This window comes from Mesoplodon densirostris, chromosome 17 (genome assembly GCF_025265405.1).
Source record: "Mesoplodon densirostris isolate mMesDen1 chromosome 17, mMesDen1 primary haplotype, whole genome shotgun sequence".
Classification (NCBI taxonomy): domain Eukaryota; kingdom Metazoa; phylum Chordata; class Mammalia; order Artiodactyla; family Ziphiidae; genus Mesoplodon; species Mesoplodon densirostris.
In genome coordinates this window covers 77,705,222-77,845,847 of record NC_082677.1, presented here as the reverse complement: position 1 = coordinate 77,845,847, position 140,626 = coordinate 77,705,222, and the positions used below count along the sequence as shown (strand labels likewise).

Genomic DNA, 140,626 nt, shown 5'->3' with positions numbered 1-140,626 from the left:
CTATATGTCCCTTGGGAGCAAACACTGGTGGAGAAGGTAAGGAGAGGAGCTAAGTAGTCAGCCACCCCTGGTAGAGCTCTAATTTTGTTTCCTAATCTCCAAGCGCTACCTGAAGTGGGTCGTGACTGATGTCAAAGTGTGGGCAGGGCTGTGCTCCTTCTAGAGGCTCTAGGGGAGGATCCGGCCCCCTGCCCTCTCCAGCACCTGGAGACGCCTGCACTCCTTGGCTCCTTTAAAGCCAGCAGCGCAGCATCTTCAAACCTCCCCCTGATTCTGACCCTCTTGCTTCTCTCTCTCACTTATAAAGACCCTTGTGATTCTAGTGCTTCCGCCCCATTTACCCAGGAAAACTGCCTTATTTAAAACCCTTAACTTAGTCACCTCTAAAAAGTCCTTTTTGCCCCTTTAGGTACCATATTCACAAGTTCAGGAATTAGGCGTGGACATCTTGGGAGCTATTACTCTGCTCACCACGTTACATAACCGCGTCGACCACCCAAAGGAATGCCTTTATTACACCAGGGTAAGAAGCTATAAATGAATCAGACAAAAGCCATCCTTTCTACTGGAGGCCAACTCAAAGTGCATGGACCGCCGTTTCCAGGACCATATTTTCTTTCCAGCACCATAGGCAAGTGCTTTACCCACTGTTACTAGAGGATAGTCGTGGGGTGGGGAGGGCAGCCAGGGGCAGACATGGGGGTCCTATGAAAACCTCAGAGCCACACCGTGGGAGGCAGTGAGTGTGCTGTCTGGTGGGAAAGGGTCTCTGAAGTGAGGCTGCCTCGGTTCAGATCCGGCGCAGAGGTTCCTCGACCTCTTGGTGTGTCGTTTCCTCATCTGTCAAGTAGCCCTTATTTCATATGACTGAGGTGTGTGAGGCCCCAATGAGATCATCCATGTACAGTGCTTAGAACAATGCTGAACATTTTCTTGTGATTATATTAACATGAATATCAGGATATATTGCATTGCATTGCATGATATTATGTTATGAGTGGCATTTATTACTAGTGGCAATAGTTGTAGTAGAAGTCTTGCTAAGAAGCCTGGGCGGCACAAACCGGCAGCGTGAAACTCTATCTCGGCCATTTCTGGGTCCATCTCAAGGCTAGACAGTTCGCTCCACTCTGCTTGAGGTCTCTGCACCAAGGCAGCTCTCGTTTACCTCCTGCCCCACTCAGCTCCACGGAATGGCTAAAAAGCAGTGACCAGGCTGCCAAACAAAGTTTCTGGAATCTCAGGTAGGCCCAGAGTTTCTCTGTGGTGCTAAGGCTGGCCAGGTGACTTGTCATACCCAATTTCATGTTTAGCGGCTTCATTGAACATTTTTTTTATTAACTTGTATGTCTGTGTTAAAGTCATATATTTGAGATGAATAATTAGCAAAATCACAAATATCATCTAAAATTTTCTTTCCATCAAACTCATTTTTAAAAAGACAAAATAAAACAGTGAATTCAGTTTGGATTACAAGCCGTCAGGAACTGGATCATACTGACATTTTCCAGATGTGTTTGAGGGTCATACATCTTTTATTTCATTCCATGAGGCCAGGCTCTCCAAATGTCTTCAGGTATTAAAAGCTTTGCTGCAGAGCTTCCCTGGTGGTGCCATGGTTGAGAGTCCGCCTGCCGATGCAGGGGACGCGGGTTCGTGTCCCGGTCCGGGAAGATCCCACATGCCGCGGAGCGGCTGGGCCCGTGAGCCATGGCCGCTGAGCCTGCACGTCCGGAGCCTGTGCTCCGCAACGGGAGAGGCCACAACAGTGAGAGGCCCGCATACCGCAAAAAAAAAAAAAAAAAAAAAAAAAAAAAAAAAAAAAGCTTTAGCTGCAAAAGGATTTAATAAAGTAAACACACCCTTGAAAGCACAGCTCATCACTTTTTCCAGTTCGTCCTTTCCTGTGCTTGATGGCAGCTACAGAAACTTCTCCACTGCCTGCAAATCAAGATGCTCTCTGTGACACTTGACTATGTGAAGAATCTAAACCTTGGAAAAGTTTAATTTCAAAGCCCCAAGAATCTTTAAGCAGTAAGCAATACCCAGACGAGATTTCTCCACTTTCAAAGTAGCCTCCCATGGAGCACGTCACTCACTCACCACCGCGGGGGTCGTGGTAGTGTCATCTCCTTGCAGGACAGGGCTCTGAGTCCCAGGGATTTACTGAAGGGTCTTGTGCCCTTTCTGGCCACTGCTCTGAAGGGGCAAGCAGGACCCTTGGCTACAGGAGAATTTTTGCTAATGAGCCCACAGCATCTAGTTAAGACCATTTCTTTATCAAATGCTGCTGCTGGAAATATTTATAAACCATACTAGCCTACATTAGTGAGTTAGTAAGTGTGGTAGGGGAACCATAGTGATGCAAGGTTCAGCTCCAGGTGTGTCATTCTAAGATCAGTGACGACGATGTGGCTGCAGGTGGCAATGGGTGTAGGAGGGAAAAAAGTGCAAGAATAAAGCAGGAGGCTGCCGTAGACTGAATATTTGTGTCCTCCCAAAATTCATATGCTGAAACCTAACAAAGACTTAGGAGTTACTAACACCTGCCCCTCACCTCCCTCGGGACTGTGGCCTGTTGTTTGCCCAGCAGCTCCAGGCCAGTGTCGGCCTGGCCAAAGGGCAAACCCCTCGGCCATCCAGAACCATCCCCTCCTCCACCCCCCGCAACTCCATCCTCCTCCTTCCGTGGCCATGGTGGCAGTGGGAAGGTGGCATGGTCTCCCTCCCCTCGGACGGTCAGTTGCTTGGTATCCAGGTGGCCAGCCCTGTGTCCTCAGGGGTCTTGGGTGCCAAGGCCCAGCCAGCTACTGCAGGCCAGGCTGACTACCCTGGGCCTCTGCCTCAGAAGGAGCAGCACTTTTTCTTTCTGGAATAACTACTTGATCTGGACTGGGATCTGCCTTCCCTGCCCTTCGTGTTTCTGTGGACTTTGCATCTGCTGCCTTTGTCTTCAGGGCTCTAACCAAGGATGTGAAGTAAGACAGCAGCCCGTGTCCACAGGGCTCACTGGACTCACCGCGCACGGGGATGGTCACATCATTTTCGGCAGCAGCAATTTAAAAAGATGTACAACCAGGTGGGCCCCTGTGTGTGTGGTGGGAATGATGCTCCCTCCACTTGCCCCCTCACACCTACAGCTGTGACCTAAATGCACCAGTTAGAGGTCACAACTCAGGTGTCTGAGGGGTGGTAAAGGCCAAGGGCCAGCGAGGGATGTGGGACAGCGGGCAGGGTGCTTCCCTTACATCCCTCAAATTGCCTGTTTTTCAGCAGGAGTCATTTCCACTGTCTTCGAAGCGGGACAATGAAGAATCACACATGGAAAGAGAACAGGACCCTGATATCATCAATCGAGTCATGAATTACATTAGACAATAGTACAACTTCATCCAAGAGTTTCTAAACCCCTACCCCATGACCTTTCTTGCGTGTTAACTTGTCTGAAGTCAGCCAAATACTGGGGGAACAGCTGCACATTGATATTTTTATGAAGTACTAAGTTTTGTAAAATTGCATATGTGTACGTCTCTGTTTTGCTGTTTCTTTTTTTTTTTTTTTTTTTGCGGTACGCGGGCTTCTCACTGTTGTGGCCTCTCCCGTTGCGGCGCACAGGCTCCGGACGCGCAGGCTCAGCGGCCATGGCTCACGGGCGCAGCCGCTCCGCAGCATGTGGGATCTTCCCGGACCGGGGCACGAACCCGTGTCACCTGCATCGGCAGGCGGACTCTCAACCACTTGCGCCACCAGGGAAGCCCTGCTGTTTCTTTTAATGAGTCCTTCTTTAAACAGTCCATGAAATACAGTCAGGAAAACAGGACACAGATTTTCAGTCTGACCAGAATATTAAACATCTCAAGGGGTTTCTCAAGAATTTAAATTACTCAGAAAAGAATAGAGAACAATCTTGCTCACTGGAGTGGGGAGTGATGTGATCAGGCCACTGCAGGAGAGTAATTTAAGAATTGCTAGACTCCTATTGGCTAAAGTTGAAAGGACACAGATAATTCCTAAGAAGACAGTGATTTGCAAATATTCTGTTGTCGTTTTACAATGACAACTCTACAAATTTGGGATTAACCTCTGTCCAAACATCAGAAAAACATTGTTTTTTTTCATATTGAGCTGTTTGTATATTTTGGAGATTAATCTCTTGTCAGTTGCTTCGTTTGCAAATATTTTCTCCCATTCTGAGGGTCATCTTTTCGTCTTGTTTATGGTTTCCTTTGCTGTGCAAAAGCTTTTAAGTTTAATTAGAAGTACACTTTTTTAAAAATAGCAGCAGTACATCACTGAAAAAAGGTGTGAAAGTGTTTAAGCTAGAGATACACACACATCCTCGTACATACCTACATGTACGTGGTCTTATTAGCAGCCGAACCTTCCTCCACACCTGGTCCTCAGATCTAGATTTTGTTGGGCAAATACTTTTTAGCTACTCAGGGTGGGATAGAAGTTCCACTAGAGTCCTACTTAGGGAATAAAAGGATGGTTGCTGAACTGCTGATAAGGGCAGTGGGTCCAGCTTGATGAAGATGTCCTGGTTTTGTTGAGTGTGAGGTGCAAGCTGAGGGCTGGAGTGGAGTTGCCAGGGAAGAAGGGACATCTAAGCTACACAGGGAAAGAAGGAAGCAGAGAAGGGAGGGGAGGTAGTGGGGCTCAGAGTACAGAGTCAGGGGGACAGAGACATGTAACGAGAACCTGGACGGAGGCTTACTGTGTGGGGCTCCATCTACACCAGCATTTCTCTCGTTCCATGAAGCTGTTGGTGACTCTACGCTTATGTCAAGTGTGTGTGGGCAGGAAGTCTCGTCCAGCTCTGCCAGAGGCCTACAAGGAACAGAGTAGGATGCCCTGGGGGACACTGGGGCTGGGTGGGGCCCACGCTATTGGAAAAAGGGAAACCTAGATGCTTTAGGCAGTGGGGAAGGGGCTCAATAAACATCAAAAGCCATGGTGTTCCAGAGGAGAAGGAGAAGAAGCAATGATCTTTCACATCAGTGACAGAGGTCAGCCGCTATCCCCCCTGTGCACCTTGTGCCAGCAGAGGACACTGCCATGTGAAAAAGGAAAACGCCGGGAGGAAGAGACACAACAGTGTGTACACCACTGTCTGAGTTCTCTTCTGGCAGCAACGTGGCAAGCTGTGATTCACGTGGCAATGTTATTTTGAGTGGGTTTTCATAAGGATCAGAAGGGGATCAGAACGTGCCACAGCAAAATACACCACGTTGGCTTATTGATTATTTGGAGAAACAGCAGATGCAGCAGGGCTCCCTGCCCTCCCCCTTTCTGCCTAAAAGCAGGGCATAAATTTACCTTGAGAAGGATGCCCTCCTGCACCAAGAAGAGGACAAGGCTCTTAGCACCAGAGACCGGAGTCTGCGGAAATGGGTCTACAAGCAAACCTACGAAACAACCCTTATCTTCCACCAACCCGTGCATCCCCCAGTCATGGCTCCACAGGGCACTCTCCAGCCCAAGCCCCTCTTTCTTGCCACATCCTTACAACTTAGCGTTCTTGGTTTAAAAAGGTACGTAAGGTCTTGAGTCTATTGGTTTCTTCAGGTTTTCATTTTCCTTTTGAAGACTCCCATGTTCACTTAAAATATTAAATAAGCTTTCTGATTCCCTCCTGTATTGTATCTGTCAGTTCAGTTCTTCGGCCGCCCACAGGTCCTCGGAGGGTGAAAGGAAGCTTTTTCCTCCCCACAGATCTTATTCCCGCTGCTTCTAAACACAATTCTGTTAAAACTCCTGGGGACTCTAATATTTTCCCAAACTGGATTTCATGACTTGGAGACGCTTATTATAAAGCAGCAGCCACACAACCGTGCTGAAGAGCTGCTCATCTGAGCGCAGACCGCACGTGGTGATGGGGTACCTTCGTCCTTCTCTAGGCCGCAGTATTTTGCGTGACTTAGTACATTTTGGTTAAGAACAATTGATTATTTTGCTACAATTCACAAATTGATGAAGATATTGGAAAACACATGAGAAAAAGAGTGCTAATTAGGGGGATTGGAATTGTGGGCTCCTGGACAGTTCTCATCAAACTGTAGGAAGGGAGAGAACTGGGGGCTCTGCGGTTCCACCCCGTGCGGCAGCTCTCCGACCTGGGCTGCGGCCCCGGGGCTACCACCAGAGGGCGCGCCTCCACCAGCTTCTCCAAGACCCTCGGGCCCAGGGTGACGAGCGGGTCGGTTCCGTGGGCGCCTCGGGAGGCCGGCAGGAGGGCCGGGTCAACGGCCCTGAGGACCAGCGAGGCCCTGTCTGTTTCAGCCACTGTTTCCAGGGTCAGTTTGCTTTCTGGTTTCCCCAACCTATTCCTGGATTACGTGGAAGTGAACCTGTTTTCTAAGTAACTAACCAAGAAGTGTGGTTCAGCTTCTACAGCGTGTTTTTAGGAGTTTGTAGTTGATGTTGGGAAGAGGAGACAGACTCTGCACGGCGACCGTCCCAGCTGATAGGGACCAGGGCTGTGGCGGCTTCCTGAGCTGCCTGACTGGACGGACACCACGGCCTGAGGACACACTGCAGTTTGTTTCTTTCAAGTCATCTTCAAAGTCAGTTGCTCTTGTTTCCCAGCGGTTCAAGCCCGTGTCACAGTTTCCAGTTTTCATCGTTTCAATGTGCACCCTAGGTTCTGCCCACCTGGCCAGTGGACCCGAATTTCTCACAGGAGTTTGCTTTCTCTGCTGGGCACGTCTGACCACCAGGCCAGACCACTGTTTCTGGAAGTTAGAAGTTATAGACTTTCAGCACCAGACACTCTATCCAGCGCCCACATCTGCACTTCTAGAACATTCCCTCACATTCAGGACTCTGCTCGGCAACCAGAGGAGGGGCCTGCGTGCCCTCCGAGCTGGAGGAAAGGAGGCCGCCCTTCTCCGTCTGGGATCCAGGAGCCCCGAGGGCAGCCTTCTGGGGCCTTTCTGGGGCCTTTGGCTGATTTAGCAGCAAGCAAGAGGGCAAAGCAAGCAAGTAGTGTAAAACTAGACAAAATCGGCCCCCCAAATTGTCATTGAGAATGAGAACATGGCTGTGGTGATGTGGAGCTTTCTGGGGAGCTGGGGCCCTGGGTCTGAGATGGAGGGGTGCCCACACCCAGCCCCCCAAGTGCAGAGTCCGGCCCTGCAGGCCCCGGGGGCAGTGCCTCCTTGTCTTAGTCGGGGTCAGCCTGGGCCCCAGAGCCCTGTGCAGGAGGCTCCCGGGGCTCCCTCCCTCCCCACTCCTCTCCCCCCCCTCCTCTTCCTCCCCTCCCCTGTCGCTGTCCCCAGTCATTACATTTATGGAGATTTAAAAGCAGTCCACGGGCCTCCCTGGTGGCGCAGTGGTTGAGAGTCCGCCTGCCGATGCAGGGGATACAGGTTCGTGCCCCGGTCCGGGAAGATCCCACATGCCGCGGAGCGGCTGGGCCCATGAGCCATGGCCGCTGAGCCTGCGCGTCTGGAGCCTGTGCTCCGCAAGGGGAGAGGCCACAGCAGTGAGAGGCCCGTGTACTGCAAAATAAATAAATAAATAAATAAAAGCAGTCCAAAGTTCTACATATTTAAACTAATTTGATGCACAGGGTAATATGGGACAAACACCTGAAAACATACCCGGTTCTTTATTTCTCAAGTTATCTTCAAAATAAGAGCTCCTGGATGGCCAGTTTTCACCCTAAGGGGCCTGTATGGACTAACACCACTTGCCCAGCAGAGACTCTGTGGGCCGAGGCCAGAGAGGAAAAACCAAAGCCAGAGGAGGCTCCCGGCAAAGGAGAGCCACTCCTTGACCCCATGGAGCAATTCAGCAGCTTTATGAGCTGTGGACTCTCTGGGAAGTGGCAGGTGGAAAAAGAATTACGTTCTCATGATCAAATAGCACCATTTCCAGTTCCAGAATCTTTAGTGCTTCTTTTGTTGAACTTTTAATAGTCTCTTTGGTGAATACAGGTAGTTGAGTAATTGTTTCAAAAGCTCAACAGGTAACACGTTTCTTCTCTAGAAACAAGACATTTCTTGACAACCTTATCAGGTATAACAAACCTTTTTTCATTCCCCTGTGTTCTTCCAAGCTTCTTTTTGGATTTTGGAGTTGAGTGCCATGGAGACTCAAACGTCAAAAATATATTGTCTAAATTCATCGCATTTGGGTTTTTCAGGACTAAAGCTACAGAAACCCAGCTACTAAAACTTAGCTCTGGGAGTAATGTGGCCACTGGGTGAGGATCAAGGCAAGACGAACACTGGCTACCGTCAGGAAGTGCTGACGTTGACCCTAAATTGCCACGGTTATAAAGGAGGGACGGATACGAGCGCTTGTAAACCAAGCATTCAATTGCTACTCGGAGGGTTTTTCTATCAAATTTATCACTGAGCTCAAGACTCTTAACACAGCACTGTGCCCAGTTTGAGGCTTCCTGACAGGAAAGGGATGTGGACAGCCTGCAGGGGCTCTGCGATCGCCACCCCACAGCACACTGAAGGCCGAGCACACAGTCGAGAGCCAGGTTCTAGCACAAGCTCGCTCTACGACGGGGGTTCAGAGAGGCTGAGTCATCTTCTCACGCCACTCAGAGAATCCTCTGAAGGGTCAAAACTCACATCCAGGTCTGTCTGACTCCAGGCCCGTGATTTTAAACACTGTCGTTGGGGTTTCCCTGGTGGTGCCCTGGTTAAGAATCCGCCTGCCAAGGCAGGGGACACGGGTTCAATTCCTGGCCGGGAAGATCCCACAGGCTGTGGAGCAACTAAGCCCGTGTGCCACAACTACTGAGCCTGTGCTCTAGAGCCCGTGCACCAAAACTACTGAGCCCGTGAGCCACAACTACTGAAGCCCATGCACCTAGAACCTGTGCTCTGCATCAAGAGAAGCCACCTCAATGAGAAGCCCGCTCACCGCAACGAAGAGTAGTCCCCACTCACCCCCACTTCATTGTGCACAGCAACGAAGACCCAATGCAGCCAAAAATAAATTAAATAAATAAATAAATAATAAACACTCTTTCAAAGAAACAAAAACACCGTCATTGAAGGGCCTGCCTGCCAGGAGCAGGGAGGAACCTGGGTGATTCCACATAGACATGGAAACCTGAGAGGAGATGGGCCCTTGATCTTCAAGGGTGCTGTCAAGGGTTTGAGCGGGAAGGAGTGACATTAGTCCTGGTTCTCCTCTTTTGCTTTAGTAGAGAATTCAGCCTAAACCTGCAGCACGAGTTCAATATAGCCTAGAGTACTAGGTGCTGTGATGCTACCAAGGGTCCAGCTCCGTGAAGCGGGGACCGCATCAGTCTTTCTTGCCTTGAACCCCGGGCCTGCCCCAGGGCCTGGCACATACCCAGAGTTTGTTGATAAATGAATGAGTCTTTTCATCGTTTTGTTTTTTTTTGAGGCCTTAACTATAGGACAGATGTTCGTGGTTGTGGAAAGTATGCTCTTACCTGGGCGTGCGGAGGAAGGAAGCAGATTCTGAGAGCCTCGCAGCGGTGCTTAGTCACTCTAACCAAGACCTACTGATTCCTGTTACGTCTTATGTTGTGCATTTTGGGGTCAGGGTGTAATTTCATCACACTGAGGAGTTTTAATCTGATTTATTTAGATATTTGTTAAAGTAATAATCACAGATTTTTAAGGCAAATTACACAAATACACCTGAGAATTATAAGCAAATCCACAACAGCACAAAATATGGTAACAGAGTAAGAATTAATAACTAGGAAAAAAATCCAATTCAAAAGCCCTTAACTCCCAATATTACTCTGCATAATTTGTTTCCAGCTATCAGCCTAAGAAGCACAAAAAATAGTTTTGCTGCATCATCTGGTCAAATACATCCTGTGAACACACACAGTTTCGGAGTGCTGTCCTCGTGTGATAATTGAGGAGGGCCTGCCCTGGCCGAGGTCAGGGCCAGCACTCTGAGGACGAGGGTGGCCGTGATGGCCTTGCCGTTTTCCCATCACCGCTTCTCACGCGTCTTCTTTTCCAGCGTTGTGCTCCGAGCCCTCCCCTCCACTGCACTTCTCACGTTCAGGATTTGTCTTTGCTAAATTTCAGTTTCAGTTCCTGTGGGATCAAAAATACATGTTGGGGCTTCCCTGGTGGTGCAGTGGTTGAGAGTCCGCCTGACGATGCAGGGGACGCGGGTTCGTGCCCCAGTAAGGGAAGATCCCACATGCCGTGGAGTGGCTGGGCCCGTGAGCCATGGCCGCTGAGCCTGCGCGTCCGGAGCCTGTGCTCCGCAACGGGAGAGGCCACAACAGTGAGAGGCCCACTTAGCTAAAAAAAAAAAAAAAAATACATGTTGGAAACAAACTACTTTCCTTAGGTAAGGAGAATAAAATACCAATTTACTAGAATGTATGGGAAATGGAGTATTTAATTAAACTCATTGACAATTCTACTTTATTTAGAGTTAATCATATAATCCATTTAAAAAATAACAGCCTTGTGGAGACATAATTCTATAACATAAAATTCATCCTTTCAAAGTGTATACTTTGGTGGTTTTGGTATATTCAATTCTGTGCAGTCATCTCCGAATCCAGCTTTAGAAGAGGCCTTCATCACCCCTCCAAACCCCTGCACCAGCTGTGGCTGCCGGCTGTCCTCCCCAGCTCTTGGTAACCACTAATCTGCTTTGTGTCTCTGTGGAGAGGCCTGTTCTGGACATTTCATAAAAATGGGATCATATGCTCCGTGGCTGTTTGTATCTGGCCTATTTCACTGAGCATAATGTCTTCGATGGTCAGCTACAATGCGCATGTATCAGAACGCTATTCCTTTTTATGCTTGCATAATATTCTAGTGTATGGTTATATCACATTTTGTTTATTTGTTCATCAGTTGATGGAACATTCTTGTACAAGTTTTTGTGAGGACATGTGTTTTCAGTTCTCTTGGGTGTATACCAAGCAGTGGAATTGTTAGGTTCTATGGTAACTTTATGTTTCACTTTTTGAGGAACAGCCAGACCATTTTCCAAAGTGGCCACACTATTTCACATCCCCACTGGCAGAAGAAGAGTGTCCTGTTGCCACATCCTGGCATCACATCCCACATCCTCAACACTTATCTTCTGTCTTTTGATTCTACTCAACTGGTGGGTGTGAAGTGAGGTCTCATTGTGGGTTTGATTTGCATTCCCCTAATAACAATGAGCATCTTCTCATGGGCTTATTGGCCATTTGTACATCTTCTTTGGAGAAATATCTATTTAAGTAATCAGATCATCTTGTGCTATTTCAAGTTCATTGTTGAAAATCGTTCTAAAATGGGTCAAAGTACTTTTACACTAGATTGGTACTTCCACGATTGCACTTTGAACCTGTTGGCTTGTTGGTGTTGGATGTTTTGCTGGGCCTTTAGGACATCAGCCAAACCCCAGAGTTTTTATTTTTTCTTTTATTTCCCTGAAAGGCTGTGCTGGGAACTGCCTGTGGATAGAGTCTGGGGTAATGGGACTTAGCAGTCCAGGTCTCTCAGGGAAAGTGTATGGACTCATTAGGACCTGGAAGAGGGGAGAATGAAGGCTCCCTGCTGTGTCCTGCCCTGGAGAGTATCCGCTTACCCTGACCTTCCACAGCGTGTGTGTCAGGGGGACTACATAGCACAAATCAGTGTTTCACGTGAAATGCTAGGAGTTGAATTCTTACAGTTTTATTTATTTGAACAACATAGTTAAGATATAATCAGGCAAACAACCCATCAAGGGATGGCCTATGTGATCACAAAATATTCCCAAAACTTATATATAGCTCGAGGGGTAGGTTGAAAAGCCACCTCAATAAACATACTGATGGATTCCTATGGCTTAAAATAAGCCACATTAGTTTTTTCCATTATCTTAAATGGCTAAAACCTATAAATAGAACCTATTAGATTCTCTTTCAGTTTTAACTATAAGCCTAAAATAATAAATCCCTGTTGGATGCTGAATGCTTGGTAAGTAGTAGGCTCTCAAAAAACACATTAAACGATAATACAAGAGTATTTCGTAATTAAATTCAGTTACCTATGGAAAAATGTCACCCTGTTCCTCATGCACTATTCTCAAGGAAGAATCGAAGTAACCTTAACGGCATCCCTGGTCATTCATCGTCCATTGATTTCCAACACACACACACACACACACACACACACGACACACACACACACACACATACTGTACACACACATACACACACGGCACACATACAACATATACACACACACCACACACACACACATACACACCACACACACACATAAACACATACACACACCATACATACACATATACCATACACACATACACACACACCATACACACATACATACACACACATAAACACACACACACACACACACACACTGTCCACACACCATACACACACACATACCATACACACCAAGATTATAAAATCCTTGAGGTGGGCAAATATCTTAAGGTCCCATTTGCCCACCATGTGGTCTTTTTTTTTTTTTATTGCAGTACGCGGGCCTCTCACTGTTATGGCCTCTCCCATTGCGGAGCACAGGCTCCGGACGCGCAGGCTCAGCGGCCATGGCTCACGGGCCTAGCTGCTCCGCAGCATATGGGATCCTCCCGGACCGGGGCACGAACCCGTGTCCCCTGCATCGGCAGGCGGACTCTCAACCACTGTGCCACCAGGGAAGCCCCCACCATGTGTTCTTAATGAAGGATTTTAGATAAACAAAATTTAGGGTTTGCATAAATGTTAAAGGCTCTGTCTTTACTTTTTTTTAACTTTTTGACCTCCTTCACTCATTTCTCCCACCACCCACCCCCACCTCTGGCAACCATCAATCTGTTCTCTGTATCTATGAGCTTGTTATTATCATCATTATTGTTAGACTTGACATATAAGAGAGATCATACAGTATTTGTTTTTCTCTGTGTGATGTCTTTCACTCAGCATAATGCCCTAGAGATCCATCCATGTTGTCACAAATGGCAAGATTTAATTCTTTTTAATGGCTGAATAATATCTATATGTATAACTATATATCTCACAATTTCCTTATCCATTCGTCCATTGATGGGCACTTGGGTTGCTTCCATATCTTGGCTGTTGTAAATAGTGCTGCTGTGAACAGGGCGAGTGCATCTACCTTTCAAGTTAGTGAGATTTTTGGTTAGTGTTTTTATTTTGTGTGGCAGATGCATACAGTAAAGGAAGAAAGAAATAATATTTCATTATTTCATTGCTTGCCAAGTAAATGCCAGGCACTCTTGTAGTCATTTTTGCAAATGTTTAACCCTGACATGAGTTCTGGGAGAGGGTTCATATTCTCTCTTACAAATGAGCAATGGGGGCTCACGGGGGCCGGGCAAGCTTGGGGTCAGTCTCACATACCCTGTGTCTCCACCCAGCCCTCTGCACTGGTTACAAAAACACTGAACCATTGCTCTTCGAGGTCACTTGTGTTTGTTCTGTTTTTGTTTCCTTCTCACGTATGCGGGTTATTTGGGGTTGGGGTGCTAGACTAGAATAATACACAATTCCAGTAACTGAGGGCTCCAGCTGTTCCAGGACAGCTAATGGGATTTATCGGTTGATCTTATAGAACCCTTATCCTCCCTCGGTGAAAAGTTACCCATCAGTTCAGTAATTTCCAAGTTTAGAGTTAGGGGTAAATGAGGGTGATTTGAGAGGGTTTAGGAGGACGAAGAGCTGAATCTTTCCTTCAAAATATTTGAGATATTTTGCAAGTTAACATTTAAACTAGCAAAAAGAAAAGAAAGAAAGAAAGATTGAAGAGACATCCAGTCGAGCTGGCAGTTCAGCCCTTCAGCGACTTAAGAAATGTCCAGTGCTCCCTTGGGAGATGCTGCTCTGGAGGAGAAGGAATCGGGGCTCTAGCGGGGAAGGGCCGTTTTCTCTGCCAAATCAACGAAACCCATATTTTCTGGAATTTTAAACATAAACTGCAGCATATCCTGTCTGTGCCAGACCAGCAAAGGCCCCAGACCCAGCCGACTGGACATTGGGCAGGTGACATCTGGTCAAGGGTGGCTACTGGGATTTCTTTGGACCGTCTTCCAACTTTCTGGTCCTAGAAAACAGACTTCTTTCCTCCCTAAACCTTCAGTTTTCACATAGCTTGGTTTTGTCCTGCTCCCCCTGCTCCCACCTGAATGCTCACCAAATCCCTGTGTTTCCAAGGATGGAAGGCAGGGACTTGTCAAGGAAAAGTTCGGGTACACGGTTCAGAGCAAGTCCTGCTAGTTCAAGGCAGGGAAGGGGTCTTTCACTGAGGAATTCCATAGCTGGGTGTCTGTCCCTCTGCCCTGTGCCTGTCACCACCCTTGTCCTGCACACAGAAGCTGAGGCCCTGGAAACTTCAAACAGGGCATGAAGGCCACTCGTGAGAGAGCTGTCTTTGGATTTTGATTTTGACACTCAGATCACAATTTCGACTGGGGACCCAGAGGCCATGAGCTGGCAGTTGTTTCCTGATACTTTCCCTGTCTGTTTTTTCATGAAGGAGGAAAGCACAGAGCAGTGGTAACCCGGCTGGGAGGCCCCGCACTGGGAACCTGCCTGCCCCATTCCCTAGGGTCTGGTCTTCGTCAGAACTGTGAGTGCTTCTCCCCTAAGGCCCCTGTCCTAGTCCCCCGGCAGCTCCTGGCCCTACACTTAAACACTTAGCAGAGCTGGTAACACTTCAAATAAAGTGCAGGAAACCCTATTCCTAGGAAGTCCTGTTTTCCCTGTCTTTGTTTTACTTTATCTTAACATCTCCCTTTACTCTTGGGCTTTATCTGTTTCCTGTTTGGTAAAAGGGGGATTTCAAGAGAGTCAAAGTAAATAAATGAAGGATGGATTTGAAGCACAAATTCCAAGCATTTTCTTGACATTTGCTAAAGAAAACAATAAATGGGGAAAAAAAGTAAGGAAACAAAAATAAGCAAAAAACTAGAAATGAGAGCAAACATGATATGATACTTATGTCAGTAAATATAAATGGATAAAACTGGGGGGAAAAGCCTCTCAGACTAGATTATGAAACAAAATTACAGTGTTCTGCTTAGAAGACACAAACCTGAAATAAAAAGACACAGAAATATTAAAAATAAAATGATGTCAAAAAACAAATTAGATAGATATAAACCAAAGGAGGGCTTCAGAGGAATAAACACATGTGATCCCAATAGAAAAGGGCCCTAGGACCCAGAGAAGTCAGTGAGGAGACCCCATGTGATGGGCACATTCCTCCCTCCATCAGGGAGGACCTAGGAGAAGCTTTTTGTGCTACTGGGGGTGTGAGCCACTGAAAACCTCTGGAAAGCAGTTTGTATCAAGTGTAAAGAATAGGAAAAGCTTTTGATATTACAAACTGGTGTTTTTTAAGCAATAAATTTTGGGAAAATGAACTTATATCTCAGACTTACACAATGTACAAAAATTCCATATTTATTAAATTCTATATTAATTAAAGATTTAAAGTGAATCAAGAAAACTATGAAAGAATTAAGGGAAAATATAAGAGAATATTTTCCCAATCTTAGCTTGAGAGAGCCCTTTCTCTGTATGGCACAAGAACCAGATGCCATAAGGGAAAATAGTGACAGACTTGACGACCTAAAAATAAACTAGGTGAAATGATAAATAATAACGTGGGAAAAATATTTGTGACATTGATAATAGGAAACAGTAAATACTAACAATACATATTAAAAACTAAAATAGACACACCAGTAGGAAATTGATCAAAGGTATGAACAGACAGTTGATCCATAGAAGAAATCAGAAGGAAAAGAGTGTGAGGAAACGGATATTTCAGGTGAAGCCATTGCATGTAGATGGCAAATTGCTGGACCCTTTTCAAGGGCAGTTTGGCAGCACCGAAAAATTAAATGTGTATACCTTTGGATTGAACAGTTTCACTTCTAGGAATATGAGTTGCAGAAATAATATGTGTAAAGATCCATATGGGCTAGGATGATTATCATAGTTTCATGTGGAAGAGTGAAAAACTGGAAACAACCTAAATTTCTATAGTTAGGGGGCTGATTAAATAAATTAGGGCACATCTGAAAACAAATACTTTGTAACTGCTAAAAAGGAATGGAAAAGATCCTTATATACTGACATGAAACTATTTCCGTGGTATGTTACTGAATGAAATGAGCAACTTACAGAAAACTGTGTAGAATGTGATCCCATTTTTGTTTAAACAAGCGAATCTATGTAAGGAGAAAAGTCAGAGCTCACAAAAAAGTTGGTGACAGTGATCACTTCCAGGGGGTCCAGACCAAGAGAAGCCCGCCTCTTACACACTTTGTACTGTTTTATATTTTATTTTTTACAATAAACAAATATTAGTTTTATAATTAAAAATAAAGATTTGTAACGAATTGTTCAATTTGTCAATGTAATTTGCAAACTAGGTTTTCTGAATGCCTTAGCACCTCGTTTTATTGTACTCCACAGACATTGCGTTTTTTTACAAATTGAAGGTTTGGGGCAACCCTGCATCAAGCAAGTCCATTGGCTCCACTTTTCCAACAGCATTTGCTCACTTTGTGTCTCTGTGTCACATTTTGGTAATTCTCGCAATATTTCCAACTTTGTCATTATTATCATATCTGTTAGGTGATCTCTGATGTTACTACCATGACTCACTGAAGGCTTAGATGATGGTTAGAATTTTCTAGCAATAAAGTGTTTTTTATTAAGGAATGTACTTTTTAAAGACAGGATGCTACTGCACACTTAATAGACTACAGTATAGTGGAAACATAACTTTTAGATGTGCTGGGAAACCAAGACATTGGGTCCGTCTTGGGGTGAGTGCTGGGCACCGAGTGTTTATTCAAACTTTGATGTCTCTGCATTGTTCCCTGTGATGGACTAGATTTCAAGGGAAAGCAAGTCCCCAAAACATAACGGCTATGTATACAAATTGGGGGGGGGCGTGAGTAAAGATTTTACAGCTCTTCAGTTTGATTCATCGGGACATTCATAAACAGGATAATTAATGACAAAATTAAAGTATCTTTTTTTTTCATTTGGAATTATTGTTTTTCCAGCAACAAGGACAAGATGAAGAGAGAGAGTTTAGAGTTTAAATTATCTGCCACATATGTTCAGATTATTTTCTTTGCCTTTCTGGACACAGTGTGTGACTGCTATTTCAGGATTATCATATAATTTCCCACTGAGGTTTATGCAGACTATCCTACTCAGAAAGGTTTTCACCAAATCTTTCCTCTACGACCTATAATCAATCAGCTGAGCTCATTTTTATCTCCTTATTATCTTTTTCAGTGAGGAAATAGTAGATGAATTCATGAGTTGAGTCATTGTTCTGTGTCTTCTGTTATTAGGATATGACCACTTGGCATACGCTTGCTGACAATAGAATAAAATGCCCTAAAGTAGCAAAGAATCAGTAAGTCCATATGTTTGATGAATCCGATGAAGGGAATGGAAGTCTCAGACAGCTATGGGTTGGAAAGAAGAAGGAACGCGTGGTACCTCTCAGGCGGCGGGTCCGCCCCTTCCAGGGTGCCTGGTGACAGTGTCCTGGCTCTCAGCTCGATAGGCTGGCCCTGAGTTTGTGGTCCTTTCCAGAATGATCCTGTTTTCTCTCTGCACTCTACGAAGCTCTTGTTCTCCTTTCTCCCTGTTAAGACTCCAAAGAACAGCGCTGATGTTGAACCATGCAGAGGGTTAAAGCCTGTGACAGAGTCCTCAGTTCAAGAGAATGAGCCGAGTGCCGTCTGGGCAGGAAGGGCTCCCAGGGTGGGAGTGTCCCCCTCGTTCCTTTGTTTCACAAACATTTGGAAGCCCACCCCTCTCTAGGTGCCTGGTTGGGAGGTGCTGGGCTTTGGAGATGAACAAACGCAGCCCTGAACTCGGGGACCTTGTGGCCCCGCTGGGGAGGTGACGTGTAGAGGAGAATATGCAGACGGTGGTGTTGATGCACTGGGGGCCGAGGCGGGGGACACTCAGAGCCTCCTGAAGGCAGTGGGAGGAGGCGGTGACCAGGGCAAGTGATGCTGGGACAGAGCCTGAAGGCAGAGCAGTTGTCACAGGCCAGACGGAGAGGAAGGATGTTTCAGGTGGCCTGGCATGTCTGGAGAGGTGAGCAGGAGGTCAACAGAGCCAGGCCTTTGGGTACACGTAGTTCAAGGAGTTCTGACTTGTCCTGAAGGCAGTGGCGAGCCATCAATGGTTTTAAATCACACTCACACGTGCATTAGAAAGATGGCTGGAGAGAGGGCGGAGGAGGAACAAGAGTGACACTGGAGGGGGCACCGACTGGGAGCCCACTGCCGCAGTCCAGGTGACAATACGAGGGCCAGAGTCAGGCAGCTGCATCCGGATGGGGGGCTGCCCGAGAGGAGGAACCAGGAACAGCTGGCCCTGGCTGGCTGTGGGAAGGCAGAGGAGAGGGGGTGAGGGCTGCATAGGTCCTAGGACAGGGTGACTGGCTGAACACGGGGAGAGTTGCTGAAGTAGGGAGTGATAGTGGGGTGCTACCCGCACCACCGTCAGAACGTTTACTGAGTACCGTCCTAAGTACTTCAGACACACCGTTCCACTGACGACAGATGCCATCCACTGCTGTATGTACCACCAGAAGGAAAACTGCTGCCAGCAAAACCATGCCGTGCTCTGTAAGACGTATTCCATCTCCAGAGCTGTTACAGAGAGAGAGAGAGAGAGAGAGAGAGAGAGAGAGAGAGAGTGTGTGTGTGTAGGGGGCACGAGTGTGTCTTAGAATCTATGAAATGTGATGATCTCACTCAACCCTTAGAGGCAGGCAGTATCATTATCCCTGCTGAGGTGGAAGACGTGTCCAGAGTCACAGAGCGACTTGGTGGTGGAGCTGCAGCACGTGCCCCAGTGGGTCTGAGTCGTGTGGAACGTCGAGATGGAGTCACCTGTTCAGCTGAAGTTGTGGGTGTGAAAGGATGGGCAGCTTGGAGTGGCACTGACGTGGAGCCAGAAAGGGCACCGCTGCGTGGGGAGGTTAGGGAGACCGGAGGGCAAATCCGGGCAGACGAAGATGATGAGGCAGAAAGGAGCTGTAAGATGGGAGAAAGAGTTGGAGCTGGCAGGGAGAGGGTACTGGTGTCAAACTGACATATTTGTAGGTGAAAAACAATGAAAAATCAGCAATTTCATTCAACACACACAGAGTAGAGCTGGAAAGAGTCTGCATGAAAATTCGTGCGTAAAGAGGTCCGTTTCCGCATCACTTATGACAGTGGAAATTCTCAATTAATCTAGTGGCCTAATAAGAAGGAACTGATTGAGCAAATAAATGATGCCATTGTATTAGAACATGGGACAAACCCACTAACTAATGTTCAAGAAAACACTTTACAGGCTACAGGTTATAAAAGGATTGAGCACTTCTGAAAAGAGCCGCCTTCATTACAATAATCACGGTCACTACATTAAAGGACTCTGATGGAGCCAGTGAGCACCGTCTGGGGTGTGTAGGGTGCAGGGCACAGAGGTTATTTACCTTGGAAAGACGGGCTTTTAGGATTCGCGACCGTCTCTAAGCATTTGCAGGGCGATTTTAAAGACTGTGGCAGCCTGCCGGTCTCCACGTCCACAGAGAACTCTGCTTTGGGTAAAAACTCGGGGTTCTTAGAAGGCAGCAGCGGCGCCCTGGCTGGGAGTGTAACGAGCAGAAGCAGGATGCAGGACACGGGAGTACATGACCTTCCGCGCTCTTCCCAGATCCTGGGCCCAGGCGTCTGCCAGCAGAAAAATGAAACCCTATCCTGGAAAACCTCCTGGAAATGGAACTTTTGAGAACCACCTGGCACAGGCCCTGGGGCATGGCCACTCCGCCAGGAAGCTGTGCTCCCCGACTTTCTAGCTGCCGCCCCGCCGCGTTCTGTGGCCGCTGGGCCTCAGTTTCCTCATCTGTAAATCAGGAATGCAGTAGCCTCTCCGTCTCTGGGTCACTGTGAGGATTAAAGAGTGCCGGCTTTAACAGGCTCATAGGGGCCCGTGTGGACTGGCAGCCCCTGGCCACAAGAGCTATTGCTCGGGTCCCGGTTGTGCTGTAGGTGGGGAACCAGCCCAGGTCTGGGTGAAACCTCGATTCACAGGCGGTGTGCAGTTCTCTCTGGAGAGGGCAGAGGCGCCTGGCTCTGGCTCGTGGGCAGAACCTGCTCGCCCTGCGCCCAGGCTCCATGTCCACCCGGCTCTGGTGCCGCCTGTGGATGGGGGCCCCTGATCTCCTGTGCACGCAGGCGTCTCTGCCACAGGTCTGCAGCCCAGTCCTCATGCTGCAGGACCCCCTCCACCGCAGCAGACAGTTGTCCCTGTCGATGACGGGCAGCCGGCCCTCCTCCAGCTGTGCAGACCCACGGGAGCTGTGCCTGGGCCACCCTGTGCACAGGTCTATCTGGAGGATCCCTTCAGCCCCACCCTTCCTGGGGTTTAGGCCGCGTCCTCACGCGCCAGCCAGCGCTGCCGCAGGAGCTTCCTGTGTGACGCCATGGGCTCCTGTGTCTCTGAACTGGGACCCATTAGGATGGGGCCAAACTTCACATGCTCGGAGTGGAAGTAACAGTGAGTATGATGTGATTCTTCATGAAATTAGGTCATCCTCAAAAACTCTGAGCTGTGTCAGTGAAATATAAAGGAAATCACTTTATATATATATATATATATATATATATATATTTTTTTTTTTTTTTTTTTTGCGGTAGGCGGGCCTCTCACTGTTGTGGCCTCTCCCGTGGCGGAGCACAGGCTCCGGACGCGCAGGCTCAGCGGCCATGGCTCACGGGCCCAGCCGCTCCGCGGCATGTGGAATTTTCCCGGACCGGGGCACGAACCGGTATCCCCTGCATCGGCAGGCGGACTCTCAACCACTGCGCCACCAGGGAAGCCCTCACTTTATATTTTAAGAGATAGATTTTATACTGTCCAGAAGAAGAGATTTGAGGCCAGAGGAATCAAAAGTCCTCTTGCTCTAGAGTTTAAATTGATTGATCTGTTGGTTTGCTTCTCTTTTGTCCTGCCCAGTTAGGCTGGCACCTGGCAGGCACATAAAGAGCACACAGCATTTTGCTTCTGGAGGCATGACCATCAGTATTACCATGTGATTCTTACTCTCCTCAGACGGCTTAAACTTCAAGAAATAAATATTCTGAGGTGGGCACAAAATGGTCTGGTTTAAAGGAACGACGCTAATTAATTACTCTAGATCTGCACTGAATAAATTGCCACGCCTCCTGTTCCTGGGTTCCTGCCAGGTCAGCAGGGAGACTAGAGAAGATTTCTGGTGCAGTTACCACCCCTCCTTTCCAGATGAGACAGGCTTAATTGGTTGCTTAGAGGCATTTTATTTTTGATACGTGACTTGTTTCTTCCTTACGAGAAACCTGCCTTTTTCCTTTTCCTGGGTTTTAAGCTGACATCTTCGGTGTCATGTTAGTTAGCCGTTACAGTAACTGGAGTAGAACTGAAGGTTACCTTGAGCTTCCCGAGTTTCAGGCACAGGTGTCCACCAGCGGCCGGGCCTCCTGCACCTGTGCCGAGCAGGCGGTGTGGCCCAGGCACACTCTTACCAGGCAATTCACCTAGCTTTGATCGGGCAGCTCCTTGGCTGCGGGCACTGGGAACGTGTATAGATCGTCATTCATGGCACCAGAGATTTCAAGTTGGCCTCGGCAGAAAGTGCTGAATGAGGCTCAGGACTTGATTCAGAGCCCGAGCATCCCCTGGAGGCAACCAGTCAGCCCTCGGAAATGAGCCTACATGGTCATTTTCAAGTAGAGAATCAGGTGCATGTGGAGGGAGATCTCATAAAGCATAACTGCCAGCTGACTTTCTGCTCTGCACTCTGTTGCCAAAGGGCTTTGAGACAGTGAATTATGTCCCTGAATCCAGCTGACTCTAATTTCTGAGCCTCTGGCAGTATTTTCAGAATGAGCACCTTAGCCATTGATTAAGTGCAAAATGATCCACGCAGAGTTTCCTATCAGAAAATGTACAAACAAGGGAAGAATTTATATTGTAAAATGTGACGGACTAAATGCACAATGGCTGTACGTATTATCACTTCCAATAAGAAGGAACCCCCATATTCTAGACACTTGCTCACAAATCACCAGATGCTGATCTGGAAGCGGCAGCTCCCCCAGCCGCGTCTGTCCAATGTGACGGCTGAGCACCAGGCACCTGGGACCCAAACCCACAGAGCTGAGTGGTGAAGGAACAGGCACGTGCGCAGAGAGCCAGGAGCTGGCCGGAGGGTTTGGCTACCATGCTCAGGAACCAGCATTTGTGTCCTGAAGTAAGGGGGCCCCTGGAGAGCAGAGGCAAAGGAGAGGTCCTCTGCCGCTGCGTGCGGAGGGGGACAAGGCCTCACGCAGGCGCGGTCACCCGGGGCCGTGGGGACCATGGGAGGTGAGACAGGCTCGGGGCGCGAGCCTGCTGGGGTAGGGGGAGGGGGAGGGGAGGGGTGGAGACGGCCCCAGGCTTACGTTAAGGAAACATCAATAGCAATTTCTGTTTTATTATTTATTGTTTTATCTTTGGCATGAATGGGTGTTGAGGTTCCGAGGCTGAGGCCTTGCTGAGACGCAGGGCTGCGGGAGGGGTCTGAACCTGCAGGTGCTGTGGGCACAGCACTCCTACAAGCTGCACCAAAGTCCCTTCCATCCCCAGGGGTTCTTGGCCAAGCAGGGAGGAGGTCCTCTGAAGAGCCGACCCCACGCTGATATGGAAGCAGAACCGGGGAGACATCAGGGGGTGAACCCTTCCCCACCGACGGCTCTCTGCCGAGTGCGCACGACGTGCTCTGGGTGACAGGACCAGACCACCGTCCTCCCAGCCTGGGGGACACAAACAAGAGAACCAAGCAAACGCTTTCCATCCACTACGCAGTGATGCGAAGCAGGAGAACAAGACGCAGAGTGAGAGGCCGTGTGCCGGTCCTTGTTCTCAGGGAGCCAGAGGGGAAGGTTCCAGAACCGGAGGTCGCAGGGAGGGCGGTGAGCCCAGGATGTGGCCAAGAGGCTCCACGGGGCTCCCATGGGGACACGGGTGCAGGGCCGCGTGAGGGGGCCCTGGGCCAGCCTTGCACCCAGGCGCACAGCACCCCGGGAGGAGCAGGAATCTTGGGTTCACTCCTGGGGGGCCCCTCCAGATCATCCCAGGGCACCCCGGTTCCCAGAACGGCCGCTTCTTCAGAGCATTTCTCAGCCTTGACAGCCAGCCAGCACCCTGCACTTGGATGGCTCTGCGAGGTCTCGGGGGCAGAAGACCGCCGGGCTGCTCGGGACCACAGAGCCACCTTCTCGAACGAGCTCCAAGTTTGCATCAGGTAAGTGGAAAGAATAACATGTGTCCCAACAGAGACAAAAGTCAGCTCGTCGTCCCCACTGGGGTGTGCTGTTTGGACAAGGGAAAGGGTCCCTGGGATCTCTTTGCCTTTTGGGTCATTTAGGAAAAGTTAAGTACTTTATAAACGTGCCACGTTTGAGAACGGATGGTCCTAAAACATAGCATTTGAAAACCAACCGTAGTCTGTTTAATGGAATTTTTATTGTATGGCAACATATGTGACCAATCTTTTAAGGAAATGTCATTTCAACTATTCCATCTCTGAAAAGAAAATTCGCCTTCGGCTTCCAGGGGAGCCCTGGCATCCGGGGTCCTGCTCTGCGCACCTGCTCCCTACTTTTCTCCTGATATCCGGGTAGGCTTTCTCCCATGTGCCCTAAAGGCAGCCCCTGCCATGGGGAAGAGTCAGCTGGGGGGGCTCTGGGCATCTCCCACAGCAGAGAGGAGCCCCCGGCCGTGCAGCCCTGGAGGGACTGTGTTTGCTGGGTCACATGACCATCATCATGGCTTCCAAGCTCGGGGGAGGGCAAGAGAGCAGAGGGTGGCCTGTGCACTTGGCAGGAGCAGCTGAATGTCCTTCCCTCCAGTAGGCATTTTCTCAGAGATGCCATTTTGAGGAGCACCCCTCACCACCGCACACTCACGAATAAGGTAAAGAACTTCTCCCCCAGCTAACCTCTCCCCACCCCATCTTTTCCTCCTCTCCTCCCCCACATTATCCTCCCCTTCCTTAGCCCCTCCCTCTTCTGTCTTTGAATTTGATAATAATTTGGACAACTCCAAATATTTTTATTTGCAGCTTAGGTGGCAGATCTTCATTAAATTTTTTTGTTTGTTTGTTTTTATTTTTGGCTGCGTTGGGGCTTCGTTGCTGTGCACAGGCTTTTTCTAGTTGCGGTGAGCGGGGGCTACTCCTTGTTGCGGTGCGCGGGCTTCTCACTGCGGTGGCTTCTCTTGTTGCGGAGCACGGGCTCTAGACGCGCAGGTTTCAGTAGTTGTGGCTCGCGGGCTTAGCTGCTCTGCCGCATGTGGGATCTTCCCGCACCAGGGAGCGAACCCATGTCCCCTGCATTGGTAGGCGGATTCTTAACCACTGCGCCACTAGGGAAGCCCCTTCGTTAAACTTTTTGGCAATGGACTTGAAGATTAGCCATAGAAAGCTTTAGCCGTTTTAGGCCATTCCTCTCTCCCTGGCTTTTTTCTGGTCGGGATGGGTTTTCCGTGAGACAAATGAAGTAAAGTGATGATAGCATATCTGTTGAGTCATTCATCTTTGTCAAAATCATGTGCATCATTTTGGAGATGACATGATTAGAGGAATTGGTTAATGACAAAGTAGCAGTATCGTTTTCAGAATTCTGGTCTTCATTACATTACAGAATCCATTACAAAAACTTTGCAGTGTGGAATTCGTGAATGGGAGCTCACTGTTCAGCTATGTGTAAGTAACGTGTTGAAAAGGGGCATTTTATGAGGAATCGAGTTCTGCATATTAACACGACTCAGTGGCTGTCAGTCTGAGAGGGAATTAGCCAAGCTTAAGTTGAATCAGACTTGGGAAAAGCAAGATGAAAATAAAATCTGAATATGACTCTCCCGTGTCCTGCTCCAGGCACCTGAGCTACAACGTACTTAGCTGGTTCTAATGATCTTCGAAATTTTGGTAGAAGAATTTGCAGGTTGGTAAAAGTGTTGATATGCTGAAAGTTAAAAAGTTATCTGAGTAGAATAAATTATTAAAAGAACTAATTTATTTTAGTTCAGGATTGTTCACAAGTATTAACTTTAGGAAACTATGCACATACAGTAGAAGATAGATGTAAGAATTACTGCCTAAAAAATATAGTCGGCACTTTAAGACATAGGCTTCATTAAGATTTCTTAGCCTATAAAACCTGCACGTCACAGTCCGAGGAATTCTGTTAAAATAGTTAATTGTCTTTACCCAGTTATAGTCATTGATCAAGCCCAATATCTGCCATTAATGATGATGGAAAATGGGACTGATGTTAGTCACTGAGTCCCCAGTTGGGAATCTGAGACTTTTTGTTCAACCACGGGTCTGGGTCCACATAACTCTTGTCCTTCATTTCCTGAAGCCCGTTGGCCTCACAGGCTGAGAGATTTTTGACAACCTCAGCGTCCTGCCAGGTGCCTGGGGGTGGAGGCCACTCTGTCCAGTTTGCTCGAGGTCATGTGGACAGCCTGGGGATTGAGGACAAAGCAGAAACTGGACAGGGTAAAGGATGTTTGAGGGCTTTTGAATACGTGGTTTTGCTGCACACCACAGCAAATACTGGATGCGCCCGTCCAGCTGTGTGCTGACCGTCCACCTGGGCTTGCTCTCGACTGACCAGCAACTCGATTCACGTTTGCTGTTTGATTTGACTTGAAGGCGGGACCCAGGGCAGAGGACCTGGAAAAGGTAGATGTGCCCCCATGAACCAGAAAGGTCACCATCAAGCTACCTGGCCTGGCTCCCATGTGCCTGCCCACCCAGGCTCGAGCTAAGGTTTAGTTTTCAACAAGATCAGACAGAAAAGTCAGTTAGCCAGGAGCTCCTTGGGGTTTGTCCTGAGGAAAGACTCTGAAACACTGACAAGGATTTACACACATCAAAGAATTACTCACAAAAGTGGAAGAAGGCCTGGAGTTTAATTAGTAGCAAGAGACCATGTTAGCTTCCACTGATGTTCTTTTTCTGTCCAAGACCCAATCCGTGATATCACTTTGCATTTTGTGAACTTTTAAGCAGAGAATTGTTTTTATATGGTCCTAGGTTTGAACGTTTAATATTATACAGTTTCTACTTATGCTCTGCTGAAAATAAACACCAAAGCCTGATTTCAATTTGATTTTTCACATGACACCTGTGTGTTCGGCTCAGTCTTAATCAGTGTTTTGGCCCAATATTGACCTGAAAATTGAGTTTATTAATAATGCCTTGAAATGTTACCAAGTGATGCCATGACTGCGTGAAGCCCTTGCACGTGATTGGTTATGATGTGTACACGGGTCAAGCATTTGTGACATAATAAGTGCTCATTAAGTCCTTAACAGTCATAATTCTTTGCTTGGGTCCTGTGACTATAACTGGTTTTTCTGTTCCTTTACCTCCCACAGGGGCAGTGAGAGTGACACAGAGCAACGGGCTTCATTCTTATTTCACAGGACAGACTAGTTTAAGGACAATCTCAAATTGCCTCAGACTCATTCACTTTTGGAGGGAAACTGGCCCACAGATGTTTGTTCTCAGAAATAATGAGGTGCCCCCAGTGGCCACTGATGAGTGCGGGTCACTGGGAGGCCGTGGTGAAGACACCGGGCTCCTACATCCAGTAAGGGGTTGCCTGTCCTCCCAGCACCGAGAACACCTGAAAACATGGATAGCGTCTTAAATGCACCAAGGAGCTGACTTAGGGGTCAGGAGTTTCGAGGCTACAGTCAAAGAAACCAGAGTCCTGAGCCAGCCCACGGGGAGCTCTTTCTGGGGGCACTCACGGTCCCCAAAATTGGGGCCTCTGCAAGTGAGAGACATGAGGAGCCCAATAGGAGACCACGGCTGCACCCTTGGGAAAAGGTGAATCAGAAACAATCTCCAGGACTTCCCTAGTGGCACAGTGGTTAAGAATCCGCCTGCCAGTGCAGGGGACATGGGTTCAATCCCTGGTCCAGGAAGATCCCACATGCCACAGAGCGACTAAGCCCGTGCACCACAACTACTGAGCCTGCAAGCCACAACTACTGAAGCCCCGCGCCCTAGAGCCCATGCTTCGCAACAAGAGAAGCCACCACAATGAGAAGCCCGCGCACCGCAACAAAGAGTAGCCCCCGCTCGCCACAATTAGAGAAACCCCGTGCGCAACAACAAAGACCCAATGCAGCCAAAGGAAAAAAAAGAAAGAAAGAATCTCCAAAAGCAGCTGCCAGGTTCCTGCAGAGCAGGGCAGTGAGGGGGAGACCCTGCAGCCCAGCTCGAGTGCCTGGCAGCCAAACACCCTCACCTGGGGCACTGGCTGAAACAGCCCTGGACGGAGACGTCCCAAGATGCCGAGAAAAAGCCATGGCCTCCCTCCAAGGCCCCGAACTTTCCCAGTGTCTCCAGGGCACGACCGTCTTACAAAGTGAAGCGATGTGAGTAGAACCAGCAGAAACCTCAGAACCAACTCCCAGAGATGACAGCTACCGAAATCATGAGACGATTATAGGACAACGGCACTTACTGCGTTTTAAGGGGAAAAAAGCCAAAATTGGAAATATCTGCAGGATACAGGAAACCACAAAACTTTTCAATACAGGAGGACCATTTACAAAATTTGCAAAATTTGACCATATGCTGAGCTATAAAAATATCTCCACAAGTTTCAAGGGACCACGATCATACAGATAACATTAAAGTGAGATTGAGCTAAGAATTAACGACAGAGATAGCTAGGAATCGCGTGTATTTGGATGAGCTCTAAGGTCAGGAACAGGGATGTTCCTGTGACCTTCGTGTGCTTTTAGGATAAACTGGATGTATTTGTTGGGTGTTTTGAAACCAAGGAATTTTAGTTGCCAGTAATTAGTGATGTTGGGCTTATTTGTAGCCTCAGTTATGCAACCACTTCTCAAGAATGTTAGTTCCAGAAAGATTCACTTAGGTCTGTTAATCCTACTCTGAAGATGGTCTTAGGGAGTTAATCCAGAAAAAAAGAAAAGCTAATATATACACAGACGACGAACTTCAGTGTTTCTAATTTTACTGCTAGCGGAGTGATGCGCCTGCAGTGTCCTCTGTGGGGGAAGGTCACCTGTGCACATCACATGATGGGATAGAGTGCAGCCGAACTACTATGATTACAAAGATTGTAAACCCACTAAAGCAGATAGAAAATTCTTCCTCTTCCAGCACATAGGAGTCAGGAGTGCTCACAGAGCCTAGAGGACGTCCTGGAAAGGTTGATTGGTTATAGGTGGGAATGAAGCGAGTCTTGATATTTAAAATGGATCTATCATATTGGTGTGAGTATTTAAAAAATCGACTTGGGGTGCAGAGTGGGCCCCGATGACACCATCTGCAGCCCACCCCGCTCCCTAACCCCTGCTGTCGTCCACTGAGCCTGGAGAGTTCCAGCCGCGGGCCCCCACCCCATGACAGAGCCTCTGGCGAAGCACACAGAATCCCCGGGGCCTCCCATCTGAACAGGGCCTCCCTGGGGTCTCCTGTTTGCTGGTCATGCAGCCTCCCACTGCTTTCAGGGCGTTTGGCTGCCCCGGGCCCTGTAGCGGGGAGCCCACATATGGAGGAAGAACCAAACATGGAGAAGTTTTCAGGCCACAGAGCATTCCCGGGAAGAGTGTCTGGGAGGATTTGAGGGGCACCCTCCCTTCTGTACCTTCCTCCCTCTTCCAAGCCAGGCTGAGTGAGAGTGGATTTGAATTTTCAGGCAACTGGGAAACCAGGCAAAGAAGTGACGCTGTGAACGGCTCCCAGTGGGCTCCTCCAAGGCCAGGCCGGGTGCCCGGGTCTGCACCAGCACCCAGTCCTGCAGGGCCTCTACCCCGGTTCACTTTTCCATCTGGCTCGAGAAGACAGTGAGGCCTCCTGGGCTTTTGTGCAGCTAGATAATTTTGTCGCCAGTTATGGGTCCCACGGTGTGGCCTTTGGCAAAGCCCTGCCTCTGCAGGGCAGGGATGCGGATGCTGGCGGGACCTGCAGAGTCAGCAGAGCATCTGGTCCCCGGAGGACCCATAGGACCACCTGCCGGGAGGCCCCGGGAGAGCCCTTGACCCACCGGCGGCCGCAGACACTGTCTCAGTAGCCCTGAAGTTCGGGCTCTGCAGGGGCACAGGCTGAACAGGACGTGTGTGTTCTGGGCCCAAGGGCTGCGTCCAGGGGACCCTCCAGATGCTCGTGAGCTCTTCGGGAACCCAGGGAAGGAGCGGGCCCCAGGTCTCAATCCCGCTGTCCCTTGTTGCCATTTTAATGTAGATGCCACTGTACGATAAGAAACCATTTCCTCCCTCATGGAAACAAGGAGACAAGGAAGCAGTTCACCAGTGGTCTTGGCAGCACATGGAGGAAAAGGAGAAAATTCACCTGGAGAGAAAACTGCACCCCCTCCACTGAGAAGAAAAAGGAGATGTGAGAAGAGCGCCGCTCACCCACGCTGTAACGAAGGGCCTCGGCCTCCGTGGGGGAAAGCAGTTCTGGGGGCACTTGCTGCCCCGTCCGCATCTCTGTGCGGCCACCGCTGGGGGGGCGGCTGGCTTGGCACACTATCAGGGGACCGGGGGGAGGCCGCACCTCAGTGCAGCTGGCGAAGCCGGTTTGAGCAGTTATGTGTACGGTCTCCCTCCTTTCACACTCTCCCCTATGGTCATCATCTCATTAACAGTGAGTGGATGAGTTCTTAAAGCTTGTTTCTTCCAGGACAAAATTGAGTTTAAATGCCAGAAAAGTGTCTTGTTGTCCTCCTGTCCTTGGGCCAGAGGCACTCTTGAGCTACTTCATTTTTAAAAATGGAAATGATTTCTGTCAAAATGGCACCAGATCCACTTTGCAGTAATAACAAGTGTTCCAACCTTACACAGTAGGCCCGGCTCCAGTGGAGATAGAGCTGGGCCCAGGGGCTCTGACTCTTGGTCCAGTGATGTTTCCCTCTGCCTAGACCTCGGTGTCTGTCGTGTCTTGGTGAAATAAGCCAGATGTTTCACTGGTGATAACTTACCTTCTTCTACAGACATCACAGTAGCTATCTTGGTGTCAAGGACATACAAGTTAGAAGGTCTGACCAGGTCTTTCGTTGAAGATGAGCTGTTGCTTTCCTTGAGGCCATGATGTGCAGGCGAAGTGTTTTCACTCTGCAGTGTCACTGACAGTGGCCTGGAAAGGGGAGGGTAGGGGCTGGGCTGTGGTTTCCCCCGCTCCTTCCCCTGGTTCACCAGCTGCCACAAGCTGTTTCCTCTGCTGTGTGAGCTTCCATGGCCCTTTCAATCAGGTTCCTGACCTTGAGTCTCCATAGAGACCACACCAATTAAAATTTCCAAAATCTGACTTGCTCACTGCCAAACCCAAAGATTCCTGTCCCACTCCTGACCTCGCCTTGCTTCTCTCCCACGTGCTTCTGTACCACTGGTCCCTCTGCCGGAAAAATGCAAGTTTACCCTGAAGCTAAAGAAGCTGAAGTCCAGAGCCTACACTGCACCCCCAAGACCCCAACCCCAAGGCCTTGGGAAGAGGCTAGTCATTTTCTCTTTGTAACTTTAACCCCTTTTCTTTTTGGTAGACAAGCCCCCCCTCCCAATGTCAAATCATATCGGCTTCAGGATCTGCCCCAACCTTTTTCTTCTCTGCAAAATGCTTCCTGTTCCCGTGTTCTCTGCTGGGTAGACGTCTCCTGAGGTGGCCCCTGAGCCACCAGAGGGTGTGAGGCTGAGAGGGCAGGACCCCGAGAGCCTTCCAAACCCAAGCAGAGCAACTCTTCCTGAACGCACTTAAATATGTTGGTTCTGTGCTTTTGTTTGAAGAAAATGTCCTGAAACCCATAGGAACTATAAAAAACTAAGTAATCCACAGCTGGAATATTAAGTGTTAAAGCTAATAACTAGTACGTGTGACATGTGATATTTTGCCCATAAACAAGGAATAGTAATTTGCTGTGATGTCTAATTTTAAAAGATGTCAGTGAATTGGGCAATGAATCGGCACAATTCTTCCCAATTCAGTGGAGCTGCTGAGGTGAAACATGCAGGTAAGTAGAAGACACAGTCGGTAGATACTGTTTTCCCCTCTCTGTCCTCGAGTATAGGGATTTGGCCTATTAGTGAAGCCAGAAGATTTTTACCCAGGCCACCCTAACAGAGATGGCACAGGGAGGGTGGACGGGGCCTGCGACATCCTGCAGGGCGTCCCGGAGAGCGTGATGGATCTTCTGGGAGCTCCACACAGACCACTTCACAACGGCGTGGGCAGAGCCCTTGCACGTACCCACAGGTATGTTAGGCCCCCCTCTCTGAGCCTGGCCTTTACTAGAAAACCGATTCACCCAGAAGGTCGACAATGCAACAGTGACACAGCAGCGTCTGAAGACCACAAGTGTCCAAGCGCTTCAGCACAAGCGGAACCATAATGACCAGACAATAGGACAAAGGAAAGACAAAGGAAAGCGAGGGTCCTATTGTGTTGAAGACGAATCAGCAACAGAGGTGATTTTAAGACGATGATAACCTGCTGCCGAGTGCTGTTTCCAGGGAAAGACTAGAGACAGTAACTACCCCGTCTCAGCACTTCTCGAGCTCCTGGAAGGGTGACAGGTCAGTTTCGTTCCACATCGGGGGTCGTGAAGTAGCAGGACGCCCCCAGACACCTGGGCCTCCCCTCCCCCACCCCCAGGCCTCACCAGCGGGGAAGGAGACACACGCAGGGAGGAGCAGCAAGGAGGCAGCCGGCTGGGAGGGCCGGAGGGCTGCGAGGCGGGGAGGGGCCCTGGGCCCGAGGTGTGGGCGTCACCAGGCGTGGTTTTGTGCACAAGCTCCCCGAGCGCCTGCCCCCTGACCCCCAGCCTCTCCGCTCGCCCGTGGGGCAGACACCAGAGGGCCCTCCTTCAAAGACCTGGGTTGGGCTGCAGCTTCTAGCCATGTCTATGGCCCCCGGGTGAAGGCTTCCTTATTCCGGTTTGGGTTGGGATATGTTGGGGGTGGGGGTGGGGGGTGGGGGGTGGCCCGCCTACTGCCCAGCTGACTCCTTGCCCATCTAACCAAATAAAGCAGCAAAACCCATCTGTGGACACAACCCCAGCTAACGTCTCCACTCTGAGGACCCAGGGGAACCCACAGCTGCACTTCAGGAGCAGCCTGATTCTTAGCCTAGAGCCTTCCAGAAGAAAGTCAGCACAGAGGAGAGACATGAATCTCCACAGAGACGCTGACCTTGGAGCAGACAGCTAAGTAGAAAACAAAAGAGAATTAAAAGTCGAATTATTGTCCTCAGAAACGTTCCAGAAAATATTGCATGTCCATAACGTAAGAACAGGATGCTGTTTTCGAACAGGCAGAGAACAGGAAAGAAATTTAAAAATGACTGCTGAACTTAAATCCACGGAAGAGCTGGCGGCCAGGATGGAGCTCAAATGTGGAGAGATGGGGAAACACGCAAGGCGAGTAAGGGCCGTCGATGATCAGCCTGGGAGTGATATGTCAGACTACTAGGGTGTCAGAGAGAAAAAAGAAGGGTGAGTAGTCACTAGCACGTAACAGAGAAAACTTCCCAAGCAGGAAGAAGCCGTGGCTAAGGAGACTGACCCCACGGAGGCTGAGGATGTCAGGAGCAGGATGGGCTATCCAGACCCGGCCCGAGGGGATCTGGGGACACCGGACCCGTCAACGCCAGTTCACAGGACACGAGCAATCAAGCCGCACAGGGTGAAACGGCAGAGGGGAGATGATGTCCACCCCCTCTTCTGGGACCAAAAATACACACAGAAAAGGAGAAGAAGAAACACATTCCACCTCCAGCGAAACAAGGAGCCAGCCGAGAGCCTGAACTACGCAGACCGGAGAGATGCGAGGGGCAGGAGACTGCAGGCCACGAAGCTTCGGAGTCATCGCCAGGCCCCCAGCGAGGAACAGAGCGTGGGCATCAGGCTCGCGGCGCGAAAAAGAAGCGGTTAGAGCCGCCAGAGCAGGCCTCGCGCCTCGCGCCTGCCAGCGGGCTGGGGGATCACCTGGGCCCAGCCCTGGTCTGGGGGGAGTGGTGTCAGCTGGACGGGCCCCACCCCCGATGGAGCCCCCTGTAAATAGCTGATCCAGGGAGGACTTGCTACGCAAAGGTGAGTCATCATCAGAAAGGAACCAGCACAGGACCTGTGCAAAGACACGGTGAGAATAAAACACACAAAATAAAGGGAAAAGAGCAAGCAAAACACAGCAGAAGGAGCAGAAAAAATGGCCATGAAGCGGGTGAAAACTGAGCAGACACCCCTTCAGGAACAAAAAGATTGCCCTTCCAAATGAGAACACGCAGCAGATGAAAGGCACAGAGTGAATTTTCTTAAGGAGAATTAATTATAACCAGAAACTGTAACAAGAAACATGATGACAAAACTAAGACTAACCACGTCCTTGATATCAACAAATGTCCTTCATTGAGCTCAGCTCACCTTTTAGAAGAGGACCATCCGGTCGGATCACAAAGCAGGAAGCTTCCTAAAGCAGAGGGAGTCAGAGGGTTTGCAATGAGAGGACGGGCAGAGACGTGCCAGGCAAGTGATCCTGAGAAAAACATCAGAACGGGGCTGCATATTGTTTTAACTAGACAAGGTAAAGAATCGAAGATAGCCACAAAAAGTATCCAAGGAGAAAGAATCATGGTGGTGGGTAGTGGTAGTCCATAAATAGACCAATTAACAAATTAGAAAAACCAGAAATACACTCAAGTTTATACAAGAATCTACTGATAAAAATGGCATTTCAAATAATCAGGGAAAGGATTAGTCCTCATGTGGTCCTGAGACAACTAAATAGCCATCTGAAAAATTAACTTCAATCCACACCAAAATAAATTCTAGATAAATCAAAATTTAACTGGAGAAAATGAAAGCATGAAAGTAGAAAATGAAAATATGAATGACTTTTAAAATAATATGAGAGGGGAATTTCTTTCTAAAGTATGATAAAGATTAATAAAAATAATTTTTAAAATAAAATAAAAATATCAATAAATTTTATTACATAAAAATAAAATATATCTTCAACAAAACACAAGCCAAAGACAAAAATTGCAACCCATAAGCATAAACAAAAGGTTAACTGCTTTAACAAATGAGGATACCAACAAATCAATACAAAAGACCACAGACCCAATAGAAAAGTGAGCAATAACCATGAACAGACATTTCACAGCAAAAGAAATGCGTTGGCCTTAAACCTGTGAAAAGATTCATGACCCCAAGAAACACAAACAAACGTTACAAGGAGTGTGGGGTGGGGTCTGCTGTGGTCCTGTTTGGGCATGTGGCTGAGTGCATCTGTGCCCCCGTTCTTCAGAGCATTTTTACACCTCTGCAGAGCCAGCTGTGCCTTCTTTGGAGTATCCTTATATATGGCAACTCTTTGTCATTGAAGGTAAATGTGAATTTTCTTTTTCAACACAGACCACAGGCATTTGGAATCATGATTTTAAATGAAGCGAGTGATGAGGACAGGGCAGGAGCGCTTCCCGGAGCTGAAGGTGCCTCCCAGGTGTTACGGGAGATGCTGTGGCAGCTACGTACGGCTCTGGGCTGTGCCACTGGACGGGTCCAACCGCAGCCTGCGGCTTGCTCACAAGAGCACCTGGGACAATCCCTTGGTGCCCCCAGGCCCCGGTTTCCTCCCCTGCAAGATGGGGTAACAGTGGTTTGGAGTCACGGGGTGAGTACAGGGTGGCCGCTGTCACAGTTTGCCCAGGCTGAGGGGTGGCCTTGGACACTAGATGGGGGCTGTGCTGGGGGACTGTCTGATCGGCCCCAAGGAACGAGAACTGGACGTGCCTCTCGGCACGGATTTGGGGGGCACTCTGCTGGTGAGCCTCTCCTTTCTCACAAGTTGCTTTGAAAGACAATTCAGAAGCCATGAAGTTTTTGTTGAGAGATTGTGGCAAACTGCTTAAGGGTTTGTGTCTGAGCACAGGTGGTCCCTTTCCATGTTGCTTCTCGGCTTGGCCAGGTGACTTGGTTCGACGGATGGGACACAAGCAGGTGCTTGAAACGTGCACGGATCTTGGGGTTTGCCACTTGCGCTGTGGGGAACCCCTTGGTACCGAGTTAGCAAGCCCACTTTGCCGGCCTGAGCACGAGTGACCAAATGGTGGGGCCGGCCCTGCACTGGTGAGTGAGGCCCTCCTAGGCCACCAGCCTGACCACCAGGAGAACTGCCCACCAACCCCAGAACAAGAGAGCGATGCCACGTTAAGCCACAAGGTGTGTGGCGGTTGTTTTATAACCGGCAGAGAGATTTTGTTAAAAAGTTAGTGGTTGAAGCTAAAGCTGCTTAGTGCATAAAATGAAGATGTGGAAATGAGTCTACGCATGGACATTGGAAAGAACATAACACTTTATAAAGTGCAGAGCTGAGACCTAAAGAAGTGAAGTATATAAAATAGGTCTTTAGCTTAGATGCACAATGGTCTCTGAAAGGTTTTTTACCCCTGTTTGAATGGTTACCTCTTTCAAAGTTCCTCTTTGTAAGAGAAAATTTCTTGTAAACAAATCCAGATTAGGTGTTGGGGCTTGTTCTGCTATCTTCCTGGTGCATTTATATCTCAGGAGAATGTCTGCCATGAACACAACAGCGTTCTGGACCATTCACTGGTACTGGAGGTAGAACTCCATCACTGGGGTGGGTGCTTAGGTCAGGGTCCCAAGGTGCCATCCCAGCTTTGCCCCAGGATGCTCCAGTTTTAAAACTGAAGTCCCATGTCCTGAGAGCCCCCTTTGTCCCTGGCAGACTGGGACTGCTGGTCATACCTTTCCAGAAACAACAGTGAAGAATCCTTTGGGATCTGACAGAAATGCCTATTCTGGGCCTGCCTTGGACCTGCTGAGTCAGAACCTCAGGCCGTGCTGATGCAGCTAAGGGTTGTGCGCTGGCTCCAGGAGGGGCTGGGGTCCAGGCTCGTCTGGCAGGGGCCCAGGGAGGGCTGGAGTTTAACAGAAGCACCTCAGGAACCCAGTGGCTGGGCAAGCCGGCAGACCTGTGGTCTGACCACCAGCTCTCAGCCCTAACCTGCCAAGCCTCAGGAAGCTGGGTTTTCCCGGCTGGCTCCAGGCCACCTTCCAGGCTTCCTTTTCACGTGGGGGACATTGTCAATGTTTCCAGCAGGTGGCACGTGCTAATCACCCCGTCAGAAATCTGAGTAAACCCAGTGGTTGACTTGGTTGCTGAAACATCAGGTGTCTCTACTTGCAAAGCATGCGCAGTCAACCACGCCATCAGCAGTGATGAAGAGAAACGTATAATTGGCATAATTAGCACTGCAGCGCGGTCGTGTGTAATTACAAAGAACACTCTCTTCGGCTCTGGTCAGACTGAAACTGGTAAGCACAGATTTCTGAGGAAAGAGGATAAAGGATGATATTCTGAAATTCAGCCGGTTTACTCAACCACATTTTAGCTTTTACTCTTTTACTCTTGTAGGTGATGTGCCGATGTTGCCCGGTCCTGGTAAAAATCTATGGGGTGCCTTCACCAGGACACAGAAGAAAGTAAGATGGTTTAGTGATGAGTGTCGCCAAAATGCAATGTCTTTTATATTTCGTAAGGAGGAAATCTGAGACAAAGTAAAGAGAGTAGCTCTATAAATTTTTGTAGTATTCCCATTACTTCACAGTTGGCTTAAAATAAAAAACACATAGTGTAGGTTATTTCTGTTACCTGAGAAATCGCCCCACATCACAGCGACTTCCGGTGAGTGACTTCCACGAGTGTGACTGCCTACTGTCTTGGCGTTGGAATCTCCTGCAGTGGCAGCAGAGGACGTGATCGGGGGCTGCTCTGAGCAGGACGTGAGCTGCGAGCAGCGGAGCCGATGCGACGCGATACCTGAGCTCCCAGCCCTGCCACGGCTGGTGCGGGAAACTTGGCAGGTCCCAGTAGCCCGTCGGGGCCACAGCGGAGATGTAGCTGAGAACCGCAGGGACACGTGTGCACAGAACCTCGGCTGCCCTCATCACTGGCCAGATTTTGGGAGAAAAGTTAGCTTTGAGATCAGCAGTGACAAGGGCCTCTCTGAGTTTTGAATAGAGAGTCTTGTAACTTAACCAGGGATTAAGCATTTCAGCACAGTGTTGAGTAGGTAAATATGGCTGGTGATCCTTGACGCTCTGGGTTGAGCTGGGCTTTGCTAACTAGCTCTGAAAGTCTCAAACAGAAATCAAGCCGTTAAGGGCATTGTGAACGTGGTTGGGAGTTTTTAAAAAATCTGTTAGTACAGGGCTTCCCTGGTGGCGCAGTGCTTGAGAGTCCGCCTGCCGATGCAGGGGACGTGGGTTCGTGCCCCGGTCCGGGAGGATCCCACATGCCGTGGAGCGGCTGGGCCCGTGAGCCATGGCCGCTGAGCCTGAGCGTCCGGAGCCTGTGCTCCGCAACGGGAGAGGCCACAACAGTGAGAGGCCCGTGTACCACAAAAAAAAAAAAAAAAAAAAAAAAAAAAAAAAATCTGTTAGTACAAAAGCCTTTGAATATCTAAGTCCATCTTTTAGGAGAGTCTCATACTGGTAATTACACGATGATGCCTATCTATATATAGTTTAGATGTTGGCATTTAGTTTAGAGCACACACATAAAAAAAAGAAAACAAAGATGAAACAGAAGTACAAGATCCTCTCCAAAAAGAACCAAATACAGCCCTTTTGAATAAGAATTTCAAAATACCATGCAACCATCTTTTTTGTATTTCTGGTTATTTTATGGGAAGACTGAGACACAGATGAAGCTAACATACACCAGCAGCTGAGGATAGAGCCAGGAATGGCGTGTCAATGCCAGATTCTCATATTGAGCTGGAGCAGTTGTTTCTGCTTACTTTTCTCAGTTTTGGCTTAACCCCACTTAAGAGTTAAAGAAATTAAATCTGTATGTGTTTCCGGCTCTGGGACTTCTCAGTTGCTTTTTTAAACTCAGCATTGAGGGCTAGAAAGGAATTTGGGGAAATCCGCCAGCAAGGTGCTCTGGTTTGCTTAGCGGTCCAGAGATCGCGCTGGGGGTTTCCCATCTCGACACCTGATGGGACCCACCAAACCTTAACTCCTGGCTCCTTGGGGGTCAGACAGCTGCTAAATCAGAAAACATCCTCAATTACAGCAACAGAGATGGTGGTGATGCCACACATCTTAATTCTCATTTTGATCCACCGTTTAAATTCTCTTTGGGCCGAGTACCACACGTGTGGATGGAGGTCACACCGGGGCGCAGGCCATGCACACAGTGGGAGACCTGCTCTCAGGCTTCTGGGGCCACGGGAGGCTAGGGCAGCAATGCTTCTTGTCTCCCTGGCAGGAAGCCCTCCTCCAGGGAGCAGGAAGGAAGTGACTGGAGGGCCGTGAGTCACCGACTCTGGCTGAGAATCCTCCGGTGAGGGCATGCGAAACGTTCAGGCCCTGATTAGCTCTGTAGGCCGGACAGCCGCGAGCATCCCTGAGTTTCAGTCCCTCCCGTCTTCAGAGGTACACTCACCACGGTTCAGAGACTGAATGCCTGACATAAACATATGGGGGCAGATTAACTGACGCCTGGGGATGCGGCCTGGCCCTGTTACCCCTGGGACATCACCTTTAAAATAAATACGCGAGTCTCAGGAGGGGCCTCGGTGTCACTATGGTAGACTTTTTTTTTTTTTTTAGGTAAGAAGTAGATTTATTTAGAGAGAAACACACTCCACAGACAGAGTGTGGGCCATCTCAGAAGGTGAGAGCGGCCTGTGGTAGACTTTTAAAAGTAAATTTCTATTTCACTGGCTTAGAAATTTGGGATGAATTAGAGCATGGCCACTGCGACCCAGCTAGCACAGGGATAAACATCTTTTCCTTGCCTCGCAGCAAGAAAGCGACCCTCAGGAACCTGACAGCTGCTGCCGCTCTGTGCAGACCCCAGGCCGGCAGCCTCCGTCGAGTCTCAGGCCCTGTGTGATCAGGCCCTGTGTGATCATGCACTGCTCTGGCCACCGACCTCCGGCTCTTCCGTCCAGCAGACTCATACATTTACGTTCTGAGTCCCGTCCACTGTGTGAGCCGGAATTACAAAGACAATTCAACTGGGAGCCATGAGGCTTCCTGCTACCCTGGCCCCCAAACCTGGCACCTCAGCCCAAAGGCCCCGTCTATCCCGGGGCTCTTCCAGGGGCCTCTCCCTCTTTCTGCTTCAGGAAGCTGCTCTACATGATGGGGGTGGGCAGGGACAGTGAAGGCGGGACCTTTGGGGACCTTTGGGTGGTTGGGGTCCAGGGTCATGATCTCGTTAGGGGCACACAGCATTTGCCGCTTTCTTTGTCCAGAGGAAAAGAGGCCCCGCTAACTGCATCTGTTCTTAATTAAAGCTGAAAAAGGCTGGGGGAGAGTCGTGGTGGGAGAGTGAAATCGTGGCCTCACTCACCTCATCCCCTTCCAACGCGCAGAGCCCAGTTTCGCCGTCCATGCCAGGGAAACCCTCAGGCCGCAGTGCGCGCTCCACTGGCATGGTGCAGGGGTCCGGCTGTCCAGGACCTTGTGAAAATACAGGCGCTCAGGGACAGGACTGCTGGAGGTGGGAGGGGGGCACGCGTGGGCTCTCAGGTTTCCCGTAGCACTGCTCGTACAGCAACCGGCAGCGGACACGCAGAGAAGTGCTCTGGGCGCTGGAGTTGGACGGAGTGCGTAAGCAACACACAGCCACATGCAGCTCCTGCCGTGTGCCGTCCTGAGGGGCGGCTTGGAGGACGACCCTCCGGAAGGCGGGGCATCCTCACTCGGTCACTGGCCTCTCCCCACGCCTCCTCCGCCAGGTGTCTTGACAGGGACAGAGAAGACGCCCCCCGAGTCCGCAGGACGGCAGGAAGCCAGGGCCCACACCTCCCCGAAGCTGGAGCCCGGGCTCCACCGCAGGTTGTGGGCGTGACAGCACGGACCCCCCCGCTCAAACACCAGCTGGTCCTGGGCGCCGGGCCCGCCCACAGCCCTGTCGGTCCCTCCACACAAAACAGGGCTGGGCAGGCGGGGTAGCTGCCTGGAAGAGGGCGTTTCCAAGGGTGGGTCATGGCCAGCGACGGGCAGGTAAGAGCTCAACAGCTGCCGGGGAGCGGGGAGAGGGGTGCGTGCAGGGCCTGTCCGTTTCCATGGCATCAACCCTCCGCCGGAAGAGACAAAAAGGGCCCATCATATGCGGTGTCTCCGCCGTGTAACAGCCAGTGAGGACTTCAAGAGCAGGGCTTTGTACAGTTTTATGAACTTAGAAAGCTTATATAATGTAATTTAACATGATGGCTCTGTTTCACAACAGCCGGCAGAAGTCCCGAAGACGCAGCGCTTGATCTCGGGAGCCGCTGCCTCCAGGCCACCCGTGGCTCACGGACTCACTGAGGGTCCTGAAAGCAGTTTCAAGATGAGGTTAACTGAAGCTGGGACAGAATATGAACTTTTAGAGCAGATTATATCTAGTCAGGATGTCAAGCGCTTGCGTGTGTCAGGTCGTGACCTAAAGTGTATTTACTTTTGTGGGTCTTTTAACAAGAAGTGTGAGCAGTTCTGGAATCGGGACTCCAGCTGCCTTTCTGTCCAGCTTCAGAGTGACCGGCAGGAGGGTCGCGCCCATGACCTGCTGTCTGAGGGAGATGCCCCGAGAACTTGAGGAGACGGACTCTGCAAAAGGACACCCTGGAGGGGAAAGAAGGCAGCAGAGCCGGGTTTGTCCTCCGGCCCCTGAGCCGCTGGCGCCAGTCGCTGTCCTAGGTGTGGACGGGGACCCACACATCACCATCTCATGACACCAAGGGCAAGGTGAGCGGTCGTGCAGGGACCCCTCCCGGGGCGCCGGGTCTCAGACTCCCCGCCGGAGGGGACCTGGGTCCTGCGGGGCTGCAGCAGGAGCACAGGAGGGAACAGTGAGCGCTCGTCTACCACCATCTTGTCCTTTTCAAAAAAATTATTTGTTATTTTGAGGTCATTGTAGGTTCACGTGCAATTATAAGGCGTAGGACAGAGATCCCACATCGCCGTCCCCAAGGCCTCGTGTGGTGACGTCTCGCGTGACCGTGGTGACTGCACAGATCTCAGCGGGAGCTGGGAGAGATACAGCCCGCTGCCCGCTTGGGGTGCACCAGGGCACAAGCACACGCGCATGTGTGTGTGTAGATCTGTGTGATTCTGTCACACGGGCATACGCGTGTGGCCACCACCACTGTCAGGGCACAGAACGCGTCCACCCCACAGGGTCCCTCCTGCTGCCTTGTTAGGTCCGCAGCCGTCGCCTCCCCCTTCCCTGGGCCCTGACCCCCACTGTCCCTTCCCCGTCTCTGCAGTTTGTCATTCTAAGAAAGTTGTGTAGGGAGTTCCTGGTGGCCTAGTGGTTAGGATTCCAGACTCTCACTGCCAGGGCCCAGGTTCAATCCCCGGTCGGGGAACTGAGATCCCACAAGCCTCGCGGCCAAAGAAAAGAAGAAAGAAAAGAAGCTGTGTAAGTGGCATCACGCGTGAGCGCGGCAGGCTCTCCTCCACCTCGAGGTCGCCGGGGTTACTGCGTCAGTCATCTGTTCCTTTCTGTTGCAGAGCAGAGTCGGCTTCGGCTCCTACCTGTGGAAGGGTGGGTGGAGGTTGCCTCTGGTTTGCAGCGTCAGTGAACAGCGTGGTTTTGTGAGCGTCCTGTCTTTTGAAGGAGACTTTCTTCCTCCAGGCGGAGGGTCTGGGGAGAGCGTAAGGCCTCCCTCTGCACTGGTTACAGGCTCATCGGGGGCGGGCGGGGGGGGGGGTGCTGACTCCTGGGAGGAGGTGGAGGCCTGGAGGGACCTGCGGGGACCACATCCCAAGGTCCCAGGGCAGAGCCACCGTCTGCCCACCCCCCAGCGTCTCCCAGGCCCAGCGCCGGTGCTGCAGGACAGCCAGTGTCTCCTGGGCGCTGGTGGGGAGGGGCGAGGGGAAAGCATCCCGCCCTAACCCTGGGGCTGATGAAACTGCCAGGCAGGCCCGGGTGCTGCACCCCGCACAGCAGCACACGGGCCCCACGGCAGCCGGGTGGGTGGGCACTGCTGCTGGCCCATTTCACAGACCAAGAAACTTAGAGATAATCAGCGGGGAAGAGTTCTGTTCACCTCAAACCATCTGGAAGGAAGAGAGGTAATTTAACTGGGGTGTCGTGGGCTACGTCTGTAGTAAAAGCAGGGTCAGCCCGTCACTTTCACACTCAAAGTTGATTGCCACGTGTTCACACCCCCAGGTGCTGTGCTTGTGCAGTCTGGCCAGCTGCCACCGTCCACTCCTTCCTGTGCCACCCATGGCCCTGAAGCTGGGAGTGATGGCCACACAGCTCCTGTGAAGGGGTGAGGGGCAGTCCCGGCCGCACCGTCCCGAGGCAGCTCCCCCATCCCCAGAGTCGGCACAACCTCAGAAATGGGCTTTCCCACCATCACAAAGCAATTATACTCCCATAAAGACGTTAAAAAAAAAAAAAAAAAAGACAGACATGGGCTTTCCACTCTTACTCGGTGCTGCCACTGCATTCATATCTTCGAGACCACGTCAGCTTCTGGGGTTGTCTCCTCTGCTTATTTCCCCGCACCATTCCAGGTGGAACTAACTGCAGGCCGTGGGGTGGACAGTGACTTCCTGCTCTTCCCACGGGATCTCGCGGCTTCTGGACATGTGCCCCGTGCTCAGTAAATGAATCGCTAAAACAAGAGTACTTACTCATTCAAACACCTTGTACGGCCACTGTACAAGATTGTCTATAAATATTAATAAAACCTTGAAGGAAATACAATATAATGGTGGGCACACAGGTATCATTTTGCTCTTTTCCAGTTTCTTTACTATTACGTTGCATCTCCCAACCTAATGTTTCACAAAAGCAGCAGCTCCTACTGGCCATTGATAAAATCTCTGTTGCGTGGTTGTAACAACCTGCCAAGCAGTTTGCCACCGTGGCTGCCTTTGTCGCTGGGTCTCTGGAGCCTGCCTCCCTGGACAGCAAGTGTCTGTGGTCAGAGCTCCTGGGTTTTCTCCTTTGCAGCTTGTGTTGTGATCCTGCTGTGAGGACTGAGTGGCAGCAAAGCCCCGTCTCCCGTGGTGTGGTCAGTTACCTCCTCCGCTCCTGTTAGCTTCTGGGATCCTTCGATGGAGATTTTAGAAGAAAACACGCACACCATCCGTCCATAGCTAAGAAGGCAAGACTTGGAGCCTAGTTAATTGCTGATTTCAGGGGTGTCTTCAAGGAGCTGCTTGATATTTGGCTAATTATGGTCAAAAATAACAAGTTAAACTTTACTATGATAAAAACGTAGATATTTTGAGCAATTGTTCTTCATAATAAGCGATCAAGGCATTATAGAAGTGTCTTCAACAGGTAAGTCCATTAGGTACCTGGGGTTATATTTTACTATTAACTCAAACTGACGGGTATACTGATATTGATCAATGCCATCCCACATCAGCTGTTAGGGTTTCTGTTAGTGAGGCTGGGCCAGGCATGGGCTGGGCCAGTGATCCCTACATCTCGTTGGCTTTACACAACAGGAGCCATTTCTCACGTTTGTTCATCAAGACGGTTCCAGGGCAGCTGCCTCTCCACAGGGACTCAGGGGTCCACTTAGCTCTGAATTTGTTGTTGTTGTTGTTGTTGTTGTTGTTGTTGTTTGTGGTACACGGGCCTCTCACTGTCGTGGCCTCTCCCGCGGCGGAGCACAGGCTCCGGACGCGCAGGCTCAGCGGCCATGGCTCACGGGCCCAGCCGCTCCGTGGCATGTGGGATCTTCCCGGCCCGGGGCACGAACCCGCGTCCCCTGCATCGGCAGGCGGACTCTCAACCACTGCGCCACCAGGGAAGCCCTGGCTCTGAATTTTGAAGCGATGCCTCCCAGTTGCCATCGATGGAGAAGAGAGAGACGAAGCTACACGGTGGCTTTTCCCAGCTTCCAACCAGATGCGCTCACTTCCTAGGGCGCCCGGTCCCTCGGCGAGCTGCCAGGAGCGAGGCGGCACGGCCCCTCCTCCCCCCGCCCCCCAGCCCGTCCCAGGAGGAGCTGCTGGTGCTGGCAGTGGCCCTGGCGCTGCCTCCTTGTAGGCGGCCCCCTTTCCACCAGCAGCTCAGAACACCTGGGCTTCGAGCATCCAATGGGAACCTCAGCGCAGGCGTCTCCCCTCTATGGCTTTTCTCCCCATTGTGGCCCAAACGACAAATATTGGAGAAAGATGATTTGGGGGTGTTAGTACTCATTTCTCTGGATTCTCCAAATGCTTTCTCTCCTAGACTATCAGGTCACCAGAGCTACATCCCTTGACTCCTAAGGGCCTGAGTAAACTGTCAGAGAATTAGGATTGAACGTTACGTTCCCAACATTTCCATGTGACAGGAGGAGAAACCACTACATTCATTCCACGAATATTAGTTGGACTTTTACTATGTGCCAGGCAGTGCTGTGAGCAGAGCAGCAAAGTTCAGTCATCTGAGATGGAAAAATCCTTCCCGGACTTGTTGAATATCTGTATGAAAAAAGTTATCTAAAAACGTCCTCCTATTGCTTAGTTGGCCAAAATATTGTCTTTTCTGAAAAAATGGATACACTTCTTTTTATTAGGTAATATATAACATATATGGAAATATGGAAACATGTGTCCATATTTCCCTTTTCACCTTGACTATCAGGAAACTCAGAGCTGAGCTCTACATTCATTGCAGTAGCTCTTTTCACTGCAGATGTTTGATACAATAATTTCTTCCTTCAAAAAATTTTTAAATTCATTGTATACCGGTCATTTATTTTATGTCACTTCAAATCCTTTGAAAGTAGACTGAGCAGATATGAATAATAAATTATCTAATTATGCTGTTTTAGCCAATACATAAATATCCACTGGTTGATAGATTGATGCCTCTCAATAAATATTTTTTGGGGGGGTTGCAGAAGAGGATTCTATCAAAGAGAGAATAAGACGACAGCGAGTTATAAACAAGAGAGTATAGATGCTTTCTATGAGTCACCACCTTTTCCTTTAATCCCTCAGTATCTTCCTGTCTCTTAAAATCACAACTCTAAGGCAACAGATTCTAATTTAGAAAAGAAGGATCAATCCCTCTGGGCAGAACACAGGTTTAAGATGGCACGGTGCCCGCACAGGTCTACGGAGGTGAGTCTTCTTAGGGAAGGGATAGAGGAAGGGTGCTGTGTGGGTCTCCGTGTTGCGTGGAGGGAAAGCAAGGTGCTCACCGACATCTGGCCCCACTGATGTGCGGCCCCGCATCCTCATAAACTTATTTCCTACCTTCTGAGCACACGTGTCTTATCAAACCCTCTGATGAGCTGCCAACCTCTTGCTCATTTGGTCTGATTAAAATGATGTCATGGATACGGCAAACCAAACTGATGCTCTGCAGACTGTCCAGACTGTCCAGGTCTCTTTGGGCTGTATCATAACAGAGGGCAGGAAAGCGGAAGGATGAGGTGAGATTCCAAGTGTGGGCTAGAGTCTATGCCATGTGATGTAAACGGCTTCTGATTCTCCTCCTTATTCGGGATGGAGAAGAGGGCATTTCCCAGTTCCATGGCCACATACCACGGATCAGAAGCCATGCTGATGTGGCCTGGAAGTGGCACCACCTCTGGCATGGCAGCTGCAATGGGGGCTACTGTGTGGTTGAGTTTTTGGTGGTTCAGTGTCATCCTCCAGAACCTATCCGGCATCAGACATGGGACTGGTGAATTATATGATCCTTTAGGTCTTTAGGGGAGGTCTTGATCTCCATGTTTCCTCCAGGATGTGTCATTGCTTTTGAGGCTTCCCTGCTGGTATGCCTGTTAACCCACATACCAAGGAACCAAGGTGGGTGTTTTGACAACTGTCACATGCATCCCTACCGGTCCCTTACCTGTGGTGAGAGGAGAAATGATCACTTGGGGGCTCCCTGTGAGCCGCTCCTAGCAGAGTTCCATGTGTTTCTCGGACCCTCACGAGTTTCGCTTTAACAGGGGCATGACGACCCCTCGGCTCAGACCTCAGCCCAGCAGCCCTTCAGACATCTAGGTGTTTCCCTTTCCATGTGGAATTACATGAGTAAATGGCCACAGGCCCCTCTGGGGACATCCCAGGGGAATCCTCACTGTCCACATGTGCAGCCGGGTCCTCTCCTCCAGTCAGCAGGCTCCAGGGCTGAGAACTGGCTCATGCCTGGAAACTGGGTAAAGGGTTGTGACGTTTTATTGAAGCAACTTTCTTCAGCACCCCCGAGCCCTGTCTACGATTTCCTTTGGCAGCGTAAACTGAGCTACACTGCTGCTGGCCGGCTCTCCGTCCTGCCCCTGACACTGTGTTCGACTGACTATCACTACAGCCTCTTCAGGGCAGGGCGCCGGGGCTGCCACTGCAGTCTTGCTCACAATAACTGCCCCTGCCTGGCTTCTGATGTTAAATGTCACCTTCTGGCCTCTGTCATGTCACCACCCCATCATCCTCCCTGCTCTTAGGGGGCCCAATGCTCCCTGTGACAGCGTCTCCACCCCCAGCCCAGTCCTGCATGTCCAGCCGTGGTTGAGCTCTCTCTGGCACATTCCTCATCCTAGGCACTGACTAGGTTTCCTGGTCTCATGGAGCTTATTTACACTCTCCCCTGCCATCTCTCTGAGCACTGGGATGCCTTCCTTGGCTGTCTGCCATGACCACAGGGCATTTCCACTTCACTTAGTGTGGGATGCTGCTTTTTGCACGCTTTCAAAGGCCATACTAGGGGCCTGGGGTCCTGGCCCGCGTGCCAAGTCCTGCATCATGGTTGAATGATGCCGTACCAGTGAACTCTAACCTGGTCCCCCTTGCATGCTGCCTCTCCCGGGTCCAGCATTCTCTGGCTCTGCTTCTGCCGTTGCTCACCCAGCCCCCACTGGCATGTTTCCCGGGTCTCTTTGCAGACCCAGCGCTTCCCTGGCTGGGTGATGCTGCTGTGCTTCCCTGGCTGGGAGTGGAGCTGGACACAGAGCACTGGTACCGTCCCGCAATCATCTCCAAGCACAGGGGAAGGAGGACACCTCTTCAGGTCCAGAAGATTTACGGAAAGCTGGGATTCAAGGTTTTGAGTGCATTAATTCAGATGATGTTCCCCCAAGCCTCAGGGTTACAGCAACCTTCCTTGGTTGAGCCTGCAGGCAGCCCTGGAGCACCACTACCTTCATGATTAAGTTCTCGCTCTGATCTGCACCTTTTTTGGTTCTCTGGTGTAGAAGATGAGGCTGTCTTTATATGGTAGCAAGAAAACCTTTTTGTCGCACTTTTCTTTAAATGGGTGATCTTTTCACTGCCTTGCCCTCAGCAAGAACCACCTGATTCCAAAGTCGAGGTGATTCCTGCTTCCCAGCCTCCCCATGCCTGAGACGCTGCCCCCCACTGTGTGCCCCCCACTGTGTGCCCCCCACGCTCAGCACTGCTGCATCCACCAGCAGGTGTCCTGCTCTCAAACTCCGTCACAGAGGCTGCTCCTAGAACACTCCTGGCCCCAGCCATCTTATGCCGGGTTCCTCTGGAAACAGACTCCGAAGCAGAAGTCTGTGTGCAGGCCTTTATTGGCAGTGTTCTCAGAAGGGAAGTCCTGTGAGGGTGTGAGGGAAGGTGGGCTGGACAGAGAAGCAGCTTGACAACAAGGCTGCTGCTACCGGGGCTCCGGCCGATGCTCTGAGAAGCTCGGGAGCTGGGGGTGCTTTTCAGTTACACTGATGGAGGCAAAGCCTTGGTCATGCAGAGGGATGACAGCACTCGCTACAGAAGCCGCCTGACGTCCAGGCTTAGAGACGGCAGCTCTAACTGGCTGCTTCCCTAACCTCCCTGTTAAACCTGAGTAAACACTTCCTGTGAAGGTCTTGAGAAGATAAACTCAAGCAGATGACTGAGGACCTGGAAGGAGGCGCAGGTAGTCTGGGTAAAGAAAGGTCATTAATCTTTTTTAACATGTACCTAAGCTTTTTTTTTTTTTTTTTAGGAAGTGAGGTAAAGCAATAAAAAGAACAGGGCTTTCTCTTTATTAAGCTTGTAGTCTGGTCTACACATGGGGGGGTGTGTGTCTGTGTGTGTGTGTGTGTGTGTGAGAGAGAGAGAGAGAGAGAGAGAGAGAGAGTGGTGTTGGGCGCTATAAAGCCAGAGGAGTAGGAAGTGGACAGGAAACCAGGAGACACAGAAAATGAGCTGAGGTTGGTGGTCTGCGGGTCAGCAAGGGCAGACAAGAGTGCACTTGGCCTGTGTGAGAAGCTAGGAGCCAGGGTGGCCGGAGAGATGCCCGGGGACAGCAGAGGGGCAGGAGGGCAGCGGGAGGGACTGGGCAGCTCTGGAGCCTGATCAGGATCTCACCCGGACTGCGCACTCCCCCAGACCCCAGGTGGCCGGCAGCCCCTACTCTGAGGGGGCTGAGCTGGGCCAGGGAATTCTTTTCCTTTGATACCTGTAGGTCTGAGTTTCTTAAAACCCTGTGCATGTGCCCCCCCGCCAAAGCCTCCGGCCAGTTTCCACCGCTCCCGCCTGGTCCCCCCACCACCAACCCTAGCCCGGTCGCCCCCCAAGCAAATCTCGCCCGGTGGCCCCCGCCGCCCGACCAGGTACCCCCGCACTCCCGACCGGATCCTCCCTGCGGGGCGAGACGTCCCCTCCGGGTCCCTTCGATGCCTCCTCGGAGGCTGACCCCGCCCCTCTGCGGGCCTTGGGATGTGGGCGGAGCCGTCTTGCTCCCGCCTCCTAGCCCTCAGCCAATGGGCAGTTGGGGACGCGCTGTTGGCGGAACCGTAACGCTCCCGCCCCTCTGCGGGCCTTGGGCAAGCGGGAACTGGGCAGGGCCGTGGGCGGAGCCTCACCGCCCCCACCCGCGTCCTCGGCCAATGAGCGGGCGCGTGGGCGGAGCCGGAGGTGGAGGTGCCGCGGACGCGCGGGCACTGGGTAGGACGCAGAGCTTCGGGACTGCGCCGCCGCTCGGGCTCTGCTTCTCTGCGGGGCTCGGCGCGCGAATTCCGGGCAGACCCAGCATGGCGGTGGAAGAAGAGGGGCTCCGGGTCTTCCAGAGCGTGAAGATCAAGATCGGTGAGCTTCCGAGGGCTGGCGGGGGCGGCGGGGTTTTCGAGGGGGCTCGCGGCGGGCGCCCCCAGGCCCCCGACCCCTTCCCTGGGGGCCAAGGCCCTGACGCCTCCTGGCCATGTGCGCTCCCCGGTTGCGGCCCCTCCCCACCACCCCGGAGGCCGCGGGCCTCGGCCCCCTCCCCATCACAGGGAGATGATGGGCCGCGGCTCCCTCCCCATCTCCAGGAGATGCCCGGCCGCTGCCCTCTCCCCACCTCCTCCAAGGACGGACTGGGTCGAGCCGGGCCGGCGGCTCAGGGGGACGCAGCTCCTTGCGCTGCCTCCACGCCACTAGCGGCCCCAGGTCCCCGGAGGTGGGGTCGCCTGCACCAGAGGGAGGTGCGGTGCCGGACTTGGGTCGGGTCCCCGCTGGGAGTGTGTATCTGCGTGTGCATGAGCGCGCGCGCGGGTGCTCTCCGGATGAGTGCATTTCAGGTGCCAAAAACACCAACCCCGGGGTTCCGAGCCTCGCTGAGTGCGGCACCCAGACCCTTCCTTCGCTGGGGAAGTGGAAGCTCTTTCAGGTTCCCCCAGGGGCGAGGGGCCGAGCGGGCGGCTGAATGGAGCCTGGGTGTGCACGCGACTGTGTAGGTGGATGTGTGGGCATGTGTGTGTTCCTGCGTGTTTGTGTGTGTGTGTGTCTGCCTGTGACTCTGTGGAACGCTCTGGCCCAGGGCTCCCTCCGGGCAGGTCGCCACAGGAGCCACCCCTCCCCCTTCCATTGAGAACTGGCTGCGGGAGCTTCTGGCCACCAGGGCCTGCCATTCAGGTCGTGTCCCCGGAGCAGTCTGCCTTTCTCACTGGACCCAAGAGCTGGGGGAGGGAAGTGCAGATTCTGGAGTGGGCTGGAAGGCTATATCTGGACTTCCTGGGTTTATCTGGAGAGACTTGCTTTTTCCCAGTTCTGTTTTAACTTGGGAAGGTGATGTGCAAGTTTCTTCCCCCCAAAACAAGATCGGTTCCTGGAGTGACTGTTGCACATTAATGCTATAAATGTGCCAGCTGAGAGGACAGCTCCCACTGGAGAGGGCTTCTGAGACCCTGGTGTGTTGCCCGTCCTCGGGGCCCTTGTTGCCCACTGAATGCCTGGGTCCTCCACATTCCCATGTGAAAAAGGGGCTCCGGGAACCAAGCCAGGCGCCCAGTGACTGCTGGAGCGTCAGTTGCTGGTGACATTCGATGCTGCTTAGGAATTCCAGCTACCCCAGATGAGCGTGTTGTTTCCTGTCTGCTTTATTTTGGTTTATGGATCATCGCTGAGACGCTGTTGATATCTGGCTCAGAGGCACTGCAGATGGGATGTGGTCGCACCTCAGCCTTGAGGAGCCTGCCTGGAGAGGGTTTCTCTTGTTTACTTGGTTGAGATCTGCTGTCGCTTCCTGCTGAGAGGTTCAACATGGCACTCCACCTGAAGCATGGCAGGGAAAGTGCCTCTCAGTGCCAGGGTCCAGTGAGCATGAGGGGGATGCCAACCCAGAGGCCTTGAGGTGCTTCCTTAATTAGGGTACAGGAAGGGGTGGGGCAAGGCTGTGAGGGCTGTGCCAGGCTTCTGGGTGCAGCAGGCAGGAAGGGGTCTGGGGACTTTGGGGTTCAGGCCCCGCACGGCCATCCTGGACTCGACTCAGGAGGGTTCTGGAACCGTGGTCTGTTAAGCAGAGGGGATTGATTTCTTTCGAGAATGGCACCGAGGAGATCTGCTGGCCTGGCAGGGCGCCCTCACGGGAGGTTCTGGACCTCACACACAGGGGCCATGTGTGGAAGGAAGGAGTTTGAAGATGCTGCTCGGTTAGGCTTTCCCTCTTTTGTGCTTCAGTTGAAACAAGTGAGAGAAATGCCCAGCTCAGCTGAGGATTAGTGCAGCGACTGAACATCTGCCGGTCTAACTCCGTGTGGGCACGGGGTATTATTAGAACCTTTGGACCCCCGCCCCCATATCTGGGGGCTGTAGCAGAGACGATGAGCAGAAACGTCTGTGCACAGTGGTCCAACTCCCTGGACGCGGCTCCGGCTCTCAGAAGCCCCTGTCTTCTCCCCACTCCAAGGGTCTTCACCTGCAGCTCGGGGCTGCAGGAGGGAGACATCTGTGTCCCACCCTCGTTGCTGGGGCTTGCAGGGAACAAGGGCCTGTGCACAGCACAGGCATTGGAGCAAAGAGGTGTCCTGGGCTGTGCTGCCGACTTAGAGCCGGGGCCGGCCCCAGAGGTGAGCTGTGGGGACTGGCCTGGGGCTTAGTCTTGTCCCACTGTGAGTAGACAGGGCCTGGTGGGCGGTGCCCCGAGCTCTCCGTTTCTTTCCTTAGTCCTCTGCTGTGGCCAGTCTTGACTCTGACTTGCCTGAGTGCCCCAGCCGTGAAGGTACAATGACGAGGAAGGACACCAGAGATGACTGGGAGGAGGGGCGGCTGCGCAGGAATCACAGGCATGCTCGTCTCCTTGTTCCCGGAGACCCTGGCCGGCTGGCCATTCATGCTGAGCCCTGTCTCCGGGCCGGCTGGCTGCGTGCCCGTGTCTGCTGGTGGCCTGCTGGCCTGCCGGCTGGAAGACCCAGGGCAGGCGCCCCCCCGCCCCCCTTTCACGGCCTCATTTTTCCATTTGCGAAATGCCGGCAGGCATTGTCTGTGGCATCCGGTGGGAGCCCCTCATCCCAGAAAGAGACAGAGAGAAACTCTCCCTGCAGTTATAGCATCAGCAGTGTCACCGTTCCTGTGGCTGAGGGGAAAGGCGGAACATTCTGGGGGGCTGAAGAGTTTTTAGTGGGGGAGCCTTGGCCGTGTAGTCCTTAGAAAGTCTGGAACGTGTGCTGGTCGTACGTGGTCATTGAGAGGCTAACGCTGGGGAACATGAGAAGAATCTCTTCCTTTTTTCCCTCTTCCCCTTTCTTTTTCCTTCCACCTTTTGCAAATGAGATAATACATAAGAAAGTGCCAAATAAAAGTAGGGTATTTTTATTGTAACTATTTCAAGTCCTTGTCCTGAAGAACTTGTGTCTTTCCCCACTTAAATCTCGCAGTTATTTTGGACCGTTCTTCTGCACACTTGAAAATCTTACCCGCGGTCTATCTTTGGTAACAGCAGTATCTCATGTCACGTAAGACTGAACACACTTCCTGTGAGGCTGCTTGAGGAAGTGTGCTCCTCTGGCTTTCCATGAGTCAGGGCTTCAGCCCTGGAAGGGAAGCAACGTGAAGGTTTGTAGGCGGCGACGGGTGAAGGCTCCCGGCGAAAGCGCCTCTGCCCGGCAGGCTCCTTTGGACTCGGCACTCCTTTAGGCCTTGCAACATAGCTTTACTTTACGGTGATATTTCCCTTTTCCATGATAGTTACTCCTTGTTTTTAAAAGTGTCATCTTGATAAATGTGTCCAGTTAAGAGCAATGTCCAAAGGTATTCCTCTCAAGCTAAAAAAAGAGAAAATCCTGGCCTTGCCCTTGAGGGTGAGAAAAGTCCTCTTGGGCTGTGAGTGGGTCTCGTCGTTGTCAGGTTTGAGGGCAGCTTGGGGATGCGTGGCGAGTCCCACGTGAGGCCACAGGGCAGACCTTCCTTCTTGGACCCAGAGCAGCGGCCCCCCTGTTCTCCCCGGGCTGAGAGCACCCACTCCTGTTCCTTCTCATTCAGATTTGAACCCGTCACCAAGAAGGGCCAGGGCAAGCGACGTGCCCCCATTCAGCCAGATGTGGCCCCGCGGCAGCTGGCTGTAGGCCCGCCCGCCCCCCAAACGTCACCCCCCCAGAAGCAGGAGGCTCCTCAGGTCGGGGAAGCGGGGAGCAGGGAGGGCCCCTGGGTGGCCTGGAGAAGAAGCCCCAGACCACAGGGGTTGGGAGCTCAGGGTTCTAGGGCCGTGCTGCCGAGAGTGTGATTTTTTAACGCAATGTCCAAGGTGGGAAGCAGTGGCGCGCTGGTCCCGGGGTCTGTAAGGCTCAGGCGGGGCGGTCCAGCTTGTAAGTGGCAGCGGTTGTCAGCAGCCGGGCGTCACAGGCTCCGTCAGAGGACACGTTCTGTGCGCACGATGGCCGACGTCCGCGCGAGGCTGCGCGTGGGACGGGGAGCGGGGAGCTGCGCCGGCCACGCACGGTTCTTGGCATCAGGGGCTGCGTGTTCTCTGGAGCTCTCTGATGCTAAAATTAGCCTGGATACTCTGTTAACCTGGGAGCGCAGCTCGCGGGCTATTTTTGGCCCCTGAGGACCGGTGTGCAGACTGGCGCTGCCCGCGGGGCCGCAGGGTCGGCCGCCTGGCCGCAGCCCGCGGGTCTGGGCTCCTCCGGGCAGCGCAGCGGCGTGTGCTGACGTGTGAGGTGGGAAGGGTGCAGACTTCAGGGTCTGGCGTGCGCCTTCTCTCATTGCACCTAAGCTCTCACAAGCCCGCAGGGAGTCACCTGCCCAGGGTCTCGGCCTGCAGGGCGCGGGAGCTCACCTCGCATGCTGCCTCCTGCCCGGTAACGCGCCTGGACAGGAGGGGCCACCGGTGCCCCTGAGGGGAGGACCGGGGTGTGCGCACACGGCCCCTAGTGCAGGTGCTGGGAGGAAGCTGGAGGGGACAGAACGCGTGAAGGTGTGACTGAACAGGGCACGAGACCCGGAGCCGAGCCCTCGAGCGGGGCCACCTGCAGCCCACGTAGCCCCGGGCACGCAGGGAAAAGGGTCTGCAGGTGGTGGGGCCCTGTGGATGGGCCATGGGGCTGCAAAACACCATTTGGCAGAAAACATCTGGATTTGTTTCTCTGAAGCTAACGAGGCACTCGCGTGTGTCAACACTCACACCTTCCGGAGAGTATTTGGGAAATCAGGACATCGGAGCATCACGCTTTAGAAACAACCACAGTGGGAGCAGCTAAGCCCGAGAAGTGAGGTTTGCAAGTCACACTGGAAGGTGGAGGCTGTAGGTGCCCCAGCTGCTTCCGAGCGAGGAGGGTCCATGCTGGGCCCAGGCGGCCCAGGAGGGGAGGCTGGGACCTGAGACTGAGTCCCGGCCACCTTTCTCGCTAACTCTGCAACTTCAGGCACATCTGAGCCCACTCTGCCTTCAGTTTCTTCCTCTGTCACAGGGGAGAGTAAGGCCCTTTCTGTGCAGCTCAGCGAGCTTGTGTGAACACAGACACTCGCATCGCTCCGGTCCTGATGGCAAGGTGTTACTGCTGGTACAGTTTGAAGCTACTTGTTCTCTTAATCTTGTAACGGGTTAGAGATCCAGCTCAGCAAGTCAGGAGAAGGTGGTGAGGCAGGAGTGGGGAGGGCTCGCTGGTTGTCTGTCCCCTGCACCCAGGGTCAGCATGGGGGTCTGTGTTCCAGCTGTGCCCAGTCGGTGGGACGTTCAGATAGCAAAATGGGGAGACAGAGTATTGATAAATGCCAGTGGAAGGGGCAGTTACATGACGGAGCTTCCACAGCCTGGAATATTGTGCAGCTTTCAGAGAAATAAGTTGGAGCCCGGCCCGGCCATGTGACATGCAGGAAGCCCGTGGGGTGTGACTGGAAAGAAAGCAGCATGCAGAGCGTGTCTCCGAAGGTCCCAGAGAAGAGCAAGGCAACCGATACGGGTGTGCAGGTGTGGAAGCGAGACCCACACACGTCTGTCACTTGGCCCCCCAGGGCTTGGGAGTGTGCAAGTGGTTTTGTAGGAAGAGGGAGTAAAAGGTCTGTTTGAAAAAGCAAGAATATTACTGTTATGTCTACAGATAGGTAAATAAAGAGTTTAAAAGTCACAAGCACTTAAAAAATGGAATGAACAATGCTCTATAGAGGACACTGAGGCCCAGAAAGATAAACTAATTTCCTAGATGACACAAGGCTCACTCAGTGCAGGAAAAGCGTGGGGCTGCCAGCAGGTCCAAGAGCGAGTGAGTGACGGGCTGAGGGCTGGCCCGGGAGGGGACCTCGAACGGACCCAGACACGCGGGCGGCGCGGGCTGCAGCCCTGTGTTCAGGAAACCCTGACCCGGATGAGAGGGAAGTTAAAGTCCCACCATCCACACAAATGACCCTGTGCTTTTCTTTAAGTGTGAGGCAACTTCCAGAATTAACAGTGAACACATTCAAATTGCGGCGTAAATGCACGTTTCGTGATCCTCCTTAGAAATAAGCGGACGAGTGTCTCCCGACTGCGCGTCCCAGCTCACTCCGTGGGCCGGGACCCACGTGTCGCTTCCACACGACAGCTCATGGGTCAGACTCAGAGCTGCTCATTATCGGAAGCTTCTTTGCCGGAAGTGATGGGTCAACAAGTGGACCGTGGGACCACGGGTCGTGACCCTCGTCCTCCGAGTGCCTGCAAACACGGATTGTGTTTCTGCACGCGGGGCAGATCCCTGGCCAGCCTGGTCTGTCCTGAGATTTGGCCTTGCTCGTTTGCGTTTTCAAATAAGCCTGCAGCCCGTGGCAGGGCCAGTCAGCATCCGGGCGAGGGCCCTGTTGGTGCGGCCGCGTGTCCACGCCCGAGACCTGCCGTGGAGGCCTGGGGGAGGCTGGGCCGCCGCCGCTCAGGGTTTGTGCCGAGCGCTGTGCCCTGCACTCCTAAGTCAGACCAGTGCCTGATTCCCTCTTCGCACAGTTTCTCTTCCTGTTGTCTGAATAATTTCCAAAGTGTAAAGAAGTGTTCTGTCTCGGCCCCCATTGCCAATGGGATAAAATCCAAAGGCAGGCAAAGTCGCCGCATCTCTCTTGGACTCAGGGTGACTCAGAGCCTGGAGCCTCGGTTGGCAGCCGTGCTTCCTCAGCCAGGCTGCCCCGTTCGTGCTCCGGACACAGCCTCGCTCTCGGCTTGGCGGCCACGAGTGCCATTGCGGCCTGCGGCAGCGCCAGGACCGGGCCTGGTCGCCGGCCTCTCCCGGGACTGGCTCCCCCTTCGGCCACCCCCCAGGGCTGACGGGAGCCCAGGAGTGGGCCTGGGCTTCTGGGTTTTGGGGACATTTAACTGAGTGGGGGGCTGATAACTAGCCTGCCTTTCTCTGGAGCTTTGATTTGGACTGGACCATGGGTCCCGTCGGGTGTGATCCGTGTGTGGAGTCAGGGCCTGTCTCTCCTTCCTGTGACGCCCCTTGGCCCTCCCAGGAGCCCCCATGGCCAAGCCCCCTGTGGTTGAGGGCAGCTACGTGTGCCCCCGGATCTTCTCTGTAGCTTTGTCTGGTGTGGTTTTTCCTCTGAGGAAAAAGTTGTCGTTTTCCTTTTTTGCTCTGTGGGACTGGTCTGATTTTGTGCACTCTGTGCGTTTCCACGATGCCGGATCCGTTGTTGCCCGCGGAGCCCTGACACGCCGGGGGGCAGCAGGTGCCCCTGCAGGACGTGGTCCTGTCAGAGTCTGGCAACGACTCTGTGCCTTGTGCAGGCACGTGTCTTAACTGCCCCCCACCCCAGGCTCAGAGAAGCCAGGTCACTTTCCCAAAGTCACACAGCAGGAGAGGTTGTGACTGTTGTCCTGTAATGAACTTGAAATTACCAAGGCCCAGGCACTCCTCCTGTGGTCAGTGAGGAACAGCCTTCTTGGGTGTGTTATCAAGTCACTTCCTCAGTAGGCAGCTCACTTCCCAACAAGGCCTCTCCTTCCCTGAGAATCTTTGAACGAGCATTTATGGGAGATTCTCAGGAGAGTGACACCGGCGCCTGAACCTGTGGTCCTGAGAGGCCAGGACACCCGGGGCTCAGGGCCTGCTGACCACCTCCCAGCTGAGTGTCTTGAGCTGCTGGACACCTGAGCAATTTCCCCTGAGACCGTGCTTTACACAGGGGCCAGCCTCCGAGTGGGCAGACTGCAGGCTGCCCTGGGGGCGGGAGCAGCCCTGTGTCTTCCGCCGTCTGGCTTCTGACCATCTCTTCCTCCTGCTGGGGTGGGACCCAGGCCCAGAGTTTGCCTTATGCAGGAAAAGCCCCCCGGCCAGGCAGGCAACAGCGGGGAGGGGTGAAGTGGGCCAGTTAAACTCCAGCCGGAGGTGGTTCAGCCCCAGGCCCGGAGCCTCTGGGCCTCTGCTTGTTTGGACCCAGCTGACTGGGGACTTCCCAGAGCCGGGCTCAGATGGTGGGACAGAGCTGTTTGCAGAGATCCTGGAACCCGAGCTGGTTCCAGAAATCCCATCGGTGTGCAGACTCCAGGGGACCTGGCCAAGCTGCCTTGTTGTAGAGGTCTGCAATGGGCTGCTGTGCCGGGGCTGCTTTTCCCATGGCCTTCGGGGTGAGGGCGGGCTGGGGAATTCCAGATTGTTCTGGGCTGCGGCTTGGCGAGCTCACCCTTCTCAGGGGGCCCTGCTGGCCTGTCCTGGGGCTGACTGCCACAAGCAGTTTGTAGCTTAGGATCTGACGACTGGGTGTTTTATCTACTTTGTAGGGGTGAGTTTCAAGGGCAGAAGACACCGTGTATGCGATGTTCCCGTGGAGGGCACACCCCACCCGTGTGTGGTGTGTCCAGGACCTTCTGGAGGAGCGAGGTGTCCCCAGGCTCCCCTGAGACAGGCCTGCACCCCACAAGGCAGAGCGTTCAGTTGAGGGAGGGGTGGTTCACCTTGACCTTCTCACGGGGGCCCCTCACGTCCCAGTACGGGTGTGCGCGCACACGCACACACACGCCCCCGGCCTGTCCGGGGCAGAGGTGCGTGGTGTCGTGTCACCGCGCGGTGATGGCGGGGGAGGCCCGGGAGGCCCACAGCGGCTCCTGCTGGCTCTTTCCCGTTGGCGGGACCCGTGGTGCCAGGGCACCGGCCTTGTCTGCGCAGCAAGGCGTGAGGAGTCTAGAAGAGGTTCCTGTTTCTCAGGCGTTCTTGCTGTCCTTTCTCCTGCCCGACGTGGTGGAGGCTGCAGAGTCACGGGGCCCGTGTGGGCCCGGCCCCGGGGGTCTGGGGGTGTATGTTTGGCGGCACCTGCCGTCCGAGAGTCCTGAGGGCGTCATGGCCGGGTCCCCACCCCGCTCTGGGGCCTCGCTGCTGGGACGCCTGCCTTTCCGCTCTCTGTGACTCGAGCGTCTTTTCTGCACTTTTTGATTCTTTAATGTTTTGTATGTGCATCAGACACCTTTCACATTTTAGGCCCACAAGCCGGGTTTTTCCTGTAGCTTCTTTTCCTGTTCATTTCTGGCCCATTCTGTCTCCTGGCTGTGCTCAGGTGGGAGCCCCCAGGCTTTGAGAAACTCCGAGGACCCCGGGCCGGGCTGGGCTGCCTGGGAGAGTATGCTGGGATCAAGCGAGAGGACGTTAAGGTGAACAGGGAAGCACTGCAAATGGGGGTGCGTGAGCCATAGTGGGTGGGGGGCTGCCGAGGGGCCTCCTCGCCCCCCGAGGTGTGAGGTTCTTGTTTCCTGCCCGGCTGTACAGGCGAGAGAGCCCAGCTCCCTGGAAGTGGGCGCCCTGCCTGGTGGGACCCGAGCCAGGTGGGCTGCAGATGCCCCATGGCCCCCTGGCTCTCCTGGCCGTGCTCCCGGCCATGCTTGCAGCTCCTGGGTGATGCTTCTTGGGGCGCTGGGAGGGGAAGGGCAGAGGACCCTGTGCTTCCTGAGCCCCAGCTGGCCCCATCCATCTGGAGTCCGTGGCGTTCCTTTCTCTGTTCATCACTTCCTGCTCCACTCAGCTCCGCCTCCGTATTTGGAGAAAGGATTTCTCAGCGTTTGGACCCGAGGATGTGTTTGTGCACATCCTGACCGGAAGGAAGGGTCTCGGGGACAGAAAACCCCTGGTCGCTACGGTTTTGCTCCATCTCTTGACTTTCTGTTTGTTGGTTTTGCGGAGCGTGTTCTGGCCTTCTCTTCCAGGGCCTTTCCCTCTCTGCCTGTGTCCTTCCCGGACGGGCAGGCTGTCCAGTCAGGAGGGCAGAGCCTGGGTCCTGAATGAGACGCTTCCACCTCTTTTTCACCCGCACAGGATTCACTATAGTTAGTAGCAATTTAGTTCTGATTGTTACTAGACCTCCTCCTGCCTCTCCCCAGCCTAGCCTGCTTCCCTATCAGTATATGTGCGAGGACCCACCAGTTTGGTGAATAACATAAGAGTGCTGGGTTTTCTTAAGCGGGAATTTCTGTGGCCGGAAGGAGCTGGCTGGGGGGGCAGTGGGTGTTGGCCCCCAGCACACAGATCTCTTCAGCCCTTCACGTGCAAGAGGCCAGTCCAGGTTTACTGTCACCGGGGCCTGGAAGTGGTGGAGGCACCCTTTTCGGACAGAATATTTCAGAACAGTGTGGGAGGGTTCTGTGCATCTGACCTGGGACGTGTTGGGGGCGTGTACAGACGTGCTGATTTTGTGCATCAGGGCACGTGGAGGCCAGTGTAAGGGCCACCCTGAAGCAGCAGCAGGAACTCTGAGCCTGACCTAACGTGTGAATCACAAAGACTGGTTGGGAAAAGCTAGTTTCCAAAAGCTCTCCTCCTTGCAAAAAGTGCTCAGGGGTCGTCTAGGGGGGGATTCCGCATCGCATGGGCTGACCTTTAGGTGAAGTCGGCCCGGGGGCAGGGTGGGGGGTGACTTTTGCCTCCCTGGTTGTCCCACAGCAGTTGGACGCCACCTGCAGGTGCTGCACGTGGGCCCGTGGGGCCATAAATTGGGCATTTCACAGGATGCACGGGAAACGTTGGCCTTGCCTTACAAGCCTCTACAGATCAAAGGATAAATAAGACAAACCCATCAACATAGTCACGCTTTTATGGGAATAATAATAACTGGGATTTTCAGGTCTTGGGGAGGCGCTAAGGAAGACTGGAAGGGGTCTCCCTGCTCTCTTCCTGTTCTTCCAGGAACGGGGGCCTATGTGTGCACACGTGTGCACAAACATACATGCACACGCGTGCAGACGTGCGCACGCACACACTCTGCACACAATGTGTTTTCCAAACCTGGAGAATTCTTAGAAGTAATAGAAACTGTACGTGCAGCATTAATTTCTAAATGTATAAAGTGACCCCCACTGAAGAGGGCAGCACTTACTTTTATCATTAAAACTAAACTAAACATTAACTTGTCGTTTTCTACTCTAAGGCTTAGTCTGTCCGAAGGTGTACCTGCCCCCTGGTTAACAGCTCTGGGGAGGGGACGCCTCTACAGTGGCCCCTTGATGGTCACTGCTTCCCGCTCTTAGTAGCAGACGACAGTAGTCTGTCTTGTTATGAAGGCGTCTTGGGGTCCTTGAAACGTGCCGTCTTCCTTGGAAGGCAGAGGCCGGGAGGGCGGCGGACAGGACACTGTACGTCTGTTTTAGTGTGTCTGAATTTCTGGGTCGCAAACCACCTTAGGTAAAGTAGGGCCCTGAGCAGGGCAGGCCTGCTCGGGGGACCCGGCCGCCCCCTTGGGCCAGGCTTTTGGGCTATGCCCCAGCTCGCGGTTTGGTCCTCTGTCTTTTCCTTTCCAGGGATTTTGTAACCTGTGGGGTCCCTGTAGAGAGGGTGCGGAGCAGGGCACAGGAGAGAAGCACCACGGAGAACACGAGTTGCAGGTGAAGTGACGGAGCAGCAGGCCGCCTTCTGCAAGGTCCCCCGGGCTCCGGGGTCTCTGGGCCCCGGGGTCTCCTGGCCCCGGGGTCTCCTGGCTCCGGGGTCTCCTGGCTCCGGGGAGCCTACTGGGCTCTGCCCCCGAGGAGCAGAGTGGAAACCAGCAGGACGGCCCATGGGTTTTCTAAGATGCGCTTGTTCCTGGGTGACCAGTGAGCGTGGTTCCTGCCTTGAGAGCAGACGTCCTGCGGCGGGGGACAGTCTCCCCATCGGGCTCCGAGAGACCCGTCCTGAGCTCCCGGCCGCTGCGGAAAGTGTCTCCACTTTCCTCCAGTGCCCCGGTTCTAGCCAGGGAACCGCCCCCCGGGGACAGGTGGCCATGCTCGGGGACTTGTTGTTTGTCACGCTGGGGGTGGGGGAGTGTGGACCTAGTGGGCGGAAAACCCCCCCCCCCCGCAGCTCAGCACCTGAGTGTGCACCGGGCGTGCCCGGGGGAGGGGGCTGTGTGAAAACCGCACCTGTGTCCTGTGTGCTCTCTGCCTCTCCTCAGGAGCGTGCGGGCGGGGAGCAGCCAGATCCCATGCTCGCCTGGGGGAGAGACGCCTGCGGTGTGGACCCGCCACACTGCCCAAAGGTTTAGGGTGTGGATGGGGCCGGCAGGACCCTGGGGCAGCGGCACTGTGGTCAGTCCGCTGGCGACACTCCCGCTCTGCAGCTTGGGGCAAGTCACTTAACCTCTCTGTGCCTTAGTTTTCGTGTCTGTAAACTGAGGGTACTAATAGCTACTTCGCAGGGCTGTTAGAGGGTTGAGGGTGACTGTCACCCTCCTGCCCACTGCCTCACTTCACGCTGGAGGGGAGTGAGGCTCAGAAGGGTCTGGACCTGTTCGAGTCGCCGGGTTGCGTCCGTGAGTCAAAGCTGTTTTCATGAGCGGTGGAAGCAGGGCCGGGCCGCCGACTCCTGGGGAGGATGTGGCTGTGGGCGGAAGGGCTGGGCTGGGAGGGCGTGGGCTTGTGTGGCCGCCCCTGGGGTCTGGCGGCACCCTCCCCAGCCGTGTGGTCTGAGCTGCGTTACCCGACCCCCCGAGGGGACCCCGGGATGGCACCAGCTCCGCCGCGGGCTACTTCCGAGCCTGTGCGTTCTCTTCCGAGCGTCGATGCTTCTCTGGGCAGCCGCCGATGACTTAAAGGTGAAGTGTTAACCAAGAAGCGAAATCTCGCATTCGAGCGTGGTGTTGCGGGAGCAGGGACCTGCAGCAGCGTCATCAGGGGCTGTGCTCCCTGAGAGAGGCAGGCAAGGGGGAGCGGCAGGGACTTCTGGCTTCCGGGCTAGCACAGAGCACTTAGCCTGGCTAAAAAGCGCACACAGGGCTGCACGCGTCTGGGAAGAAATGGGAAGAGCAGTCCCCCTTTAGATACTGTGGACGTCAGGTGACAGTTGCTTATTTACCACGTTTTGAATTCTGTAACTTTTTTCTGGATCATTCTGTGGTTTTATCTCTATGGCACAATGCTTTTATGACAGGAAGTGGGTATTAATGAATCAGTTAACTATTTTGTAAATCTAGGGTGCTGTCTTGTGATGTCTTTGTAGCCCCCAAACACAGGCGCTATGGGCGGGACTTGCACAGTTGGGTAGGGACAGCTGTTCTGACCCCTCATGTGCTAACCTTGCCCGGGAAATGCTTGGGGAAACTGCTCAGCCTCTCACAGTGGGACAAGGGTGTAAATATTTACCCACCTCTGTGGGCTGGGGATGCTTCACTGTCGCCGTGCCCCCCTGCAGCAGTGACCTCTCTATGGGCCGGGGGTGCTCTCTGCATGCAGACATTAGCCAGGGTGGGTGGTGCGGGGAGAGTCTAGCTCCCGTGTCCCCTGCTCAGGTGACGTGGATCATTTCACCAGTGATTTAGAGTCTGCTTCTCCCCACACATGGAAATGAGGCCGCTGAGAAACCAACACCAAACAAGTTTGGAGGGTGTGTTTAACCCACTCTCAGGCTCGTCCAGAAAACTTGTCCCAATTTTATTAATGGATAAGAGTGAACAAAGGTTCGGGACTTCCCTGGTGGTCCAGTGGTAAAGAATCCGCCTTCCAATGCAGGGGACGCGGGTTCGATCTCTGGTCAGAGAACTAAGATCCCACATGTCGCAGGGCAACTAGGCCCGCGAGCCACAACTACTGAGCTCCCGCGCCTCGACTAGAGAGCCTTCGTGCCGCAGACTACAGAGCCCATGCGCTCCGGAACCCGCGCGCCACAGCTACAGGCCCACACGCTGCAGTGAAGAGCCCGTATGGCACAACGAAAGATCCCGCATGCCTCAACGAAGATCCTGCGTGCCGCAACTAAGACCCAACACAGCCAAAAAAAAAAAAAAAAAAAAAAAAAAGAGTAAACAAAGGTTAGTGAAGAAGGAAGAAAAACACGTTGCTTTTATAAGTAAAATCATATATATAAAAATGTTCCACTCATTTTGGCCCATGCAGTGTAAAGACCAGCCAAGAATAAGGCATTTTTTTAAAGGTAGGATGAGGTGCTGGCCCATTTTGCAGCATTGAGCAGTTTTGTGGCTGGTCCCTGAGGGCCCCAGAGCAGGGATGCGCCCACTTCCACGCCCCTCCGCAGGTTAACTGTCCTCCTCACCCCCTCACAAGTGCGAGGCCGAGATGACCCAGAGTCCTTTCTGAGATAGACCTGGACGCAAGTCTAATAAAGGAAACCCCAGGAAGTCCAGGATACACATTAGCACGTGACAAGGGGAAGTTCATTTTTCAGCTCTGCAGATAAACTGCGGTTTGGCCTCCTCACATCGCAGCAAAGGGCAGGGGCGCCGGGGCCCTCCGTGTAAACTGGGGTAAATTAAGGAACTGTGTGCAAGCGAACAAGTCTCAGTCCTGAAGTTCGGGTAACAAAGGCTACCAGTCTGGTTTTCTCACTCACACATTTCTCTCTTTCTTAGAAGTTTGCTGAAAGCAATGGTGGTTATTCCCCATGGGGTGACGGGGATCCGCAGAGCCTTTCAGTCGGAGGTTTCAGGAACGCCCCAAGCCACAGCTGCTGGTTGGGGTGTGGTGTGCAGGGGGTGGGGCCTGTCCCGGGAGAGACCCTCTCGGGACCAGAGGCCTGACGATGAATAAGCTCGATGAGGAGGCTGCCAGGCCCACCTGGACGTGGGAGAGGACGGGACCCTCCCCCTCCTGAGTTTCTCCCCCTCGACCTGCTGTGGACCCACGGAGGGCTCTCCCTGGGGGGTCCTCTGAGGCGGGGCCTGGGGGTCTTGCTTAAGGGTCCCACGCGGAGGGGGTCCGAGGGCCCAGGTCCAAGGTCTGCTCCCTTACAGCTGAGCTGGGCACCCGCGTGCGTCCTGCGTTGTGATCCTGCACTGTCATCGGCAAGGCTGCGCTTGGCCCTGGGCCCGGCTTTCCCGGGGGAAATCCTCCCTGCCCTGCGGCCAGGTTCTGGCTCCCACGGGGGCCAGTGGCTTTGGCAGCTCCGGAAGGACGCCCACCGCGCGTCTGCAGGAGAGGGTGGGACCCCACGATCTGATCTGCTTTTGGCTTCTGCTGTTTCCACTAAAATCCACCCCCTCCCCCGTGCTGTGGACTTAGACGGAGGGCGGCAGCGGGACAGGTTTAGGGTGGCTGCGTTCTGTGCTGAGTCACCGCTGCTGTGCCTGGCGACCCCGGCCACAGCTCGGGGGTTGACAGCCCCCAGAAGTGCCGGTTTTGCTCAGATAGCATCAGGCAGGCCCCGGTCGCCGGCCGTGCACGGAGACTCCACACACTCTGCTCTTACTTCTGAGCTGCTTTGAACAGCTCGTGTGGCTAGAGACTCTTCTGGAAGGAGATTGTCACGAATGTACTTGGAACACCGAGGCTTTTCATGGTGCTGTTGAGAGGCTGGCCCTGCCTGCGAGCGTGGGGTGTGGGACCCGGGGCTTCTTTCCTGGAGCCGCCAGCCCCCTGGAATTTTCACTCAGCTCGTTTGTGGCGTCAACAGTGTTCTGTTCTGTAGTTTTACCTGGTTCACCTGGAGCAGCCCTGAGTGGTGGCGGGGCTGGTCCCACGTCCTCTGGGCTGCCACGCCGGCAGCTTTCATGCCCCAGTCGGGGTCTCAGCGCCGTCCCGCATGCTGACCAGTCTCCACGGGCCCCAGACAGGCATGAACCAGGGCTCAGCTTCTTAGTTTCCAGAGCAGTGTGTCCCTGTGCAGCGAGGTGCATGCGGGCTGATGACCAAGTGGGTGGATGCATCCCCGGACCCATAGGAGATGCCCATGGGGCCGGGACCTACCTCTTTGTCCCCCTGACGCCCACGGGCAGTCAGTCAGCTGTCCCCAGGCTGCCCTAGAGAGCTCTAGGACAACAGCAGTGCTGGGTCCCCCCCAGGACCTGCTTCTGTTGGCTGGGCCAGGCGCCGGACACTTTCAGAGCCCGGGGCTGGAGACGGAGGAGGAGGAGGAGGGCAGCGACGGCTGAGGGGCTGGGGGGCTCCTGCTGCGCCACCCTCCCCTCCCCCCTCGCGTTTCCCTCTCGGGGTCTCGGCTGCCCGCTCCCCACGCTCGTCCCCTGAGGACTGAAGCAAGCACCCTCTGGATGCCGTCTGTGTGTGTGTGTGTGTGTGTGTGTGTGTGTGTGTGTGTTCAGAAGTAAACATCTTCCCTGAAGAAGGTGTGGGGAACATAGAAAAGCAAAGTGAGAACGTGAACAGCTGTAATTGCACGGTGGGTGCCTCGGGCCTGGGTCACTCCAGCCCGTCAGCCGGCAGCCGCGAAGCGGGGCACGTTTGCGCTCCGCGTGCGCACATCCGTGTGGGTTCCGACCTGTCGGCCCGTTTCAAAGCTGAGAGACCCCCGAATCACAGGGCGCCCCCGCTCCCCGGGCCGGCTGCAGCCTCTGCTCTGGGAGCTGGAGCGGAGAGGGGCCTGCGGGTGCCGGTTAGAGGCTGAGGGCCTTTGTTTCACCCGCGTGGGTGCATGACCCTGGTGCCCGGTGAGTGGCGCAGGTTTAGAGGCGGCCTCAGCTTGGGAGAACGTGACTCGGCCTCTCAGCCTGTGTTGCGCAGTGGCCGGCCCTGCGTCTGGAGCTGTTGGTGGTTGGGAGTCATGACGAGACGCGGGTGTACTTGGGCCGAGCTCTGGAGGGACGTGGAGAGAGAGGCGGCCGGGAACGGGCCCCGAGGGCCTGGCTGGGCTTCTGGGTTGGTGGGAAGAGCCCTGTGACAAAGCAGAACTGTGAAGGAGACCAAGAGCAAGGTGCCCAGCGCTGCAGAGTGCCTGCTGGCTACCTGAAGCTTTTCTCTAGGCAAGATCGCTGCACCAGAGGTTTGGACTGAAACAAGCAGCTGAACGTCGTGCGGCCGTGGGGAGCCTCTCGGAGCTCAGGAGCCTGGCCGGCCTGCGTGGCCTGTGGTCAGACCCGAGGGCCTGACAGCTCCTCAGAAGAGTCTCCCTGGGAAACGCCTGGGATTCTGACCCCATTGAAGGTTGTAGGCACCGCGTCCCCGCGTCTGGATCTGGATCTGCCCTGACCGTCCACACAGCCCGAGCCTCCTTCCTGCAGCTCTGAAGGGAGTGGTCACCCGTCTGCTCGCGGCTGCTTCTGTTATTCTGGGCGCCTCTCTGTGATGAACTGGACCTTCACGGTGATAACTGTGGGACCGGAGTTCTGTGGAAGGACTGTGACCTACACGGGACGCTTGGCTCGGCTCAGAAACACGCAAGCTGAAGCGCTGGCGGTGTGATTGGGGGCCGTGACACCCCCCAGTGGACCCGGCCTCCAGTGTGAGGCTGTGGACCCGGCGGGTCCAGACACGCAACAGGGGCCTCTCCTTGCTGGTATGGCACCAAGAGAGCCAAGCAAGGCGATGACGGTGGCAGCCCCTGTGTTGTGGCAGGAGCGGGAAGACGAGGGCTCGGATGGTCCCGGGGGAGCGCCTGCCCTGGGAGAGTGCCAGGAACCGGGCGTCTCGCAGGCGGTATGTCCCCTTTTTACCGACAGGGACACAGGCCGCTGCTGACCTCCGGTGCCAGCAGGGAGGCCGCTGGTTCGGAGCGTTGTGCAGGCTCTGTCCCGGAGAGCACAGCCGCGCCATGAGCCCTGAGCCCGGAGGCTTGGAGCTTCCTGGGAGGATGGGGGGACGCCCGCGTTGGGAGCGGGGCGTGAGGGGCAGGACCGCAGACCTTCGAGGGGTGGGTAACGGGGGTGGGAAGTGGCACCCGCTGGGCCGCGCTTGAGGGAGGTGGGGACAAAACGTTAACATCTGCCATCACCAGCCAGGGGAACAGAAAACGCGGGAAAAACATCCAGGGCGCTCGGTGTGTGCGAGGGCCATAGGCTTCTGCTTCTCTTCCCTCCTTTTTTCTGGGTTTCAGAGGTCCTGGGCCGTTGTTCCACTGTTGTAACAACACACACAGTGGTAGCTGCTTCCTGTGTTGCTAATGCAGGGAGCATTCCCTCTGCCCTTGGGCCTCCACCTTCCCTGACGCCCCGCCTGCCCTTTGGCCTTGTCCCCATCTCCCTGCCTGACCTCCGCCCTCTCCCGTCCTCTCGCCCCCGGTCCCCTGACACGGCCATCGGGGCTGCTCCTCCGTCACTGCCCTGGGGAGGGGCCGCCAGACGGCCTCTGCAGCTGGAAGCACTTTTCATTTCTTAGAAGTGGTGGTGGCGTTAGGACTGGACTCTTCTATGAGTGCAGTTTATTTTAATTCATGGAAAATGGCGAATTGGCCCTTGGTTGATTAACGATCGTGCAGGCTAGGCCAGGCCAGCCAAGGGCTCAGATTCTGGGAGCTGAAATAGAAGTGCTCTGGGGAGGGCGAGTGTCCCCAGGTGAGGTGCTGGGGACCAGACGGCACACGGCCGACAGGGCACGCGGCCGGAGAAGTTTCTGTAGAGTTTTGTGTTTTGCTCAGGCACCGTAGACTGTTAAGCGGGAAGTGGATGGTTAAATTCAGATTAGAATAAATTAAAGAGTAAGTGTGGAGCATTCCGTGTTGGTTTATTAGCTGGTGTATAAGTTAGCGTGTGGAAATGTGATTATCACTTGCAGGATGACAAGTGACGGGGTTGTCAGCTTGCGTATATGTCACCTTTTAGTAGACAGTCATGGTCGACTCTTTAAAACGTTAGGTAGATATTCTTAGATTCCTAATAGACAAAATATCACAGAGGATACCAAAGCAGATCAGAACGTATATGGGCACCTAATCCACAATGAAGACGCATTTTAGTTCCCTGGAGAATGTGGGAGTTGCCTTCTTTGGCATGCGGCTTGAAAAAGGTTACATCCTAACTCACACCATATAAAACAAATGCCGAATGGATTAAAGGTTACAAAGTGAAAAACTAAAGCAAGATATCAGAAACATTTTGGAGAATATTGTGAATAACCTCTGGAATGTGGGAGAACTTCTAAGCAGTCAGTAAACTAAAAAGATAGACCGATCTGATTATATAAGAATAAAGATTTATGTCTAAGTGATGACCTCACAGCGGCTGAGCGCTCATGCCCGGGACAGGCCGGCCAGGAGGTGGGGGACAGGCGAGCGGGGCCCAGGCCACGTGCTCGCAGACACTTTCCCCTGGTGGCTCGGCCTCGCCCTCAGCCCTGCCTGCACGCGGTAGCGGGGTGGACACTCCGTGTTGGTGCCACGTCCTGAGGACGGCCGGGTCGTCCCTGGATCCATGGGTGGAAGCAGACCTGTCTCGTGGTAAAGAGAAAACTGCTCTCGCCGAGCCGTGATCAGTGATCCTGTTTCAGTGACCAAGTTAAGGCTCTCCACCCACCCCTGACATTTCCCCCCTGTGGGGCTGTGAGGGTGCAGCGCAGGGTCTGGAAGTGAACCAGCAGGGCTGGTGTAGCTCAGGGCTGCGGGCCGGCGGAGGGAGGCTGGTGACGAACCTTTTCTGTAGGTGCTTATGCAGCGTTACCGGTTACAATGAATATGTATTTCTTTTGTAGTAAAAAGTGTTCAAAAAGAGGCCGAAAAAAGAGTTTCTCTATAAAACTCAGTTTCAAGCACAGAGCCTGTGCCTGTCCTTCGGTGGCCGTGGACTGTGTGCCCCCCGTGTGCCCTGAGACGGGACAGGTGACTTCCTGGCATGTGTCACAGTTTGGACCCAGCTGGTTCAGGACTTAAGCAGAAAACACTTAATAAGATTAAGTGATTAATTTACCATCTGCCAGGGACTCAGCCTCTGGAGCTGGAAGTTCTCGGCCTCAGTGGGGTTTGTGAGTGAATTTCTAATTTAGAGTTAATAAAGGGGGCATTTGTTCACAAAGCCCTGAATTATACTCTGTCATTTTACATTTAAACTTACTTATCAGAAATGGCTGTTATCATTACACATAATAAATTGACTCTGTCAGCGTTTAATGTAAAAGGAAGGAATAGCTGGCAAAAGAGAGATTAGACCTAAAATTTATATTTAAAATAAATCTCAGATGCTGTTAAATTTATAAGCATTTCTACTCAAACATAGTGCATGCTCTATAGAAATTTTAGAAAACCTAGTTCTTAAGTTTTCAGGGTTGAGAAAAAGGTGACTCATTTCCCCGCTGAAAGCTTTGCCACTGTTAACATGTTGGTTCTTCTGTTCAATTATTTCCTCTCCATTTTTGTTTTTCATATGGAGATATACTGTGTGTGCACATATACTTATTAGTTATTAAATACACACATATAGGGCTCCCCTGGTGGCGCAGTGGTTGAGAGTCCGCCTGCCGATGCAGGGGACACGGGTTCGTGCCCCGGTCCGGGAAGATCCCACATGCCGCGGAGCGGCTGGGCCTGTGAGCCATGGCCGCTGAGCCTGCGCGTCCGGAGCCTGTGCTCCGCAACGGGAGAGGCCACAGCAGTGAGAGGCCCGCCTACCGCAAAAACAAAAACAAAACAAAACAAAACACCACACATATATACGTGTGTATTACGTATGTCCCGTCAAACCTGTCTGTGTGTTACTGGAAGTTCGTTGTAAACTCCGCTCTGGTTGCTGTGTTGCAGCCCCCTTCCCTCCTGCGCTCCCCACCCTCGCCTCTCCTGTGCTCTGGACGCCGGGGGTCCTGCCGTCGGCTCTGGAGGCCGGGCCCAGGCCGTTGGAATCGCCTGTTTTTGGACATTTAACTGTTCCCTTTCTTTTGGCCAACATAAATATTGTTATAATAAACATCGATCCTTCATAAATCTTTGTTTTATGGATTATTTCATTAGGACAGCGGTCCCCAACCTTTTTGGCACTAGGGACCGGTTTTGCGGAAGACAGTTTTTCCACAGACGGAGGTGAGGGTGGTGGTTCAGGCGGTCACGCGAGCGGTGGGGGGCGGCAGATGCTTGCCCGCCGCTCACCTCCAGCTGTGCGGCCCGGTTCCTAACAGGCCGCGGACCAGTACCGGTCTGTGGCCCGGGGGTTGGGGACCCCTGCCTCAGGAGACCTAGATGTAGATGTATTCATGGCCTTTAAAACATGGTTTTGAAAGTTCGAGAAGAAACGGCAGCTGTGGGAGTGGTAGCCAGGCGTCAGGGGAGGCCGTGGAGCTGCGGGCCCAGGGCCTCTGCAGTGAGGCCTGGGTGCCGTGTCCCCACCTCAGGCCGGTGAAGATGCGGAGGTGGATTTCTGCTTTGTCAGCCGTGGCCCTTGATGTGACAGTGGCTTTGGGGGAGGTGGATGGCCAGTGGGGGGCAGTTCCCACGCAGGGGCCGCGGTGGCGGGGCTGCTCTGCCCTCGCCCTGGGCGCCCTCCGCGGAGCCCGCGCTGCTGGCCAGAACCAGGCGTAAGGAGCTTGGGCGCCGGCGTCAGAGGGCCGGCACCCGCTCGCTGCGCCCCGAGCTTCCGCTGTTCTTGTGAACGGACCTGCCCCTCGTGGTCCACACAGCTCGGGGAGCAGGCCTGTCAGGCGGCAGGGGGCCCTCTGCCCGGCCCCAGGACCACCCATTGCCTCCTCTCTGCGCACTGTGGGCGGGCCCTCCTGCCCCGGGGCGGCGGGAAGCCTCAGGGTGGGAGCAGGTGGGCCACCCGTGTGCGCCCCGTGTGAGCCGCAGGTTTGCCACGGCTGTGACTCAGGAGTGAAGGGGCAAACACGCCACCGTCTCTCTGACGTGGAACCTGATCTCGCTCTTGGCCGCTCTTTCCTGTAATGAATGAGGAAGGAAAAACCAAAGTGTTAATTTTGCCGTTTTCTTCTGTCCTAAAGTTGCCACGAAGACTCATATCCAGAGGCCAGCGTGGGCTTTAGGCTTGCGGTTCTCTGCAGGGACAGCAGATTAGAGACCGTCTTTGCAGCGGGTTCACTGAAGCGGGATGATGCTCACCACGGTCACCCACGCCCGACGGCCAGGTCTGAGCGGCACTCCTGGGGGCTCACGGCCTGTGCTTGCAGACCCCTGGGCCCAGCTTCCAGTGTGGCTGCACCTGGCAGTTGGCCACCTCGTGGCAGGAGCCCCCCAGGCCTGGGTCCATGAGCCATGAGCCGGGGCTCCCTTTGGGGCGCTGAAGTCTGGGGTGCTGGGCACAGACCCAGCGTGCCTGGGATCCTGAGGTTCTGTGTTTGTTGGCGTCTCCGAGCCTCTCAGACCCTCGTGGTTTGATGGGGCCGGGATTGCCCTGAGGGGGTCCCGAGTGGCGGATCGCAGTCCGCTTGGTGCCAGGCGACTGGCGCACTTGCCGAGATCTGAGGCCTAGGGTCCTGCCGCGTCTAAGCTGGTCAGCCTGCCTCTCCTCCTGCCGGACCCCGCACAGTGTGGGCACCGCCGAGCTGGTGAGCTCAGAGGGGCCCGGCCTTGGCCGCTCACTGCTCTGGGCCGGGCCGTCTACCCCTCGAGAAACTGGAGCCATGCACACCTTCTGGGGCAGCCAGTACGCGGACTGACCCTCTGCTGTTTGCTTGTTCTACGTGGCCTCTGGTCACTCACCGAGACTCTGCCCTCAGACCCGGAAGGGATGACAGCGGGGCTCCCTTGGGGGTGGGTCCCTGTCTCAGGCCTCCAGGGCGAGGCCTGTGCACTGCGTGGGGTGAGGCCGCGACGAGCGTGAGCATCTCTGGCTTGCTTTGGTCCCCACTCAGGCCAGCGCCCGTCTGTTCCCTGAGACCTGGCGAGTCTGCAGCGGGAATGGTTGGGCAGGAGCCCAACCCTGGAGGCCCACATCCTGGCGTGGAGGTCCCCCCGCTGGCCGGTCAGGGGTGGTGGCCGCGGGGAGAAGGGCCGCAGCGATGCCGCGCCCACGTGGCCGCCGGGATCAGGACCATTCTGGATCTCACTTTTGCAGCATCTCGTGCCCGGGTGGGTCCTGGGCTCTTCTTCAAGGTGGTCCTCCACCAGCCGGAGAGCAGGCTGTTGCCACAGATGGTAGAGTCGAGTCGGGAAGCCTGGGGCACGGCAGTTGTTGCCGGGAGGACGCTGTGCACACAGCCCTCGGGCTCGGGCGAAGGCAGACTCGGCCTGTGTCCTCTGACCGAGATGCGCCCTCAGTGTGGGGAGCAGCCCAGACGCCCCCTGGTTTGAATCTGCCGGGTGCCTCCGGACCTCAGTTCCCCATGGAGTGGGTCTTGGGGGCTGTGCCTGGCAAGGCCCAGCTCTCGAGCCCTTTGCTGCTGCAGGTCCTGATGGCCCCTCCCTCCCCCTCCACACAACAGGAGGTGTGTCTAGCGGCTGAGGCGGTAAACTTGATGGTGTTTCGTGCCTCCTTAGATTGACAGTGGTGTTGAAAATGACTTTGGAGCTTTAAACAGCTCTTGAGATGCGGAGCCCGAGGGTGTGGGTGTGGGTGTGGGCTGCTGTGGGGCTGGGTCTGTAGCATATTCAGGCCCTGAGGGTGGGGAGTGCAGAGCAGCGGCCAGCCCAGCCGAGGCCTGAGTCACCCGGGACACGTGGTCCTGGTGTGCAGGGTGGGCCTGAGATCCTTCCCGCCGGGAGACACTCCTGCATATGAATCACGGCTGAGACAGCCCTTTAGAAATAGTTTTGAAGCTTTTATTACTTCATTCTCGGAACCCCTGGCAGGGTCCCGCCTCCCCCCACCCCACCCGCGTGCCTTCCAGCTGCCTCTCTCCTGGGCCCCAGGCTCAAGGAAGCCTGTGTTCCGGGATGTTCCTGGGGTGTCACGCCTTCTCTGACTCCAGCCAGCCTCCACTGTGCCTGCCCTTCCCGCGTCCCCTTGTCACCCCCAGGGGCGGTCACCCCAGCCTCCACCTTCCAGACTCCTGCCCACCTCTCTGTCTCCAGGGGCCTGCCCCTCGGACCCTCGGGCGCTTGCTCTCAGCAACGGTGCCCCTTCGCCCTCCGGGCGCCCTCACCTGCCCCTGACTTCCTCTGCGTGGTGGTGCGTGTGGTCGGCCGCATGGTTGCTGCTCCGCTGAGAGAAGGCGGGTGACGAGCCAAGGTCGTCCTCCCCTCTAGGCGGGTCCCCGTTAGCACCCAGCGCTTTCCTTGTTCCCACGTTTGCCAGGAACCGCCCAGCGACTGGAACGGGGAGGCCTGGCCCCTGCAGGCGCAGAAAGGAAGCACTGTGACCTCCGTGGAAATGGCAGAGCGCTTGGGGCGGGGGTGGGCCTCAGGGTGGGGAGGTGGGGGACACAGGGGTCTGGACGCAGGGACGCACTGGCGGCGGGAACCATGGGGGCCTCGGGGGCCCGGCTGAGGGCTGTGCCTCGTTCATGGGGAATAGGCCGCTTTGGAGGGGTGGGGCGGGAAGGGTTGTTAATGGAGGTGACAGGCACATCCACGTGAGCCACCGGGGAGGCCCCTGAGCATCCGTGATCGGGAGAAGCGTGCTTCCCGGGACAGCTAGAATGCCGTGGAATGTCCTGGAATGCAGCGCGAGGCATGGGCAGGGAGATGCCGGCTTTGGGGCTGTAAGGGGTTCTCAGACGTGGGCCGGCTCCTGAGGCCGCGGGGCCGGTGGGCCTGGGAGTCTTTTCCAACCAGGCACCCGGTGATGCCGCTGCTGCCCGTCTGGCCCCCGGCTCAGAGCCGCCGGGTGGACGGACGCGGGGAGCCGCTCGACCTGACAACCAGACGCGCGCCGGGCACCTGGCGGGTGTCCCGGTGAGGCTGTGCCTACACCCTAGAGATGCTACCTGACACCGGCCACACGCGGGGGAGCCTGGAACACGAGGCCGGGGCCACGCTTCCGTCGCATGAGACGTCCAGGGAAGGCAGGCCTGGTGGGCGCGTGGACGTGAGGCTGGGGCGGGAGTGCTCACGGGGCTGCGCTTCTGCTTCAGGTGATGAAGGTCTTGGGTATTAGTGCTGATGGCCGCGCAGCTCTGTCCTAAACAGCACTGAATCGTACGTTTCAAAAGGTTGCATTTTATGCTGTATAAATGACATCTCAATAAAAAACAATAGTTGCAAAAAAATTACAAAAAACTCAAATTATCCACGTTCTGAGGGCAACAGGGAGCTAATTCATTCTTTGAAAACTTGGTAAATAAAAGGCAATTACTGAGTGTTTACCCTTGGTGTGTGGACCTCAGCAGTGGGTCAGTAAACGGCAGAAGAGGGGTGCACTCTCTTATAAAATTACTTCAGCTTATAAACCAGAATCAAAGACTATTACCATTTTGCAACCCCTAACGGGTTAGTGGATTTGGCTCCATTTTTATGAGGTACAGAGTGGGCAAAACGGATGATGCTGTGGAATTCTGAGAGGGCCAGGCTCTGGATGGGGAGGGGCCTGAGGATGTGCTGAGCGCCGGAAATGTTCCCCATCTTACCCGGCCGTGCATGTAGGGAAACTCGTGGAGCTCTGTTTACCGAGTGTGCGTTGTACCCCAACAAAAAGGTACAAATGACAAACAACAACATCAAATGTACACTCCAAAAGAGGTATTTATTTATTCCCGCCCTTTCTCTCTCCAGAAAAGGGTCTGGGGAGGTGCGTGGCCGTGAGTGACACACGCTCACACTGAACCACCCCCGCCCTGTCCACACTCGTAACCAGCTTTTCTTGGTTTTGTTTGAAATTTGGTAAAATGCACATCACGTAGAATTCAGCAGTCTAGCCATTCCTAAGTGTACAGTTCAGGGGCATTTAGTACATTTACATGTTGTGCCACTACGGGCTCTAGTTCTAGAGCTTTTGAGTCGCCTCTAAGGACACGTCTCATTCCGACCCCCTGGCAACACAGAGGACGCACCGTGTGTTATCAGCATGAGCAGAGTTGTTGTGAACATTCACGTACATGTGTGTTGTTTTGCTTTTTAAAAAATAAATTTATTTATTTTGGCTGCGTTGGGTCTTCATTGCTGTGCACAGGCTTTCTCTAGTTGCGGTGAGCGGGCTTCTCATTGCGGTGGCTTCTCTTGTTTTGGAGCACGGGCTCTAAGCATGTGGGCTTCAGTAGTTGTGGCTCGTGGGCTCAGTAGTTGTGGCTCACGGGCTCTAGAGCACAGGCTCAGTAGCCGTGGCGCACGGGCTTAGTTGTTCTGCGGCATGTGGGATCTTCCCGGACCAGGGCTCGAACCCGTGTCCCCTGCGTTGGCAGGCGGATTCTTAACCACTGCGCCACCAGGGAAGTCTCCAAGTATTTGTTTCAGCACCTGTTTTCACTTCTTTCCAGTGGAATTGCTGGGCTGGTTGGTGACTCTGTGTTTAAGTTTTTCTTCCCACCGTGGCTGCACCGCTTTGTGTTTTCTTCCTCAAGTTCAAGACAGGACTCTTTCAGAGAAAGGTGTGGGAAGGACTCTTTCAGAGAAAGGTGTGGGAAAAAGAAAAGCAGAAATAGTACCAAAATATACAGGGTGGGGTCGTATGTGGATTGTTTCTGAAAAATGAACCTAGATCTTTCCTCTGCCAATGGAGTGGGGGTCTTTGGAGGCCAGGCGTCTTCCTTTGCTCATTGAGACCAGCGGGGCTCATGCCTGCACTGCACTTGGCGACTTTCCCCAAATTCATATTTTCCAGATTGTCTTTCCTCCTTGAATTCAAAATAACACTAATGCAAGCTATGAGGAATGTTTTCCTGTCAGAATCCAGAAACCTGGACTGTAGCGGTGCCAGGCAGCCCTTAACCCGAGGTGAGGGTCCTTGGCCTTCACCAGGGGACCCGCTGGAGGGCAGGCGGACCACCTGCCGCGTCGGGCCGTGCGGGGGTCTCAGCCCCTCCAGTCCGTGCGCCACAGGATATTGTAGGGCTAGTCAGGAGGGTGGATCTAGACACAGCTGGAAAATCAGAATTTGACAGCCAAGGAGGTCTCAGCTCCCTAACCCCTGCTTTCACAGCCTCCTTCAGAGCTGGGGGTGCTAACCCTTGTCAGGGCTGGTTTGGGGGCCCTCGTCCTTCGGAGGACAGAGAAGAGGGACAGGAGAGGCTGGGAGTGGCTTCAACTCCTGAATAAATGGAATGGAATCAGGTCCTTCAAAAAAAAAGAGCCCTTCTTAACAAACGGAGGGCAAAGCACACACAGCATTTTTACCTCTCAGACTGGCAAAGACGCATGATTTCGACGACTCAGTTCTAGCAGGGATCTGGGAAGAGCATTTTCAAACGCGGCGGTGGCTCGTGAATCGCTGCTCCGGACGAGGGCTGTTCGGCAGCGCGCTGCGTGTGTGTGACAAGTACAAACCGCCCTTCGGCCGGACAGTCTGATTCTGGGCGCTTGTTGCTGCTGCCCTCTTGGTCCCCAGAAGGGACCTGTCACTCAGTGGGAGGCTGAGCAGACCCCTCCCCCGGCAGAGGGGCTCTGCTCGGTCCTTACGCCAGGCGGGCGCTCACGCAGCCCGGCGGGCGCTGCTGCCTGGGGGCCGTGCTGGCTCCTGTGTACCCCGAATCTCCAGCAGGAGCAGGACTCCGCACGTTGCAGCCTGTGGAGGAGGCTGAGGATGGGACTGAAATGCGGACCATTCAGTGCGCTGGAGCTGCTCCCACAGCTGGGACGGGGCCCTGCAGGCTTGAGGGGAAGGCAGCTTGAACCCCGAACGGACACTTGGTCAAACCATGAGGACCCTTGGGCGGAACGAAGTTGCCAGGGCCTGGGAGTTGGGTGTGGGCTGTGAGGGGTGCTAGTTGCACAACCCTGTGAATGTGCTAAAAGCATTGAATTGTGCACTTTAAGTGGGTGAACTTCCTGGTCCACCGATCGTATTGTGATAAATCTGTTAAAAAACAAAGATCGAAACATGCACGTACACACCTGTACATGCCAGGCACGTGCAGGATGGCTGTCGCAGCCAACGGCTGGCTGCGGGCATGGCTGTCTGGCCATGCCCACTGCCACGCGTCAGCCTGGGTGTCCCCACCTTTCCTGGCTCTCCTCTGGGTCCCTTCCTCACTCCTCACGTCTGGGTCTCGTAGCGCGGAAACGTCCCGAGGGCTGTGTTCTGTTCTGTGTCGTCTGTGCTCACAGGCACCTCCGGATCGCTGCCCACATGTGCAGGGACCCTAGGGGTGGCCTCCCTGCCCTTGCGGAGCTCGTATCCAGGGGTCCTCACTCTTCCCGAAGTTTCCACGATATCCTCACCTTAGTTTGTTTCATTAAAAAGAAAACTCTAGTAATGGCCCTGCCATCTCTGTTTCCTTTTTCTCCTTCACCCTCTCAGCTACCTTGAAACTCTCACCTCCCCCTTTACTGGTAGCCTGCTAGAAATTCCTGTGCAGTTAGTAAAGGCAGAGCACAGAGGAGCAGCGGACGGCGGGGCCGTGCAGCCGAGCGGGGCGGGAGGGGGTCTGGACTTGGGGTGAAGCTCCCACAGGCTTCAGCTGCTGTTTTAGTCATCGTGATGTGACACACAATGATGTTCTTGATCCCTGTTTATTTCTTAGGTGTTTTCCCTACTTTGTTTTCCAGAAGCTTCTGCATTGATCTTAGTAACCAGCTAACCCACATCTTCTCGTGTGAAAATCAATCGGGAGATGTGCAGTTTACACGTGTATTCAAATGTGTCCACAGCGGCTCTCGGGAGGACCCCGGCTTCTTTACACTCTGCTCCTGTTCTCGAGGGGCTCACAGCCGAGAGGAGAGATGGGAGGGAATTCCCGCCCGGGCGAGGCGCGGGTGCCCGGAGCTCGGCTGGGGAGGGTCCCGAGGCTGGTCGCAGGCCGGGGGCGAGAGCAGAGGCACAGCTGCTCGGGGTACCCGGCACATGTGTCAGATGCTGTGTCTCAGTCGTGGGGCCTTTGACCGAGCTGTTGATTGAGTGAGCGTGTACGTCACGGAGCACATACGTCCTGCCCCCAGAGGGAGCCCTGGACGGGGGCGCTGTGTGCCCCCAAGTGCCTGCTGGGGCGCCTGCTGCCCCGTTTCCACCGTCCCCGAGGCCCCTCAGGTGTGTCCCCAGGGTTAGGGTGGCAGAGTAAGTGGCGCTTGCTCTTTTCTGGCCTTAGCAGCCCTTAGAAATGCAGCATTAGGTGAAAAAGTACGTCCTCAACAGAGGCACAAATGTTCAGGTTCCAAGAAATCGGAAATACCCATTCACCACAGCATTCTGAAATGAAAGGAAACGAGTGGTTTCTCTTTCCCTGGACTTAATTTTACAGCTTTTATTTCGGGATTGAGTTATTGTCCAAGAACACTATTTTCATTTCTAGCTTAATTGGAAAAGCACAAGAGAATAGCACTTGCTTTTTTTTCCCGATGGGAAAAGACCAGCCTCTAAGTAAAAGCAAAATTAGCTAATATTTTGTGTGTTTTTAGGTGCTGAATAGGTTGAATTCAATTCAGATGGAGGATCTAGATAATTCTGGGGCTGTGCTGTTGTCCACAAAGTCCGTCTGACGTGGAGAAGCGGATGATCTTCCACCTGCTGTTCTTCGTGCCACAGGCGTTCTTTCTTGTCCAGGAGCCTAAACTGCACTTTTCTTTAGATTCTAAGGCCTTCTCAGTTCAAGCAGGGAAGTGCGTAGGGTGCTCCGCGCCCCCTTGCCTTAGGGCGTCTGCCGGGCTCTGCATGAAGGAGCACTGAGGGCGGGGAGACAGCCCAGGGTGGAGGAGACGCCCACCCGCCCCCTGCAGCCCCGGCATTTTCCGCCGGCTCAGAAGCTGGGGGGCTCCCACGGGTGTCGGGGCACCGGGCCGAGCAGCCCGGCAGGTGGTGCCAGCCCTGCATTTTATGATTGCAGGGGTCCCACAGATCTGTGCCCCAGAGGACCCCCACAAGCCCTGCAGGGCCGTCCATCCAGCCAGAAATTCCCGTCCCTCAAGGTGACCGGTGCTTGGGCCATGGGGAGAGACGGAAGCTTCCAGGGGCGGGTGGAGGCCTCAGGCGGGAGGAGACCCATGTGTAGCTGGGGGCTCTTGTCGGTACTTCTCCCCACAAGTCTTTTGGGCGGCGACAAGATAGAATCCGACAGTCACGGCACAGGAGGAGGGCGGACAGGTGCCCCTGGGAGGGGCTGCCCGACCCGGCCAGGGACTGTTAAAACGGGGACGTGGCCCAGCACCACTGGATCTTCTGAGTTTTCTAATAGAGTGGGAGTCCTGGATTAGAAACATGTGAAATCACCAGTTTTAAATGGCGTCAACTAATTCAGAATTGAAAAATCACCGTGTAGGGAGAGCATTGCCTTCACCGCCAGCCCCCAGCTGAGGCCTGAGGGTCAGCTCCCAGCCCGGAAGGCCCTTGGTCATTGCTGTGCGGTCCAGCCCCCGCCGCACTCGCCCAGCTGTCCGCGGTGCTGCCGGAGCCCGGGTGTCCCCCGGCTGCACGGCTGCCGCACGTCATTACTATTCTCATTAGAGGCGGAGGTACTCTGAGTCAGAGTCAGAAGGCAGCAGGGGCGCAGGGCAGGGTCTCCTCACCTGGAGGGACGGGATCTCTCCAGGGTGTCTCCTGGGCTCTCCGCTGCCGGGTTAGTCCACCTTTACGCCCTCACCGTGTGCAGGGAGGGGCCCGGTGAAGAGCTGCTCTGCCTGGAGCCCCGTGCGCGTCTGACAGCCGTGCTATCACGCCTCACAACGCTGGGGCCAGGGGTTTGGGCTGGACGTGAGGCCTGGATGGGGCCACGGTGGGCAGCTGGTGGGCGGGCTGCCCCGCAGGCACGAGATGCGTCCGTCACCCGTGTGGGGCGCTGGGAAGTTAGACTGGCCCGGGTTGTCCAGGCAGCTGCATTGTCCCCACAGCGGTGGCCTCCGGGGCCTGGCCTGTGGCTCAGGGCTCAGAGGGTGTCCAGTGGCCAGGGTGGAGGCACATGGCTCTGACATCTCCCAGGAAGCTGGGCGGTCACTGCTGGTCAGTCAGGGCCCTGAGGCCAGCCCAGACCAAAGGGAGGGACGCAGGAGTCCCCCTCGGAGGAGCAGAATAGGAGCTGTGACTGTCCCCACGTCGTGTCTCTGGCGAGTGTCTTCAGAAGCTGCCGTGCGTGGTCATTTCATCACAGACTTTCTCCTTTAATCCCCGGGACAAACATTTCAGGGACGCTCATCATCTGCCCGGCGCTGCTGGGGTGCTGGATGCAGAGAGGAAACGAGACCAGGCGTGGCCGGGGGGTCCACAGCGAGGAGGGGGTGACCAGAGGCTCCCCCGGGGTCCCTCCGACCCGCAGTCCCCGGGCCTGAGGGGCGACCCTGTCGTGTCTGTGTGCGGAATGGGGCCTCACCGGGCTCTTCCTGGGACTCCTGGCCGCCCAGCGTCCTCGGCCCCCGTCAGCGTCCCCTCCTGTGCCAAGCGATTCTCACAGGTCGTCACTCGAGTCCCCACCTGCTGAGGACAGAAAAGAAGCAACCCATGAACATGTTTCTGCATCTTTTGTAAAATTTTCTCGGAAGACACGCCCGTCCCTCTTTTCATGGCGTTTCCTCCTGGAGAGCTGGTGTCTTTCTTTCTTTCTTTCTTTCTTTTCTTTTCTTTCTTTCTTTTTGGCTGTGTTTGGGCTTCGTTTCTGTGCAAGGGCTTTCTCTAGTTGTGGCAAGTGGGGGCCACTCTTCATCGCGGTGCGCGGGCCTCTCACTATCGCGGCCTCTCCTGTTGCGGAGCACAGGCTCCAGACATGCAGGCTCAGTAATTGTGGCTCACGGGCCCAGTTGCTCCGCGGCACGTGGGATCCTCTCAGACCAGGGCTTGAACCCGTGTCCCCTGCATCGGCAGGCGGACTCTCAACCACTGCGCCACCAGGGAAGCCCCTGGTGTGTTTCATTTTTAGGTAAATTGTGAGAAGTGTGTGTTCTGCCATATTTCCATTTGTTCCTTAGCTTCCGGGAAACTCGGAACCACTCACCGTGGGGTTGGATAGGTGTAACTTTCCTCCCTCTTACCATATGTTAAACGTTTAATTTCCATTTTAACAGCCTTTTTTTTTTTGCGGTACGCGGGCCTCTCACTGTTGTGGCCTCTCCCGTGGCGGAGCACAGGCTCCGGATGCGCAGGCTCAGCGGCCATGGCTCACGGGCCCAGCGGCTCCGCGGCATGTGGGATCTTCCCGGACCGGGGCACGAACCCGTATCCCCTGAATCGGCAGGCGGACTCTCAACCACTGCGCCACCAGGGAAGCCCTAACAGCCTTATTTTAAACTTGTCTTTCATGTTGTCGCCTATTCTTTTTGGAAATTGGAGGAAACCTGCGATGCATGTTAGTAAATCCTCCTGTGTCCTGGTCATGCCCCTCCCCGGGCGCAGACATCAGCCGAGCCCTGCGGGTCCGGCAGCTCAGCCTGGAGCTCTCCTGACTTGTAAGTCAGCATGCAGTAGAGGAGGCTGTTGGTAACTTGATTATAAAATCCAATGTCATCAGGTTTTACGGACTTTTGTTCTATTTAATATCAAGTGCTAAAGTAAAATAGCAAGGCAGTCAAAAATATATTCATGGAAATAGAATGTTTCAATCATGAAACTGTTCTTTTGAGACCAATAGGCTTTTATGTAGGTATAATGAGCTGTTGTTGGCTGCCAGAATTTGTAGACCCGTTAGGTGTTTAGAATGACCAGAAAGCCCATGTAAAGACAGGAGCACCGGGGGTTGTAATTCCTCCACGTGTCCTGCCTCTGTGCACAGAGGCCCTGGGCCAGGGAGGGTCGCTTTTACAGGACTAGTGCACTGGTCTCTAGTACCTGTTTAGGTGTCATTTGCAGAGGTTGGCCTGTAGTTGAGGTGAAAACCAACACATTGAGCAGGAAAGAGCGAAGTTCCAACACTCCATGGATGTGGCAGACTTGAGCCCCCGGCTCACGGCTGGGAGTCTCTCTTGGGGTGGCCGAGGACACTCTTCTCGAGGGCAGCAGACAAGGCAGAGCCCCTTGGAGGTGAGCCGGCTGACATGCGGTGCCCAGGCCGGTTAGACCTCCAACACCGTCTTGGGGTGCAGACAGCGTTGTTGCCCCGTAAGGGCAGTAGGCTTTCTCGTCAGGGCAGAACCTAGCGGTGCCACGAAGACCACCCACAGCCCTGCGGGAGGCGTGGACATCCACACCTGGCTCTTCCCTCCACCGGGTCAGGTTGGAGACCCAGCTGCCTGTGGGTCTGGGGCTCTCTGGCTGTGATCACCCCGAGTGTGACGCCTGTAATCAGAAACAGGTTTGCTGTTTCAGTGCCGTTTCATTACCGATTTTTAAGTGCTCCCTTTTACTTCTGTTAGTAAATTCAGGGTTCAGAGATGGTACTGGGCGCCAATTTGCTGTCTCTATCAAATCCACCAGCAGACAGTTCTGGTGGGTGAACAGTGTGCGCTTTTGAGACGTGGGTAACAGGAGGGAGGCGTCTGAAAATGTGACTTGGCTCGTAGACTGAAACCAGAGCTTACTTTCCTTTTTCCTTGCAGGCGTTTATCCATCCAGTCATTCAACAAATGTATACGAGGCATGGCTTTACCTTCTTAGGTAAATGTCTCCACACACTGGGAAAAGGGTCACGGCTCTCTTCTCCTTTGAGGGAGACCAAAGGCCCCTAATCTGCATCCAGGGAGGGGAGCGGCCTCCGGCCTTTGGCACAAGTAACGCGCATGGAAGAGACGTCATCTGCTCTGAGTGTGGCTGGGACATGCCCCGCCCGGCCCCCTGGACCACGGTGGGGTCCCCAGCTGGAGGACCCTGGGCAGACCACGCGGCCAGGACCGGGTGCCGGCCCGCTCCCAACCCTCCTGGCCTGAGCCGCTCGTTAATGTTGGCTCAGCTCTGCCTGCCGGTGCTCTGGTGCCGCCATCGTCATAGCAACCGGGATGTTTCTGTAACCGGTGGGGTTGGGCAGGGCCAGGGGTGGGAGGCGGGGAGCCAGGCCATGTTCACAGCCGCACAAAGGTAGTTCGGCATCTCGCAGCTGTTAACCCGATTGCTCAGGGCAGGCGCGTCCTTGAAGAGAAGTGTCAGCTGCCGCTGCTTGTGTTCTGAGGTTCTTCCGGGAATAAACAGAAGAAAAATCCCAGTTCTGTATTTTCCACCAATGGCCATCTCCAATAAGACTTTCAAAGAAAAGGGTTTTTTCTACTTTTAAGAAACACAGGAACTTGCAGCTAAATATCTCATTTGTTGCCCCAAAAGTTCCAGCAGGAAATAGGGTCACATTCTAGAGGTGTCAGCTGGAAAGTCAGCAGAGCCGGGCTGTTTGAGGGGGAAGATTTGTGAATGTAAATCAGTTTGGAAAGCGGGCGGGAAGCCACTGGGCCCCTTCGGATGTGGGTCGTCACGCCCCCTGCATGCACCTGTGTGTGCACACGTGACTGCTCACGTCTGCCAGGAGCCATCGGAAAGTCTGTCTTTGGACACTTAACAGCGGGCTCGAAGCCGGGCAGGGATCACGCGCCTCTTCTCAGATGGTCTGTGGGTCTGTGCCTGACTCTTTGTGGACTGGCGCTTCCCAGAGCCTTCTGTGAGGATAATCGCACCCCTAGGAAAACATTCATTTGTTATTTCTTTTTCTTCACCATCTGAGAGTCACTGACGATTCCCTGATGATTCCCAAAAGAAAAATTCCTAGAACCTTTTGAGTTAGAGGAGGCTGGGAGACGTGTGCTGTCTTGCTTTTACGGTTGGGGAAGCCGAGGCCCAGAGGAGAGGCCTGGTGTCCCGGCCGCGTGTGCGGCAGATCCGCCTGTGCAGAGTGCAGCTGGGGCTGCTAGGAAACCTCAAAACACTCGATTTATTGGCCCAGAAAACATCCACCCAGTTACTGAGCCACTTCTGTTCATTGCTGCTCTCCTCCGTCCCGAGCAAAAAGGTTAATCAGAAGTTTGAGAGAAAGACTCCGCACCGGTCAAGCTCACCTCCACCCTTGGGAGGTCACAGCAGGAAGTTGCCAACTGCGTGTTTCCCGGAGAGCGGCGTCAAGTGTGTCTGTGGGGTGTGGGCGTGGCTCCCCTGGGTGCTGAGCCCTGAGGTTTTGGTTTGCTTTCTGTTGTTGTTGTTTTTCCTTCAGTTTTAACCAGAGGAGGTAGTGCGGCCCTGGGTGGTACTAGCAGGTGTCGGCCGTGCCTGGGCTGCGTTGGTGGGTGCTGGGTGCTCAGCCCCGGCCCCCTTCCTGGCCCTGGGTCTGGCGCCTGCACATGCCCAGCCGGGGGGCGTTCCTTCCAGGGAGGGGCTTCTCCCCCCTGGTTGCAAGCCCCTCTGCTCCCGGTCAGTCCACAAGCAAAGGGGCTGCTTGGACTTGCAGCCCAAGCTCACTCCCAGCTTCTGGCAGAGGGTCCAGCAGCTGCGGCTTCGCTAATGGTCTTCGGGGAGACCCAAGATCAAAGGCGACATGGCGTCCAAGATTCCACGGGGCCGTGGGCAGCTCCTGCCTCTTCTCCAACGTATGTCAGGGAGGCATGGTCCGTGGCTGGTCCCCCCTCCCCAGACTTCTCCTCACCGGCTTCTACACAGCTGGAGTTCGTAGCTTACTCATCAGTAAAAAAAGAGTCCTTCTCCTTAATTATTGCCCCAACTTTGACCTAGTACTATCAAATTAAATTCAAAATAAAAAGGGACCCGGGGGATGAATAGATAAGCAAAACGTTAGCCTTGGCAAAGAAGCGAATCCTGTCTTGGGCCGTGATGTGGATGAGCCTTGAGGACGTTGCGCTCAGTGACACAAGCCAGACCCAGAAGGACAGGCAGTGTGTGGTTCCACTTCTGTGAGGTCCCTGGGCAGAAGGTGGGCGGCAGGGGCTGGGGGTGGCGGGGAAGCGGGGCTCGTTGTTTAGCGGGTGCAGTTTCAGCTTTACGAGGTGAAGGAGTTCCGTAGATTGATTGTGCAACAGTGTGAATAGAGTTCACTGCGGTGCTTCTGAGCTGTATGTGTGAAGGTGCATGAGAGGATACATTTTAATTTCTATGTATCTTACCATCATTTAAACATGAAAAATATTAAAGGGACTAATTGGGTAAAACGAAACAATCCTTAATTCCTAGGCCAATGGATCACTACTTTTATAGGAATCCATTGCTTTAGAGGTTAATGTATATGTTACCTTGCACTGTAACAGAACAGATGGTTTTCTCATCAACACTTTGGTGGCAAGAAAACCGAGACCTCGTGAAGAGCAAATGAACATACAGAAGTGGGCAGGTGCCTTGCTGTGAGATAAATCCATCATTGGGAAAGGTGTCTGTGGTTAACAAGGAGACTAAATAATTCCATGCTAAACTGATGATAGATTTACGTTTGCTTTTTAGGTGAAGCCAAAAATCTTCCCACTTACCCGGGGCCAAACAAGATGCGAGATTGTTACTGCACCGTGAACCTAGACCAGGAGGAGGTTTTCAGGACCCAAATCGTGGAGAAATCACTCTGGTAATGTCTGCTGCCGCTTTATTTGATGCCGACAGTTGCTTCTGTGTGGAGGGTGTCCTCACTCGATCCTTCTCCTCTCTCTCGGCCTGAGAGAGGAACGGGCTCCCGGGGCAGTTACGGACTCGTGGTCCCTAAATGCCCGTAATGACCGGGGCAGAGCGGGAGGGAGAGAGCACATAGACTTCTTTGTCGGCTGAGCGGTGGGCGAGGACTTTCTAAGTCCAGGTGAGCTGGGCAGTATGTAGTGCAACAGAAGAGTACAGATCGAGGATTTCAGAGCAGAAATATTCGGGAAGCTTGCTTTGACCATCTTCCTTTTTCTAAAGAGGCTCAAGACGGGGGTGGAGGTAACTGTTCACAGAGATCAGAGACCTAGAAAGCATGGTTGCTAGATTTGAGCAAGAGAGGGGTCAGGTGAGAGAGGGAGGCATTTAAGCCTTAAGACTGAGAGGTTTGGTCCGTGCCCCTCAACCCCAGCTTGTGTAGGAAGCCTTCGGAGAGCCTGTTAAAGCCTGGGTGTCACCTCAGGCGGGTGTGGTAGGGCGGTGGTTTGCATTTCCCACCAGCTCCCGGCCTGCTGGCCCCGGACCCCGCCCTGGGGTAGGAAGTGGTAGCACCTGTGGTCACAGCATGTCTCCGGGAGAGGGAGCGGGTCGGTGAGGGGGGCCTCTGCCGCCGTGGCGGGCGGGCGGGGACGCTGGCGTGAGTCTGGGGGAAGCACAGTGAAGCCGGGTGGAGTCCCAACCAGAGTAAGTGGTTCTGGAGCCCGTGCTGACAGTGGGCCCACCCTCGGGCTTAGAACTGTGGGTTGTGTGGGTCCATCCAAAGAGCTATCTTGGGCTTGAGAACATTTTTAGCAGATGAATTACATCCTTGCATATTGATGCTTCTAAGTGGGCACAAACAGCACATTCTGATGACTTAATGAATTTAACTTTTAGAAACTGTTAAGATCTCCTGCCCCACAAACATGGAGACACTTCCCTCCTCCGTCTGCCCCGTTGTCGCCCAGACCGGCAGGGCTGCTCCTGAGGCCCTGTGTTATGTGAATGCACCCTCTGGCTTCTCTGAAGTAATTTGTTGAAGGAGAAGGAGAAGACTGAGGAGTGTGTGGCTTTGGTGCTGATGTTGAAGGTGCTACCGTCGCCCTCAGGGCTATTTCCGTGAGCTCCCCAGGAGAAGAGTCCACGTTAGAGGGTTGTAAACCTGGAGAACCAGTGTCTGTGTCTGCAGAGCTGGGCTCCCCGCAGACCTGCTGGGTGAGGGTCTCTGGGAAGGGAATTTGGGAACCTCTGCTTTAGTTGAGGCCTAGAAATAGGGACCATTCCTGAAAATATTTCTTACAAGTTTAGAAATAGAAATCATAGTTTCTGGTTTTGATGGCACAAGAAAATGTGCTTTTGGAGCAGAAAAGGGAGGCTGAGGGCCAAATAAAAATAGTGGTGTAGTAATATTGTCTCTTCTGGGAAGTCAGCTACCTGTGATACAGCCAGAATCGGGGGCAGCCCCCAGACATTGTCACCAGAAGCCAGTTAACTCTAGTGAGTATGCCGAGGTGATTCTCCCAGCTTATCAGAGCGTCTAACCCTTCACAGACCATTCCTGCTTTCCTCAGACAGTTTTAATAAGCTTAGTTTTTGAAAGGTTAATTTATGCATTAGCTCAATTAACATTTATTGAGTGCTTATCTAATATGCCAGATAAGTCAGGGAGAGCTGTAAGCAGAAAGTTAAAGCTGACAGTAAATAAAGAGACAAACCTACACAAAATAATTCCAAGAGGTTAAAAAAAATGAGACAAGAAACAAATGGGACCTAATTAAACTTAAAAGCTTTGCACAGCAAAGGAAACCATAAACAAAGTGAAAAGACAACCTATGGAATGGGGGAAAGTATTTATAAATGATACTACTGACAAAGGATTAATTTCCAAAATATACAAACAGCTCATACTTAATAACAAAAAATCAAACAACCCAATAAAAAAATGGGCAGAAAACCTAAATAGACATTTCTCCAAAGAAGATGTACAAATGGCCAACAAACATGAAAAGATGTTCAACATCGCTAATTATTAGAGAAATGCAAATCAAAACCTCACTGTAATGAGGTACCACCTTACACACGTCAGAATGGCCATCATTAAAAAGTCTACAAATAATAAATGCTGCAGAGGGTGTGGAGAAAATGGAACCCTCCTACGTAGTTGGTGGGAATGTAAATTGGTGCAGCCACTATGGAGAACAGTATGGAGCTTTCTTTAAAAACTAAAAACAGAGCTACTATATGATCCAGTAGTCCCATTCCTGGGTGTATATCCAGAGAAAACCATAATTCGTAAAGGTGCATGCGCCCCAATGCTCATAGCAGCACTATTGACAATAGCCAAGACATGGAAGCAACCTAGATGTCCATCACCAGATGAATGAATAAAGAAGATGTGGTACATATATATATATAATGGAATATTACTTAGCCATAAAAAAGATGAAATGATGCCATTTGCAGCAACACGGGTGGACCTAGAGATTATCATACTAAATGAAGTAAGTCAGACAGAGAAAGACAAATATATGATATCACTTATATGTGGAATCTAAAAAAATGATACAAATGAACTTATTTACAAAACAGAAACAGACTCAGACATAGAAAACAAACATGGTTACCAAAGGGCATAGCGGGGGAGGGGAGAGGGATAAATTAGGAGTTTGGGATTAACCATACACAATACTATATATAAAATAGATAAACAGCAAAGACCTACTGTATAGCACAGGGAACTATATTCAATATCTTGCAAGAACCTATAATGGAAAAGAATCTGAAAAAGAACATATATATATATATATATATATATATATATTTTGAATATATATTCCTGGATCACTTTGCTGTACACCTGAAACTAATACACATTGTAAATTAACTATACTTTAATTTTAAAAAGGATTTAAAAATATGGGTGTATGCGACCATTTAGTTTTGAGGCAAAACCCCTATTTATACTGGTGAGGGGCAAGCTGGTAGCCCCAGACCTTGACTCTACAGTGTAAGGGCAAAAGCAAATAACCTGCTCCATAAAAGAAGTTCGCAAGGAAAATTGTGCCTCCACTTGGTGCTGAGTACTTGAAATCACAAGCTGGCTCTTGTGAGTGTGTAGCCTGAATCCACACCACATCTGTGGTTCAAAAACCACAATCCACGCACGTACATTAATGTAGTCTTGGGTTAGTAGTTTGTAACGCCTGCTGAGGCAATGACAGGGCAGTTGAAAGCAAATCCACTCCTCTCCTTCAATCTAGGTCTCAGGATTCTGCAGTAAAACGTTTCAGGGAGCTTGAGCTCAGAGGAGAAAATGCACAAAGAACACAGAAATAAAGCGTTATGTGCATTTTCCAAGAGAAACAACAGACAGCAGAATCAGGCCTGCAGTGTTTGCAGAATGTCAGCTAACAAAGTTTAATGAACTTAAAAGTAATGAGACAAGATTGAAAACATGAGCAGGATAAGGAACGATGAAGAATGCCTGCACCAATTTGAAAAAGAATGAAACAGAATTTCTAAAAATGCAGATCACAAGAATTTAGATGAAAAACTCAGTGAATGAATTAAATAGTTGGTTAGACATAGCTGAAAGGAAAATTGGTAAAGTGGAAGGTACATTTGAAATATACCCCAGAGGGACTTCCCTGGTGGTCCAGTGGTTAGGACTTTGCCTTCCAATGCAGGAGGTGCAGGTTCAATCCCTGGTCAGGGAGTTAAGATCCCACATGCCTCGTGGCCATAAAACCAAAAGATAAAACAGAAGCAGTACTGTAACAAATTCAATAAAGATTTTTAAAATGGTCCACATCAAAAAAATCTTAAAAAAAAAAAAAAAGAAAGAAATCTACCCCAGAGACAAAGGAATGGACAGTGTGAGAGAGGTTTAGAGACACAGAAGGTGGAGGGACGTCTGCATACGTCCTGTGGGGATTCCTAAGGCCAGAGACCTCGGGTGGAGGTCACAGGGGGTGGTGTCTTAATGCAGCTCAGTTCTTGAGGGGCCGAATCTGGGGGGCAGAGCCCAGCAGCACAAGACCCAGACCCAGATGGCAGCTGTGAGGGTGGAGGGAAGGGGCATGCCTGGGTGACAAGGAGGGCATTGCGCCCTGGACAGGCCACCGGCACCAGCAGCCATCAGGGTTCAGTGTTGCCCGCACAGGGCAGCTGCACGCCTTGCTGTGTTATGGCCCTAACTCCCGGATCGTCCTCCAGGCTCAGCATCGCCTGTGAGGGTTGATCATTTGTTTGGCAAAGTTGCTGTAGGAAACAAAGTGCCTACGTCTGATCTCTGGACCTGAGAGAGCCGGCAGGACCTGGTGCCCCTTCTGGGGCTCGTAGTCAGAGGGGCCTCGGTGGCTGCAGAGGATCAGTGCCACCCAGCGTGGTCTGTGCTCCCTCAGGCTGGAGTGCAGATGGAGCTTGAGGGCGACAGGGAGGACACACACCCCCTTCCCTCCTTTCTCCAGGGGAAGGGGGTCCGGGAATCGGGCTGCAGCCTGGCTCTGTGGGTGTCCCCACGCCCTGGGTCTGCAGAACGCCGCTCACCCATGAGCAGGTGTCACCTTCCCTGCCTTCCTTTCCTGTGTGTCTGGCGTGGGACAGTGGGCACTGATAGGGGACTGCTGTTGCAGATTTACTGGGGAGACCCCTGGGTCGGACACCTCGGGGAGAAGGAGGCTGTTCCGGCCCCGCCCCTCCTCCAGGACGGTGATTCGGGGAAAGTTCTGTCCTGAGAACAGTATCTTCCTGATGGTGCAAGTGGACGGTGTTCACATTTAACTTTTCACAGCTATAATTTTTAATCATTTAAATGGCAAGTCATCATTTCTTTACCATTTATTTAAACGGAAAGGCTCTATGAAACTGGGTTGTCAGGGTCCGGGCAGGTTAGCTGCCTGCCTGGGGCCACAGTGCATCTGCGGAGGGCATCCTGGGGTCCCCGGGAGGGCAAAGCAGAGCTGAAGGCTGCCTGTGGAGAAAACCACCGTCCTATCCAGTAAAAGGAGCACGTTCGTGCTACAGTTAAAAATAAGAACTCTTAGGAGCTGGGTTGGTCCAATCGTTTGCAGGCGTATCCCATGAAGTGCCAGTTTTTCCTTTTGTCCATGTAAGTGATTATTTTGAGGAGGACATTGCCCGCCTCTCCCCACGACAGGCAGGATGGGGCTCCTACTCGGACCCTCACTTTCCCCAAGGGCAACTCTGTTGAGGCTGTGCTGAGCCTCCTGCCTGGACCGCCCTCCCCCCCATATCCAGCCCAGAAGCCCCTCCCTCCCGCCCCTGAGGGCCTCTGGACCAGACGGCCCCGACCCCGCGACTGTGCCTCCTTGCCTCTCGCAGAGTTTGGTTGTGTCTGTCAAGCGATAAAGGCAAGTTAGAAAGTTGTGTTCACAGTAATATTCCTTTTTGTTTAAAAAACTGGCATAGCTCTAAAAATGGTCTGGTATGTGAGGACTTATATGCCAATGTGGTTATTTTTTCTGGGTAGTGGGATTATGGGCAGTACTTTTGTTCTTTTGTTGGTAGGTTTTGGTTTTTTTTTTTTACATAACATTAGAAGTTAGTAAAATAACCACTTTCTAGAGCACAGTGAGGAAGGAGCTAGCTATCACCACGCTTATCTATTTGGGTGTCATTACAGAATCTCTAATCCTGTCATTGTCGCCAAGAATTTTCCGGAATGAAAGACTGTTCCCCCGCGGGTGGGCGCGGACTTCCGGGTTGGAATCAGAAGGGAGCATGTGGGTCAGTGGCTTGAGAGGGTCTCTCTGTTCCTCCGAGAGATGCAAATTGCTCAGAAAATAGAGCTTTGTGTGGTGGCCTCCGCGGTCTTCGGGTCTTTGTCTCCGGGAGGGAGAAGTTGTTTGGGGTTAGGGTGTGACGGCACAAGAGGGAGCCTGTGGTTTGGGAAGAAAGACGTCATTTTCTCAGATGTTCTTAATGAAAACCAAGTTGTTGACTAGAAAACACCAACTTTGAGATTATGAGACTGTACAAATAGCCTCATCTCTCCTTATGTTTCTTTTCTCTCTAATTTCTCAAGTTAAAGCTTAAAAAATAAGTCTTTTTGACATAAATGCAGGTCTCAGGCCCAGACGTTCCACACCACCCTTCCACCACCCCCAGTCCTGGGGAGCTCCAGGCGGGGACCCTTCCCCTCGGTCCTGGGGAACTCCAGGCGGAGACCCTTCCACCACCCCGGTCCTGAGGAGCTCCAGGCGGGGACCCTTCCCCTCGGTCCTGGGGAGCTCCAGGCGGGGACCCTTCCACCACCCCGGTCCTGGGGAGCTCCAGGCGGGGACCCTTCCTCTCGGTCCTGGGGAGCTCCAGGCGGGGACCCTCCCCCCCGGTCCTGGGGAGATGTCTGGTCCAGGGTGGGCCTTTAGCTCGGAGCATCCCCCTGACATCGGGCTCCAGTCCTCACTGAGCCCCTGAATCTTAGGATGTGGGGCTTCTCACAGGGCTTCCCAGATGCCCAGCTGACCGCCATGCCCAGGCCCACGTAAGGCTGGGACCCTGCAGGGAGAGACCACCCTGCAGGGAGAGACCATGGGCCTGCCCTGTCCACCCTCCCTGAGTAGACAGTCAGTCCCCGTGGAGCTGTGGGCTGGGAAGTTTGGGTGTCGGGATGCTGTGGTTAATGGGTTCCTCTGGGGTCCCCAAAAGCTCCCCAGGCTGCCGGCCCTCTCACGCCCCCAGGCTTCACCCTGACACCCTCCTTCCCTTGAGGCCTTTCTGAAGGTTCTGGAGTCCGGGGGCTTCAGTTACCTTAAGAAACGTGGCCAGGCCTTAAAAGGATAGTCCGGGTGTGAGTTGTTGGTGAGGACACGTGATTTCTGGGGGTGGGGGGTGGGGGGAGGGGAGGGGCTGCACGTGGGAGTCCCGTGTGGGGTGCACCCCATGTGAGCAGATGGGGAAACTGAGTCTGGAAGAAGTGAGGAACCTGCCAAGGCCACGTGGCCGTCCACCGTGGGCTACAGGTCACCCATGAGGGCCGGGCTCTGGCACAGACATCGGCTGGGGTCCTGTGCTTCTGGAAGAGCGTGTTGCTGGCCCTGTAGGCGGGCGCCCTGGGTGCCCTTGTGCCCTGTGATCCAGCCTTGTCCTGCGGGCCAAGACTGGCCCAGGTGGGGTCCAGGCAGGGTGCTTCTTCCCCAGCATTTGGAGGAAAACTGTGATCTGACCTCCAAGGCTCCTTCCCCGGGAGGGTCAGCTGCATCCCTCCGTTCACATCTGCATGAAGCTGGGAGGGCAGGCCCTCGTTTCTCCATCCGTCCTTCGCGTGAACGGAGCGGCTTTCTGTCCTGGGAGCCGCCCCTCCCTGTGTTCAGGCCGTGACCCACGACTTAGGGGGAGGCTTCAGCAGCAGATGCTGAGCACCCGGCCTCCCAGTGAGACGCAGTAGCTTATTGGAAGCCTCAGAGACAAGCTCTCAGGTGCCGAGGGCCTCGCTGCTTTAAAATCGCCATTTGGAGGAAGTGAGAGAGGAACCAGACAGGGTTTCTCCTGCTTCTGGGAGCCATGGGCAGTTCGTGCCTGGGGTGCAGGCCCTGCCAGTGCTGGGGTCCCGCGAGCACCAGCCCGTGCGGGGTGCAGGCTGCACGAGTCCCCTCCCTTCCCGACTCTTCTGTGGACGTCTGAATACAGTATTTGGTTTCATGAATTTTAATCCAGGTTTTAGTGAATGGTTTAACCACCTGCACATTTATTAGCCGAGCGCAGAGCTGTTCAGAGCCGGCCGGCACCCTTTTCGGAGAACGGGCCCTGCCTGCCTGGCTTCCAGCTCTCTCTGGGCCTCGGCGTGGGCCCCGGGTCCCCGCTTCTGGGCACCTGGACTCCGCCAGGGCTGCCCTGTGGTGCATCCAGGGCTTGCGGGGAGGCTCCCCTCTGTCCCCGTGGCTCCCACGCTCCACTCCCCCAGATGCTGGGGAACAGATGCTGGCGTTTGCAACATAGGACACAGCACACCGCACGAAACCGGGGAGAACCTCGTGTCTGGCCCCGGTGGGGGCAGGGCAGTACCAGCCGGGCTCTGTGGGGGCCAGGGAAGGACTCTGCGGTCCTGCAGGGGGTGCCCTGCCGGGACCTCTCGGCTGCACATCTGGGCTCACGGAGCAGGAGGCCAACAGCTTCCCCTGTCGGAGGCTTTTTCTCTTTTCCCAATTCTGTGAAACTGCATTTAAACTTCTCCCTGTAATTAGCGAGGAAAGCGCTCTGGCCGGCCTCAGAGGCCAGAGGCCACGTTTTAATCCCCTTGTCAGATAGTGGTAGTTAAGGCCGTCCAGTCCTTCGCGTGGCATTTTCCCTTTATCTGGACAAGCCTGCAACCGTGCAGGGCATGAACCCTGCCTCTGTTGCTGCTGAGCTGTGCGCAGGGATGCCCAGGCAAAGGCGCCAGCTGGGGGAGCTAGGGTTGTGCAGCCCCTCTGAGTCCCCCAGAAAGGAGAGTCTGGGTTGCAGGCATGTGGGGGGATCTCACCCCACTCCCCACCATCCACAGCTTCCTTTTCTTTCGGAAATATGCTTCCAACTCTGCCCCCTTGAAGAAACACTGCAGGCTTTCCCGTCGACCAAGAAGGGGGTGGCCTGGCCGCGTGCGGGCACCAGGGGGCGCGCCTGTCCCACCCCCGGGATGTCTGCCTTGCTCCCTCACGCTCCTGTGGGCCCTGCTGATGCCAGCGCCGACCTGAGAGGTGCCACGATTGGGCTGAGGAGGGCTTTGTGCAGGGACCCCCTGGGCTTCTGGTGGGGACAGCCGGGTCGCCTGCCTGTCCCCGTTCGTGGACGACAAACATTCTCCTTGTATGTTGGGCGTCAGGTACTTGTCTTTTACTTTGCAACATAAATTTAAACGTTCTCAGTGGATTAGTATCCTGAACTTGAAAAGAATGTGAAAAGATGGTCATTTGACAGAAAATGAGCCAAAGACATTTCAACACAAAACGAAACAAACAGTGCTTCAGACACACTTGGCAGATGTTCAGCCTCACCAATAACGTAAACTTTTCAAATGAAAGCAGTGGTTTTGGTCACCAGCTTAGCAGAGTTTGTAAACATTGATGGAGACCTTCCTGGAAGGTCCGTGGTCCCAGAGCCCAGGAGGGAGGACGCCCTCCCACCACGCAGGCCACCTCGGGGACTGTCCTGAGGACACCAGGGCTAGGCACACTCCCGGTGGTGGACGTGGGGGAGGACTTGCTGTCTGCGTGTTGGAAGGTGTGAGTCCTGCGGTTGTGGTCACTCAGACCTCAGGTGCTGTTTGGCCTTTACTTACTTGGGAAGGGGTCCATGGCCTCATGCTAAAGGAACAAGCTGACTGTATATCAGGTTGAATAATGTAACCCCACATTTATTTAAAAACGTGTCTTTATTTTTATTCTATATCCATATAACTTTAGAGAAAAAAAAAACTTAAGCATGATATACCCTAGAATGTTAATTCTGTTATTCACTTGCTGACATCTTGATGTATTTTTAAAATTTTTTGTTTTTGAAAAATAGCTTCATTGAGATATAATTCACATACCATATAATTTACCCATTTAAAATGTGCAGTTCTGTGGTTTTTATTATATTCAGAGTTGGTTGTGGCCATCACCACAACCAATTTTATTTTATTTATTTTATTTATTTTTTTTTTTTTGCGGTATGCGGGCCTCTCACTGTTGTGGCCTCCCCCGTTGCGGAGCACAGGCTCCGGACGCGCAGGCTCCGGACGCGCAGGCTCAGCGGCCATGGCTCACGGGCCCAGCCGCTCCGCGGCATATGGGATCCTCCCAGACCGGGGCACGAACCCGTATCCCCTGCATCGGCAGGCGGACTCTCAACCACTTGCGCCACCAGGGAGGCCCCACAACCAATTTTAGAACATTTCCATCTCCCTAAAGAGAAACCTATTCCCTTTACCTGCTCCCCAGCCCCTGGCAACCGGGAATCCACTTTGTCTCCGCAGATGAGCCTGTTCTGGTCATTTCACGTAGAGGGAGCAGCACCCTGTGTGGCCTCTTGTGTTGGCTTCTCTCGTTGAGCATCAGCGTCAGAGCTGAAGGTGCCCGCGGGTCAGGGGCCCCGTTCGGTGCGTCCGTCCTCTGTTGATGGATGCTTGGGTTGTTTCTGCTGTAACCTTGCACGTACCAGTTTTTGTGTGGATGTGTTTTCATTGCTCCCGGACATACCCCTGGGGGTGGGCTGTTGGGCTATAATGGTTACTCCGGGTTTACCGTTTTAGAAAAGTGATGGCCCCATTTTACATTCCTACAAGCAGTTCAGTTTCTGCATGTCCTCACTGAGGGGAGTGCATTCCGGGTGCAGGATGCCCTGTCCCGGGGCTCCTGTGCCTCCAGGGCTTGGGGTGAGATTTGTGTCCCTCACTTGTAACCGGCTGGCGTCACGGCTCTGTGTCAGGAGGTGGCAGGTGTGGGACTGAAGGTGCTACCCTGTGACCCACCCCTGAAGAGGGTCCTCTGAGTAGGGCCTGGGCAGTGTGTTTTCTAGAAACCTCTCCAGGTGATCCTGATTTGCAGCTGAGAGTGGGGACAGTCCCCCAAGATAAAGCCGGGATGGGGACCAGGCCGTGGGCAGGGGCACTGGAGTCAGGACTCGCATGTGTGGCCGTCTCGGGGTCAGCCCTGGAAACACCTGCCGTACGCGTGCGCCTTATCGCGCGGCCTCGGCCGCAGCTCTGACTCCTGGGGGATGTGCCTTCGGGGCTCTGGCCCGCAGGACATGGCGGGGGGAGAGCAGCTGGCTTCCCTGCACGCCTGGACCTCAGGCCAGCGTGGTCCCCCTTCCTGCTCTGGACCTGAGCTGGTCAGTAAAACAAGCGAAACCTGTGAGGTGCTTCTGACAGCAGCACCACAGGTGGGCTCGTCCCCCTCCCGAGCGGAGGCTCTGATGCAGCTCCTGAGTACAGGTCCTTCCATGTCTGTCACCTGCCCTCGCCTCCCCACCCCAACCTCCCTCGGCCCGCCGGGACCACCAGCTCCCAATTTCGTGTCCCCCATGTGAGGTCACAGGTGCATGCCTGAGGCAGGCGCTTGGAAGCCGGCCCCCCCCCCCCAGGACTGATCCTACACCCAGGACGGATCCCCCCAGGACTGATCAGCCCCCAGGACTGACCCCCCCAGGACTGGCCCCCCTCAGGACTCATCACCCCCCAGGACTGACCCCCCCAGGACTGACCCCCCCAGGACTGATCCTCCCCCAGGACTGATCCCCCAGGACTGATTGCCCCCCAGGATGGATTCCCTCCTCAGGACTGATCCTTCCCCAGGACTGACCCCCCCTCAGGACTGATCACCCCACAGGATGGATTCCCTCCTCAGGACTGATCCTCCTCCAGGACTGATCCTCCCCCAGGACTGACCCCCCAGGACTGACCCCCCAGGACTGATCCTCCCCCAGGACTGATTGCCCCCCAGGACTGATTTCCCCCCAGGATGGATTCCCTCCTCAGGACTGATTCCCCACAGGACTGATCCTCCCCCAGGACTGACCCCCCAGGACTGATCTTCCCCCAGGACTGACCCCCCAGGACTGACCCCCAGGGCAGGGGACGCGGCCTCGTAGAATCTAACGGTGCCCCTTCTGTCTGTGTCCAGCCCCTTCTACGGAGAGGACTTCTACTGCGAGATTCCGCGGAGTTTCCGTCACCTGTCCTTTTACATTTTCGATAGAGACGTTTTCCGGAGAGATTCAATTATAGGTAGGTACCGACCGACCAGGTGTTTTCTTCATTTTCTCTGCCTCTTCTGAACGGGGCTTATTCTCGCAGAATTGGGGCATCTCCCGGGCACCCCGTCTGAGCCGGTGAGCCATGCCAGCATCTCGCCTGCCCTTGCTGGCCGTCCCGGAGCTGCCCTGTCACTGTGTTCTGGGGCGACACACCACGAGCTCACGCGGGGACACGGGGACACGCGGCAAAGGCAAACCATCCTTCAAGGCGAGAGTGGCGTCCCCCCAAACGACTCCCGGAGCCTTCTCCAACCATCCCACCACCCCAGGCCTTGCCCATCCCCGAACCCAGCACCCGTGTATGGAGGACTGGGATGGTATTGGGGTGCCCTCGAGGTATTGGGGGTGCACTCAAAAGTATTAGGGGCTCTCAGAGACACTGGGATGCTGTCAGAGGTACTGGGGGTCTCAGAGGTATTGAGGGCCCCAGAGGCACCAGCGTCCTGGAGAGAGTGGGGCCCACCTTGAATGTGGGGCAGCCCAGAGCTGCCCGTTTGGGGGGTGCACCTCTGTCCCAGGAAAACCCTGTCAGTTCCCCGTGGCACCAGAATTAGACCCGAGCTGCCCAATGTGGGCTCAGTTGTGGCCATGGGACCCCAGCTGCTCGTCGCTGGCCTGGCTGCTCCTGGCAGGAGGCGTCTCGGTGCTTCGCTCCTGGACAGAGCAGTTGAATCTGTGGGGCCCCTGACACCGCAGCCTCCTGCCCGCTCCTGGGGCGTCTGACCAGCTCCACTCACTGTCCACAAGTGACTGGTCAGGGGTGTTTGCACCCAGGCCAGCAGCCCTCAAAAAAAAGTCTGAAGGCAGCTCTGGAGCTGAGGTCCTTTGAAGAAGCATCTGGCAGTGTTTCCAGCACATGGATCAGAGCTTCCCACACTCGTCAAAATGCAGATGCTGGTTATTGGGTCTGGGGCAGGGCCCAGAGTCTGCATTTCCAACAAATAGCATGCTTGGAAACTGCTGTGTTTTACGTAGAAATCACCAGAGTTTGTTCAGGAAGTACACGGCCTAGATGACACAGCAGCTCAGATAATTCACCCTTGACTTCATTTAAGAGGGAGCTGTGATAGGGCCTCTCAGCAGACCTTTAACTCTGAAGTGAGAAGGATATCGTGTTTGCGGGGGCACTTCCATGCTGCTCGTCCTGCAGGCCTGCTCCCTTCGCCCTCAGGATGGCGCCCGAACCTTAGCTTGGCATCATGCTCTGGGGATTCCTCCTCCAGCCCAGACATAGGCTCTGGCCCTCCCGGCCCCTCTCCCGGTGCCTCGCAGCCTGACGCCCACCTCAGGCCCTTCTCCGATGCCCACGTGGCTGCCGCTGTTGGCCCGAGACCCAGGTCAGCTGGAGGCTGCTCCTTGGTGTGCCTTATTCTCACCGTCGCCTGTGGGAGCATTTCTTTTGTGTCCACTGGACCGTACTTCCTGTGGCCTGGGGCTCTCGGAGCAGGGCCCGGGGGTGTCTCGGTCTAGCGCCTGCTGGATGCACCAAGGTTTGTTCAAGAAGGAAAGGAGAGGGCCAGAGTGGTGGGTTGGAAGCTTACATGTTACCTGATGGAGCTCACCTGGGCGACCGGTGAGACCCACGGGGAGATGCAGCGCTGACAGGGTAGCTGGCTCAGATTATACCAGAATGAAGAGGAATTTGACTAATCCTTGGAGGTGCATGGGAGCTTTTTTGAGTGGTAATCCTAAGGAAAAAGAAATTTTAAAATATCTTTGCACATTTTAATCAGAGAACCTGATCTAGTTGGTTTTGGGGTTATTTCCCCTTATAAAAATCAAATAAGATGTTTATCGATCATTCTGTTTAAGGCACCCGCTATTAAAGAGAACCAGCAAAACCATGGTTGAGCAATTCCTGGTGGCTTTAAAATTGGGATGTGTCAGGGTGCAACCAGATTTAGATGTTTTCAACATTGTTCTCACAGCGGTAAAAATAAGAGGCTGTCTGGATCTCCAGGGATAATTTGAAGTTATGACTAGCAATCATGTTGTTACCAGGATGAGAAACCGAGTTCTAGGGTATAAATTTGTGTTACGGAAACGAGCAGAGTGTCACCGGCTTCTCACGTCTGCCACGTGATCTGATGGCACGGCACCAGGTTCTCTGGGTGCAGCAGCGCGTGGGCCCCCCCGCGGACCGAGTCCAGGGGTGGGGTTTGTCTCAGGGAGGGTGTGGTTGAGGCAGTGCTGGGTCAGGGCCACCAACTCCACTTCAGTGCGGGGCGTGGGCTGGTGGGGCTCTGGGGGCCTGGAGCCAGGCCTCCCCCTCTGCCCTACTCCGGCTGTGGGCCTGCTCATCCCACCATCTCCCCGCTTTGTCCCTCCAGCCCCGCTGGCAGGGGCTTCCTGCAGTTTCTGTATTAAAGGGTGGGGGGGTGTGAAGTGAGACCTTGATCCTTTTGTTTATAAGCCGGGGTTATCAAGGTATAATTTGCACACTGCGCCCACTGCAGGGAAGTGCCACCGTTTTCCACTCGTCATTCGACGGAGGTGGGGTCGTGTCCTGCTTTTAGTGATTGTGAATAAAGCTGCCATAAACATTCTTGCCTAGGTCTCTGTGTTGGCAAATGTTTTTATTTCTCTTAGAAAATACCTAAGAGTGAGATTGCTGGGGCGTACTGTAGGTTTTAAAGGACAGCAGAATTTGCCATCCCAAATAAGCCACTGTGGCATAACGATTTGTTTGAGCTGGAAGGCAGTTGGGAAGAAGCAGACACAAGGAAATCTCTCTACCCTAAAAGCAGAACATAAATTCATCCAAATCTGAGACGACCCTAGACCCTTGTCAGCCCAGAGGCTACGCCAAAGAACCCACACAACGAGCCTTCTGAACCATTGGTTCCCACATACATTTACCTTCCTTGAAACTCAGAGTCCTTTCCTTGGTCTTGTCACTTCTCTGAAAACTGGTGGTGGTTGTTTTAGGTTAAGATGCTACGAGTTCCAGCCACCCCCTTGAGATACTCATCATGGAGTTTCCCCCACGTACATCTGAGATACACATGTTAATAAACTTCTGTTTGTTTTTCTCTTGTTAATCTTTCTTTTGTTACAGTTCTCTTTGTCCTGAGAACCTAAAAGAGTAGAAGGAAAAAGATTTTTCCTCCCCTGCAGTGTATGTTTACCTTTATTAGAAACTGACAAACTCCTTTCCTGAGTGCACCATTTTGAATTCTCTCCGGCACTTGTATCATCAACTTTTATTTTTGATTCATTTTTGCCCTTCTAATATGTGCGTAGTATCTTATTGTAGCTTTTACTTTTTTTTTTTTTTTTGCGGTATGCGGGCCTCTCACTGTTGTGGCCTCCCCCGTTGCGGAGCACAGGCTCCGGACGCGCAGGCTCCGGACGCGCAGGCTCAGCGGCCATGGCTCACGGGCCCAGCCGCTCCGCGGCACATGGGATCCTCTCAGACCGGGGCACGAACCCGTATCCCCTGCATCGGCAGGCGGACTCTCAACCACTTGCGCCACCAGGGAGGCCCTGTAGCTTTTACTTTTAATTTACTTTTAATGATGTAGGGCATTTTTTCATGTGTTTACTTACCATCTGTATCTCTTTGGTAAATCATTCAAATCTTTTGCCCTTTTAATTGGATTTTCTTATTGAGTTTTTAAAGTTTTTAAAATATATTCTGGATACAAGTCCTTTATCAGATGTATGTTTTGCAAATATTTTCTTCTAGCTTGTGGCTCGTCTTTTCATTTTCTTATGAGTGTCTTTTGAAGAGCAGAAGTTTTTAATTTTGATGACGTCCAATTCATCAAACATTTTTTTCTTTTATAGTTTGTATTTTTGATGTCATGTCTAAGAAATCTTTCCCTACCACAGGGTTGTGAAGATTTTCTTCTATCTTTTCTTCTAGAAAGCTTTTGGTTTTAGCTCTCATGTTGCGATCCATTTCAAGTGAATTTTACACATGACAGGCTTCCTTTTTCTCTTTACAGATGTCCAGTTGAATTACCTTAGCACCTTTTGAAAGTCAACTAACTTTATATGCATGGGTCTATTTATGGCTTCTGTGTTCTGTTCCACTGACCTGCATTCCTTTCCTCACACCGACACCAAACTGTCTTAATTCCTATATCTTCACAGCAAGTCTTAAGTCAGTTGTGTGAGCTCACCAACTTTATTCTTTTCCAAACTTGTTTTGCTATTAGGTCCTTTGAATTGTCATTTACATTTTCAGTCATCTTCTCAATTTCCAAAATGACTGAGATTATACTGATCTATAGATTAATTTGGGGAGAATTAGCATCTTAACAAAACTGAGTCTTCAGACCCTCCAGCATGGCATGTCTCTCCACGTACTTGGGTCTTTAATTTCTCTCATCAGGGTTTTGTGATGTGTTTTCAGCACACACACACACGTGTGTGTATGTGTGTGTGTGTGTATACATATAATATACCCCTATATTTTATGATTTTGATAGAGTAGACAAAGATTTCTGGGATAGTACACCAAAAACTCAAGCCGTAAAAGAATCATTTTGTGGATGTGCTGTTGGCATCTTTTCGATTTCAATTTCCATTGTCATTGCTTGTGTGTACAAATACAATTGATTTTATGTATTGACCTTTATTCTAAACACACCTACTCTGCCAGCTTTTCTTGTAGCTTTTCCTATAGATTCTGTGAATAAAGACTTATTTCTTCCCTTCAAGTCTACAGGCCCTTGTTTCTCTCTCTTGCCTCTGTGCACTTGCCGGGCACCAGGGTGAACAGGAGCGATGAGAAAGACATCTCTGCCCCCTGCCAGGCCCGGGCGGCGGGGGGCATCCGGCTGTCCCTCCTTAGTCACCACCCTGCAGGTGTCACCCCTGGCTGCCCACCTTCCTGCACCCTCTGACCTACCGTACCTGGTTCCCCACGTCACATGCTGCCTCTTGAACTACCTGATGTGCTTCTCTCTTCTGAACAGACCCTGGCAGGTACAGCACCCACCAGAGGAAGTAATACACGGGGCTTTTAGTGGAAAGGCTGCCACACCACCTGTGTCCTTGTCAGAGGGTGAGGCCCAGGGGGCATAGTGACCTGATGTCGCTCAGATCGATCGGGACACCTGTGGATTATGACACGTCAGGCACGTTTAAGTGGGCGTTGTGGTCTGCAGGTCAGGTGCTCCCCAGGACAGCCTGTGGGAACACCTACCTCTCACGTGTAAAGAGTGCATGTTCATGTGTTCTTGATGTGGTCGGTCTCCAGAAGGACAGACTGGCAGCTGGTGACAGAGGTAATCCTGAGGTGGGACCCGTGTAGCAGGGGAGAGAGAAAGTTATTCTTGGCTGTATTTTATATCCTTTCTAATGTTTCAGATTTTGTTCTATGTTCTGGTATTACCCATTTAAAACTAAGTACTTCCGAAAATAAAGAGTAATGAGGTTGTGTACGTTGTAGGGGTCATATGAGCCTTACGTATGTGCCTCCTCCCTCTTCCAGTCAAAGCTCATAAAAACATTGCATTTACTGAAAATTTCACACTTCAGATGTAACTGTCCTATCCAGCTGAACTAATCGTGGAGTCTGCAAATTTCTTTATCCCTTTTTAGTGGAATATTATTGCCCAATTTAGTTCCAAGAAATGTTTGTTTCTTGTGGCTTTATTCCTGCAACGCTCAACATTATATTCCCATCGGTGAAAGGGGTGGAGTTTTGCAGGAGCCGAGCAGAGAGAAAGCCGGGGGCTCTGCCTGGTGACAGGTGGTTAGAGGCAGCGGGACCCCCGTCAGGACCTCGGAGGGTGCCCCCAAGACCAGGAGTGGTGGGAGGGGAGGGGCCTGGGATGGGCCGGAGTTAGGGTGGGGTTAGTCCTTGTGACTTGATGCTGGCTGGAGCGAGGCCTGTGTGGCCTGTAGCTCCAGTTCCCTGAATCCCTGTGGAACACCCGCTTTCTGCAGCCTGTGCGCTCTGTGTCTTCTGCCCTCCACCTACAGACTCTGCATGCCGTGGCCTCAGTGCCCTGTGAGGCCTGTGGCTGGGCAGGACTTGGCTGCAGATGGGTCTGCGTGGCCAGAGCTGAGCCAGCGAGGTCGATGTGGGCAGTGGTGTTGACCCTCGGAGCCAGCTGTGCTGCGTCCACCTTGCCAGTGGACAGAGGGCTGGCCCTGAACCGCCGAGCCTGGCCTTTCCCAAGGCTGTGTGACGGTGGGAGGTGAGTGGAGGGCCGAGGTGAGCGTGCTGAGGTGCTGCGGGGACAGTGGGCAGGGAGACGGGGCTGCTGCTGGTGACGGTGGGGAGTAAACAGACCCGACTCTGCCGTGCTCAGCCGCGGCACTCGGGCCGGCGTGTCCCTGCTTCATTTCCAGCTTCCGTCTGTGCCCGGTGGGTGCGCCTGTCGGGTCTGGACACCAGGCGTGAAGACTGCAGGGCGAGACCCTTCTCTCACCCACCTGGGTTCCCTGGCTGGACCCCTACAAAACTAGATGGAAGATGGGCTAACAAGAGAGAAGCAAGCATTTTCTAACGCCTTCCAAGCGCACGTCTCGGGAGGAACCTCAGCGTCGAGTAGCTGGGAGCTGGCAACACGTGGGCCCGCAGTGCATCTTAGCAAAGGGACAGCACGTTCAGAGGAGGCACAAGCCAGAGGAGGGGGGTGCGGGCTCCTGGGGCGCCGAGCGCTGGAAGGAACCGTGGAGGCTGCCTGGCGGGGTGTGTGCACGGGCCTCTGGGCCGACGCCCCCTCCTCACGGCCGAGCCGCCCTCGCCTCTCGCTCTGAGACGCGCCGCGCGTACGTTGGGTGACATTCTGAGCTCCCCCAGGGGCCACCTGCAGAGTGTCCTTTCCCTTAAACCTACCAACCAGCAGGTGGCTGGGCCCCAGCGAGGCCTCGTGTGAGCCTCTGAGAGCAGAGCAGAGGCTGCCCTGTGGGCCCCAGGGGAGGCCGGAGAGGAGGTGACATCGCAGGGGGGCCTCGTGGGATGCGGGCGTTTGGGGAGAAGAAGTGGTAGGAGAAGCACGGAGGGCAGAGCTGCAGCGACGAGGCCCAAAGCCTGTGGGCGGGACGTCTGCCACGTCTGTGACCAGCACCCCCCGCCTCGCGCCGGGGTTGCTGCAGGGCGACGTGAGGGGAGAGTGCGAGGGGCTGGCGGGCAGCATGTGTGGGCAACCAGAGGATCAGCTGGGGCGTCGGGCCCCACTGTGAGGCCGCCGGGTGCTTCTGCTCAGAAGCACAAGTCTTTGAAGAAACAGGAAACGGAGGGCAGTCCCTTTGCAGAGAGGACTCTGTGTCCTGGGTGAGGGCAGGGTGGGCCAGCCAGCTCGGGGCTCTGCAGGGTGGCCACAGGGGCCTGGGGAGCGTCCCAAGTAGCAGATGACGCGGGGTGAAATGGCACCAGGGGCCCAAAACGTGTCCTTTGGTAACTGGACTGCGATCCCGAGTTAGGCAGTGTGTCCTGGGCTGTTCGCCAGAAACAACTGAACTGAAAAAATGTTGACTTTTATGTTGTCCTTTATTGTTCCTATTTCCGTGTGTGATTTACAGTGTACGTGTGTACTGCATGCATATACATGTGTACTCAGGGATGCTCACGTGGGCAAGCATCCAACTCCCCTATCCTGGTGGACAGCGTGGTCCCCATGCCCGAGGCCACGGGATGTGGGGACAGGAGGACAGCCCAGTGCCCGGTGCCCTCTGTCCTCCCAAGCTGTGGGGTGTGTGCTTGCTAGCTGCCACGTACGTCTTTCGAATAAATAAGGTGAATGAACAATGCATGACGTGGTAGATGGATATTTAAATACCATAAATCTGTGTCAGGTAATGTACATCACACACGTATATTTACGTGTGTATTTTCGTTGAAATTCTAGCTCCTAAGTACCAAGCCTATGCCAGGAATGTAAAACTGTTGAGAGCAGACGTCCTTAAACTTTGGGACCCACAGAAGTTCTCTGGGGACCTCGTGAAAACGAAGATTGCAGGGCCCCACCCCAGAGATTGTTTTCTCACGCAGGATGGGGCTGGGAAACTTGCATTTAGGAAACTCTCCAGCTGTTTTGATGCAGGTGGCCTGTGATTACACTTTGAGAGACACTGATTCATAGACCCAGGCGGGCGATAACCCGGCTCATTCCACGGGCCCGACAGGAACACGTGTGCACACGTGCTACATAAGCTAGATGTGCACACACATGCACACACGTGTGCACACTCTGTGTAAGCCAACTGTGGACGTTGCCTGTGAGCTAGATGTGCACACACGTGACTTCTAAGCCACAGCTCATACAGGCAGACGCGCACTTCCAGGGACTCTGCAGCAAAGCCCTCCCGGCAGACGCCGTCCTGCCGTGCTCTGCAGCTCGGGCATCGGGGCAGGGGATGGCCGGGACGTGGATGGCCGGGATGTGGATGACCGGGGGCGCGGATGGCCGGGACGCGGATGGCCGGGGCGCGGATGGCCGGGGCGTGGATGGCCGGGACGCAGATGGCTGGGACGCGGATGGCCGGGGCGTGGATGGCCGGGGTGCCTGCTGCCCCACCCCATCCCACACGCCGCCCTCCGGGCCCTGAGCAGTGCACCTGGCGTAGCCGCTCCCCGATCTGTAAGATCTGCGCCGGGTGCCCCCATCTCCCACAGCCTGGGTGGAGGGGGAGAGGCTCCCGTCCGCGCCCAGGCTGTGGACACCGTGGAAGTGACCTCGAGACGGGCTGTGCTCAGGGTGGACGTGGCACCTCCGAGATGCAGAGTGGCATCTGTTGCTCTAAGTGCGTCGTCTCTTGCCCGATGATCTGTTCTGTATTTCCCATTTGGAGTGACTGGCAGAGGTAGTAGAGACCGCTCCCAGCCCTGCTGGGTGGGAAGGTTGGTGCCCTCGTGACCAGTCTCCTCTGCATTGATCTTCCAGGGAAGGTGGCCATCCGGAAGGAAGACCTGCAGAAGTACCACAACCGGGACACGTGGTTCCAGCTGCAGCACGTGGACGCCGACTCCGAGGTGCAGGTGAGGCCTCGCGGGGCCCACGGGACATGGGGGCCTTGGCGGAGGAGGACTGATTGTGGTTAGAGACAGAGACGCTGGACTCTGGCCTTCAGAGGGACAAGGCTCAGCAAGCTGTCCCCTGCGCACGTCCTCCTGGGCTTGTGCATTTGGTTTGTTCCATTGGTTACTGTCGGACTTAGTCGTGCAGCTTAAAAAATGTAACGTGCGAAAGAATGCAACGCATACCTGAAGGTAAAGAGAGAATAGGTGAGAAAACGTAAGGCTGTGGGCGTTGCCCATTGGAGGTGCCCGTGTGTGTTCCGGGCTCCCTGCCCTCAGCAAGGCGGGGCTGGAGCTGAAGGGAGTGACCAGAGTGAAGTCCCTGTGGCCTGAGCGTCCCTGGGGCTCGCCCAGCGCCCTGGCGATGTGTTAACTGGGACTGACCCCTTGACCAGTGCAAGGTGCACCCACCCCGGGACTGGGGGTTTCTCCCCCAGCTGGGCCGCTCCCCATGCCCAGGGTCCAGGAGATGCCCGTCATGGGGGCCGCCTGCATCTTCTCTCCTCTGGTGACCCTGGCATGAGTTTCCGGTCAAGCCCGTCCCCGAGCCCCGGCCATGCCTGAATTCCGGGGCCAGCACCGAGCTGGGCCTGCTCTGAGCTCAGCAGAGTGCGTGGCTCTGATGCTCTCTGAGCCTCGGTTTCCTCTCCTGTAAAGCGGGGTTTTGTGAACAGCAGGGTCAAACAGCAGGTGTCACGGACAAAATCCCCAAGTGGGCGCCTCGCGAGGCCTTCCCCGGGCTCCCGGCCCAGCGTCAGCATGCCTCCTCGTGGACCTGGGGCCTTGGCCGAGCTTGGAACTGCACACCGGCGGCTCAGGGTGTCCACTGCCGAGGACCCTGGTGGCCGCCGGGACCGATGCTCAAACTCTGACAAAGAGGCAGCCAGAGGGACGCCTTGAGAAGCCTAGCCCAAGGGACATCGTGAGGGTGCTTCACGCTCAGTTAATTCCGACTGAGGGGCCCACACGTGCTGTGGAAATTGGGGGCCCTGTGACTACTCAGAACTAGTCACGGAACCCCAAGTCCAGGAGGACAGCGGCCACTGCTGCTCAGGTGACCAGGAAATCACCTCCTTAGGAAGAAGTTTCCGGACCCCTGTGCCGTGTGTACTTTACACCTGGGCCCCGCCTGCCTCCGTCACTGTCGTTCTTGAGAGATTCCGCCTGTGGCCGCGATGAGCCCGCTGTTTAGTCCCCAGATTTAAGTTCTGTTTTGTTGGCAAGTGTAGCTTTTTCTTTTTCTTGCCTTTTCAAAAAAACCAACTTTTAATTTTGAGATGGTTACAGAGTCACAGGAAGCCACAGGAAGTACTGCACAGGGAATAAGGGTTAGCAAGCTGTGTGTTCTCCTGTTGACACTCAAAGACTGAAAATAGGAAGCAGGGCCACGTCCCTTCCCGGGCCCCGCACAGTGACATCCGCATAACTGGTACAGGGTCCCCGACCCCATTCAGGTCTCACCAGCCCCGCGTGTGCCTGCATGTCCCCGTGGGTGCGTCTCACGCGTGTGGCTGTGTAACCACCACTGTCCAGATCCGGAGCCGCTGGGTCACCGCAGCCTTGGGAACATGATGCGTGTGTCCACCTGCAGCCTGAGGACGCCCAGGCCATTCCCTGATGGTCCCTGTGAAGTGGGTCCCGACCCACTGGTGATTCCACGGAAGCGGGACTGTGGGCGGTGGCGGCCGCTGAGTTCCAGGCACCGAGCAAGTGCTCTCCAGAGGGGACCCGTCAGGTGCCACCGGCAGCAGCCTTTAAAGGGTCAGTTACGCAACTTCCCTGCAGCCACGGAGGTCAGGGGACACATACGATTTCTCTAACTATCTGCTCAGCGATTCACAAAGGCAGCAGAAAGGGAGTGTCGCACAGCCGGGGCCCACGAGAGACCAGCAAGTCATGGAATTGGGGGAAGAAGGAGTGGAGGAACGTCTGGCTTCCCTCTGGAACTGACGTTTGTGAAGGTCTCTGCTCAATCGCTTTATTAAAAAGAGCCCGTCGCTTCTCCTCCTTCCCTGTCCCCGGCTGGGCACCTTCTGGATGAGGCAGTCGGCAGGGACGGCCCTACCCGTGGTCCGCGCCGGGCAGCGGTGGCCAGAATGCATGCTCACGTCCGCGAGGGCCCCTGCCGATCCTCCAAGGACACCGGCGGCCGCAAGCTCTGCGTTGAGCGGCTTCTGTGAAACTTGTTCTTGGGGCACGTGTTCCGAAAAGGCAGAGGCAGGAGGGCCGCCCTAGCAGAGCTGCAGCCCCCCGGCCCGTGGCCTCTTCTTGCACCTGTAGCGACAGGGCAGTAACCTTGGCCTCATAGTGGACGCCCTGGGAACGTCCTGTGTGTCTGCCGTCCTGTCTGAGTATTTCCCCAACAATCAGCGCCTGCAGCCATACACCTGCAAGGACCTGAGAGTCTTTCTAAGGCTCCGGAGCGTCCGAAGGAGAGGAGGGGGTGGCCTTCGCCTCCCCTCGAGGACGTGGCCTTCGCCTCCCCTCGAGGACGTGGCTGCTTCTCTTGGTCGCCCTCGTGTCCCTGCCCCCTCCCGATGCTTTCAGCTCGGCGGGGCTACAGGTCCAGCACTCAGTCGCCTGCGCCTGGGTTTGCTCTGCGCTGACCTCCGCCGGGCCTTGCAGGCCCTGTGCAGAATGAGGACAGGGCGGAGATGGCTCATGTGCTGCTGGGCCCCTGCCTGCGGCCACGGGCCCTGCAGATCAGGGACCGATGCCTTCCTGAGAAAATTGCACAGGAACCACCGGTGCTTTTCTCTCTTAATTAATAAACTTTATTTTTGGAGCAGTTTTGTCTTTGCAGAAAAGTTGAGGGGCGTGTATGAAGAACCCCATGTACTCCTCCCCCAAGCATTGCTAGCGTCCTGGGTGCATTTGCTATGGCTGACGCCTTATATTCGCTGAAGCCCCCGGCTTACAGTGGGGTTCACCTTGGGCTCTGGGCCCCCCTGGCTGACAGGCGGGTGACGTCTTGGATCCCCTGTCGGAACCACTGCTGGTTTTCTGCAGCCAGGAGTGACGGCTCTGCTTTCATTTCTGTTTTTCCTTAGCGGGGCTAGAACTTTACCAATTTTATTGATCTTTTCAAAAAAACAGCTTTGGTTTGTTTATTTTCTGTATTGATTTCCAGTTTTCATTTTCGTTGATTTCTGCTCTAATTTTTATTATTTCTTTTCTGCTCACTTTGGATTCAATTTGCTCTTCTTTTTCTAGTTTCCTAAGGTTAGAAACTTACATTATTGATTTTTGTCTTTCGTCTTTTCCAGTATCTGCATTCACTGCTTTAAATTTCCCTCTAAGCATTGCTTTTGCTGCATTTCACAAATTTTGATGTTTGATTTCATTTTCACTTGTGAAAAGAAATGAATTCAAAGTGTTTTTCAGTTTCTCCTGAAACTTCTTCTTTGGCCTGCTTGTTATTTGGAAGTGTGTTCTTTAACCTCCACGTGTTTGGGGATTTTCTAGCTATCTTTCTGTCACTGAGCTCTAGTTTAATTTCCACTGTGGTCTGAGAGCAGCTGTGATGTGATTTTTACTTTCCTAGACTTGCTGACGTGTTGAAGGCCAGGTTGGTCTCTCCCAGTGGATGTTCCGTGGGGGTGGGTGATGCTGCTCAGTCCCAGCTGGTTTTTTAAACGACTTCTTCTCATTATTCTCCTTAAATGAGACTGGGAACGACTATGAAACCAGCATTCTCAATGCTCTGTCCGAAGCTTTCTCTTCTCACACACCAACATAAATGCGAGGACGCCGGCCAAGTCTCAGTTCGTCCTGCCTGGGCTAATTGTTAACGAGCACCATTCAGCTGGACCCCCTCCGGGGTTCCGGCCCCTGTGGGAGGCGTGGCCACCTCTGCCCTCAGCCTGGCAGGTGGGCCTGTGACTGCCTCCCTGGGGAGAGGGCTCCCCCTGGGGCCAAAACAAGCGGAGGGGACAGTTTTGTGTGTAGCTATGCATCCATGGAAGGTCGCGTGCCCTGCAGGGGCCGAGCCTGGGAAACCACACTTCCTGCCTGCCCTGTGCAGGGTGTGGCCCGCACCACCCTGGGGCGTTGGTGTTTGCGGTGGGACTGTTTGTGCAGTGAGGATGGGTGTGAACTTCTGAGCTGCAGGGGTTGTTCTGCAGGGGTTTCTCTCCAGATGTGTGTGTTTGTGTTTTATTTACCTCATACCACCCTCCCCCAAACCCCCCGAAATGTAACAGCACGAATCAGCTGACAACATCTGCCGCCTCCTGGAGGACGCGCTGCCCCAGGAGAGGAGCGAGCGGTCACAGTCCATGTCCATCCTCCACTGGGGAGCAGAGGCCTGGACGACCGGCGGCTCCCCAGCCCAGCGCCCAGCGCCCGAGGCTGGGGCCCCGCTTCTGGGAAGCCGGTCGCGCATCGCTGGGGACGTGTCGGTCCGAGGGGCCATGGTCCACTGTCTGCCTCAGAGCGGGCGCCCGTGCACCTGGGGTGCGACGAAGGACACCAGGCTGACCGGGCCACCAGTGACAGCTGAGCTTCTGCTGGGCTGGTTTCCAGGCCGTCAGTCTATGCGTGCTTGTTTCACTGTAAGGACGGCAGTTCCCGCTCCGGGGACAGTGATGAGGATCGGGTGGCTCAGGATGAGCCACTGGCCTTTGGGGACTTTGTTTTTTCCACCCGCACAGGGAGGCCGCGCCCCGCCCCCCCCCGCCACTCCCGCCCCAGTTACCGGCCCCAAGGATTCACTGTCGGACCAGCCTGCCGCGTGCCAGGGTTGTGGTGCGCAGTGGACCCTGTGTCCGCGCCTGGCGGGTGAAGGGCGCTCGGGCGGACGCCCCGAGCCACTGTGGGAAGAGCCGCTGCTCTAGGCGAGTGCGTCCCCGCGAGGGGCGGGCCCCGTCAGAGCCTCCGCAGATAACAGATGTGACTCCGGGTCGGGATGCTGGTGTCACCCGGGCCGCGCGGCTGTGACGCCTGCGGGCTGGTCCCACCTCGCGGGACTTGTCACGGGTTGCCTGCCCTCAGGTGAGGGCAAGGCCGGGAAGGCCGGCACCCAGCCCTGCCCGCGGCTGGGGGGCCTGGACGCATCTGTGGCTGTGAGCACCGCCCGCGGCCTGGGCTCCCCACGGGGAGGCATCCGTGTCATCGGGAGCCCGTGTCAGTGTCGTGGGTGAGGTGTCTGGTGCGTGAGGCCGCCCCACCCCCCATGCTGCGGCCCGGGGCACCTGCTCGCTTCCAGGCTCGCGATCCTGGAGCTGGTTTGCTCTGAGTGGGAGACGCTATCATGGGGACCTCGTGTCACCTACCAGTGCGGGGCCCGAGAGGTGTGTAGGAAAGAGGGCCTGGGGTGATGGAGGTATCGCCCTTGACCCTTCTCATGTCCAGACCCTGGTTTCTTATTTATTTTCTCTTGTCTGGCGGGCGGGGCTCTAGCTGGGGGTACTCCCCGCACCCCCCATCCTCAGGCTGCGTGTCCGGGTCCAGCCTCTCCCTTTCTCATAATCGGTGCTGCTGGCATTTTGTCAAAACACTTCTGTGGTGGCTCAGGTCAAGCTTAGAAGCAGCAGGTGGGAAGGTCTGGCCGCTGTTGGAGCGGGCTTCCCTGGGGCAGAAGAGGAACAGCAAGCATCCCGGGCCCAGGAGCCGCTGGCCAGGTCAGCACACGCCCCATGCAGACGGCCCGGGCCGGAGCGCTGGATGCTCCCGCGTGGGGTCGGGGTCCTGCGCTGCAGTGGGCATCTGTCGGGGCTGTGACGGGAGCGTGTGGGGCCGAGCACCCCTCATCGACCCCCCAGCTGGTGAGCAATCCCTACCGCGTCCTGGGTTCTCCTGAGACGTGGCGGCCCTCACAGGCTCTCCCCAGGCTGCAGGGTCCAGGGGTTTCCGTTGGAAACGACCTTGGAGACAGTGGATCCAGTTCACTCCGTGTCTGAGGAAAGTCAGTTTAATTTAACCGAACGCTCGCTCACGGAAACACGAGCATCATGCCTCCTCCCGTTGGACTTTTCAGGAGCTCGTCTCCCCGCTTCTCTTCGTGGCCCTGATGATGCCCTGGCCGTGTCCGCCCCACCCACTCGCCGTCCTCAGCCGGCGCCCTTTGCACGGGCCGACGGGTGGAAGCACAGCCTCGGCCGCTCCGCCCCTCCTCCCAGAGCGCGCGTGAGCGTCCGCTTCCTTCCTAAAGAGCAGGGCTGAGGGTCCTGGCCTCCGACCCTGCCTGTCGCAGACGCAGAAGCACCGAGACGCCCGGGCAGAGCTGCCCACGCCTGCCTGGGGCCTGCGGCGCATGAGTGGACACGGCCCAGCCCAGAGTGGACAGTCAGGCCCATTGGGGACACTGCCGCCTCCAGGGCCTTTTCCTTTTCTTTCTTCTGAAACAGTGCCCGCTGTCAGCGTCGTGCCCGATGGGCTGCAAGCTTCTTTAACTCTCTGGGATCTGAGCCGGGTGGCTGGACGCGCGTGGATGCCACGCAGGGTCATGTGTCACCAGTCTGTGATCGGAGCCCAAGAGCTCCCGCTGCTTGTGGCCCCCCCTGTGACCCCCTGTCATTGTCACTTTCAGGGCAAGGTCCACCTGGAGCTGAGGCTGAGTGAGGTCATCACCGACTCGGGTGTCGTCTGCCACAAGCTGGCCACGCGGTAAGTCACGGGACGGCCGCCACGGCCTGTCTGCCCAGGACTAAGTCTCACCCCCAGGGAGTGCGGTGGCTCATGTTTTTTAAACAAATGACTCAGGATTCCCAGACTTGGGCATTCCCCAGATGACTTTCTTAACATCCTTGCTCACCCTGGAGGTGACGCATTCGGCTTTTGCAAGTAACCAGTTACTCAGGGCGACGTTTAAGCAAAGAGGCTGGGGTTGTGGAGACAGTGAGGTGGGGGCGGAGCCAGGGCCCGACCTCAGACCTCGGCCCGAAATCGGAGCTCCTCCTACCCTGGACGCTTGATGAGTGTGCAGTGTGAGTGTGCACATGTGTGTATGGGATCGGCTTAGACAAATGCCTGGGGTGTGAATATACCTTTTGCAGTGAAATAGGCTCTGGTTGGATGTGATGCAAGCAGCCGTGACCCCCAGGTTATACAGCTGAGCCGTGACCCCCAGGTTGCACAGCAGAGCCGTGACCCCCAGGTTGTACAGCTGAGCCGTGACCCCCAGGTTGTACAGCTGAGCCGTGACACCCAGGCTGTACGGCTGAGCCGTGACCCCCAGGTTGTACAGCAGAGCCGTGACCCCCAGGTTATACAGCTGAGCCGTGACCCCCAGGTTATACAGCTGAGCCGTGACCCCCAGGTTGTACAGCAGAGCCGTGACCCCCAAGTTATACAGCTGAGCCGTGACCCCCAGGTTATACAGCTGAGCCGTGACCCCCAGGTTGTACAGCTGAGCCGTGACCCCCAGGTTGTACAGCAGAGCCGTGACCCCCAAGTTATACAGCTGAGCCATGACCCCCAGGTTGTACAGCTGAGCCGTGACCCCCAGGCTGTACGGCTGAGCCGTGACCCCCAGGTTGTACAGCAGAGCCGTGACCCCCCAGGTTGTACAGCTGAGCCGTGACCCCCAGGTTGTACAGCTGAGCCGTGACCCCCAGGCTGTACAGCTGAGCCGTGACCCCCAGGTTGTACAGCAGAGCCGTGACCCCCAAGTTATACAGCTGAGCCATGACCCCCAGGTTGTACAGCTGAGCCGTGACCCCCAAGTTATACAGCTGAGCCGTGACCCCCAGGTTGTACAGCTGAGCCGTGACCCCCCAGGTTGTACAGCTGAGCCGTGACCCCCAGGCTGTACGGCTGAGCCGTGACCCCCAGGCTGTACGGCTGAGCCGTGACCCCCAGGTTGTACGGCTGAGCCGTGACCCCCAGGTTGTACAGCAGAGCCGTGACCCCCAAGTTATACAGCTGAGCCATGACCCCCAGGTTGTACAGCTGAGCCGTGACCCCCCAGGTTGTACAGCTGAGCCGTGACCCCCAGGTTGTACAGCTGAGCTGTGACCCCCAGGCTGTACGGCTGAGCCGTGACCCCCAGGTTATGCAGCTGGTGAAGTGACATCTGAGGGAGGAGGGTGCAATGTGCCCATGACACCTGTTTTCCTGTTGTGCGTCTTGCATCCAGGTGTCAGCGTGTCGGTTTTTCTTTTTCTCCGGGATGTGTAACTGCCGTCGGGGCCAGGCGGCGTGTTGGTTAGCGCCTTCCTCACGGTGGTCTGTGAGGGGCGGCAGTAACAGTGACGGGCGGCTGCTGCCCTGCACCTGGCAGCGCTTCTCCAGGACACCAGCCGTGGGAAGAACTGCTCCCCCTGTCTGAGCTGCTGCCGGGAAAACCGTTATCTCTGCGGATCCCAAATGCACCACTGTCCCAACCTTCCTGTTCAACAACTGAATGTGATCAAAACGCGTTTGCCTTGAACTCTGGGCTTTGGCAGAGGGAGGGGGCGAGTGAGCCCCTTCTCGTGCTTCCAGCCCCAGAGGCAGCAACCCCCCGACTGAGGGAGGGTCGGGCTTGTCCTGAGACCCCCTCCCACCCGCCCGCCCCACGGGTCGCCCTGTGTGTTCCTCGCATGCGTCACCCACCCGCTGTCCCTGCGGCTGCCGGCACCCCCGAGCCCCCGGGGGCTTCTCAGGGTGTCAGCCCCTGGCACAAGCTCTTGGCTGGCTCAGGGTTCTGTGCCTGTCCCTGGAAATGTATCTGAAGATACTTGTTTAGTGACGAGTTAGTTCACAGAGGGAGGAGGATGACCCAAGACCAGGTTAGTAGCAGGGAGAGAAGTGCAGAAATTCCAGAAGAAGAGTGAAAGGAGAAAGAGTTGAAAAGATTCACTAAAGTCCCTGAGGGCCAGCCTGTCTAGCGGGGTGGAACACAGTGGTGGAGAAATGGAGAGAGAAGGGGCCACACGCTCCAGGGAGCAGGAACGGAGGAGACGGGCCCTCGCCCCGCGAGAAGAGGTCCCGTAACGCGTCAGGACCACCAGGCTCCCGAGAGGCGCAGCAGCCGCCCAGGCCACCTGGCGTGGAGGAGTGAGCGGGGAGGCAGGGCGCCCAGAGCCACGGCGTCGAGCATGGGGTTAGGGCTCTGCTTCCGGCCAGGCTCCCACCACAAAGGACTAAGGAGCTGACGCCGTGCGAGCCAGCCGTGCAGGCGGAGGGCGATCGGCCCCCAAGTGGGGAAACAGACAAGGTCGCCGCAGGCCAGCTTTCATCCTGGAGGTGCGTCGGCAACATGGCCAGCAAGGCGTCCCCAGTAGATCCCAAGGCGGGTGAGGTGAGAGATGGGAGCTGGGGCGTCAAGGCCACCGTGGGCACGTTCTGCAGGGTAGGGGACCTCGTGGCACTCCCCAGACCTGCGCCAACGGACAAGGTGGAGTCCCTCAGGGCTGGGCAGGCGAGGGTGCAAAGGGGCGATGGGGCCATAGAGCTGGGGGTCATTCGAGTTTCCACCAAGCCCAGTGGAGAGCCTGCACTCACTCCAACCCTCAGCATGGACTCCAGGGGCCACACCGGGCGGTGGGGCCGCGCTGTCCCCGAACAAGGCTGCTGGCACCTCCCAGACAGAGCCGCAGACGAGAGACCCCAACCACTGACAGCGCGGATGAGCCCAGAATCTGGGCACCAGCGACGTGAAGTTCACAGTGCCCAGCGTCCCGCCAGAAGCAGGAGCAGGAGCTGTCCAGCGACAGCCAGGGTGACAGGCGCAGGAGTGACCAGGGCGGTCCAGAGCCCAAAGGGGGCCAGGCGCCGGGGCGGTCGGCAGAGTGAAGCCCGAGACGGGGTCTCCCGGCCCGAGAGGTGCGTTGCAGGCAACGCCCGGCCTAGGGCTCTAAGCCCCTGGGGTGCTGGGCCCTCAGGTCCCCACCGATAACACGGACTTCACCACAGTTCCTACCTGGCAGGCCGGGCCGGGCGGATCTCTCTCGAGCTCCTAGGAAGGGAGGGCGGGGGCTTCGCTCAGGGAAATCTCCACTGTGGACAAAGAACGTCAGCTGCCGTATCAGTAGACAAAGGGTATTGCGGCCCCTGCAGCTGCCCCCACGGCGCCCCTGAGGGGACTCCGGGTGGGAAAGCATAGGACGCTGGCCCCAGAGAGCTGAGGTGCAGATCAAAGGGACGATTCCAGTGAGCCCCGACTCCCGTGCCTCACCACACATAGAGAAGCGCTACGTTCCTTAACTGGAGATGTCTGGTTTTCTTTCATGAACAGTCATCTTTTGATGTTCCGACTACCTGGTCTTTGTTGCAGAAACTCCTGCATATCCTGGCTCCCCCCTGACCTCTTCAGAGGGGTCCCTCCGAGCCTTCTGAGAGGCTGCGGCCCCGGCTCGAGTCCTCAGAAAGTCCACCCAATAAAACAATTCTCAATAGTATTTGTTGTGCGTTTTTTTGCAGTCGACACCAGCAGCCTGTCCTCCGCAGCCGGGCTGCTTTTCCCTTTTCCCTGGATGCACGCGCACCTTCTCCTGCCTCCAGATGTCTTATGACTGCTGACCAGCGCGTCCATCTCTGTCTATTAGACGGGAGCCCCTGGGAAGCACTTTGCAGGGACTCGGAGCTCTTGGCCTGAGAGCTGTTGAGATAGCTGCCCTCCCGGACCCCCGGGTGGCCTTGACAGATGGCCCGCTGGCCCCGGGTCCCCTCCTGACTTCCCACTTCTTTCCTCAGCATCCTCGAGTGCCAGGGCCTCCCCATCGTGAACGGGCAGTGTGACCCCTACGCCACGGTGACCCTGGCAGGACCATGCAGGCAAGTACAGCCTCGGCCGGGAGGGGGGCGAGGTCGGATTCCCCGCTCGGGAAAGCAGGTGAGCCAGACGAGGGTGTGCAATTCTAACTTCCTTTTGTTTCCTTTATTGCACTAGAGTTGCTTTGTAAAAAAGAGAACCTTTCTGATCTTCACGTTGGGTATCTTTGGCTCAGTAAAGGGCCCCGATTTGCATACCGTCTGGGGTTGGAGACAAACAGACACGCCCGTAGGCCACGGTGACGTGCGTGCTGGGTGGCCCAGCCTCAGCCAAGAGATTTGGCATCAACAGTGTTTGTTTTCCATCCTGATCTTCCCCCCTCGATTACAGGTCGGAAGCAAAGAAGACAAAAGTGAAAAAGAAGACCAACAACCCCCAGTTTGACGAAGTGTTTTACTTTGAGGTTGGTGTTTCAGTGGCACAAATGCAGTTGAAAAGCACACCCCAGGGTCTTTGGCAGAAAGACCCTCAGCCGCTTACTTCTGAGAGTTCTGGGGTGCTGTCCCCCCACGTGAAGACCCCGTCCTGCCCTGCAGCTCGAATTCCTAGGACCTGTCCTTCCTTCCTTGGGCAGAAAGGCTATTTGTTGCTTCCAGCATGACCCGGTTTTGAGTTGAATGCTGACAAATTAATACTTGCCAAATTATCAAGACATTGCTTTTTTTGGTTGTTTGGTTTGGTTGGTTTGGGGTTTCCTGGTTTTTGCCTGCCCCACCCAGTCTTCCCTGAGCAGTGGAGGGAGGCTTGTTTCACCAGAAGTAGTGAGGGTCTTGAGGCAGAAGAGGAAATGCATTCAGATGAGAGCCCCCGGCTGCCCCTCAGAACGTGAACCACCAGCAGGACGGCGGCTGGGGGCCGAGGCTGGAGCAGAACCGCCAGCCGCCGGCTCCGCGGCCTTGGCCCCGGGGACGCGCAGGTGGCCGTTCTTCCCCCACAAGGGCCACAGCACAGATGAGCACAAGGGGGCCTTGCTCCCAGTGCAGGGAGAGTGGGCAGCTAGGGGCAGCAGAGGCCTGACGGTCTCCCTCCGTCCCCCAGGTGACCAGGCCCTGCAGCTACAACCGCAAGTCCCACTTCGACTTCGAGGACGAGGACGTGGACAAGCTGGAAATCCGGTGAGCGGGAGGCGCTCGGGGTCGAGTTGCTGGCTCGGCGGGGCGGCCTGATTTCCTCTCTCCTGCTTGCTTTTTGCTTTGTCTTTAAACATTGGGGAATGGATAGAAAGGAACTTCAGTTTTCTGGATTATTTTAACGTGAGGCTGTTGGGTGATGGCGAAAGGGCAAAGGTGGTGTGTGTTCGCTTTGCAGTATCTTCCGCCGGGCTGAAGGGCGAAGGCTTCGAGCCCCTCTGCGTGTGCAAGGCCCGGCCTGGCCGTGGTCCCGCTGCTGCGGGGCCCCCGCTGTGCCAGGTCGCAGCGTCCGCTGGGGGATGCGCCAGCCCTCCTGCCACGCCGGCCGCAGCACCTCCCCCGTGTCAGGGGGCAGATCATAAGCCTGGGGCTGGGGTGACCGCATTAGGTCCAATGGGCCCCGCTCACGAGAACCGTGGGGATTCTCCAGATTTGACATCACTTAAAACCTGCTTTCCTGTGGGTCAGGGTTTCCCGAGGCGCCTGAGGTTCGGAAGCTCAGAGGGGCCAGAATCGGGTCCCTCCCGCGAGCCCGGCCTCGAGCAGTGACAGGCCATGGGGGTGAGGCTCCTGGCAGCCGGGCTTGTCCCTCCAAGGGCCTGAACTGCCCAACCTCACGCTCCAGCCGTGCTCAGTGTGGCCCTCAGGCCCCGTCCCGTCCTGCCCCGGGTTCTCTGGGGAGAGCTCGGGGGCGCAGGGACCCCGCCCCGCCTCGCCGCCCGGTAAAAGGTCCCGCACAACTGCTGTTTTCCAGGGTGGACCTCTGGAACGCCAGCAACCTGAAGTTTGGGGACGAGTTTCTGGGGGAACTGAGGGTCCCGCTGAAGGTGCTGCGGCAGTCCAGCCCCCACGAGGCCTGGTGAGGGCACCCGGGGCCCCGCAGCGGCCTCCGCACGGAAGGAGGCCGTGCCAGCCGTGCCCCACCACACTCAAAACCCTCGCGTGTCCCGGAGACCACCGTCCTGCGCCCCATCTCCCTCTCTCGTCTCCAGGGCACCTGGTTCCCTTTCACCAGGGCTTCCAGGTCACATCACGTGACAGGGAGCAGATGCCAGTCTCGGCCGCTCCGGCCCCAGACTGGCTTCACTCCCCACGTCCCCGCAACAGACGCTTGGGCGGGGGCAGGTGCACGCACCCCACGCCACACACCAGAGCCCTGCATGCCTGCAGACCTGGGTGGGTAAAATTTGGGTTGTGCCCTGGGGAAACTGGAATTCCTGATTCAGTGCCCCAGGCGACCCTGCTCGGCCAGCAGCCCGGCCTCGTAACGGGGCTGTGACGGGCGGCCCCCGGTGGCCAGTGCCTCAGCCCAGGGCGCGCCGCCCGGCACGTGCGCTCAGAGCAGCCGGGTGCCTGCAAGGCTGCCGGCTGGGCCGGGAGAGGTAGAGTGTCTGTCAGGAGGACCACTGGGTGCCCGTGTGCCCGGGGCCACCCGCCCTGCAGCACAAGCCCACCCCGCAGCGTGCACTTATGAGGATGATTCCACCCGGGCTCTGCTCAGGGCTGGCCGCTGTCGGGTGTCAGTCTTCAGGGGTAAATTGTTTTACTGCAGTTTCCTAAACTGCTCGTGACCCCTTCCCCGTCCTACCTGTTCCTCCCGCCCTCCCGCTTCCCCACCCCAGCGTCTGAGTCTGTGGCTCTGTTTGATCAGCACCAAGTACACAGTGTGGGGGATGCCCATGCGGATGCTGCGGGGGTGTCAGATGGGGGACGCCCCAGGTGCCCGGACCCTGCGGGAGGTATCAGGTGGGGGACCCCCCAGGTGCAGGGACCCTGCGGGGATATCAGGTGGGGGACCCCACAGGTGCCCGGACTCTGCGGGGGTGTCAGGTGGGGGCCACTGAGGCAGAGGGACCTAAGCGCAGTGTCCTGCAGCATCTCCCGAGTCCCCTTGCCTCAGACCCCGACACAGCCTGTGACGGGAGGACCACCCAGGCGGGGTCCCTGGGGGAGCTGCTGCGTCAGACGGCCTTGTCTGTCCATGTGTCCTGCACCAGGTACTTCCTTCAGCCCCGGGACAACGGCAGCAAGAGCCTGAAGCCGGAAGACCTGGGGTCCCTGCGTTTGAACGTGGTTTACACGGAAGACCACGTCTTCTCCTCCGACTACTACAGCCCCCTGCGGGACCTGCTTCTGCGGTCGGCGGACGTGGAGGTACCTGCGTGGCTCGCACACCGTAGCCCCCACCTTGGGCCTGCCGTGTATTCGGGACCATCTGGGTCTCCCTCTGCTGGGGATGGGAGCCCTCACGCCCCCCGCAGCGAGAGCCACAGGACCCGGCGTGGCCCACGCCTGGCGCTCTGTCTGACTGTGACCCCAGGGTCGTGGCCCTCTGCTCGCCGGCCCCGGTGCTGTGTGTGGTTGTGGGGGGAGGCGCAGACCCGCCGGGCGCACGCACAGCAGGGGGCTGGGCCCGGGGCTCACCTCCTTCACGCCCTGTCCCCCCAGCCCGTCTCGGCGTCCGCGGCCCACATCCTGGGCGAGGTCTGCAGGGAGAAGCAGGAGGCGGCCGTCCCGCTGGTGCGGCTCTTCCTGCACTACGGCCGGGTGGTGCCCTTCATCAGTGCCATCGCCAGCGCCGAGGTCCGGAGGACCCAGTGAGTGCCGAGCGCGCCCTGAGACCCTCCGGGGGTCCGGCCTGGTGAGGGGCTGGACGGGGGTCCGGGCGGCCAGAGGAAGCCACACGGGCCAGGGTTCCTTCAGAGACACACTTGCTCTTTTAAATGCGCCTTTTCTCCTGGGAACTGGGAGGCACGTGGCACGGAGCGGTGAGCGGGGCACCGGGTGCCTCGGGGGCGGCTCCATTCCTGAGGCTGGGCCGCGGGCCTTCCGGGGAGGTGGGTTCTGCTGGGAGTGGCCCCCTGGGACTGTTGGCTCAGAAGGATCCAGAGCGCGCCCCGCCGGAGGTGTCGTGAGGTTGGGCTCCGCCTCCCGTGCTGACCCCAGGCCCTGAGGAGCACAGGAGGCCCTCGAAGCGCAGGGTGGGGGGCGCACGGCTGCCGCGCCCCACGGACCCGGCGGTGGCCGCGGAGGGTTTGTTACACGGCAGGCAGGCCCAGGGCTCAGGCCCCCACTGCGAGGCATCGGTCAGGTGGCCTCCCCGCCCCCTGGATGCCTCCCTATCCGACACTGTTTTCCAGGGATCCCAATACCATCTTCCGAGGAAACTCGCTAACGTCCAAGTGCATTGACGAGACGATGAAGCTGGCGGGGATGCACTACCTGCACGTCACCCTGAAGCCCACCATAGAGGAGGTGAGGGGGGCGCTGCTGGCGGGCCAGAGTCCCGAGGGAAGGACAGGTGACACAGAGCCCGCAGCCCCGGGCCCTGCCTACGCCCAGAACGGTGGCTTCCACGTCAGCTTCTCCCCAGCTTCCCAAGGACACCTTCTCAGCATCCCAGAATCTTCCTTTTCTCAAATTAGAAAAATACTTAAGCAAGTCCATCATTCCACTAAGACAGAGAGACACACAGGAGAAAAACTGGTTCTTCCGAGGACGCCTCCTTCCCCAAATCCGCGAGGCCAGAGAGACAGCCCTGCTGCTGTTCCCCCCCACCCCAAACCCCTGCCCCGGGTCAGACACCCTGGGAGGAGCGACCCTCCATCTCTTACTGACCCCTTCCTGGCAGGGGGTGTTGCCCCCAGAACAGTTTCACCAAAAAAACGGGTCCTTTGCGGTCCCTGCGGTGCTTTGAGGGAATTGAGAATAGATTCTGGTTTGATCTGTGAGCCAGACCCTGAGAGCACTTTGAGGTAAAACGTTCATAAACTGGTGAAGCCTCATCCCGTGTCAGCCGCCGCGCCGCCGTCTCGAGAAGGACCGCCCCTCCTGGACCAGGCCCGCCTCGCCCGCCGTGACCCCGCCCACCTGGGCTCCGGGCTCGGCTCACGCGCTGCGTGTCCTCAACGCTCTCCGCAGATTTGCCAGAGTCACAAGTCCTGTGAGATCGACCCCGTGAGGCTGAAGGACGGTGAGAGCCTGGAGAGCAACACGGTGAGGCCCGGCTCGCCCTCCAGCGCCTTGGACGCTGCGACCCCCGGGATGGTGGGCGGTGGCAGGCGCCTGAGCTGCAGCGGCCTCAGGGGACCACCCCCCCGCCCCCGCGCCAGCCACCACCTCCCCTGCTCTGTGCCTGGCCTGCGCCTCCCCCCACCCATAACCGGGAGGCTCCCATGGGTTGGGGGCGTCTCCCTCAGCTCAGCAAACACGGGTCCCCAACCTGGGCCACCTCTGGCTGCTCCTGGAGCTCCGCCCCAATTTTTAAAACAGCCAAGTCCCTGTTTTCATCTTTCCGTGTGGTTTCTTCACGTGAATCATGCCAAGTCTTTGCCTCTAAAGAGCAGAGACCGGTCCTGGCATTCGGGAGGTCACATCGCTGCGGGCGCTGCCTCTAGGCTGTCGGTCGATGTGGGGGACACAGCGTGCTCCCTCCACCCGCATCCCTGGTTGGTTGCATGGGTCACTGTGATTGCAGCGCGTGGCTCCTGACCCGCGACAGGAAGTCTGTCTTTGCTGCTCTGGGGCCCCAGCCCCGCCCTCGCCCCTCCTGGCGGCCGTGGGGCACGGCAGCCCAGGGGAGTCCGGAGCAGACGGCCCTGAGCCCCACCTTTGCAGGAGAACCTGCGGCAGTACGTGGACCGCGTCTTCAGCGTCATCACCAAGTCGGGGGTGAGCTGCCCCACCGTCATGTGTGACATCTTCTTCTCCCTGCGAGAAGCGGCCGCCAAGCGCTTCCAAGGTGAGTGCTTGTGGCGCTCACACCATGGGGACGCCCACACCCCTCTCTGGACGAGGCCTCCAGGCAGAGAATGGACGTTCAGGGCCCTATAACGAGGGTTCTGACCCCGTAGCCAGTGGGCAGGGTCAGGCACGAGGGTGGGGGCTGCACGGCGGGCAGAGCCCCCCGCTCCTGTCTGCACTCGCCCCTGTGTGAGTTGGGCCCCAGCCCCACCCGGAGGCCACAGCCGAGCTTTGTCCCAGTGGTTCCCAGTTTCTTCCTGGCCCCCGGTTATTCCCTGCGGCTCCAGAAGCCCCGGTGAGTCGGCTGTCTCTGTGTCCTGGCCACAGATGACCTGGACGTGAGGTACACGGCCGTGAGCAGCTTCATCTTCCTGAGGTTCTTCGCTCCAGCCATCCTGTCCCCCAACCTCTTCCAGCTCACGCCCCACCACACAGTAAGTGAGCACCTGTCCTGTAAGCTAGTCAACCAGACCTCCTGATCATCCGGCCCCCTGGACCAGCAGGTGGCCTGGGCAGTTCCCGCGAGCCGAGCCGGGGAGGTGCAGAGGTAGCCCCTGGTGGTGACTGGGTCGTGAACGTGCCACATGCCCTTACGTCTTTGTCTCAGGAAGGTTTCAAGACGTTTTAATCAAAGTTGTGTTGTTAAAACCGCTGGATGGTGTGACCAGGGCTTCCTCTGGGGGCTTTTGTTTTGACGTTACCCCCTGCCCACACACAGGAAGATGGAGCGTGGATACTCAGTCATCATTCAGGCCACGTGGTCAGCAGATGGTTTTTGAGCTCCCACCGTGAGCAAGGCCCGAGGCCCGAGCCCTTGCAGAGAGCGTGCCAGGGGGCCACAGTGCTAGGTGGAAAGCCCAGGGTGATGGGCCCGTTCCTGGTTTTGCTGGTTTTAAATTAAGCCTGCGAACCGTGTGGAGGGTGAGAGGCCCCCAAGCTGGGTCCCCGGGAGACTCAGCCCCAGGGTCGCTGAGGGGATCCGATCCTTTGCTGGAAACGTGGGGTCTGGGGTCAGGGGTGGCCTGAGAGCCTGCATTTCAGCCTGCATTTCAGGGTTGGAGGGTCCACAGGGACCTCCGAATCCAGCGTTGGCGAGTTCATCTGCTCACTCACGGACGGCGCTCGCTCTGGGCAGCTTTTAGGGGTGTCGTTCGTTTTGTCGGCGGCAGTTCTGGGCTCATTCACGACTCATCTGTGAGACCGTCCCCTTCCTGTCTCTGGCAGGACCCGCAGACGTCGAGGACGCTGACGCTTGTCTCGAAGACCATTCAGACTCTCGGCAGCCTGTCCAAGTCCAAGTCTGTGAGTCGCTGACTTGAGTTCTCTTTTCAACACGAAGGAGGAAGGAGTAGTAGGACAGGAGCAGGCGCTGCCCAGAGTCTCCCCGCGAGGGGCCGTGAGGGCGCCCTGTGGGGGGACAGCCCGGCCGCACTGGGTGGAGGTGTCCCCTGTGGGCGGTGACCGTCCCCTGTGGGTGGTGACCATCCCCTGTGGGCAGAGATGTCCCCTGTGGGTGATGACCATCCCCTGTGGGCAGTGACCGTCCTGTGGGCAGAGATTTCCCCTGTGGGTGATGACCGTCCCCTGTGGGCAGAGATGTCCCCTGTGGGTGATGACCATCCCCTGTGGGCAGTGACTGTCCCGTGGGCAGAGATTTCCCCTGTGGGTGATGACCGTCCCCTGTGGGTGATGACCGTCCCAGTGGGCAGTGAATGTCCTCTGTGGGTGGAGATGTCCCCTGTGGTGAGTGACTGTCCCTGTGGGCAGTGACCGTCCCCTGTGGGTGGAGACGTCCCCTGTGGGCGGTGATGTCCCCTGAGGTCAGTGACCATCCCCTGTGCGTCCCCCATGGGCAGCTAACACTCCCGCTGCCATGTATGGATCTGCAAACCATGTCCCCTTGGCTGTAAGGACTGCCTAGCCCTGCCACACAGCCGGGCGTCCTCGGCCTGAGCACCTTAAGGAAGTCGGGGTGCTGCCTGGTGACCGAGGGCTCGTCTACATGGAGCCAGCGATAGCCCCCTCTTTCCCTGGGTCTGAGCTCGTTTTACCCCTTTTGGTGACAAATCTGCGTCTCCCCTTCATGGGGGCTTCCTGGAGACTGATGATGTGCCAGGGCCCCGAGCGTCCACCCCATGACAGCAGCAGCGGTGTGGGCTCCGGGTACCCCGCACACAGGCAGTGACGTGGCCTGTTCCTCAGGGACGGGCCTGTCAGGCTCTGTCTGGAAAGGGTTGAGCCATGACCTACAGGATCACCCCAGCCCTCCCCATTCTGTTCTTTGTGGAGCGGAGTGACCCAGGCTCTCAGCACTGCAGACAAGCAGCCCCCTGCAGGGCAAACGCTTGGCTTTCTCTGAATCCGAGGGACACGAAGCCATGCGCCCCATGCTCTCCTGCATCCGTCGACCCCAGCGTTTGTCGGCTGGAAGCCCAGATAAACAGGCACCTGCTGGGCTGAGGTCTGCACAGACTCGCTCGTTTTCACACCCAGGGTAGCAAAGTGCCCTCATGCGGACACAGGTCCCCCCGGGTCCCTCTTGCTGTTGCCCCAGCTCCTGGAGGTGAGGACCCCTCCCGTCCCAGCAACCGCGTCTGGGAGCCACGCGCCCGCGAAAGGTGTTGAGTCATGCACGACAAAGATCTCACCAAGGACCCCGTGTGGTTTGCTTTTTGAACACGGTTTGAGTGGAATCCACCCTGCAGAGTTTGGCAAGCCCCTCCCTGCGGCTGGGGTCGGGGTACTCGGCACCCCGGACAGCATCCACCCCTGTGTGTTTTGCTGTTCAGCACCCGTGGCCGCACTCTAGATCTTTCGGGTTCGGGCCAGGAGACCTTAGGCGTTCATTAAGTGACCTGTTTCATTTTAGGCCAGTTTTAAGGAATCCTACATGGCTGCATTCTATGAATTTTTCAACGAGCAGAAGTACGCTGATGCAGTGAAAAATGTAAGTATCGGCAGCGATTAACGCAGACTCACGGAAGCAGAGGCGGCTGACTCGGTGGGAGGGATCCAGACGGTCGTGGGTGGTTGAACTGAGCGGGGGTGCCCCGTGGGGGCAAAACCCGGGGGGCGGCCAGGGAGGGGAGCCAGGATGGCTTCCAGCTCCACGAGGGGAGCAGGTGGACCTCCAGGTGTTACCTGAGGCCTGGCAGCTTCTCCGGAGCAGTAACAGCCGTGGGTGCGGCCAGCCCTTCCCGGGAGGGGCCGGGGGTTCAGCTAGGGCTCGAAGTGTCTCAGTCTCAGCAGAGACAAGATCCCAGGGTCCTCTCAGAGGGACCCCCGCCCGACAGCTTGCTTCTCAGAGTCTCCTCTCTCCTCTGGTTCCAGAAGGAGATGCAGGGCACCCAGGCGCTGTTCCTACGAAGGTTCGCCTTTTAACCATCCGGTTTCTTTCCCACTTCAGTTCTTAGATTTGATCTCGTCCTCCGGGAGAAGAGACCCCAAGAGTGTGCAGCAGCCCATCCTGCTTAAGGAAGGGTAGGGCTGGCGGGAGAGAGGCAGGGTGGGGCTCCCAGGCTGGCTCGGCGCCAAGCGGGCATCCCTGCCCGCGGGGCCGGAGGGCGTCCAGACCCGTCTGGGGCCTTGGTCCGTCTGGGAGAGATGCCCCAGGGCTGCGCCATGGCGAGTTTTCACTCCTGTGCCTGTTTTCTGCTGAGGCTGCGAGTGGAGGGATGCCCATGTGGGAGCAGAGTTTGAAGGCGGAGGAGACTGAACGGCCCCCAGATAGTCAGAGGCTTCTGCCCGGGTGGCTCCCTCACCCGAGTCCAAGGCCCCCCTGCCCTCCGTCAACCCCTCGCTCAGAAGTGTCCCTCGTCAGGGCCTCAGAATACAGGACGTGGCAGAGAGCAGCTACCTCTCACCTCCTGTCTTTGCTTGCAGAGCACACCTGTGGGGCTGGGAGCCTGCCGCCGGCACTTTCTTTGGGAGCATCTCTTGTCCGTGTTTTCAGGGTGGGAGGTGAGGGGGGGTGCCCTTTGTTGAAGCTTAGATAGACCCACGGTCATCACCAACTCGTAACTTGAAGTTGACACCAGCACAGGAGCCAAACTTTTCAAAAGTAGAGACCTTTGCCTTTTGATTTTTAAATCCTGTCACTTGGAAATAAAATTATAAGATGCTGAAATCCCACAGTCTGCTTCGAGTATCCCAGGTACGGCAGTGGCGACCTGTTGTGATTCTGCAGGCTTTGATTTTGTGACTTGGGCTGCCGGAGCTGGCGGGCAGGGGGGCCATGCGCCCAGCCCTAAGCTGCTCACCCACCAGCCTGTGCCGTTCACGACAGGTTCATGATTAAGAGGGCACAGGGGCGAAAACGCTTTGGGATGAAGAATTTTAAGAAAAGATGGTTTCGCCTGACAAACCATGAATTTACCTACCAGAAAAGCAAAGGTAACAAGAATAGTTCGCTTTTTATTCGTTCTCACGTATTGCATCCCGAGAGACCAGAGCCTTGTCTCGGCCCCTGTGGCGGCACCGGTCGCTTTTCTGGGGCGGGCGGGTCCTTACCCGGGAAGGGGGCACCGAGAGGGTGGCCTGGGCATCGTGGGGAGCAGCGTCGGCACCTCCGGGGTGGGTGTGGGGAGCAGGGTCTCGGGGTGGACGCTCTTGTCCTGTGTGGGTGGCTATGATCTAGATCACAGTATGTTCCCATAGAAACGGGTTGGCTTCTCAGGACCCGGGTCCTGTTGGGGGTGAGCGCGTGAGGCCGGCGTCCCCTGCCTTCGAGGGGAGACCGGCCCCTCCTGGCGGCTCACAGGCACACTCTGCCACAGGGGACCCGCCTCTCTACAGCATCCCCATTGAGAACATCCTGGCCGTGGAGCCGCTGGAAGAGGAGTCCTTCAAGATGAAGAACGTGAGTCCTACCACCCCGTCCCCACTCGACCTCGCTGCCGCCCCGCGTCCTGCACCTGCTCCCAGACCCTTGTGAGCCGGCAGCCACAGGTGCTGCCACGGGGCAGAGAGCCCGACCCTGCCTGCTGGGTCGGCAGGACCCGCGGGGCTTCTCTAAGACTTTTGATTTAGATTGAGTCTTGCATCTACAAGCCCCAAATATGGAGCAAGGGCTGCAGCCCCTCACCGCGAGTGGTTGGTCGTTTGCACTTGTCCTGTTTGCTGAGTTGAGTCCCCGGCCTCCTCCCATCTCTCTCCGTGTAGATGTGCATATGTCTTCTGAACCATGTGTATCTTCAGTGTATTTCTTAAAAACAAGGACATCCTTTATATAACTCTGTGCAGCTGCCAGAATCAGGACACCCAACCCGCACGCAGCGTTACTACTGAGCCACCATCCAGCTGTCCAGTGACATTCTCTAAGCCGTTGTTTGTCCCAGGCCAACACCTGGTACTTGGTTCTCTGCTGTCTCCTTAATCTGGGACATTCCTCAGCCTTTCTCTGTGCTTTGTGGCCTCGGCATTTTTGAAGCGGAAAGGCCAGTGTTTGGAGACGGCCCTTGGTTTGGGTGTGTCAGGGGGTCAGTGTGGCAGCTTCATGTGATGCATTTTGTAGGGACTCCCTCGGATGTGGCACAAGCGCTGGTGACTTGTATCAGGGACCCGTGGCCCAGGGTGAGTCAGGGACATGTGGCCTGGGGTCTGTCGGGGACATGTGGCCCAGGGTGAGTCAGGGACATGTGGCCTGGGGTCTGTCGGGGACATGTGACCCAGGGTGAGTCAGGGACATGTGGCCCGGGGTCGGCCGGGGGCCCATGGCCGGGGGCCGGTCGGGGACATGTGGCCCCACTGGATGCATCAGCTCTGCCCCGTCTTTCTCGGCCACACGCTTTTTGCCTCTCTTGTCCCTTCGCTGCATCTTGTCGCTTCCTCCTGCCGAGAGCCTTTCTCTCTCCCTGGTGTTTTTTGGTCTGTGAGGCCCCGCAGGGCCCCGTTTCATTCAGGGAGGAGCCCCTCGTTGGTGAGACCACGTGGGTGCTCACGTGGCCCGGATCTGGCTGTGGGAATGGCATGGTTTTTGCTGCCCCTGTAGCTCCCCCCTCCAGGCACACGCCGTCCACGCAGTCGGGCCCCACAGAGGTGTCCGCGTCTGCAGGAGCCCACGCGTGGCCTGACCGGCAGGAATGAGCAGCTGCCAATCGGCTTGGTCATTTCAAAGTCAGACTTTGGGCGGAGGCTCTGGGGGACCCTCCCATCAGGTCCACCTCTGCTGACCGTCCAGATGCTTGCAGACAGCTTGGGGAACCCCTGCTTTGCGTTCACTTCCCGACACTGTGGGCACCATGGTGGAGGGGGGCTGGGGGGACGGTGCCTGAGTTCTCGTCGCCGAGCACCTCCAAACACTGCTGCCCACCCCCCGCCGTCACCGCCGTGTCCCCTCCTGTCCCCTGCGAGGGGGAGCACGGGGTTCCCACCGGGTGGCAGGACGACTCTGCTCTCCAAGGGGTGGTCTCTTGGGGAAGTCCCCTGCAGCCTCGCGTGGCCACTGGGGGGCGATGGCCTTGCGTCCCACCTCCCCAGGCCGCCAGCCCGGAGCCGATCTGAGGGCTTTTCTGGGTTGTCTGTTTTCATTAGAAAATCTGCAGGCTTAGGTCCTGTTTCTCCCAAGTCTGTTCCCATTTCTCTTTCTCTGTTCCTAATTTTCTAAATATTTTTTATATTTTTCAGTTTCGTTAGATATATTTTGTATAAGTCGCGTGCAGTCTTTTCTGAAGGAAGGTGGGGCTGTACGTAATAACTAAGAGTTAAAACTTCAAATCCTCCAGATTATTCCCGAGTCTTCCAGCTTTAAAGAGACACAACCTGTGACTGGGGCCAAGGGTGACTGGCGGCATGGGCTCCACACCCAGGGTCCGTGGGCGGAGCCATGGGTCTGATGCCGGCCCCACGGCCTCAGAGGGTTAGGACGCTTGCTGGACGGACGGTTGGAGACGGCAGCTGCGCTCGCCCCGCGCTGGCTCCCAACCTGCGCTGGCTCCCGACCTTGGCTCCTGGTCCCGCCCCAGGACAATTTGAGGCCACGTTTTGGGCCGGCAGATGGCCCCGTGGCAGGTGTGGGTGGGTTTCCGGACCTGAGGGAGGTTAGCACCCTTGTCCTGCCCCCTTGGTGGGCCGCGTCCTGACGCATGTGTCTGCACAGCACCCCCCACCCCTTCCCCAGATGGGGCTGGGGACGCTGTGCTCTCAGCCGGTGGCGTTCCCGACGACCACAGAGGGACAGAGTGTGGAAAATACCCTAGAAGCCGCCATGAGCTGCTCCGTCCCGTCAGGGTTACAGTGCTTCCCTCATTTCAGGATCCTTTTCTCATCGGCCTGTGTTTTCGCGCTGCCGTCCCCAGAGGCGGCTTCCACGCACTAACTGCCAGGCCAATGTCCTCTTCCATTTGTGAGACGTCTTCGAAGGCCTGTGCTGTGCCGGGCCCTGGGGGAGGGGCCAGCCTGTGAGGACGATCAGAGCAGCGTGCTCCCTCCAGGGCCTCCCCTCCGTCGGGGATCACAGCCACGTACAAATCGTGCAGTCTGAGGCCTGTGCGACGGTGCATGTGTGGGTAGGGCGGGGCTTGGGGGAGCCTTGGCTATTCACTCAGGAACTTGGACCCAGACCCCTCCCAGAATCCTTCGAATGCTGTTCCTCCTCCCGGGCACACCGCCCCACCTTGCAAAAGGCCACCGTGGACTTGGACGTCCCGACTCCTGGCCTCCCACATGCCCTCTGACAAGTCCAGCCTGACAGCCTCCCAGGGCTCAGGGCTGCGGGCCTGCGTCTGCTGGGAGCACCTGACCCCCAGGGCCTTTGCACCTACTGTCCCCTGCTGCCTGCTTTACCTCCCTGCTTTCCCCACTGAGCTTAATTAACTCTGGGTCGCCCGTCTGATCACAACTGGAGGATCGTTTATCTCGAGGGCTCTCTCCTGACCCTCCCTTTGGCCTCCTCCCTCACACAGCCCCTGTGCTTTGTGTTCACTCTTGTCTTTCTTGCTGGCTGGGAGCTCACGAGAGCAGAAACTATGTCTGGGCCACTGTGTCCCCAGAACCTAGGACAGTGCCTGGTACTCAGGAATGTTTGTTGAGTGAATAATAAACAGGAAAGGCAGTGGAGGCTCCGAGAAGCCTCACGGGGGAAGTAACATCTGCCTGGAAGGAGGAGGAGGGGTCCCTGGAGTGGTCAGGCTGGGGGGGGGTACATTTCAGATGGACAACAGCACATGCAAAGGCCCCGAGGCAAGTCTGGGGATGCGGACGGGAGAGTGGGCAGGGTGTGCTATGGCGTCTTGTACAAAGCCCATCCCGCCCAAAGAAGGAGGAGGCCCAGAGGAGCCAACGCGTCTGTGTGACAGCCACGTCCCACTTCAGGTGTCCTGGGGGAGGCAGATGGTACAGTGCCTTTGCTTTTCCAGGGGGACCCCAAGACCCCCGAAAGGCAGTGCCCTGGCCCGGGTGACCAGGGCTGACCCAGCCGAGCCACGCAGCCTCCTGTGTCCCCGCTTTGCTCCCACTTGGCCCCAGGCTGGTTGGCGTGGACAAGAGTGGCCCTCGCAGTTCAGGCAGGAGGCCCTGCCATGGGGCCCCCTGAGCCCGCTCTTGCCCCTCAGATGTTCCAGGTCATCCAGCCCGAGCGGGCATTGTACATCCAGGCCAACAACTGCGTGGAGGCCAAGGCCTGGATCGACATCCTCACCAAGGTGAGCCAGTGCAACCAGAAGCGCCTGGCTGTCTACCACCCGTCCGCCTACCTGAACGGCCACTGGCTGTGCTGCAGGGCCTCCTCAGACACGGCCGCCGGCTGCTCCCCCTGCACCAGGTAGGCTGTGACTGGCACCCCAGCCCCGGGCGGGGATAAGTGCGGGGCTGGGTCCCCCGTCTTTAGTGACCTTTAGATAACCAGCGCCACAACTGACTCCTCCCCCCCTCCGCCTCTCGCGGTGTCTGGGCAGCGGCCTCCCAGCAAACATCCAGCTGGACATCGACGGGGACCGAGAGACTGAGCGCATCTACTCTCTCTTCAGCTCGTACATGAGCAAACTCGAGAAGATGCAAGGTGAGGCGGGGCGGACGGGGGTGAGCCCTGGGGGCCGCCAAGGGCTGCGCGCGGTGTCGTCATTTATAGCGCTGATGGGGAAAACGTTTCTGCGGGTTGAGTGGCTATCTGGGGGGCAGCTACTTTGATAACAGGTTCCATGGGTCATTTTAAGATGGCAGTTAGCTTGCAACCTCTGAGCTGCCAGATTCTTGAGAAGATCCTATGTCTTAATAACCTCCCACGCCTCCAAGCAAGGAGTTTCATTCTTCTGTGTTTTCCGGAGGGACGTGTGCACGTGTGTGTGTGTGGACCCGTGTGTGAGTGCGCGTGTGTCTGTGCCTGCCCAGCAGCTCCAGGCGTATCTGTGCAACTTTGTTTTCCTGCATTTCGTTGCTCTCCATGCCCTGCAGAATGAAGCAGTGCAGGTGGGGCAAGTCAGGAGACCAGGGGGGCGCTTGGGCTGTAGCAGGAGAGGCAGATGCAAGACGAGCTGGGGGGCGGTGAGCTGCTTGACCCTGCACTGGGGCTGGCGCCTCTCAGAGCTGCTGTTAGAGATTCTGTGCTGGGCCCTGTAGCCCCCTCAGAAGGTGCCTGGAAACAAGCCTGTTGGACTCTTTTCCTTTTCGTCTCCTGGTCAGTTGTGGGCCACAGCCTGGAGGGCACTTTAGCCATGCCTTGGTGAGCATGCAGCTGCCCGCCCATGTTCTCCAGACCCCCCACCTCCCTCTCTGCCCCAGCACCACACGGCAGACCCCTGTGCCTTTGCCCCTGATGCGCCCCTCGTCTGGCTAACACCGTGTGTCCTGTGGGGGTCCCTCCTGAGCTTACCCTGCCCCCGCGCGGACAGCCTGTGCTGATCTCTGTCATTACGATGATACCCTCTCAGATCTGTTCACCAGCGCCACACATGACCTTGAGAGGAGAGGCTGGTGTCATTCATCCCGGTGCCTGGCACACAGGAGGGACTCAGTACCTGTTTGCTGGATGCGTGGATGGATGGGTGGATGGGTGGGTGGATGGACAGTCAAATGGAAAGGGGTCTTGAACACCCAGCCTCCCTCCCAGGATAGCAGTGATCTTGACAACAAGGGTTCACGGAAGGTCAGCAGGATTGGAGACCTTACCGCTCAGTTCAGGGAGGCACCAAAGCGCTGAGTCACTTTCCACAGTCTTCAGGCCTCTGCCTGGAACCTCAGGGCTTTCTTGAGGCGGATACTGTGCTGTCAGGGGCTCTCGTCTCCTTGAGACCCTCGTTTATGTCGGCCAAACTGCCCTGAGCACTCAGCCCGTGGGCTGACGACATACCAAGGCCTCTCCTCCGGGCACAGCAGCCTTTCCGTGCTTGGAGACGGCTGTGTTCCAGTCGCCTCTGAGTCTGTCCCCCCACCTCCCTCACGGCAGGGACACCCACTCAGTGTCCCCCTGAAGTTTAGTGCCCAGTGCTTCAGGTGGCGCAGGGCCAGTGCAGGGCTGGGTGGGATCGTGTGCTGAAGGGCTGCCGTGGGGCCTGGGCTGCTGGACCGAGATCACGTGGCCAAGGTCCTGGTGATGGCGGCCGGCCACCCCGTCTGTGCCCTGGAAGGCAGCCTGCACCCACACCTTCCCACAGGCATGATCAGGGGGCCTGGGAAGGTCTCGGGGTGACTTTCACAGACACGGAGCCGTGCTGCACGCGTGACCGTTAAATCAGCATGAAGCCTTTTCACCCTCCCACCGCGGCTCAGCCAGCACCTCGGTGCAGCTCATCAGCTAAGGGCCACCGTCTGCCCTTAGCAGGGACCAAGACGCACTTTTAGTCTTGCCCTTCCCATCTCAGGGCACGGACATTGGGCTCACTGTCAGGGCCTCTGTGTCCTGTGTCACCCGGCCATTGGGTGTCCTCCCGACTTTGATATCTGCCCCCCAGTGTCGCCGGCAGGGGCCACGCTCGCTGTCCTCCAGTCCTTGGGACGCGGCTTGTCGGTCAGCAAGTCCGCCTTTGGACTGTCCCGCGTCTGCCCTGTGCTCTTCCTCGTTCCCAGGGCTGTTTTAGAAACGTGTACCCGCCGCCAGCTGGCACCAGCACGCGCTCCAGCGTTGCCCAGGCTTGGTTTGGGGAACCCCGTTAACGAGGAGCAGAGGGTGAGCTTGCCGCCCGGCCCCGTGGATGCTCCGGGTCTGTTTTGGGTCCAGGCACGAACCTTGCGTCTGACGTTGGGCCCAGAATTAAAACCTGCTCCCCAGCCTGGTCCTGGGACCTCCTCCCAGGCCTGTCCCGGCTCCCGCCCCCGCGGCCACGCTCCTTAGCACCCTAGCATGGGATTGCCCACGATGCACAGGCCTCAGGGCATCCGCTGCAAGACCAACTGGGCACACGGCCCCCTCCTCTGAGAAACGGCAGCGACGGGCCCCACCCGCCAGGCTGGCCCAGGGGCCGCGTGGAACAACCCCTGTGAAGCGGTTCACGCAGCCCCTGAGCTGAGGCGGCCGGGCGTCCCTGCCTGTGTCCCGACCCCGCCACTGCCCGTCCCCCCGCATGGGATCGCGGTCCTTCGGTGATTCCCGTTCTGCTTCTCAGCTGCCCTGTTTCCCAGAAGGGTTCACTGAGGCTCGGGAGCTTGAAGGACTTGCTCAAGGCCAAGCAGTTACAGCCAGAGGGGATTTGGGGAGGACATGCAGGCAGCCGGGCTCCAGGGGCGTCACCGGTGTGGCTCACCCTCGCCCTGGGTGCTCCCGCCCCGGTCTCTGTGCCTTTATCCCTCGCGTGTGGAGCCCTTATCTTTCTCACGTCATGTTCCCATTTCCTTGAAATTTTGAATCTTCCCAGGTTCCCTTTGCACAGACTTGTGATTTTTCAGTAAGAATTACGAGGTTTCCGTTGAGTTGGAAGTGAAGGCAGTAGAGCTTCCTGTGACGGTGACTCAGCAGCACGTCACAGGCCGTGCTGAAGGGGCCTGTGCCAGCTCACCTGGGCCGGGCGCCTGGTCTCTCTGTGGCCCTGGAGCGCAGGACTCAGCTCGGGTGTTTGTAGGCAGGTGAGGGGCCCGAAGGCCACAGCGTGGTCTTCAGCAGGAGTGAGGTGGTCGGATGAGAAAGGTATCTGTTGAGCAGGTGGGGCGATGGAGGCCCTCAGAAGCTGCTAGCACAGACTGGCCGACAGGTGACGGCTGAGAGGATGGCTTCTTGTCCACCCTGCGCCCTGCAGGTCCCTGCCGTGGCGCGTCCTCGTAAATGTGGGGTGGAGCCCGGCACACCTTTCTAGGGTGGGGCTTCTCAAACGCATCTCCCCAGACTGACCCTGGGTGACCCCACCGGTCCTTGAACCAGCCTGGCTCAGGCTCCAGGAGCAACCGTCTGGGATCCTGGGCCAGGCTGCACAGAGCCCGGTCACCCTGGAGAGGGGTTGGGCCCTGGTGCTCAGCCTTGAACCCTCGGGGCTGCGGTTCCGGCGCTGCAGGCTTCTCCGGGGTTCAGGGTTGGCCCCACTCTTAGCGGCTCCTGTTTCGTGTGCGTTTGCGTGAGCGGTCGGCCCTTCCCCGTGTGCTCGGAGGGCAGCCTGTCCGCTCGCCCCAAACTGACCTCGGCCCCTGCCCCCGACGCTGCAGAGGCCTGTGGGAGCAGGTCTGTGTACGATGGCCCAGAGCGGGAGGAGTACTCCACGTTCGTCATCGACGACCCCCAGGAGACCTACAAGACGCTGAAGCAGGTCATCGCCGGGGTCGGGGCCCTGGAGCTGGAGCACGCCCAGCACAGAAGGGACAAGTTCAAGAGGACCAAGTACGGGAGCCAGTGAGTCCGGGGTCTTGGAGGCATGGGGAGCCGGGGAGGGGCCGCCTCGGGCCGCCTGCCTGTGGGGCGCGGCGGGCCCCCTGTCTGGCTTCACCCCCAGCGCCCTCTGCACCGGGTCCCCGGAGGCGCCTCCTGCCCCCGCCTCGCGACCCATGTGCTTCTGAAATTAGGCTTCCATCGTGGGCCAGCGGCCCTGCCCCTGGGAAGCACCTTTTGCCTCTCCGGGCTGGCTCTGGACCCCGGCACCCCCCCCACACACACCGTGTCCTGGGAGGGAGGGGTCGGCCGCAGAGGGGCAGGCGCAGCCGGGCCACCCGCGCTCTGTGCCAGGGGCTGCAGCTCCAGCTCTGGGCAGGCAACCAGGCGGCGCTCTCCTCCTGCTCGAAGCGTGTGGGTGACGAGAGCCTATGAGCACTTGGAGCCCATGGACCCGCGGCAGAGCCCGCCCCAACACCTGAGGCAGGAGCCCTGCGTGGGCCCAGCCCCCTCCCTGCTGGCTGCTTCCTTCCGGGGAAGACGTGGCTTGGGTCTGGGAAGGGAAGGGGGGCTCTGGGAGAGACCCTGACTCTGGCCAGGCTGCGAGGGTGCCCAGCACCTCTGGGGACGCTGACCATGCCTGCTGCCGGCTCCACAGACGTTCACATCACATTCTAGACCCTTTAACACCCTCTGTCAGATCCCACGTCGACCGTCTAAAAATGCCTTTTCTTAAACACGGCAGAGCCCGTGACTCACGGCTGCGCCAGCATCTGTCAGCTAACAGGGCACAGCGCCACGTGCTCACTGCAGGAGGCCATGGTCTCCCCACGCATGAACACATGTGCCCTGCACGTTGAGACCGGGGTCACGGGCTGTGCTTCCGCAGGCAGTTTTGGGCTAACTTCTTCCTTTGCTAGTCCATACTTCTCACATTTATTACGATGAACACGCATCACAAGCAAAGGTAGGAAAAGGTGATGACAACAACATACACATGAAAGGATGCTCAGCATCACTAATCATTAAAGAAACGTAAATCAAAACTACAGTGAGATATCACCTCACACTGGCCAGAATGGCCATCATCAAAAAATCTACAAACAATACATGCTGGAGAGGGTGTGGAGAAAAGGGAACCCTCCTGCACTGTTGGTGGGAATGTAAATTGATACAGCCACTATGGAGAACAGTATGGAGGTTCCTTAAAAAACTAAAAATAGAACTACCATACGACCCAGCAATCCCACTACTGGGCATATACCCTGAGAAGACCATAATTCAAAAAGAGTCATGTACCACAGTGTTCATTGCAGCTCTATTTACGATAGCCAGGACATGGAAGCAACCTAGGTGTCCATCGACAGATGAATGGGTAAAGAAGATGTGGCACATATATACATTGGAATATTACTCAGCCATAAAAAGAAACAAAACTGAGTTATTTGTAGTGAGATGGATGGACCTAGAGTCTTTCATACAGAGTGAAGTACGTCAGAAAGAGAAAAACAATACTGTATGCTAACACATATACATGGAATCTAAAAAAAAAAAAACAAAAAACGGTTCTAAAGAACCTAGGGGCAGGAGAGGAATAAAGACGCAGACGTGGAGAATGGACTTGAGGACACGGGGAGGGGAAAGGGTAAGCTGGGACGAAGTGAGAGAGTGGCGTGGACATATACACACTCCCAAATGTAACATCGATAGCTAGTGGGAAGCAGCCGCATAGCACAGGGAGATCAGCTCGGTGCTTTGTGACCACCTAGAGGGGTGGGATAGGGAGGGTGGGAGGGAGGGAGACGCAAGAGGGATGGGCTATGGGGATATATGTATACATACAGCTGATTCACTTTGTTATACAGCAGCAACTAACACACCATTGTAAAGCAGTTCTACCCCAATAAAAATAAAATAAAAATAAAAAAACAGGCGATGGCAGTTCAGAGGCGCACCAGCCACAGGGCGGCGCACGCTCACGTTGCTCTCCCTACACCCCCGCAGGGAGCACCCCATCGGAGACAAGAGCTTCCAAAGCTACATCAGGCAGCAGTCTGAGACCCCCGCCCATTCCATGTGAAGCCCGCGGGACCCCCTGTCCCAGGATGGTGCCCTGTGCTGCGCCGGGTGAGCCCATGTCCAGGAAGGAGAGAACACCAGACCAGAGGGCAGCTCCTCAGCTTGCAAGCCGACAGGGGTCGAGCTTGTGAACTTCTGAGGCTCCCGGGCCACTTCTGGGTGGCTGTGCACTTGACCACGCCAGTGGCAGGCAACCTGAGCTGGCATGTCGGGAACAAGGTGCCAGCGATACCGCGGCCTGCAGAGCGGGTACCCTGTGCTGCGTGCACGTTGGTCTCCACTGGGCTGTGGCGCCCGCACCGTGGAGCCTTCCGGCACTAACGTTCTGCTTCGACTCAGCGGGGATGTTGTGAGCGTTATTCTTTTCCTGTGAGCCAGCCGTGGGCGGCCACCAGCACGAGGCCTCCTGGTTTCAGCTTTTGACGTTTGTATCTGTCCTGGCCAGAGGGTCGGGACCGCACGGAGATCCCAGTTTGAGGATGCCCTCGCTCTCTGGGGACATGGGGTCCTTTTGCAGAGAGATTTCCTAGGGGTCCCAGCCTTCATTCCCGAGGTGGGAGCCCCCCTGCCTGCTGCTGATACGCGTCCACGCAGCCGCCACATCAAGCAAAGTTGTGTTGTTTGCTGTCAGTGGGGCTAAAAGTAGAATCCACGTTTGCCACCCTGGTGGGAGTTTGGGGAAGGTTGTAAAAATAGAAATGTGCATTATTTTCAAGCTGTTTTTCTTAGTGTTTTTAAAGGACTGTTTTTAACTAGCTCTTTGATATAAAGTAACTCAGAACATCCAGGCCTGTATGTGCCTCCATAGGACAGAAAAGGGAGTGGTTGTGTCTCATGGCAGCCAAGTAAAGGTCCCCGAGAGAAAACAGGGAGGGAGGCAGGGAGAAACCTGGGCCCGTACTGGGAGGCTCGGGAGTGGACACCGGGCCAGGGGCAGTGCTCGCTGTCTCTGAGGCCCTGGGGGCTGCCAGGGCTGCTGTGCTTTGGGGGTTGGGGGTCCTGACGAGCTTCTGCTGACTCCCCCGAAAGCCTCGGCTGCAGCCTGGCTTTGGAAAGGCCCTTTCAGACCCATAGGACCAGGTGCCACGTGCCTGTCTGTTCAGACTCGAGATCTAGATGGCAGATAGTAACATTGCCTGTTGTCACAAAAATGGTGGAGGAAAATGTTGCAAAAAAAAAAAGCTCCATATACGCAGCTATTAGGCTGCTCCAAACTGCAGTTTTTAATATGGATTTGTAATTTAATGTTTCTGTTTATAAGATACTAATGATTTGTGATGTATTTTACTGGCCAATTAAAACAGACCTTTTATTCTTTCTGAGACTGGCTTGGTTTCACATGAGCATCCACTGATACTGCACACGTGGAGATGGGGGGATGTGGTGGAGTGGGGCAGGAGGGAGCTGGACGACATACCTGTGATGACAGGTGAGGTCCCCCTGATGACTGGTGGGGTCCCTCTGATGACAGGTGAGGTGCCTTGACAACAAATGTGGTCCCTCTGATGATAGAGGGTGTCCCCCTGATGATAGGACAGGTCTCCCTTACAACAAGTGTGATCCCCCTGATGACAGGTGAGGTCCCCTTAGCAACAGGTGTGGTTCCCCCTAGCGACAGGTGTGATCCCCCTGACGACAGATGTGGTACCCATGGTGACAGGTGAGGTCCCCCTAGCGACAGGTGTGATCACCCTGACGATAGGTGAGGTCCCTTTCACGACATGTGGGATCCACCTGACAACAGATTTGGTCCCCTGACAACAGGTAAGATTCCCCTGACAATAGGTGAGGTCCCTCTAATGACAGGTGAGGTCCCTCTGATGACAGGTGTGATCCCCCTGATGACAGGTGTGATCCCCCTGATGACAGGTGAGGTCCCTTTGACACCTGATGGGATCCCCTTGACAACAGGTGTGGTCCCCCGACAGGTGAGGTCCCTTTGATGACAGGTGAGGTCCCTCTGGTGACAGGTGAGGTCCAGTTGTGGGGCTTTGGGTTGTGCTGGAAACCACAGTGCTTCTGGGATGGAAAGGTGTGGAGTGCAGCCCTGTGAGGGCCATGGGGACCTCAGGGCGGACAGAGATGGCGTCAAGCTCAAGGAGGGTGGGAAAGGCAGGGTCCCTCATGTCTCCGAGCACTCAGCAGCGGGGGGTGTGCTCGAGGGCCAGTCACAGATCAGTGTCCCGAGGGAGGGGGAACAGGAGGCTGGTGGCCTGAGGGGAGACAGAGGGAGCTCAGTGCCGTTGAGCAGATATGGCTGCACCCCTTCGAAAGGCGGAGGGGAGGAGCTGGATGCACAATATGGGGGACCCCCCCCCGCCCCGGGGGGAAAAATGCCTCTTCTCATCTCCTTTCTCCTGTCTTTTCTCCATTTGGTTTCCACTCAGTTGTCTTTTTAAGTCCAGCGCTGGTCGGTCGCCTGGTATGAGAGAGTCGTGGCGGGAGGGTGGTGGGATCTGGCTCTGGGGAAGCCGGGTCAGGCCTTCAGGGGTGCCGCAGCCCTGAACCGAGGACAGTGGTGATGAGCCTCCTTCCCAGGTGCACGTGGACTTGGGGAGGAAAGTGCTGTCCTGCTGCTCTCCAGCTCCTCCTGTCTGCTCTGGGTGGGGGCCAAGAGGTTCAGACGCCCCAAACACGAGCGTCCACGGCAGGGCCGCAGGGCAGCTCCCAGGGGCCTGGGCAACTCAGATTCACACGCAGGCCCAGGCCCAGCGGAGAGAGTTGGGGCTGGTGGGGGCAGGTAACGAGCTCTGCCCACGTTGGGGTATGTGGGAGGACTGAAAAGAGAAAACCTGGGAGAATGAGGACCCAAAGCCCCACTCCTAGGACCCCAATCTTGTGCGCCCCAATCTGTGCCCACTGACTTTCTCCAGACCACCTGTTACCTCAAGAGGGAGCTGGTTCAGCTGCCCGCCGTCCTGGCTTCATCTGTCTCCCCCCCGAGACAGCCTCTGAGCAGCATCCACGGCGGCACCTGAACCGGCCCCTGGCTGGCGGAGCCGAGGCCTCCTGGGAGCTAAGATGCTGGGAGCTTGTTTAGGGAACGGAAGTGCACGTGGAAAAAGGGAGTCAGTCACTTTTACTTCATTCTGCACATTTATGACACACCTAGTGCTGTCGGCTGGGTGCCCAGGAAACACCTGCTGTGATTTGTCCCCCGTGGTCCCAGATGAGAAGAAAAACTTGTGTTGAATAGATTATCAGCAACTTTCTGTTAGGCTGTGTTATAGGCTGAACTGTGACACCCCAAAATTCATGTGTGAAGTCCTGGTCCCCAGGACCTCAGAAAGTGACTGCCTTTGGAGATGGGCCTTTAAAGAGGTGATTAAGGTTACATGAGGTCACTAGGGTGGCCCTGATCCAGTCTGACTGGTGTC

The 140,626-nt window shown here is 55.3% G+C and overlaps 1 protein-coding gene across 3 annotated transcripts; it reads left to right on the top strand.

The window, feature by feature from the left end:
• Positions 1 to 48,930: 48,930 nt before the first annotated feature.
• RASA3 (RAS p21 protein activator 3) lies at positions 48,931 to 138,571 on the top strand. 3 transcript variants are annotated; one of them, XM_060079560.1, is made up of 24 exons: positions 48,931 to 49,068; positions 85,003 to 85,120; positions 96,768 to 96,871; positions 105,747 to 105,841; positions 112,410 to 112,486; positions 116,498 to 116,578; positions 116,907 to 116,979; positions 117,615 to 117,691; positions 118,461 to 118,565; positions 119,704 to 119,860; positions 120,155 to 120,303; positions 120,847 to 120,961; positions 121,628 to 121,702; positions 122,324 to 122,447; positions 122,777 to 122,883; positions 123,674 to 123,751; positions 125,319 to 125,396; positions 125,856 to 125,929; positions 126,735 to 126,841; positions 127,225 to 127,307; positions 130,999 to 131,207; positions 131,341 to 131,444; positions 135,011 to 135,182; positions 137,175 to 137,343. In XM_060079560.1, the coding sequence occupies exons 1-24, from the start codon at positions 49,014 to 49,016 to the stop codon at positions 137,248 to 137,250; spliced, it is 2,493 nt and encodes an 830-aa protein (XP_059935543.1). In that variant the 5' UTR covers positions 48,931 to 49,013; the 3' UTR covers positions 137,251 to 137,343. The 3 variants fall into 3 exon arrangements, with proteins under 3 accessions (XP_059935543.1, XP_059935542.1, XP_059935544.1); XM_060079559.1 differs by having other exon boundaries at positions 135,011 to 135,194; XM_060079561.1 differs by lacking the exon at positions 135,011 to 135,182 and having other exon boundaries at positions 137,175 to 138,571.
• The last annotated feature ends 2,055 nt before the right edge of the window (positions 138,572 to 140,626 follow it).

Excerpts from the sequence above, each read along its gene's own strand:
- RASA3 (XM_060079559.1), top strand. The coding sequence starts at position 49,014 with ATGGCGGTGGAAGAAGAGGGGCTCCGGGTCTTCCAGAGCGTGAAGATC. Across the intron at positions 116,980-117,614 it reads ACGAAGTGTTTTACTTTGAG|GTGACCAGGCCCTGCAGCTA; the intron begins GTTGGTGTTTCA and ends TCCGTCCCCCAG. Across the intron at positions 119,861-120,154 it reads TGCGGTCGGCGGACGTGGAG|CCCGTCTCGGCGTCCGCGGC; the intron begins GTACCTGCGTGG and ends CTGTCCCCCCAG.